This window comes from Panthera onca, chromosome X, assembly GCF_046562875.1.
Source record: "Panthera onca isolate mPanOnc1 chromosome X, mPanOnc1 haplotype 2, whole genome shotgun sequence".
Taxonomy (NCBI): Eukaryota; Metazoa; Chordata; class Mammalia; order Carnivora; family Felidae; genus Panthera; species Panthera onca.
The window spans coordinates 5592664-5735272 of record NC_138357.1 but is presented as its reverse complement, the minus strand read 5'-3'; the positions used below and the strand labels follow the sequence as shown (position 1 = coordinate 5735272).

The window sequence follows — 142609 nt, the reverse complement described above, 5'->3', positions numbered from 1 at the left end:
GTTTCCAGCTTCTCATGAAAACTTGGGAGACCTGGTCACACCTGGCCTCCAGGCCTTCCTGACAACAGTCAGCCGAAGCTGAGTGAGGCCAACATTTCTGTGGGGCCTGTGCTCTCCAGGTCACCCTCTCTTGTCTAAAACCCCCTTCACTCACTACCTGCACTCATGCTCTGTCTGGTCTCTGTAGACCTTTGCCAACCCTTGCCTTCAGCAGATTTTTACTTCCACTGTGTGGAACGAAGCTCGTGTATTTATCTTCTACCTTACATCACTTTTTTTTGGAACCTAACTGCTGGTAGATCATGAAGGGTCTGGAATGTTTTGCTAGAGTTTGGACTTTATCCTAGACCCTTCATGATGTACCTCCCAACGATGTTTCCAGGCCATAGCCGCCACACTCCACCAAGTGCACTCTGCAGGCGCCACACCCGGCCCTCCTTCATTCCCCAGGTACAGCACTGTGATCTCCCACCTCTGGCACACTTTATGCTCCCTGTGCTTAGAATGCCCTCTGCCTGGCTGCTCAACTCTTCTGGGCTCTAGCACAGCCCAGATGAAATGCCATCTCCTGTCCACAGTCCTTCCAACCACATGCCCACCCAGGGCCACCTGCTAACCCAGACAGTGCCTTAGTGTAAATTGGAAAAACGTGCCCCTTCCTCAAGATTTGTTCTTTTATCTGCTAGAAAACTGTCCTGATCAATATCTACATTCAAATGCTTGCAGTGTGAATGCTTTCTACTTAAATTTAGCATCTTTGTGCAGTATGTGTGTTGCATAGCTGTACTTGTCAGACTAGCTCCTGCCAGGGTAGAAGGAGAAACTCCTCTGTGCTCCCGCAGGATTGCCTCACACCCCCATCAGAGAGTAGGAGACATTGTAGTATAATGGGCTGCCCAGGCCTGTCATCCCTGCAGACAGGTCAGGAGTCCTCAGAAGGCAGGAACCACATCTCAATGATCTCAGGATTCCCAGAACCCATGGAAAGCAGTCCATAATGGGCATTGAATCAGTTTTTCAACTGTTGGATTGTGAACACTTGGCAGCTGGGTGGAGTAAATGGAAAAGAGCAAGATCAGACAGCCCAAGGGCATTACCAGAGGGAGGGGGTGTCAGCTCACAGGCAAAGGGGCCCAAAGAACCCCTTCGAAGCAATTGGTTCTGAATTGTCAGGAACAATATTATACTTGGAGATCTATAATGCCATTAAAAGAAAAACCAAGGAAACTGAACTAAAATGTGTTGTATTATTCCATTCTCCAAATGGATTTTTCTTTATATTTTCCTGACTCCTAATACAATCAAATAGCTTCAGCCTGACAGCCATCTTACTTAAACGAAAACATGATTTAATGAAATGATATTTTATGAGTTGTAAGCCAAGCAAATGTTTGATATAAAATAGAGAGGGAGGGAAGGCGAGGAAGGGTAAGGAAGGCAAGAAAACTCAAAAGAAAGCCGCTTCTGGGGGGTGCACACAGGCCCAGCTTACAGTTGTCATGCCTCCCAGTAGGGTTCCTGACTGGTGCAAGGGATGAGCGGGGAGAATGAGGTCAAGCAGGTAGGAAGAAAGAGACAGGAAAAGTCACAGAAGGCAGTACAATCAAAACAGTAAGCTTTGCTCAGCAGACGTGACAGCACCACTGACCACAGAGCCCTTGGCTTGACAGGGCCTTTCTCTATCCGCAGCCCACGTCTGTGGACTGGCTGCGCCCCCAGGGTAGTACCACCAGGACTTAAAAGGATCCAGGCCAAAGTGGCATCTTATCCCTCCAAGGTCAGGAGTCATCTCAAAGCAGCCAGTTCTGAAGCCAGGGCCCTAACTTCCGGCTTAACAAGAAGTTCAGGGTCTTGTTGGGTCCGGCCCCAGGGAAACAATCCAGGCTCTTGCTTACCTTTTGTAGAACTTCTCTTCCCTCAGCGCTGCAGCCCATGCCTCACCGGTGGAGGAGTCAAGAGGTATTTTCCTTGCTTTGAAACTTCCTTTCCTGTGTTGTTGGCGGAAAGAGAAGGTCTACTACCTCCTCCTGGACTACAGGAACCAGAGGCTCCGTAGGGCATCGTCCATTTCTAAAAAGCAAACATCCCGAGAGAACAGGACCAGTCTCCTGCCTCACCCCAGTGTATCTTTCTTAAACCACAGCTCTGGCCCCATGTCACTGCCCTGTTTCGGGGCTCACACTATACCGGGCCCGGTGCTCGGTATTTTCCAGGTAATTAAGCATGCAAACATCACCTCAGTCTCACTGGGCAGGGACTGTTATTACCCACCCCCATTTCAATTTCACAGATGAGGCTTAGAGCAGTTAATTCATGCACTCAAAGTCACGTCATTAAATAAGTGGTCGATCCCAAATTTGAACCCAAGCTTGCCCAAGGCCAAAGGTCCATACTCGTAATCACCAAATTAGGACTTCCCAAGAAGGGTGCTAGAGGATCTTGTTACAATGTGGATCCTGACTCAGTGGATCTGGGATGGGGCCCGAGATTCTGCATTTCTGGCAAGCTCCCGGAGGATGTTGATTCTGTGATCCCCAGACCACACTGGTAGAATGGCATGGCTCCAGAGTTTTGTATTTCCCAGAGGAGAGACACTATAATTGGGGTTCTTCTACCTTAGAAGCAAGAAGACTTGTAGCATATGTACTCCCTCTGGTCCACCAGCCAGGGGTATCATTCACCAAAAGCCATCATGGACGAGAAATGAGCATGATTTTCCCAGCCTTCCTAGGAAATGAGAGAGGGATGAAGCTAATAGAAAAGCCATCACGTCCACATCCCTACATTTATGGCCATTCAACGCTTCCTCCCATCTCCCTCCGGCAAGTCTCCGATGTTTGCTCTGTGTGAAACTGGGCCTAAGAGTAAAGTCCCAAATAATCTCCCCCTTTGAGCTGCTAATCGAACACCTGCATAGCCTACTCCTTTAACCCACAAGTTGCTGAGATGGCCCCAGACAATAGGCCAGAGGGAATGTGGGGCTGTATGAAGACCTGCGCCCAACACTAAATTCCACTGAGACACTACACATCTTGTCGCCAAAGCCCATTTACACGAGTTTTGAAATCAGTGAATAACCAGGAAGTTGCTCTCCATGTGACCTCCTTGGAGACTTAGGAAACGTCAACTCGACAAAACAGGTACATCTGCGGAAGCTGTGAGTGTCCAGGCTCACAAGAGTGTCCCTGTAACTGTCAGAGTCTCCTTAGCCAGTACGTGTGCAGGTGAGGACTGACACCTTCTCAATAAAGCTGTTTTCTGACTTCTAGAGGTCACCCTTCCAAACTGGAAGTAGACAGTAGGCCCAAGTCACCCCTCCGCGGGTCTTTTTTATTTAGAAAACACATATAAGCTTTGAAATGTTTCAGAAATGTGCAAGGAGCAAGCCAGAAGGTAAGGGCACCACAATGTGAATGCTCAGCAAGCCCGTGCCTCCAGCAGAGGCGAGCATGACAGGCTCTCAACAGACTTTGATAATTAAGGGTGTTCCGTTTCCTCTAAACAATGTTGTTGTGGTGCCTTTAAAGGAGGAATTCCACAACCCGCCTGAATCTTCTCAGTTCCACAAAGTCTCGGAGTTGACAACTAATAATTAATTAACAATGAACAGTGTCTTGCTGCCCATCACAGTGACTGGCACTCTCATCTCTGAAAAGAGAAAGATGTGCTAATGTGGCAGGCTTCATAATCCCCGCAGCTTTCAGCTCACTGCCTGATGTGACAGGGCAGATCTCTTCTCGGGACAACTCGGCAAAGGTGGGGCGGTGGGGGGACACAAGCGACAGCTTTCTGGAGCCAGGCCACAGAAGCCACCTGCCAACGGGGCAGAAGTGCACGGTCCAGAAGGTCCTTACCCAGCTCTTTTCATTCATTGATACCATTGTCTTCCTCTCTGCATTGCCCCTCTCGCTAACTCGGCCCAACTCTGCCCACACATACTGAGCATTTCCTTGTGCGAGGCCCCGGGAACTCTGGAGGTGAGCAAGCCAGGTGCTTCCGAGGGACCTGGCCGCTGAGCTGGGCTGGGGTCAGTGAGATCACAGAAAAAGCGTCTCATTGTCACTGAGCTGTGTAACCCTCATCCCAGCAGGGCCGTATTCTATTCTCTCCTTTCAAGACATGAACCTCCTCATTTGAAGAACTCCAGACTCAAATACACACACATTAGCAGACCTTCCAGGTGACTGATACCCAGAGCCACCTACCTGCCTGGCATGGAACTTGGATTTTTTGGGATGGAAGACCAGACAGCTGGGGCCATTTGCTCAAGTCACTTGGGGGAATCTGTGCAACCGTGGCTACAGCGCAATCAGGAGGAGAAGCAGAATTAAGACACAACCGGCAGCTGCCTGGATGCCAGGGGTCCTGAATTCCAGCCTCGCCCTGCCATGGACTTGCTGTGTGACCTTAAGCAGATCCCCTCCTCTCTTTGGAGAAACTAAGATGTCTGTCTGCCAAGAGATGGCATTGGACTGAAGGATGTTTGTTCCTCTCTGCGTGCCATCCCTGGAATGACACCTAGCCGCGCATGAGATACCTGGAAGTGTTTGTTGCCTGAACGATCTGCTCTGGATCCTTCCAGAACTGTGAAATCATCCCCCTTGGTACTGCGAATCTGCCCTCACAGCTAGGCCCTCTGATGACAGAATCTTCACTTGAAAGGAAGATTATTTTTAATCAGGTGACAACCATTTGGGTTTCTCTTTTACTCTCTCAATCATTCTGCAGCTCATACTTGCTTCCTCCAGAAGCCGCTGCGGTCCGTAAACATAAGGAAAACATTCGAGATAAAAACCTGGGTCCCCTAATCCCCAGCCCAGACAAGACATCACACAGCCTCACAGCCAATTCATACAAGGGAAGAAGGGAGCAGACAGAAGAATATTAACACTGTCAATCTGAAAACGCGAGTTTAAAATTAGTAAAGGGAAAAATATGTCAATCATGATTCAGGCATCACTGATTGCTTTGCATGTTCAGTCCTCACACAACCAACCAACCACTTGAAATTCTTCATATCCAAAATATCTATTGGCAAAAATCAGGGCCAAGAGCCTTGTGCCTGAATAAACACCTGGCCCCCCGCAAAAAACAATCAAAAACCAAACCAAACCAAAAACACCAAAATGCCCAGACAGGGAGAGCCTGAAAGGAGAAATTTAAATCCTGCACTGACCTTTATCTATTACCAGAGAAGTCTGGATCTGTTGGAAAGTGTGCCCTCCCTCCCCCCCCAAAAAAAAAGTAAAAAAGAAGAACCAAGGTAAAATCCGCTGCCGAAGGAGGAGACCATGTAGTGGGCAGTTTTCCTGTGATTAAAGCAATTCTTGAGGCCCCTTCCACCTCTGTCTTGAAAACTATAACTAGAGGCTGGAATAAGTCGGCAAGAGAAAAATACAGCATTCACATGGGAGCCCCCACCATGCCCTGAGGATGTGGAATGAGGCAAGTCCAGGGCAGGCAGGAGGGCCGTCATCGCAGGGCTGTTAGGGGAGGGGGTGGTGGGCAGATGGGCGCAAGGCAGGAAGGGGAGCGAGTCCTTTGCACTTCACAGGGACCCCAAAACCCCACCCCTGGGACAAAAGATGAGAGAGAAAAAGGAGCGTGCTCTTGAAGACTATCCGCTCACCCTCCTCAGTCGTCATGGTGTAGGGGCCCCAGGAAGAAAACAACTCACCGAGCACAAGTGCTAGCTCTCCAGAGACTCCAGAAGCCGCTGACCACCCCCAATGCACACTTACACATTTCTTTTCTTTTAATGTTTATTTATTTTTGAGAGAGAGAGAGAAAGAGAGAGAGAGCGCAAGTAGGGGAGGGACAGAGAGGGAGACACAGAATCCAAAGCAGGCTCCAGGCTCAGAGCTGTGGGCACAGAGCCCGACGCAGGGCTCGAACTCACGAATGGTGAGATCATGACCTGAGCTGAAGTCAGACGCTTAACCGACTGAGCCACCCAGGCTCCCCCTTACACATTTCTTATGTTAGGTGCAGTGCAAACATCTAGAATGGAAACGACTTTAGGAGGCTCCATCTCAGCTCTCCTGCAGACTCTGTGTGTTCTTTCTTGGGCAAATCCAGCCCCTTTCCAGCTTTGGTGTCTGCACGGAGGGGCTACAGCAGGTGATCTCATAGGAACCTTCCAGTCTGGTCATGACGTGGCTAAAGCAAGGTCAGGGGCTGTGGGAACACAGGAAGAGCCCCCTCTTCTTGCCTGCACCAGGTAAAATTGGGGACGCATGCTCCGAGAAGAGAATTCAGCAAGTATTCAACACAAGTTGCCTTGCACTTGCTGTGGGCATGACCAGAAACTTCTAAATCCAGTCCTGGCCTTAGAGACACTCGATTAGCCTTGAGCAAAGTACTCATTATCCAAGTGACCCAAAGCCACCCCTGCCTCCCCTGACACTAATGTCCTGGCTGATGCAGGCCTACTCTGTCATCCCCACAGACAGCCTGTCAGCATCTCATAATTAGGAAAAAGCTGTTTCTGCAATCATCAAGAAGATCCATTTCACAGAGACAGCTTCTGCATGTGAGATGGTATTTCAAACAAAAAGCTTTCAAATACCAAAACCCGGGCACTCCACCAAGTCATATCTTGACAGTCTGGTCCTAGATGACTCAATATCCTGAACTCACCTTCCTTTTGCTCCAGACAAGAAATTGCCCTTCTATTTTCAGGACCAGGACTGTTCGAACCTTTAAAGTAATTTGTCAATCTGGCTGAAAATACCATTTGCAATGGGAAGAAGTCTCAAATGAGACAATAGAATGATGTTACTTCCCAGACAGAAAGAGTCCTCTTAACTAACATATAGGTAAACACACGCGCGCACGCTTGTGTGCACGCATGTTCTAACATTGAAAATCAACTAGAAAACTTATAAATAGGGATACCGTATAGCAGTTTCTGGATTATAATTTAATAAGAAACCCAATATGAAAGGCAAACATTTAATCAAAGTAAATACGGTCACTCCAATCATGACCAGCCACGTGCCTGCTCATTTCGGATTCACGGTGATCCAAAGAGACCATTGAGACCTAGAAAGTGAGCGGTAAGAGCTCTGAAATGGGTATTAGGTGTTTACACAAGAGCCATCAAAGGAGCCGAAGAAACTGCCCACCTGACTTTCATTTTCGTTCCATAAATCTTGCACAGGTGACGGACTGAGGGTTTTCTGCCACTAATCAAAGGAGACTTTCTTTTCCAGCAAGGTCTAGGGTCACATGACTTAATCTGCCCAATGTAAATGATGTGGATTAAACTAAGCTCTCAACTCTTCAGTTGGAGAAAAGAGGAGGAAGCAAAGCAAAGGGAACACTGATACCTCCCCCATCTGACTATGTGTCACTTCCTCTTGCAAGAACTTGAAGGCCAACACCTGTAGCACGTCCTTCATTTTTCTTTCAAGTCCACATCCACTATACACAGATGAGGTTTATGGTCTGTGGGCCAAAGGCAAATAAAATGGAATAGAGGCTGCTTTGGTGGGAAAAGATGAAGGAGGTTTCCTTTGCAGTTCCCATGTTCGATGATAAGTTCATTAGCAGAATTGCTATTATATGAGTAATAAGTACTCATTATAGAAAAATCTGGAAAAGACAGAGAAGTGGAAAAAGACAGTTGAGTTTCCATCCTGAAATGACCAATGTTAACACTGATATATTTCCTTCCGCCTGTTTGGTTATAAATCAGTGCTGCTTGTTTTACATGGTTGTAATCAAATCAGATCTACATGTTCATATCTCACCTTTCTCACATATAATTATGAGCATCTTCAGACAGAAAGTTCACCATATATGGTACTTAAAAGCCTGAGATTTGGAGGGTGGGTGCCTGGGTGGCTCAGTTGGTTAAGCATCCAACTTGGCCTCATGGTTGGTGGGTTCGAGCCCCTCATTGGCCTGACAGTAAGGAACCTGCTTGGGATTCTCTCTGCCCCTCCCCTACTCGTGCACATACACATGTGCTCTCGCTCGCTTGCTCTCTCTCTCTTTTTCAAAAATAAATAAATAAACTTTATTAAAAGGCCTGGGCTTTGGGATCAGATGGAGCTGGGTTCAAATCGCAACTTGACTGCTCACTGGCTCCCTGCTTTTGCACAAGTGACTCAACCTGTGAGCCTCAGTGCTCTCCTCTACAAACCAGGAACGACAATAGCCTGGTTCCCATCACCAGGGTTGTTCTGAGGCATAACGAGTTAATTCTATAAAACACTTAGCACAGTGCCAGTGGTAACTCCTTAGTACACGTTAGCTGATGTTATTTTTACTAGCATTTTTAAATTATCCAATCTTTTATTGTTAGCCACTGCATAGCTTCCAAATTTCCCATTTGGACAACACTGCAATGTGCATGTAAATAGTTTGAATTCTTTTCCTCAGAATATATTTTCCAAAAGTGAAATTCCTAGATATTGTGTGCTTATTGATATGCGTTGCCAAATTTGTTAGCCAGATGACTTTTGCTCTACCATGAATCAGTGTGGAGATATTATCAAGGGCAGCAGAACCGAGTGAGCTCAAGGGACACTTGAAGTCCTTAAAGATCTTAGGGCTATGAGGGCCCTTGAGGAGCACCAAATGCAATCCTGTTTGGATTATTAATGGGATACAGCTGTCCATATGGATGACCTTGGCGTCATTTGAGTTGAGACCTCGTTGACCACCGGGCAATGTACATATGAAGCAGCATGTGGTGAGGCACTACTGAAAGCCCACAACATCCATGCCCAAAGGCTACTAAGCATTTGGTACCATGGGTTCTAGCCTCCCCCTGAAAGTCAAGGGCATATCTTTCTACCCTCTTGTCACATCTCTCTCCAACAGGAATATTTCTGAGCATAGTAGTGGGGTATAACCCATGCTGTTCCTTTATCTGAAGTATTTTCCCCAGTTTTTGGAATGGTTCCCTCCTTCATGTGCCTTATTCTCAACTTCAATGCCAAGAGGCAAGAGCACCCAGCACTGAGTAGCTGCTCCACGGCTCTCTATAGCTGTGCAAATTCGTTTCATTCCAAGAACTCATCATGGCCTGTAGTCATGTCTTTGTTCACTTATTTATAGTTGAGCCCCTCAGCTAGACTGTTTACTCCATGAGGGGTGGACTGTGTCTCAGTCTTGCTTGGTTGTATCCTTAGTCCCCCAGCTAGCAAAGGGTCTGGCACAGAGTAGGCACTCCTGAACGCCATTGACTGTTTGATACTCAGTGCCCTCTTGGTCACATGGGCAGCTGGGCCTTGAGCTGGGCCCTTGGGGTACAGGAACAAAGAAACACACATCTGTGCCTTTAAGGGGTGCCCATGGCTGTCTCTCTGCACAGCTGTTTCAGCAAGAACTAGGAGCAAAATTCTCTAATGTTAGAGAGGCAGCCAGGAGCCAGAGTTCACTAATGGACATCCATCTGTGGGAAGGTTTATTCCACCACCCCCAAGGCACATGCTCATGGCTGGCACCTGTGGGATTTTGTCTGCTTTATAAAGCCCTCATAACCTATTCCTTGGGATGCCCTTTTAACCTCCCACAAGTCAAGGGCTGAAAGGGCTGGTGTAGCAGAGCAAGAGTAAAGGAAAGATGGGGGTAGGGGACAGAAGGCAAGAGCCTAAAGTCTGGGTTCCTGTCTCAATGGTGCCCCTTATGATACTGGCTGGGTCATTCCTGAGCTTAGGTTTTGTCCCAAATAGTAGTAAATTAGACTCTCCCCTGCCTCTTGGGAGGCTTCAGTAGTCATGTGCACAAAAGGTAAGGGTACAACAGGAAGGCTGAGAGGTCATTACAGTAAGCTGGGGAGAGGAGTATGCCAGCTCAGTGACCTCATGGGACCCCTCTGGAGGATGTCAATGGCAGAGATGAAAAGAGAGAGTCACACCTTCTGCACCTACACCTATGCTTACCCTGGCCGAGGAATTCTCGTGAGGCCTCCTGAAATAGCCCCCAGGTTGGACTTCCTCCTCAATGTGTATTCAACAGCTCTAAGAAGAAGTTAGTCATTTTCTTCGAGGCAAGTTTTGTAATCAAATAAGCAGTATCTCCACAGCAGCCAAAAGAAATCTTTAATTGATGAACACCAAAGCTCAGACAAACCACAAATGCCCCATTCACCATATCAGTCCTACAGAGGAAGTTGTGCTTGTGTCAATTTCCCCTGCCATGTACAGCTGCAAAGCTGGCTTATATTACTAATTACATGCAGTATGTGTGTCTCGGGTTATAACAGATGGTGTTTGCGATGCATGCAGAAGCTTCAGATAGCCAAATGGCGCAGCCATGGAGATTTTCCAAAAAGAAGACAAAAACAACAACAACAAAAAACACTCACACCAGTGAATAGCTGAAGAGTGTTTATATTGCTTTCTACTGTGGCAAAATAGAGAACATCCGATTCCTGTGAGAGCTCTACTGACTGGGAGAAGCCAGCCAAACATGAAGGGGCAGATGCTACTGAAATACAGTACCTGCAGGGCGTGTTCTCACCCGTTCTAGAAGAGCTATTACCTTAAAGAGGTGGAAGAACAGAATTTGGGCCTCCTCATCTTGCTAATAGATCTGGAATTCCCTCTACTTGCCAAGGTTGCCAGATCCATAAGCGGACTGCTCTAATTGGCAGAAAACCTTGTTCTAATAGAACACCCAAGATTTCTTTCCTGTAACTCATAAAGCCAGAGAGGGACATGACTGCAGCCCCCTTACTTCACATGAGAGATACCTGAGGCCCAGATATGGGAGGACAGTCAGCCCAAGTCTCATGGCTAGATAATGACTTGCACTAGCCCTCTAAACTGGTGCACCCCACCAGGCTCCTCACATACCTAGAGGCAAGCAGAAAGCACCTACTCGTGTTTTTACCAATTCTCCAAAACCCACCTGCCCCAGCTTATTCCTGACCTGCTCCTGCTCTCTAATATCCTCGTGACTCTTGCCTACCTCCGGACCTTCAAACTGAGGCTTGGATTTCATCACTAGCTCTCTGTAAAGAACTTAGACTTGCCTCCTCACCCTGGCCCACACCTTTGGATCCACTGTCTCCAACCCACAATCCCAGTAATCTTATCTGAGTCATTGCCCAGCCAATCCAAACCATGGCTTCACTACCCCTAACGAGGAGGAGATTCAGATAGAGACAAAACCAGTACCAGAGTTTAGGTCTCCTGATTCTGAGACCAATGAACTTTCCACTATGTGATACTCCTTCCCTTGCCCCTGCATTGCTATTAATTCCACCTCCACAGCAGCCAGTAAATCTAGTTCCTCTTGTTCATCATATGAAGATGGTTCTCATGTCCCCACACCACCTTAATCACCCCTACCTGAGCCTTCCCTCTTCTACATGAATTGTCCCTAGCTTCTTCCAGTTGACTTCATAATTCATTGTTTCTAGATCTTCAGAGGGCTCATAAACTCAATCATCATCCTCTTTCTGTCACTTACAACCAAAAGAAACATGACTCCAAGTTTCCTGAGATTTTCACACGCAAGTTTCCTCTCTTCCTTCACTTTGCTGCTTTATAGCCAGTGTGGTACCTTTCCTTACTGAATGAAATGGAAGACCAGGTATCTGTACAATCAGAGGGGTAGAGACAAGAGGAAGTGTGATAATGTTAGAGACCAAATCTTTTACTTACCACTTTGCTGAGTGCAAGCCCAAGCCTTCTCTGGGCTCCTCCAAAGATCCCTCCCATCCCATGAAGCTCAAACGAGAGTGCACAGTAATTTACCACCTTGCTTCTTCTAAAGATCTCCACTCCAGATGTCAAGCTCTGGAGCAGATGAGTTCCTGGGGTGGAAAAGAAGTGCTTGGGAAAATCACAGGTCTGTGACACAGTCTGAATTTGTCCAGCTCCCAGTCTCTGCATTGAAAGTGTGAAAAGGAATAGCATCTGTGTTCTGCCAGAGAGAATCTAAGAAACCTTGAGCTGGAGGTGACACAGACTAAATGTTTGGGTTTGTAATGATTGGCAGCAAGGTCATCAAGTTGGTAGCTAACAAGTCACACAAGAACAACTTCTAAGCCAGCTGCTTCCTAAGACGGGCAGCATTGTCCGAGAAGATGGTCAATGTGATGGTGAGTGGACAGCAATGTTCCTGGCATAACTGTCCCCAAAGTGGCTAAGGTGTGGTCTTGCATGTCCCATTGTAATTAGAGGAACTATGGCCTGCTAATAGCCTTGCAACTGTAAACTCCCACAGAAGGGATTATGGGCTCCTACTAATACAGTAATGTTAGACTGAGTTTTGCTCGATTACATACTTGGCCTCAAGCCTTCTATTCAAGGCATTATGACAGCATCTCTCCCAAACTCATCTACCAGGAAATCTGGTTTTGCCTCCTACACTAGTCCTAGAAAACCACCAAAGAAAGATTTTATTTGCTCACTGAGTTTGCACTTACTTGCTTTATTTTGGGAAATGATGATGTGTCTAGAAGCACAAAAAGATGAGGCACAGGAACATAATGTCACCCACTTAGCCCAGGGAAACACAGTCCTTACATATTTATAAATCCTTTCTGCACACTAATTGATTACTAATCTTTTGGAGGAAATGCTAACAGCCCAGATGGTCGTAATCTGAAGGAAGGGAGCTAGTAAATGACTTCAGATTAAGCTGAATAATAATGATGAAGAGGACTTACAGATCCTGCTGGGGTATACACCTAGATGGAAAGAAAGAATCAATTTTTTGTGGATTTTTAGCAACTACTTTCCCACTAAGGAGCCTTTGATGAAGCAGCCTCCTTGCCTAGTTACAAATCATCTTAGAGCCTGTAGTTGGCCCCTTTGAGCTATTTAAGCAAGCATAGAAAATAAAGGGGTGGTGCTTATTAAATTAACGTTGATCTGCAAGTGAAACACTTTGTGACTTCTTCAGGAATGGTATCATGAAAAAAGTGTGAGGCAGTCACAGAAAGGACTTGGCATTTTCCTTCATATCACTGGTGCTGTATCACCAGAGCTACTTGAAGAATGGACTTCACACTGCTCAAGCCAATAAGTAGGAGGAATAGATTCACGCTGAGGTCTTCTGATGCTAAGTTTTATTATCTACTACACACCCAAAATATAAGTCATGGATCTCTGCCCTCAAGACAAGATAACGACTACCTTTAACAAATGTGCAATCACTCTAGAGACAGACAGCAGCCAGGTACATGAGAAAGAATGTCAGCATCTGGCTCCCTTTTTCCCAGGACTATCTTGACTTTAAATACCCTACTGGATAGTATCCCCACAAACCCTTTAAATGTCCTTCTAGCCCTTCAAGTGCCAATATTTCAGCAAATAGTGACAGTCAAGTCAGTAATCATAGCAATACCAACTTTAACAACTCACAAAGATCATATATCAGACCACGTGTCCTTGGTTCTCCACTGATATTGACAACATAATGCTCCAGATTTGAGAAAGAGACATTCCTATAAGTTGGTTTTCAGCTAGAGGTCTTTGATTGTAAGCAACCAAAAAAGATTCTGGATAACTTACACACACACACACACACACACACACACACAAATGGAAATGTACTGGAAGCCTGTAGAAAAGTTCAAGAGATCATAAGAAAGCTAAAGAACCAAACTTGAAAGAGCCAAGAACCAGGGTGCTCCAGAGGGTCTGGAACCACTCAGCAGCTTCACCCAAGCATATACCACCACTGGAATCCATTCACTCATCAAATACATATTTACAAGTACTTACCATGTGCCAGGCATAGTTCTACATGCTAGGGATATAGCAGTAAGCAAAACAGACAACACCCCCACTCTCATGAGGTTTCCATTCCAGTAGAGGGAGATAGATGATGATGATGACCATGATGGTGGTGGTGATAGCTCCAATTTACATCTACTCTGTGACTAGCTCTGTGCTAAGTCATGCCAAGAACTGTCCTAAGTACTGGAAATACAGCCAGGAACAAAACCAATAAGAATCCCTGTCGGTGTGAAGCTGACATTATAGTGAAACAAATGAATTTAAAACACCCAAAAATCGAAGTCCTAGGGAACAGCTTACGATTAGTCATGCTTAGGTCATATATATGCCCTCAGGTTTGCCAGGGCAGTGCGAAGGAGGAGGGCAGGAATCCAGATTTATCATCAACCAAGCATGAACCCAGTGGAAGAAAAGTCCCTAAGAAGAAATTAGGGAACTATGAGGAAAGGAAATGGATGGTAGGCAGTGGAGGGAATGAGCCATTCATGGTGCAATGGAGACTACTTCAACTGGGCCTTACTGGTGTGTCAGGATCCTTAGTAAAAACATACCAGAAACTAGATTACATAAAAACAGAAATAAAATGATATTTTGGATTGCTTGAGCTTGAATATGGCCCCATGATTTACAAGGTTAACTAGAGGATCTTGGGCAAATTACTAAACCTCTCTATGCCTCAGTGTCCTCTTCTATGAAATGGGAGATGTTGTTAATATCTATCAGTAGTGATGTCATGAGGAGTAAATGAGTTAATATTTATAAAGTGCTTATAACAGTGCCTGAAATATAGTAAGTACTCTGTTGAGTAAATAAAATAGAATACTTAATCAATGCAAAGTCATCCATAATATATTATGCAAAAAGAGTAGGTTGCACAATAGATGCCCAACATACTCCCAATTTTTATTTTAAAAAGTAACAGTTATGATAGAAGGATGTATAAGAAATATGCATATCAAGTGGTTTGCAGCAATTATCTATATCTGCGAGTGGGAGATATGGATAATTTCTATTTTTTCCTTTTTTTCCCTTTTTCTGTATTTTTGAAATTTCTAGTGTTAATATTGATTACTACCATAACTTTTATGTTATTAGAAATACATCTATATCCAAACACATACAAACACCCAAATATCAGTAAAACAAATGTGTTGGCAGATGGGGAAGTGACAAATTGCAAACATGTTTAACTTGCTTAACACCTTAACGTTACTTCAGTAAGACACACTGAAGGGAAAGAAAAGTCAGGAAAATTCCTGGCTCTAAAATAATGATAATACAGGCACCTGGGTGGCTCAGTCAGTTAAGCTGCTGACTTCGGCTCAGGTCATGATCTTGTGGTTTGTGAGTTCGAGCCCTGCATCAGGCTCTGTGCTGACACCTCAGAGCCTGGAGCCTGCTTCGGATTCTGTGTCTCCCTCTCTCTGTCCTTCCCTCACTCATGCTCTGTCTCCCTCTCTCTCTCAAAAAAAAAAAAAATAAACATTAAAAAAATTTAATAAAATAATTATAATAAAGATGTTGTCATGATTATTGAGAGGCTAATATTACAGTGGAAGAGAAGCAATCAGCAAGAAGGATCCCATCTGAACACTGGGGTCCCACAGCCCCTAGAGCTGCTCAAGACTCTCCTGCCTAATGGGACAGGACAAAGCCTGACATCGTTTAAAGAAAGTTTCTGGCAACCTGTGAGACAATGTCAAGTGATTTAACACACACATAATTGGAGTCACAGAAATGTAAAAGAGGAACAAGAGAGAGATACATGAATATACTTCAGAGTGATAACAAACTTCTCACCAGAAGCTATGCAAACCAGAAAACAACTGCACAACAACTCTAATGTGCTAAAGTAACTGTCAACTGAGGATTTTATACTCAGGGGAAAGAGCTTGCAGAAACAAAAGTGAAATGAAGAATTTTCCAGACAAACAAAATCTGCCATGACTCCTTGCCATCAGACACGCACTACAAGAAACGTTAAAGAAATCTATTCAAGCAGGAAGAAAATGATACCAGATGAAAACATGGATCTATACACAGAAATCGAGAGAACTGGGAGGGCTAACTATGTGGGTAAATATTTAAATGATTTCTTCACATTCTTTTAAATTTCTTTAAAAGCTAAGTGACTGTTTGAGGGGCGCCAGGGTGGCGCAGTCGGTTAAGCGTCCGACTTCAGCCAGGTCACGATCTCGCGGTCCGTGAGTTCGAGCCCCGCGTCAGGCTCTGGGCTGATGGCTCGGAGCCTGGAGCCTGTTTCCGATTCTGTGTCTCCCTCTCTCTCTGCCCCTCCCCCGTTCATGCTCTGTCTCTCTCTGTCCCAAAAATAAATAAAAAACGTTGAAAAAAAAAATTTTTTTAAAAATAAAAAAAAAAATAAATAAAAATAAAAGCTAAGTGACTGTTTGAAGCAGCAATAATTATGCATTGTTGTGCTAGTAACATATGCAGAAGGAAAATGTATGAAAATGATACCAAGAAGGATAGGAAGGAAAATGGAAGAATATTGTTGTGAGGTTCTTAGGTTGTATTAACGGGGTATAATATCATTTGAAGATAGACAAATAGGGGCACCTGGGTGGCTCAGTCAGTTTAGTGCCAATTTCAGCTCAGTATGATCTCGCTGTTTGTGAGTTCGAGCCCCGCATCAGGCTCTGTGCCACCAGCTCAGAGCCTGGAGCCTGCTTCGGATCTTGTGTGTGTGTCTCTCTCTCTCTGACCATCCCCTACTCATGCTTTGTCTCTCTCTCTCTCTCTCTGTCTCTCTCTCTCTCTCTCAAAAATAAACATTAAAAAAAAAACCCAAAGAGGTAGAGCTAATAAGCCAAGAGAGGAGATTAAATGGAATGCTAATAAAATAGTCTAATAATATCAAAAAAGTCAGGAAAGGAAGAACAAATGAACAAAGAACGTGTGGGGAAAACAGAAAGCAAATAGTAATATGTTACATTTAAATACAAACAAGTTGGTAATTACATTAAATGTAAATTTATATAAGAAATCCACTTGAAATATGAAGACACAAATAAAAGGATGGAAAAATCTGGACCACAAAAGCACTAATCATAAGAAAGCTGATTAGCTATATTAACACCAGACAAAGAAGACTTCGGAACAAGGAATATCACCCAACCTAGTGTGGGACATTTACATTTTATGATTATAAAGGGGTCAATTCATCAAAAAGACATAATTCTAGATATGTATGAAATCAATAACAGCACGTCAAAATACATGAAACAACAATGGACAGAAACAAAATGAAAAATGGGCAAATCCACAATTACATTGAGAGACTTCAATATTCTGCCTTCAGTAATTGACACAAGTATACTAAAAAAAATCAGTAAGGATATAAAGAATAGAATGACATCATTAACCAATTTTACCTACACAACATTTATAAAACATTCCATCCACTCACAGCACAAAGGACATTTTTTTTGAGTTCACATTGGACATTTCACCAGGATATACCATATGTTGGGCCATAAAACATGTCTTGATGTATTTAAAATAATTGAAATCATATAGAGACTTTTCTATAGCCAGAGTGGAACTGAATTAGAAAGAAATAAAAATATCTGGAAAAGCTCCAAATATTTAAGAGTTAAAAAAGGCACACTACTAAATGTTACTTTTGCTTCTAGTCAAGACAAAGTATCATGGAAGGTACTTACCCTTGGTAAGTATTCAAAGTATTATGGAAGGTATTTGAAATAGCTAAAAAAAAAAAAAACTATTCAAAATACACAAAATATGTCACTTAAGACAATGGACATCAGGCAACAAAAAAGAGTTATCCCTGAAATATGGAAAAATGAATGAGGTGAGCCTTAATATTGCCCCAGATTACTACCTGAAGAAAGTTTCCAGGGTTCAGCACAGGGAGGGGGAGCCTAAGCAGCCTCTCTGAATTAAGTACATGAAGGTGGGAGCCTGAAGAAACAGAGGTGACTAGATTCATATAACAGAGTTTCAGAGGGGAAAAAGCTGCAAAGAGAGAGAGAGAAGTCCAGAGATCTTCAGGGGGTCTCTCTAAAATATTCGGGAAAATACTGATCAGTGCAAGTGATGAAACTACCCAAAACCAGGAAAACAATCACCAAAAAGCATTATAGGGAGCAGTGCCCAGAGATCATACACAGGCAGAAATAGTATCTGTTGTCCAGTTAGTGTGAGAAATCTCATAACTCAGGGAGCACCAGTTAAAGCTGTGATTCCCAATGGAAGGCAATTTTGTCCCCAAGGGAATGTTTGGCAATATCTGGAGACATTTTTGGTTTCCCAATCAGGTGCATGCTATCTAGTATGTAAAGGTCAGGGATATTGTTGAACATCCTACAATGCACAAACAGCCCCCCACTCTAAGAAATTATCTGTCCCAAAATGTCAATAGTACAAAAGTTGACAAATCCTAGGTTTAAATAATAAAAAGGATCTTGCCTCAGGGGTAATCAAAAATTAACTCTGGACTAAAACCATGTTCTTGCCCCAACTAACAAAACTTTCGCTCATGCAAGACCGGAAAAGATCAAACTATTTCCACATAACTGCATCCCAGAACAAAGCTCAAGAATATTTATAGGAGGGGGCTCCTAGGTGCCTCAGTAGGTTAAGCATCTGACTCTTGATTTCAGCTCAGGTAATGCTCTCATGGTTCATGAGTTCAAACCCCACATTAGGCTCTTTGCTATCAGTGTGGAACCCACTTCAGATCCTCTGTCCCGCTCTCGCTGCCCCCCCCCACTTGTTCTCTCTCTCTCTCTCTCTCTCAAAGTAAATAAACTTTAAAAAAAGAATATTTATAGCAGTGTCAAAATATTCAGTATCTAATAAGGTGAAACTGACAATACTTGACATCCAATAAAAATTTGCCAGACAGGCAAAGAAGAAGAAAAATACAATCTGCAATGAGGAGAAAGATCTATTAAAATTGACAAAGAAATTAAATAGAGAATAAGTTAATAGAAAAGGACATTAAAACAATTATATAATTGTATTCCATTGTTCAAGAAGCTAGAGGAAAGATTGGACACGCTGTGTAGAGAAATGGGACATATGAAATGATCCAAACCAACTTCTAGAATGTCTAAGATGCAAAATATACTGGATGGGATTTAATGACAGATGACACATTGCAGATGAAAAGACTATGAAGACATGGCCATACATACCATCTAAAATGAAACACAGAGTGAAAACAAACTCAAAACATAAATAAATAAACAGAGCATCAGTGAAATGGCACAACTTCAAGCAACCAAATATATATATATATATATATATATATATATATATATATATATATACAGTTGAAGTTTCCAGGAGACAGAGGGGAGGGGGGAAATTCAAAAACTATTTGAAGAAATAATGGCCAAGATTTTTCAAAAGTTAATGACAACTATGAACCAGCAGAGCCAGGAAACTCAACAAACCCAAAAACAAGAAACATGAGGAAAGCTGCACTAACACATCTCATAATCAAATTGCTTGAAACCAGTGATAAAAAGGAAATCTTAAAAGTAGTCAGAGGAAGGAGAATGATACAGAAAAGAAGTGTTGGCAAGGAGACGGAGAAACTGGGACTCTGGGGGTTTGCTGGTGGGAAACGTACAACAAGGAAGTATTGTGGAAAACAGTATGGTGGTTCCTCAAAGAATTAAAAACAGAATTACAGCATGATCCAGTATTTCGAATTCTGGGTATATACCTGAAAGAATTGAAAGCAGAGACTTGAACAAGTATTAACAGGTATTTGTAGATCTATGTTCACAGCCACGTTACTCTCATTAGCCAAAAATTGGAAGCAATCCAAGTGGACATCTCCAGATGAATGGATAAATTAAAAAGTGAAATATACATATAGTGAGATCTTAGCCTCCAAAAGGAAAGGAAAGGACAGATATTCTGATACATGGTACAGTGTAGATAAGCCTTGAAGGCATTATGTTAGGTGAAATAAGACAGTCACTATGGACAAATATTGTATAATCTGAGTTATATTAGTTAATAGAGTTGTCATATTTACAGAGCCAGGAAGGGCAATGGTGGCTTCAGGGACTGTAGAGAGGAAGTGAAGGGAAGCTGTTATTTAATAGGGACAAAGTTTCTGTTGTGCAAGATAAAGAGTTCTAGGGATGGATGGTGGTGATGGCTGCACAGCAGTGTGAATGTACTTAATGCTACTGACCTGGACAATTATAAATGTCTAAAATGATAAATTGTATGTTACATATATTTTACCTCAATTAAAAAATGAAAGAAGATGATATTATGAATAACTTTATGCCAATAAATATGACAACTTGGATGAAGTGAATAAATTTCTTAAAAGACAGACTACCAAGGCACAGCCAAGAGGAAATATGTAATGACAAGTGTTGAACATATTAAGGAAATTGAATACTTGTTAAAAACCTCCCACAAAGAAAACCTCAGGTCCAGATATCCTTCAGAGGTGAATTCTAGCAAATATGTTTTAAAAATTCTATTCAAACACTTCCAGAAAATTAAACAGGAGGGTCGACCTCCCAATTCATTCTATGAAGCCAAACCAGATAAAGATTTTTTTAAAAAAAGAAAACTACAGGTAGATATCCTTCCTGAATATAGCTATAAAAACTCTAAAAAAATTTATTCAATCCAATCCAAAAGCATGAAAAAAAAGATGGTACATCATAACCAAATGCAGTTTATACCAGGAATGCAAAGTAGATTTAACATTCAAATATTAATTAATGTAATTTACCACTGCACAAGAATAAAGAAAATACATGTGACCATCTCAATAGAAAGAGAAAAAGTTATTTAAAAATTCCAACATCCATCAAGATTAAATCTGTCAACAAACTTGGAATAGAAGGAAACTTCCTCAATCTAATAAAGAACATGCTTTAAAAAACACTATAACTAACATACTTAATAGTGAAAGATTGTTTTCCTGCCAAGCAAAGATGTCTACTCCTACCACTTCTATTTAACATTGTACTGGAGATCCTAGCCATTGCAATAAGGCAGTAAAGTATATATAAAAAGAAGAAATATACAAGTATATTATATATAAAGGGAGAGACACAGAGACAGGGGCTGGGGGGAGGACACTATGTATAGAGGAATAAAGATGAAGATAACATTCATATGGAAGTCCAGACTAGGGATCCATAGACAGAGAGTATACTAGTGGTTGCTTAGTGCTGGGGGGAGGTTGGGGACAGGGTGTGGAAGGATGATAGCTAAGAGATAGAGGTGTGTTTTTTTCTTCATGTAATGAACATAATCTAAAGTTGACTGTGGTGAGGGTTGCAGGTTAGCAAGCCTGATATCACTATACATGTATACTGGAATTGAACAATCAAGTAAATGGATGGCAATGGTGGGAACCAGCTTTCTCACTGTCAGAATGGGAAGTACAGCTAAGCAAGGGGAGAAGGCTAGAATGATTGATGTGGTAATGGAGAGTTGGCTACATCAGTATGAACCCATGTTAACTTTAATATATATGCAGATGGCTACATATAGAAATATTTATAGATGTGTGTTCATGTGTATATACTCAGGTTAGTACATGCACATATATATGTTTCTTTGCTCTGTCCACTGAGGACCTAGAAGCAAGAACCCCAATAGCAGTGAGCATGCTTAATACTTGGTCTTAGTCTTACCATTCTCCAATAAAAGGAACCAGGGCTCCTTGGAGAAATGGCTGATTCTAGGAAGGGTTAAGGATATATATAAGGTGATCCTAGAACATATTGTACAGTAAGCAAGTGCTCAAAAGAAAACCTCCTACTTGCTGGAATTATGTCAAGGGGATACATACACAGACTGAAAGAGTTCTCAGCCACAGGAGGAACAACGGGAACAACAAAATAACATATTGGATTATAACCTGAAGTATAATATAAATGCACATGAGTCCATATTATATAATCATATGAGTGAATGAATAAATAAATGGGAGGGAAGAAACCAATCTCCCATGTAGTAGAATTCCAAATAATTTATGTAAACATTCCCCCCTCAAAGTGGTGGAGTGTCAATCCCCATGTCTTAAATATGGGCTGGGCATAGAGCCTTCCTTCCAGAGAGTACGGACGGTATGGGAGTGATTTTATGGTAGATAATCCTAACATTTTCTCATCCAGGTCAGCATCAACAGCGAGGAGTCATATGGGTAGCCTGTACTTACCCTTGACATCATGTGATGAAAACGGCACTTTATCTGTGATCTTCCAAAACCCCATTAAAGGACAAAATTCAACTGGGTAAATTTGCAGACCTAATTGGCTTTATTAAGCAATTCATGAATTGGGCAGCATCCTATCTAGCAAATCAGAGAGATATTCAAAGGAGTGTACAAAATGGGAGGTTTTTTAAAGAAGGAGGGTGGGACTAGGAAGTCACCAGCAAAAGAAAAAAAAAAGGATTGTTTCTGGCAAGATCAGCTTCCCTTAGGGGGAATGGCAAGAGGTCTTACCATGCAGATTATCTCCTCTTCTTTTGGGAGGCAAACAGAGAGGGCCCATGTGACAGATGAACACACTGGTACTGACCAGAAAATTCCCGACTGACCAGTTAGGAGTACCTTCTGGGGGAGGTGCAAACTACAGTTAGGTTAGATATTAAGCCCTAGTTTGGTGACTTGGCCTAGCATAAGTGACTCCATCTTGTGACTGTGGTTTTCTTTTTAACAACCCATAATCTCGGTCTAATCATGAGGAAAACATCAGACAAGTCACGATGGAAGATCATTCTACAAAATACTTGACTGGTACCCCCCCCCCCAAACTGTTGAGATCATAAAGAACAAAGTCTCAGAAACTGTCATATTCCAGAGGAGCTCCAGGAGACATGACAACTAAATGTAAGGTGGTATGTGGTGAGGGAAACAAAGGCAAGAAAGATGTAGTTTAAATTAAATTCCCTTATGGCCTGCGGCCTATTGATAGATGTCAGGACACCTGCTGTGGGTAACACTCCCCAAGGCGTTTATGGCTGCCTTAGTGCCTTAATGTATATGCCTTAAAAAACTAAAAGCAACCTTATCTTGACAATAGCTAAATCTTCCGGTCCTGTGAGACCCTGCTTTCAGCATCCAAAAATTCCTTGGAAACTAACTTTATCTCTACTCCTCCCCTCCACCCCCCGCCCCATGAAATCTAAAAGTATATCATCAGTCGCTCCTCACAACCCCAGTGCAGCTCTTCCTGCCCATGGGTCCTGTCCCCATACTTTAATAAAATCACCTGTTCGCACTGAAGACATCTCAAAAATTTTTCTTAGTCGTTTGTTCGTGAACCCCACTTCACATTTCACCAGTATATGTCCCAGATGGGATCCTGGAACAGAAAAAGGACATTAAGTAAACACTAAGGAAATCTGAATGAAGTGTAGACCTTCATAATCATAATGTATCCATATTGGTTTATTAATTGTGACAAGAGTACCATACAAACTACTCTCCAAGTTTATTTTTTAAAAGAAACCTGATGCCCGATCCCACTCGCCAGAGATTCTGATTTCATTGGTCAGCTTTGTGGCCTGAGCACTGGGAGTTTTCAAAGCCCTCCAGGTGATTCTGAGGTGCAGTGAGGTTTGAGAACCACTGGATGCAGGCCAGGGGCTATCTGCTTATCGACAAGGTCTACTGGCCCAAGTTTAATCTGTAAAACCGTATTTCTTCAACAGTGTTTCCCTACTTCAAGCATAAACAGGTGGGCCCAGACAGAATATCTTTCCATATTCTCCTAGATTAAATGGTGCAGTTCAAAAGAGCTACGAGCTACTGAGCACTTGAAATGTGGCTAGTATGGCTGAAGAAGTGAAATTTTCATTTAATTAAAGTTAATTAATTCAAATTTAAATACCAACATGTGACTAGTGACTAGTGATAGGTTGGACAGCACTGCTCTATAAAAACACAGTCACGTTCCTAAGAAAAGATTTTCTTAATGCTCTTTTTTGGCTCTGGACTACTTTCTTCTGTCTCCAGCTTTTTCTCTTCCTACAAATTGGAGTCTCCCATTTGCCAGGAGGCATTTTTACTTTAGAACAACGGTGCCCGTGCGGAGCTACCGCGCTCCCCCACGTTGGCAGCAGAAAGGCTCCTGTCCTCCCTGGCCCTCCCCCACCTGCCGGGCCTGCTGCCGGCTGTGGGAAGCCGCAGTTGTGCTCTTGGATGAGAACATTTCCTCCAAGCCTCGACCACCCCGCCTTTCTGGAGGAGGATGGTTCAGTCCAACTCGAATTTTTCAACTGCTCTCTGGAGTTCATTCCCAACTCCTAAAGAAAAAAGGGAAGCAGGGTCTCCGGTGGAGGGCTGCAGATGTTCTGGTATTTGTCTCTGTTTAAAAAATAGTTTCTCCCCAGCCCTCTACCATATCCACGAATTTCTACTATACTGTACAGCGAATGGCTACATTAAGCATTTTCAAGGTCTGCACCATAGTATCGCTGATAGCTCAGTGGCAGAATACGATGACACCACAGACTGCCTGGCTGGATGAGTAGTAGGGGGAAATAAGCATTCTGGAGGGAAGGGATAGATGGAGCTTTATCACAGACCACTCGCGGACTGCCGGCTCCTACTGAAAGCAAAAACCAAAACCAAGGTTTGAGACAAAGCGCTGCCAAGCTGGGGCCGCGCACCTTGTCCCTTACACGTTACACTGGAAGTTCAGCTGTCTTGGCTGAACAGGTGTGGGGTTTGTGTGGTTCTCACGAGGCCAAGAGGCGGGGTGGGGGGGTGGGGGGGGGTGGGGAGGGATGGGTTTTCTTAAAAGTAACAGCTTCAGCAGCTGAGGCTGTCCCAGGCCGATTTCACAGATCAGGATGGAATCTAGGTTATCATGAGCAATTAGCAGAGGAAAAAAACAAATTAGAATTAGCAAGGCCTCTGATCATCCATTTTGCCACAACCGCAGGACTTTGTTCAGGGCCTGTGGCTTCAGGGCTTGTTTTTGTTTTTAACAGCTTCATTGACATAGCGTTTAAATCCTATAAAATTCACCGATTTTAAATGCACAAGTCAATGATTTTTAGCAAATTTGTATTTGTGCAACCATCGTCACTCGAGTTTTAGACCATTTCTTCTACCGCAAGATCTCTTGTGCCCATTCGGTCACTACGTATCATCCCCAACCTCCCCCAGGCCTTAGGCAGCCACTGATTTACTTGCCATCTCTATGGGTTTACCTGGACACTCCGTGTAAATGGAATCAGCAATATGAAGTATTTTGGGATTGGCTTCTTTCCCTCGGCATGTTTTCAAGGTTCATCTATGGCACAGCACGTATCTGCACTTCATTCCTTTTTATGGTGGAATACTATCCAATCGTGTGGCTGATGAGGGAGCGTGAGGCAGGCTGAGGGCAAAACCCAAGCTAGCACCCCGCCCCCTCCCAGGTGGGACACGTGTGATATTCCTTGGACACTCCCAGCTACCCCAAAACAAAACAAAACAAAAGACAAAAAACAAAAGGTTAAACTGATAAGTCTCCACCCGTTTACCAGAAAAGGCAATCCCATTGACAGCCTAAAGTCCAGGAACTCTCTACTACCTTCAAGTTAATGTTTTGCTAGAGGGAAAGACAACCTTAGCTTGACAACAGCTAGGCCTCCAGTAAGTCTTGACCGTGTGAAGTCTCTTTGGAAACTCCCTTTCCCCGGACTCAACCCCCAGCACTTACAGTGCAGCTCTTCCTGCCCATGGATCCTGTCCCCATGCTTCAATAAAATCACTTTTTTTTGCACCAAAGACGTCTTCAAGAATTCTTTCCTGGCCATTGCCTCCAGACCTCACAAACCACCCCGCCATCACCCCAAAACTTCATCATGGCTATACCACATTTTGTCTATCCATTCATCAGTCAATGGACATTTGGGTTGTTTTGTCTATTATGAATATTGCTGCTATAAATGTTTGCGAAAGAGTTTTCATTTGAACAGATATTTTCAATTCTTTTGGGTGCGTGCTTGGAGTGGACTTGCCAAATCATGGTAACTCTAGGTCTAACCTTTTGAGGAACTGCCTAACTGTTTTCTGAAGTGACTGGGCCATTGTGCATCCCCATCGGCAATGTATGAGGGTTCCTTTTTCTGCGCATCCTCACTGGCATGTTATTTCCCCTTTCTAAAAACTAGAGCCTTTCTAGGAGGGGTGAGGTGGCATATCCTTATGTTTGGGTTTACATTTCTCTACTGGCAAGTGATGTCGAAGAGCTTTTCGTGGGCTTACTAGCCATTCATAAATGTTTTGCGTTGAAATTTTTAATGGAGTCAATTGGGTTATCTTTTTATTATTGAATTGCAAGAGTTTTATTTAGATTGTGGATACAAGTTCCTCATCAAACCTATTTGCAAATACTGTCTCCAATTCTCTAGGCTATCTTCTTACTTTCTTAATAATGTTTCTGGAAGAATGTCAGTTTTTAATTTTGATGAAGTCCAACTTCTGATCTTTTCTTCTTTTACTGATTGTGCTTTGTAAAAAATCGTCTCTAAGCAATTTTCGCCTAATCCCAGGTTAGAAAGATATTCTCCAATTTTTTCTACTAAAGTCTTTACAGATAACAAACTCCTATCCTTCTACCTCAACAAATATACCTTCATAACAACATGGAAGGCCAGGCTCAAATGGAAAATTCTTGGACTCAAAATTCTACACCTAAATGTAGTGACATGGAGAATACCAGCTTCCAGCAACTGACCCACCAACTATATCCCCCTTCAGTCCTCACTCTGGGCTCTCCCTCACTGAGATGGGCCTCACGATTGCGTCTGTGGACTTACTAGCCCATGCTTGTGAGTTTCATCCCCACTGTCCCCAAATGGCAAACAGCCGCCTCCTGGCCACCCCTCAATCACATAGGTGCCCACATCAATTGCAGGTGTGTCCCCAGAAAGGCAGTCCTCAGAAAGGAGCTTGTGAAGACTCTGGAAACAGGCTTGTGGCTATTTAGGCAGGGAATTTCAGCTTCCCAGGTATCTATTGTGTGGTCTAGAAGGAGGCCAGGGGCCCTGTGCAGGCACATCTCTTTGGTTCCACTGTCTCTTCCTCAAAGTGATGTCCTCTAAAGCATAGGGACCAGAGTGGGCCTCTTGTATGGGTCTAAGTGTGGCTGCCAAATCCTCAGGGGGGAGAAAGAGGAGAACTAATGGCCAGTGGCCCCAGGAATTGGCCCACAGGAAGCCTTGCTCCTCTGTGGACTCCTATCCAACACTGAAGACAGAAATGGGCAGCTAGGGCAAGATGACCAAATTAATCCATCTCTATCAAGGCAAAGGGGTGGGGGAAGAAACCCTCAGAGGGAATGATTTGGTCTTAGACCTTACAAACCTGGCCTACTATTTACCACCACTTTCCTGTCCTTTAAGACTTAAAAGCCCTCATCAAAGGAAAAAAAAAAGAGCAGAATTTTTTGGTAATTTTCTATGGTAATGAATGGTCACTAAACTTATTTGTGGTGACCATTTCACAATATATACAATATTGATCGTTATGTTGTATGCCTGAAACCAATATAATATGTCAATTATACCCCCCCAAAAAAATTCTCAGGGACGCCTGGGTGGTTCAGTAGGTTCAGCAGCTGACTTTGGCTCAGGTCAGGATCTCACCATCCGTGAGTTGGAGCCGTGTGTCGGGTTCTGTGCTGACAGCTCGGATCCTTGAGCCTGCTTCGGATTCTGTGTCTCCCTCTCTCTCTGCCCTTCCTCCTCTCACACTCTCTCTCTCAAAAATAAATAAACATTGAAAAAAAATTCTCTGAACATTGCCTATGTCCCCTGGGGCACAACATTGTCCCTGGTTGAAAACCACTATCTTAGATGGAATATTCTACAGCCTTGACAATGATAGGTTTACAAATTATATGTAATAGAAAATGCCTATGTAACAATATAAAAAAGCAGAATGAAAATATATATTCATAACAAGGCCACAATTCCTCTAGTTGTTTGGATGGCCTGAAGTCCCTCTCAGAATAGAGAGACCCAGCACATTCCCAGCTTCACAGTGAGCTGCCTGGTTTGAGCAGAGCCAGGAACTCTGTTTATTCATGCATGAGCAAGCTGCTGATAGGAAGGCAGTGCAATGCAGGGCGACATTCAGCTCTGGACTGGCCATGAATTAGTGTGCTTATGTGTTGCAATTCCCTTGGTGCAGGTGGGACATATGATACTCATTCACTCAGCACCAAGGGCTGGCCGGGGACTCAGGACCAACTCAGCAGCAGCAATCTGTCATCTGTCACACACCTTCTTGTATTGCCTTTCTCAGCTTGGCTGGAGCCTCTGAGACACGAGCAAGTAACCATTTCAAAGGCTGCCCTAGACACTATAACTCTGTTGTAGAAGCTTACAGAAGACAGATGCCTCCAAGAGAGGGATGGCAACCAAATCTTGGGGCATGCAGATACTCGGCAAACTGGAAAGATTTTTGAAAAGGAAGAGGAATTGGAGTTGGCCCAGGCACAATGATAACAGATGAGTGCTTTCAGGAACAAAGAAACATACAGCTGCCAGAGCTTCGATGAGCTCCCTATTAGATGCATCTATATTATAGAGACAGAGACAGAGGATTGTACCTGACAGTGTGAAAATAAAGAGGGAAAGAATGTGGTGAGCCACAGCATCCCAGAGATGACTGCCCAGGTCCCATTCAGAGCACTGATTTCTATTCTTTATGGATTTGGGTAAATACTGGTACTATCTCTCCATAAAACAATTATGATCAAGTTATGGACATCCTAATTTTTTCTCTCTTCAGGGTTCTGTTCACCACCCATCTTCCTTTCCATTGCCCATGTCCAAAAATTGTGATGGCGTATGGTGTAGAAAATTCACTTTAGTAAATTTTGGGTCTTTAAATTATTTATGCATTTAATGAACACTTCCTGAGGTTTACCATGTGCTAAGCCCCATGCTGGATGTTGGGACTATCATGATGAATGGAACAAACATGGGCCCTGATCTCATGGCATCTGCATTCTATCAAGGGAGAAGGGTAGACAGAAATAAACACAGAAGCATAATAGAAATGTCATCAAGTAATGACAGATGACTATGAGGACAACATAGCAGATTGGCAAGCAACTGGAAGGAGGGTGGTCAGAAAAAGCATCTCTCGAGATAACCTTTGAGCTGAGAACTGGGGAGAAGGAGGAAGCCCTGCGAAGACCTGGGGGGAAAGCATCATAGGTGAAGGGAACAACTGATAAAAATGCTGTGAAGCAGGAAGGAGCTTAGGTTGTCAGAGGAATAGCAAGGAGGAGAAAGAGGAAAAGAAGGAATAGTAGAAGATGACATTGGAAAGGCAGGTGGAAACGGGTCATCCAGGGCCTGGCAGTCCATGGTATTATGTTAGGATTCTATTGCAAGTAAAATTATAATTCTTGGGAGGGGTTTATGCATCCATCCCTCCATCTTTTGGTACTAGCATCCCAATTTCCTCATTGGAAATGTCTTCTTTCCCCATTGGGAACAGTCCAGTGGGACCATCAGTCTGGATGTACCAGACCCTTGGCACAAGACCAAGCTAAATTAATAGAGTGCACTCTTGCTGGAGATTTTTTCCTGTTGATTTTATAACAGCTTTATTGAGATGTAATTGACACCCCATACAATTCACCTCGTTAAAGTGGACAATTCAATGGTTTTTAATATATCCAGATCTGGGCAACCGTCACTCCAGTTGATTTTAGAATATTTTCATCACCTCAAAAAGAAACCCTGTACCATTTAGCTCTCGTTCCCTCTACCCTCTTTCATCCCTCCCCCACTCCAGTCCTAAGCAACACTAATCTATTCTCTGCCTCTGTAGGATTCCCTTTTCTGGCTATATACCTTGAATGACATCATATAATCAGTGGTCTTTCATGTCTGGCTTCTTTCACTTAAATTTCTAACACTTTCGAGGGTTATCCATGTTGTCACATGTATGAGTACATCATTGCTTTTAATGGCCGAATAACATTCCACTGTATGGATAGATCACATTTTGTTTATTTGTTCTTCAATTGATGTACATTTGGGTTGTTACTTTTTGACTATTATGACTAATGCTGCTATGAATGCTTGTGTACAAGTCTTTGTGTGGTCATATGTTTCCCATTCTCTTGGTTAGACACCTAGGATTGGATTTGCTGGGCCATATAGCCACTCTATGTGTAATATTGTGAGGAACTGTCAAACTGGTTTGCACCTTGGCTGCACCAATTTACATTACAAAGAGCAATGTATGAGGGTTCCAATTTCTCTATATCCTCACCAGCAGTTGTTATTTTCCATTAAAAAAAAATTACAGCCATCTTAGTCAGTACCTAATTATGTTTAGAAGCATCTAGAAGCGGTACCTAACTGTGCTTTTGATTTTCATTTCCCTAATGCCCAGTGATATTGAGCATCTTTTCATGAGTTCACTGTCCTTTTTCTATCTTTTTTGGAGAAATACCTATTCAAATCCTTTGCCCACTTCTTTAATTGACTTCTCTGTCTTTTTGTTGTTGAGTTTAAAGAGCTATTTATATATTCTGGATGCTAGATCCTTATCAGATATATATGATTTGCAAGTATTTTCTCCAAAGATTTAAATTACAGTGCATCAGAGATTTTAATCATGATGACATCTACTTTATTTTTTCCTTGGTTGCTTGTGCTTTTGGTGTCATATATAAGAAACCATTGCCTTGGGGTGCCTGAGTGGCTCATCGGGTTAAGTGTCTGACTTCGGCTCAGGTCATGATCTTACGGTTTGTGGGTTCAAGCCACACATCAGACTCTGTGATGACAGCTCAGAGCCTGGAGCTTGTTTTGGATTCTGTCTGCCTCTCTCTCTGCCTATCCCTGCTAGCTCTCGCTCTCTCTCTCTCTCTCAAAAATGAATAAACATTTAAAAAATTTAAACAAAAAAGAAACCATTGCCTAGTCCAAGGTCATGAATATTTACAAAATGTTTTCTCCTAAAAATTAGTTTTAGCTCTTATATTTAGATCTTTGATTTATTTTTTGTATATGGTGTGAAGGAGTTTCAGATTAACTTCTTTGCATGCAGATATCCAGTTATTGGGATATGTTGTTGTTTGGTGGTTTGGTGACTTTTCTGAACTAATTCTGTAAATCTGTATTCTTTGTTGTGTGTAGCCACTAAAGTCTCTCTTCTTTTAGCTTAACAATCAGCTGATGATTGGAGAAAGATTTCCTTAACCTGATAGAACACTGCTCCATCCCAAATTTTCTTAGCTAGAAAGTCACCTAATTTATAGTGGGTTTGTGGCATCCAAACACCATCTAAACAGTCCTTGGGAATGCTGTCAATAATTTTTATTAGGATGAATTAAGGTTCTTCTGAGGGCATTTAGTTGCTTCCTGCATAGTATGGGGGAAAGGAAACACTGCTGTGAAGTAGGTGGCCTAAAGGTGGTTTCTTTGTCTATGTTTTATTAGGGGGTGACCCTTTCACCCAACATATATCACACCTCTCCCCATTCAGTTTCTGGCAGTCTAAACACTGATGTTGTCACACACACACATACACACACACACACACACACACACACACACACAAACACAAAGCCCTTTTTCCTCCTTGCTTATTGGTTAAATGTTAAGAATGAAAATTTTGCTTCAGTGTTCAGTTCTCAGCCAGTCTTTATCCATAATGTCTGGCTAACTTGTGGACCTGTCACTGTGGGCCCCCAACTCTCCAGAACCTCACCTTCTCCCTTTTCACAACCCGTCTCTTCTCTTCCCTTATTTCCCTTCTTCTTCATGATCATAGCACCCTCTCTCTCTCTCTCTCTCTCTCTCTCTCACACACACACACACACCCCTACCTCCTGGAATAAGAGGCTTCTCAAAGGTTGTCGATTTTATTTTAATCATCATCATCTCTGTTCCATATGGTGTTAGACCTTGTAGGATTGTCATTTGGCAGGGTCTTCTGGGCCTGAACTCAGTGATTTGAGTGTAGGCTACTACTCAATTTTTGTAAAAGGCCGAAACTTCTTGGCTTTTTTCACTCTCTTCACCTTCCTTGGAATTGTTGTACTAATATGAGAGGATCTTTTTCTTGACTTTCCACAAAGCAGTCTTTTTATTCCCCTCTGTATCTTGTTTACCTGGAAGGGCAACAGGGTGATTCCAGAAGGGCAATGGGTTGGAGGAAGAAGGTGGGGACTGAATGGAAAGGAAGGTTTCATGAGAAGGGGCACAGGTTAATGTGGAGTTTTGTGCCAGGCAAGGAAAGGGTGGGAGTCTTGGGGGAGGGGAATCAAAGGGAAAGAAGAGGAGGGAATTGGGTGAGGTGGTCTCACCTTGCCAGTCCCTGTGGATCTGGGTTGATAGTGGTTCTTTCTCTTCTTCGTTTTTGTGTTTGGGGTTAATTGTCTTGTGCTTAGTGTTGGTTGTTTCATAACTGTGCTCGCTCCCTCTGGCTTCCTGGTAACTTTAGCCGTGTTGAAACCTCCCAATGGTCTTCTCCAGAGCTCCTGACCAGACTGTAAAATACCCCTTAGTTGTACAATGAGGAGCCACACCCTTTGGCTTTGTTTGTTCAGTTAGGCACTTGCCCCAGCCAGTAGGGGATATGCTGGGTGGGTGGGTGTGAGCTTAGACATCACAAAGAATCACTTCTGGCTCCTCCCTGGGGGTGGGAGTGCTGGGTAAACCAGGAAGGTCTGGTTGGAGAGAGTGGGAATTTTCTCAACAACCCTTTCAAGAGCTTTCCTGAACTGACCCACCATTCTTTCTCATCATCTGCACACATGGCAGGCAGAGGGTGTTTCCTCCAAGCCCTGCCCTTTAGCCACTCTCATTCTTTGTTTCATTCTGTTCTTGCCTATATTTCACTGTTGCCTAATATTTTGGATGTCTTACCTAAAATTCTTCCAAGATAATGTGACTATGTTTGTCTATGGAGATGCTAATCACCCCGCTTCTTTTCAACAGTTGTCTTTTATGCACCTTGAAGACCATTCACATCTTGGCTATTACCAGGAAACTTTTCCCAGTGTCTTTGTCAAGCTCCTCAGTTTTCTGTTCTATAGTCTGAAATTGCTGCCTTTGCCAGCAGTCAAAACGGTGTGGTACTGGCATAAGGATACACCCACAGATCAATCCAGTAGAAGTGAGAGTCCAAAAATAAGCCCATATATCTAGAGATATTTGTTATTGAGAACAGTGTCAAGAACATTCAATGGGAAACAATAGTTATTTCAACAGATGGTGTTTTGACAACTGGATATCCACACACAAAAGAATGAATTTGGACCCCTACCTCACATCATATACTCCAAATGGATCATAGACCTAAACATAAGAGCTAAAACTGTTAAACTCTTAGAAGAAACACAGGCAAAAATCTTCATGACACTTGAATAGGCTATAGTTTCTTAGGTATGACAACAAAAGCCAAAACAGTAGAAGGAAAATTTGATAAATTGACATCAAAATTAAAACCCTGTGATTCAGGGGTGCCTGGGTGGTTCAGTTGGTTAAGTGTCCAACTTTGGCTCAGGTCATGATCTCATGGTTCATGGGTTCGAGAGCCCTGTGTCAGGCTCTGTGTTGACAGCTCAGAGCCTGAAGCCTGCTTCAGATTCTGTGTCTCCCTCTCTCTCTTCCCCTCCCCCACTTGCACTGCCTCTCTCTTTCTCTCTCAAAAATAAATAAACATTAAAAAATTAAACAAACAAGAAAACAAAACACCCTGTGATTCAACAGACCTCATGAAGAAAGTGAAGAGACAGAAATGAATGCACAGAACAGGAGAAAAAACTTTATACGTCATATATCCATAACCAAAATTTATCCAGGTAATATAAAGAACTCTTTCAACTCAATAATAAAAAGACAACCCAATTTAAAAGTGGGAAAAAGAAGGAGGAGGTCAAACTTTCACTCCTCACAGATGACATGATACTCTATATGGAAAACCCAAAAGATTCCACCAAAAAACTGCTAGAACTGATCCATGAATTCAGCAAGGTGGCAGGATATAAAATCAATGTACAGAAATCAGTTGCATTCCTATACACCAACAATGAAGCAACCAAAAGAGAAATCAAGGAATCGATCCCATTTACAATAGCACCAAAACCCATAAAATACCTAGGAATAAATCTAACCAAAGAGGTGAAAAATCTATACACTGAAAACTATAGAAAGCTTATGAAAGAAATTAAAGAAGGCACAAAAAAATGGAAAAACATTCCATGCTCATGGATTGGAAGAACAAATATTGTTAAAATGTCAATACTACACAAAGCAATCTACGTATTCAATGCAATCCCTATCAAAATAACACTAGCATTCTTCACAGAGCTAGAACAAACAATCCTAAAATTTGTATGGAACCAGAAAATACCCCAAACACAAAAGCAATCTTGAAAAAGAAAACCAAACAGGAGGTATCACAATCCCAGATGTCAAGCTATACTACAAAGCTGTGATCATCAAGACAGTATGGTACTGGCACAAGAACAGACACTCAGATCAATGGAACAGGATAGAGAACCCAGAAATGGACCCACAAATGTATGGCCAACTAATCTTTAACAAAGCAGGAAAGAATATCCAATGGAATAAAGACAGTCTCTTTAGCAAGTGGTGCTGGGAAAACTGGACAGCGACATGCAGAAGAATGAACCTAGACCACTTTCTTACACCATACACAAAAATAAACTCAAAATGGATGAAAGACCTAAACATAAGACAGGAAGCCATCAAAATCCTCGAGAAAGTAGGCAAAAACCTCTTTGATCTTGGCCGCAGGAACTTCTTACTCAACACGTCTCTGAAGGCAAGGGAAACAAAAGCAAAAATGAACTACTGGGACCTCATCAAAATAAAAACTTCTGCACAGCGAAGGAAACAATCAACAAAACTAAAAGGCAACTGACAGAATGAGAGAAGATATTTGCAAATGACATATCAGATAAAGGGTTAGTATCCAAAATCTACAAAGAACTTATCAAACTCAGCACCCAAAAAACAAATAATCCAGTGAAAAAATGGGCAAAAGACATGAATAGACACTTCTCCAAAGAAGACATCCAGATGGCCAACCGACACATGAAAAAATGCTCAACATCACTCATCAGGGAAATACAAACCAAAACCACAACGAGATACCACCTCACACCTGTCAGAATGGCTAACATTAACAACTCAGGCAACAACAGATGTTGGCGAGGATGTGGAGAAAGAGTATCTCTTTTGCATTGTTGGTGGGAATGCAAGCTGGTGCAGCCACTCTGGAAAACAGTATGGGGGTTCCTCAAAAAACTAAAAATAGAACTACCCTACGACCCAGCAATTGCACTACTAGGCATTTATCCAGGGGATAGAGGTGTACTGTTTTGAAGGGACACAGGCACCCCCATGTCTATGGAAGCACTTTCAGCAATAACCTAAGTATGGAAAGAGCCCAAATGTCCATCGATGGATGAATGGATAAAGAAGAAGTGGCATATATATACAATGGAGTATTACTCGGCAATCAAAAAGAATGAAATCTTGCCATTTGCAACTACGTGGATAGAACTAGAAGGTATTATGCTAAGCAAAATTAGTCAGCCAGAGAAAGACAAATATCATATGACTTCACTCATAAGAGGACTTTAAGAGACAAAACAGATGAACATAAGGGAAGGGAAGCAAAAATAATATAAAAACAGGGAGGGAGACAACACATAAGAGACTCTTAAATATGGAGAACAAACTGAGGGTAACTGGAGGGATTGTGGGAGGGGGGATGGGCTAAATGGGTAAGGGACATTAAGAAATCTACTCCTGAAGGGGTGCCTGGGTGGCTCAGTCAGTTAGGCGTCTGACTTCGACTCAGGTGATGATCTCACGGTTTGTGGGTTCAAGCCCCGTGTCAGGCTCTGTGCTGACAGCTCAGAGCTCAGAGCCTGGAACCTGCTTCAGATTCTGTGTCTCCCTCTCTCTCTGCCCCTCCCCGGCTCACACTCTGTCTCTCTCTCTCTCTCTCTCAAAAATAAATAAACATTAAAAAAAATTTTAAAGAAAAAAAAGAAATCTACTCCTGAAATCATTGATGCACTATATGCTAACTAACTTGGATGTAAACTAAAAAAATAAATTAAATAAAGTGATAAAAAAATAAAATAAAATAACAAAAATAATAAATGAATAAATAAATAAATAAATAAATAAATAAATGTGGGCAAAAGACCTGTAAGACGCTTCTCCAAAGAAGATACACCAGTGGTCAATAAGCATATAAAAAGGTACTCAACATTATTAGCCACCAAAAAAAATGCAAATCAAAACCAAAATGAGATACCACTTCACACCCACCAGGATATAGATAAGTAAAAAGTAAGCTAATAACATGTATTGATGAGATTGTAAAACATTGGAACCCTCATACCCTGCTTATGGGAACGTAAAATGGTGCAGCAGTTTGAAAAAAATGTGCAGTTCCCCAAAAAGCTAAACATAGAGTTACCACATGACCATGTGCGTATCGTTGCTACGAACATTCATGAACAAGTTTTGTGCATATACGGTTTTCATTTCTCATGGGAACTCCGCTCCTAGGTCCATACCCACGAGAAATGAAAACTACATCCACACAAAAACTCATACACGAATGTTCCTGGCAGCATTATTCCCAATAGCCAAAAGGTGGAAACAACTCAAATGTCCACCAACTGGTGAATGGATACATAAAATGTGGGATATTCTTTGGCCATAAAATAAATGGAATTCAAATCCATGCTACACCATGCGGGAGCCTTGAAAACATCATGCTAAGTGAAAGAAACCAGTTGCAAAGGACTACATATTATGATTCCATTTACATGAAATGTCTACAATGGGCAAAGCTATAAACACAAAAGGCACTAGTGGTGGCATAAGGCTACTCAGGGAATAGGGAGATTGGAAGGTGATGATTATGGCGTGCAGAGCTTCTTTTGGTCATCATGAAAATATTCTAAAATTGATTTAGATGAAGACTGCAGAACTCTGTGCATGTATTAAGACAATGAATGGTACGTTATAAACAGGTGGATTGTATGGTAGGTGAATCATATCTCAATAAAGCTGTTAAAAAAAAAAAAACAATGAACAAGAACCGTCCTCATAAAGGTAGTTTATTAGTTAGTGCTTTATAATCAAAAAGTACTTTGCAATCAGACCTGGTTCTGAGTCTTGACTCTACCACCTACAAGCTGTGTGGCCTTAGGTGAATCATTTCTCCCTTTCTCTCAGTTTCTTCTTCTGTAAAACATGCTTAACAGTACGATCTACCTTATATGGTGATTGTAAGGGTTAAATTAAATAAATGGTGATTTTTCAGACGTGAAAATATGAAGACCCCAAGAATATATTTGTGGACTCCTGAGAATATGCCCCCTGGTCTGAAGTTTAAGAAACGCTGCCATCTCTGTTCATCACAATCACCAAAAGCAGTGCTGAAACAGACAAGGAAGGCATGTATCACAGTTCACTTATGTGGAGTCCCCAAGATCATCCAGAATATACTCACTCATTAGATCTAACAGAACAGGGGCGCCTGGGTGGCTCAGTTGGTTAAGCATCCAACTCTTGGTTTCAGGTCAGGTCGTGAGCTCACCATTCATGGGCTTGAGCTCTGAGCTTGGGATTCTCTCTCTCAAAATAAATAAAGAAACTGAAAACAAACTTACAAAAAATAAATAGATCTAAACAGAACATTTTATACTTACTGCAGAGAACTCGCTGACCTTAACCTCCTTGAGAATATCTCCACGGCAACCGTAACTCTCATATTCCGCTGGAGGAGTGTAAAGTGTTACAACTACTTTGAACAACTGGTTGGCAGTCACTATACCTACAATGGAATATTAGTCAGCATTACAAAGGAAGGAAATTCTTAAACGTTTATTTATTTATTTTTGAGAGACAGAGAGAGAGTGCAAGCGGGGGAGGGGCAGACAGAGAGGGAGACAGAATCCGAAGCAGGCTCCAGGCTTCACAAGCTGTCAGTACAGAGCCCGGCCTGGAGGCTCGAACTCACAAACCGTGAGATCATGACCAGAGCCGAAGTCGGGCGCTTAACCGACTGAGCCACCCAGGCACCCCTCGAATATGGCTTAGTGCATGATAACAAGGAGGTGCATGAGGAACATTTGTTTCTTTATTCTATTTTCGTGAGATGCAAGAGAAGAGAAAATATGCATTAATAAAAACTTTTTTGAAGTGTAATGCTTGCATGCCCTGCTTAAGTATTAAAACTGCCAGTTGTTCATATTCACAAGACTATTTTCTTGCAAAAGCTAATTTGACTGTGACTTCTAATGAGAGGTAAGTGGATACAACGACTCAGGAATGGAAGAGATAGAGAATTATCTGCATTTGACTCATCGGTATGCTGGATTAGACTCATCAGTAGCCACTGGCCATAGTATGACTGTTGAAAATACGTCCAGGGGCGCCTGGGTGGCTCAGTTCGTTAAGTGTCCGACTTTGGCTCAGGTCATGATCTCGTGGTCCGTGGGTTTGAGCCCCACATTGGGCTCTGTGCTGACAGCTCAGAGACTGGAGCCTGCTTCAGATTCTGTGTCTCCCTCTCTCTCTGCGACTCCCCCACTCGTGCTCTGTCTCTCTCAAAAATAAACATAAAACAATTTTTTCAAAAAGGAAGAAATTCTGAACCAGGCTACAACATGAAACCCTGAGGACATTATGCTAAGTGAAATAAGCCAGTCACAAAAAGATAAATACTGTGTGATTCTACTTCTGTGTGATTTTCTACTTAGAGTAGTCAAAATCAGAGACAGAAAGTAGAATGGTGGTTGTCAGGGGATGTGGGGAGGGTAGAATGGGGAATTGCAGTTCGATGGGTATAGAGTTTCAATTTGCAAGATGAAAACATTTAACATACTACTGAACTATACACTAAAAAATTATTGATGGCACATTTGATGTTTTCTGTTTTTTAACCACAATTTTAAAAAATAAAAATAAAATAAAGCACTTTCTAAATTAAAAAAAGAAAGAAAGAAAGAAAGAAGGAAAAGACAAAGCTTCTCACCTCAAGTCCAACACAGCGGTCCTCCTCCTTGGCTGCATTTTGGAATCACCTAAGATTTAAAATTTTCTGATGGCTGAGCCCCAACTTAGAGACTCTGACCACCTTTGTCTGGGGCACGGACGAATAATTTAGGTGATTCTAAAATACAGCAAAGACCACTGAACTAGAGATTCAGAGTTGGTATGGAGGTCTCCCTGGGGGCTCTGGATGGAGTTTCCAGGCCCAGTGCACTTGAAGGGGCTGAAATGAAGTAGTCGGTGGGGACGGAGAGGAGATGGAATCGGCTGAGCTTGCTGATGATTGGCGTGGTTGTAGGGCACCATGGGTAACTTCTGGGTTCCTGACTGGAACACAGGAAGGATGGCAGCATGATTGCATCAGGTGGAGAGAACAGGGCAGGGGCTTTGCAGGGAAAGACCATGGGGTCGGTTTAGGAGACCTGTGGACACTGAGATGCCTGTCAGAGGTCCGTGGAGAGACAGGGAGCAGGGAATTGGATCTTGCAGTGTGGAGCGTGGGGACAGGTCCGAGGCAGAGGTCAATTTGGGTAACGCTGAAAGGCACAGGGATTGATGAGATCACCCTGGAGAGGAAGTGTAGCACAGGCACGCAGAGTTTTAGAACCAGACTCGTGAGTACTCCAATTCCCGCTTGGGAAATGGAAAAAAAGAAGTGATTTTTTTTAAATGGTAAACATGAGAGGCGCCTGGGTGGCTCAGTCGGTTGAGTGTCCGACTTCGGCTCAGGTCACCATCTCACAGTTCGTCAGTTTGAGCCCCGCATGGGGCTCTGTGCTGACAGCTCAGAGCCTGGAACCTGCTTCAGATTCTGTGTCTCCCTCTCTCTGCCTCTCTCCCACTCATGCGCTCTCTCTCTCTCTCTCTCTCTCTCAAAAATAAATAAACATTAAAAAAATTTCAAATGGTAAACATGATAATGGGTAATATTTATTAGCAATCAATTTGTGCTGAGCCCTGCTCTCCAAGCCCTGTTCTCAAAACTTTACTGTTTTAACTTGACACACAATTGTTTGGTTGTGGGAAATGAAGCATCCAACTACATTTTGATTTTTGGCAGCTGAGAGCTTTCAAGCCCCATCCCTCCCTTCCCTTTTGCCCCATATCTGAGTGAGTCAGGTGCTCTGTCCCCCAGCAGAGATTTCAAACCGTGAAAGGCCCTGCATCCACACACAAAGTCACACCCCAGCTCCACTCCCCATGACAACAAGCACCCGAAGCTGCCATTCCCCCCTAACAGGAACCTGAGCCCTTCTCCTTGGGACTCCTGCTACGGGTTCCTTTGTGAGTAACTAACTGTTTTAGTTTCCTACGGCTGCTGTAACAAACTGCCAGGAATCCAGGGGCGTAAACAATAGAAATTTATGCTCTCACAGTTTCGGAGTCTGGAATCGGTGTCACTTGTCTGAAATTAAGGTGTCAGCAGGGCCGCACTGCCTCTGAAGCCTCTGGGGAGGAATCTGTTCTTAGCCTCTTTCGGTCTCTAGCGGTTGCCGGCATTCTTTGGCTGCTGGCCCCATCGCTCCAATCCTCAAAACTAGAGCCTTCACGTTTCTGTCTGCTCCGTCTTCGTATCTCACATCACCTTCTTCCTCTGTGTGCACCACCTTTGTCTCCCTCTTATAAGGATACATGTGACTGTGTTTAGAGCCCACCCAGATAATCCAGGATAATGTCCTCACCTCAAGATCCTTCACTTCATCACATCTCCAAAGACCTTTTCTTCCAATAAGGCAACACAGTTTCCAGGGATTAGGGCCCAAAGTCTCGAGGAGACATTTTTTTCAGCCTATCACAACACACGTTGGTGCCTATGTGTCACTTGTCCCAACATCCAGAAATTCTTGAGTGAGTGAGGACTCCCCAGTATCCATCAAGGGATGGTAGGCACCCCCCCCCCAAAAAAAAAAACAGTAATATTATTCCCAATTCACAGATGACATGACCAAGGGGACACTAGAGGCTGGGAAACTGGGGCAAGATGTGTTTGGTTATGTTTTGTTTCAAAAGGACCCCTGCCTCATTACCTGAAAAATCTCTTGGCTCCTTAACAGAAAACAGGCGATTAGTGAGAAGGCCATCCACAGTGCAATGAGCTAGCCTGGACGTGTTGGAGGAAAAGGGAAAACAAAAGTTGAGACCCAAAGGAGCCTACAGAACCCTAAGTATAGAACCAGCTGATTGTGCTGTTGAGCAGAGCAAATACCCTGCACGCACACACTTTGGAGTGGGCAAGTGGCTCCAAAGCCGTAGTGGATCTTCAGCTCTATTTATATGAAATTAAAGCTACAGTTGTTTTACATCATCCCACTTTGAGGAAGCAGCAGATATTCAATGTACATTAGTAGTTACCTGGACAGCACTGCCTCTGACATACTCTTTCATAATTATCAGGCTTAGTTGACATTTTGTTCTTCACAGTTCTTTGTAAAAAATTTTTAATGTTTATTTATGTTTGAGGGAGAGAGCGACAGAGCACAAGTGGGGGAGGAACAGAGAGAGAGGGAGACACAGAATCCGAAGCAGGCTCCAGGCTCCGAGCTGCAGCACAGAGCCCGACACGGGGCTTGAACCCACGAACCGTGAGATCGTGACCTGAGCTGAAGTCGGACGCTCAACCGACTGAACCACCCAGGTGCTCCTGTTCTTCACAGTTCTTTACTGGTTCCTCCTCCAGCTCCCCCTAACATCCTTCAACATTCCTCAGTGAGGTCGGATTCCATTCAGTTTTCCCACAGAAGTGAAGAGATCTGGGTTCAAGTCCCGCGTCTACCACTAACTGGTCGTGTGACCAACACAGAGCAAATCCCTTCTATCTGGGATTCAGACTTCAAATCTGAAAAGCAAGGAAGGTGTATGGCCCTGTTCAAAAGCACACAGTTCTTTATGGTGGCTAAAACACCCTGGACCCTCCCCAGAGAGAAATGATCTAAAAGGAAGCTCTTAAACCACAGCGCCACTGACCCCCACAGGAAGCTGCTGCCTTTGCAACGTCTCGAGTTGGCCCTGAATCTACTACGTGGCGTTAACGCAAAGAAAGACAATCATTCTTCTTTGGAATGACTGTAACAGATTTCATTCTTGGCAATTACTGTAGGTGGGAACGAGAAAATTCTTTCATGATGAACAAAAGCTTTTGTGTCTTTTCCACACAGTGGAAAACTGCCTAGATGGACACAGCAAACTGCTCCGATGGAAGACTTTGGAATGTCTAATTTGAAAAACAGGCACGTGGCACTACAGTGAAGGTCTCTGCCTCCTTTCTCCTCCAGCTCTTTTCCTCTCCCTTGCTTGCTCCAGTGTGCCAGATGTAAACAATCTCTCCTCTGGAAACTTTAAAACTTCACCATAATCATTTTTATTGGTTTTAAGCAAGTACCAAATTAATTAGCAAAATAGTGCAGCCAAATAAGCGGCTTAATGTACTCCCGGGGTAGACAGCCTTTAAAGAGTCTCTTTATTCCATACTGGCTAACCCATCTCCCTCTAGCATAGGACACTGGGGAAAGCATGGGCTTTGAGCCTGATAAAGTCAGGCTGGAATCCCAACGCTATTATTTCCTAACTGTATGACTTGGGGCAAGTTGTTTGTTAACCTTTCTGGGCGTCTGCTTCCTCCTCTATGAAATCTACCTTATCATAGCTACTCACTATGGTAAGTGGTTTACATGGATTATATCACTTTAGCCACACAGTAGCTTCTGAGGTTGGTGTCACCTGCTTTTATTGTGAGCATTATGTGAGATAACTCAGGTAAGCAACCAGCGGGTTGCTGAAGAAAATGGTGGCCAGTTACTACTGTGTGCAGCTTTGTGCTGGGTACTGTGGCGGACGTCAAGAAGTATTTACTCATCAAACATAAATTGAGCACCTGCCATGTATGTATTTTAAAAAGTGGAGCAGGAATGTTCCAAGAAAGTATGTGACTCAGTTTCTCAACCTTGACTGGTCCTCTTGTGTTCAAGAGGATTTCAGGTAGGTTGAATTAAATACCCTCCCTGGCTAGATGAGCCTCTAGGAGTCATGGGTTTGTCCCCTGTATTTCCTTGTTCTCTCCTCTAGTCTCCTGCGCTCAAGGCCATAAACTTGGACATAATCCTCTGGGGCGGGGGAAGCTTCACCAGCATTGCTAACAAGGCTGGATATAGACCACACCAAAGGCAGAAAAGATTTAGAACATTCAAGTGGTCTGTGCAAGAGAAGGTAGGGGCTTACACTCCCCTTCTGCAAACCCTTCACAGAATGGCCACCCTCCAAGTTGGCCTTGGTCCACTGACTATCCCTCCCATTTCCCCCTTCTACCCCACATGCTCCTTGCAGAGCTTTGCCAAACTCCCGCTTTTTGATCTTCTTGGCATTCTTCAGGTTATTTCCTAGGTCTGGTGGAAGACGTCTATGCCTGTTGAAATTCACCTCATCCTTACAAGCTCGAATGGCCCCTCTGGGGATGATATCAGGAGTGAAAACTGAGGTGCTTTTCCATGGTATACAGTGAAAATAGCAGCTCTTTAATATGATGAGAGCTGATTATAGCACTTTAATCCCTATTAAAGCCATCACAAATGTAAGGTTAATTTTTTAAATAAAAATGAGAGCGGTATTTATGTAGTATGCATAAAGCAATTGTGAACATAAATCAATTAATAAAAAGTTAGTACTACACACCAGATGTCAGCTTATTGCCAGATGCCAATATTTATAACCGTATCTATCTATATCACAAACATACCCTGCTGCATAGATTAACATATAAACACTTTTGAATCATATGATTACATGTGATTTATAGATTTATATATGAGAAAACACAATTAGCCAAGGGAAAAACTATAAAGATGGTGGAGGTGCTCAGTAGCCTAAACAATACAGGAATACCAAAAACGAGAATATGGTACCTAAGTGTCAGTGAATTAAAGGCAGAAACGTAGTATGTAAAGACCTCACACTCGTTCCAAATTGTAAAAAAAATAAAATAAAATAAAGTAAAAGTTTGATCCACTTAGTTTGAGCCACGATAGTGGCTTAGCTAGTGCCCCCGCCCATTCATTTCCACCTGGAACCTCAGACTGTGACCTTATTTGGAAGTAGAGTCTTCGCAATTGTAATTAGTGAAGGATCTCAAGATGGAATCATTCCGGATTTAGGGCGAGTCCTAAATCCAGTGACTGGCATCCTTATGAGAAGAGGAGAGGACATGGGGAGACACACAGGAGAAGGCCATATGAAGACAGAGGCAGAGCTTGGAGTGATGCAGTTACAAGTCAAGAACCACTGAGGATTACCTACAAGCACGAGAAGGCAGGAGAGAGGCGGGGAACAGGTGCTCCCTCAGAGCTACCAGAAGGGGCCCACCACACCGACAACTTCCTTTCAGACTTCTGGCCTTCAGAACCACCAGAGAATACATAATAACGTTGCTACAGTAGCCACAGGAAACTAATACAGCGACCTTAACTCTGATATCCAAACCTGATGAAGCACCAAAACCGAGAACTAAAAACCTAATTTGTGAATATAGAAGCATAAATTCTAAATAAAGTATTAGCAAAGCAATTCCTGAAGAATAATACACACTAAAAGACTAGTTTACTGTGACTAGGCAGGTTTTCCTTTAGGTGTACATAGGTGTTTGATAATTAGAAAAACATGTGAATAGTATTCATCACATCACAATCAAAGCTATATGACCATCTTGATAGGTGTCAGGAAGTCATCTTTTAAATTTTTTAATGTTTATTTTTGAGAGAGAGAGAGAGAGAGAGAGAGAGAGAGAGAGAATGAGCAGGGGAGGGGCAGAGAGAGAGAGAGACACAGAACTTGAAGCAGGCTCCAGGCTCTGACCTGTCAGCACGGAGCCCGATGTGGGGCTCAAACTCACAAACCGTGAGATCATGACCTGAGTCGAAGTCAGACACTTAACCAACTGAGCCACCCAGGTGTCCTAGGAAGTCATCTTTTAAAATTCACATACAGGGTCGCCTGGGTGGCTCAGTCGGTTGAGCATGGGACTCTTGATTTTGGCTCAGGTCATGATCTTGCAGTTCATGGGATCAAGCCCTACGTTGGGCTCTGCACTGACAGTGAGGAGCCTGCTTGGGATTCTCTCCCTCTCTTTCCTCCCTTGCTTAGTCTCTCTCTCTCTCTCTCTCTCTCTCTCTCTCCCAAAATAAATCAATAAATGTTTTTAAAAAATAAAATCCACATCCATGAGTTCCTAATAAGTATTATTTTTAAGATTTTAGTTTTTAAGTAATCTCTAATACCCAACATGGGGCTCAAACTCATGACCCCAATATCAACAGTTGCAAACTCCACCAACTGAGCCAGCCAGGCACCCCCCTAATAACTATTCTTAATACAATGTGATTATAAAGACATTGCCTTAGCAGGCCATACAATATGCATCTGAATGCATATATGTGTGTGTATCTGCGTATACATACATATATTTCCCAGCTCTGTGCACTGAGAGGACCTAGAGTCAATGGCCCCAGTAGCAATGAGCATACCTAGTGCCCAGATGTTGATTTCTAAATACCATTCTCCTTGGAGAAATGTGCAGGCACAGCAAATGTACAAGATGAACCTGAAAAAGAGTAAGGTATAAAATAAATATCCACACTGAGGCCACACTGAGAGATAAATACATGATTGAATAAATAAATGAGAGAGAAAGGAGAGCTCTTTCAATTCATAAATATAGCAGGAAAGATGGACACAGAAAATTATCATTTAGCAAACACCATGGTAATAATTGTTTCAAGAAAAATCATCAGCAGATGCTAAAATTAGTGGATAAAAGTATAATGAGAAACAGGATATTTACATAGTCTGAAAACATATTACCACAAGATATTTATAATTACTGAGGGAAAAATTGTAACTCCGCAGTGAAGAAACCTGGAAAACAACGATCAAAATTAACATCACTGGTATCAGGACACATCAACATGAGGCACCTCTTGACAGGAGACCCTAAGAAGGGCACAGCATCACTTCTGTGGTATCCTCGCCAAAAATGCAAAATCTGCATTTAACAAGGAAACCTCAGACAACAAAATGGAGCAACATTCTACAAAATAATTGGCCAGTTCTGTTCAAAAGTTTCAGAATCAGTAACAATAAAGACTAAGGAACTGTCCCAAATCATAAAAGACAAAGGAGACATTTGATTTGATCCTGGAGCCAAAAAAAAAAAAAAAAAGGTATTAGTGGAACAATTGATAAATTCTGCATAAGGTCTACAGATTGGTTTATAATATTGCATCATGTTATTTCTCTGGCTTTGATACTTGTACCGTGATTATGTAAGATGTTAACATTTAAGGAAGCTGGATGAAAGGTACATGAGAATTCTTTGTGCTATTTTGCAAATTTTTGCAAATCTGGAATCATTTCAAAATCAAGAGTTAAATTAAGAAATAAACTTAAAGAACCAAAAAATGTTTTAACTCTAGTGTATCTCATACAGCAGAATTTTATGCAAACATTAACCTTAGGGTTTTCTTAAAGTAATAGGGTGCCAATGAGGAAATGCTCACACTATATTAAATGGAGATATATCACATTCTACTTCTACTTAGGAATGCAAGTGAATGAACTCGAAGAACTACGAGGATAATTCAGTTAGGTGGTTATAAAATAAATGTACAGGACTTATAGTAATTCTGTATGCCAGCAATAACAAGTTAGAACATACAATGTTAAAAGAATATCCCATTCACAATAAAACCTCTAGAATGCTAGGAAGAAACTTCCACTTTAGTAAGAGGGATTTGAAGTCCAAGTGAGTGAGGAGCTTGGACAGGGTAGAATTGGTTAAAAATGAGGAAAAAAACGAATCAGTATCTTGTACGATACGTTCTTAAGCGAGCAGAATATGCCACCCCCAAATACGCCACTTTGGCATAAGGATTATTTTGAGCTAATTATTTTGAGAAACTGCAGACACAGGAGGAGCTCTGAAAACAGTAGAAGGGACCCTTTTGTAAAGGAAATTTACATTAGAAAGGCGGCCTGTACCAAGAAGAGAGCTATTACCAGAGATCCCTTTTTCATCTTAGAGACTTATCTGCATGGCAGGGCAAATTTTCTTTAGGAAACATTTTCACTTCTCACCTTCCTTTGAGTTGTCTCTGCCCCACACTTTCGAAACCCTAGGCCCCTATCCCTTTCCGTAACTCAGGATGGTATATTTACCTCAATAGTCTGGCCACTTTTTGAGTCGCATATCTTTGTGGGACTCCCATATGTGCATGCATGTAATTAAAATTGCTTATTTTCTCCTGTGAATCTGTCTTTTATTACAGGGGGCTCTCAGCCAAGAACCTAGAAGGGCAGAGGGAAAATTATTTTTCTTCCTCCACACCATTATAAATACCCCATAACTGTGAATTAAATAGTTAAATGTGAAATGCTTAACCACTGGGGTAAAATAAGCTGGGCACTATTTAGGTGAATGCTTAATCTCAGGGGAAGGAATAGTTCTTTAAGCATAAGTAGGTAAAAGCTGTAAAGAAAAAGACTCCTAGTTTTGCCTACACAAAAGTTTTAAATTTATTTATTTCAACATGAGCATAAGGAAAAACAAAAGAGAAATGCCAGATTTAGGAGATTTAATATATGTGACAGGGTCAATACCCTTAATAGGTTAAGAGCTCTTACAAATATACAGGAAAAAGGACCCCAACAGAAGAAACAAATTGGCAAGAGACACAGACGGAAATGACAAAAGAAAGACAGGGAGAGACAGAGAGCAAGAGAGAGGGAGAGGGAGGGAGGAGAGCAGAGAGAGAAAGGGAGAGAAGGATGGAGGAAAGAACAGAGGGAAGGAAAATTTTTGAGAGAGACAGACAGACAGACAGAATGTGAGTGGGGGCAGAAACAGAGAGAGAGAGAGACACAGAGTCCGAAGCAGGCTCCAGGCTCTGAGCTGTCAGCACAGAGCCCGACGTGGGGTGGGACCCACAAACCGTGAGATCATGGCCTGAGCTGAAATCGGACACTTAACCGACTGAGCCACCCAGGTGCCCCAAATATAATCTCAATTTAAACATATATGTTCACAATATATAAACATCTCCACCATTTCGCTTATTTCAAATGTAATAAGAAAGTCTGTCTTGAATACACTGGGAAACTTCTGAAAGCAAGAACTTTGAAAACACAGTGGAAATTGAAATGCTGTGATGTTTTAATCGAAGAAAATTCAATTATATGATTTGAAATCATATATGTGTATATGTATAATCCATTTATTCAATAAATATTTATCAGGCACCGATTATGTGGCAGGAAGTCTAGCAGGCTCTGGGGACACAATGGTGAGCAAGGGCACAGACCTGTCCTCCCGGCATTTACATTCTCGTGCAGCAGTTTTAGCCAACATGTAAATGTGCAAATAAATATATATCTACAGATTTCAGTAAGTGCCTTGAAGAAATATTACAAGTGACTACTACAGCTCATCAAGAGGGCTGATTTTTTAGGAGTGTGAGCATGGTTTGCAGAGCATAGCAAAAGAGCTAAAAGTTGTTTTCTAAAATGCTAAAGTGATTCTTCTTTTCATAGGACCCTTAGCAATGATTAGTGATCTTTCCTTGTTACCACTTTTGCCATATTTTCCCAAATGTCAGCAATGAACATGTATTCCTTTTATAATCAAAAAAGAATAAAACACTTCGCAATACACTTCACCAAGGAGGTAAAAGACTTGTACGCTAAAAACTATAAGACACTGATAACAAAAGCTAAAACAGACACCCATAAATGGAAAGACATCTCGTGTTCATTGACTGGAAGAATTAATATTGTTTCAATGGCCACACTACCCAAAGCAATCTACAGATTCAGTGTAATCCCTATCAAGATCCCAATGGCATTTTTTACAGAAATAGAAAAAACAATCTTAAAATTTGTATGGAACTACAAAAGACTCCACATAGCCAAAACAATTTTGAGCAAGAACAAAGCTGGAGGTATCACACTTTTGGATTTCATAATATATTACAAGCTACAGTAATCAAAACAATATGATACTGGCATAAAAACAGACACAGAAACCAGTGGAACAGAATTGAGAGCCCAGAAAAAAACCCACGCATATACAGTCAACTGACCTTCCACAGGGTGCCAAGAGTACACAATGGGGAAAGGACACCATCTTCAATCAATGGTGTTGGGAAAACTGGATATCCATGTGCAAAACAGTGAAATTAGACCCTTATCTCACACCCTACACAGAGGTAAGTCAAAATGGTTTAAACACTTAAACGTAAGGCCTGAGTCTATAAATCTCCTAGAAGAAAACATAGGGAAAAACTTCCAAGACCTTGGGTTCAGCACTGACTTCTTGGATAGGACACCAAAAGCACTGGCAACAAAAACAAAAATAAACAAGTGAGACTGCATCAAACTAAAAAGCTTCTGCACACAAAGGAAACAATCAACAAAATTAAAAGACATTTTCAACCTACAGAATGGGAGAAAATATTTGTAATCTCTATATTTGATAAGGAGCTAATACCCAAAATATATAAGGAACCCTTGAAACTTAATAGCAAAAAAAGCAAATAATTAAAAACTGGGCAAAGGACTTAAATGGACATTTCTCCAAAGAATATGTACGCATGATCAACAGGTATATGAAAATGTGCTCAATGTCAGTAATCATCAGAGAAACGCAAAACAAAATCACAATAACAGTCACCTGGGTGGCTCAGTTGGTTAAGCTTCCTTCTGACTTCAGCTCCAGTGGTGATCTTGCAGTTTTTGAGTTCGAGCCCCGTATCAGGCAGTCTGCTCTCAGCACAGAGCTCACGTTGGATTCTTTGTTCCCCTCTCTCTCTGTCCCTCCCCGCCCTCTCTCTAAAAAATAAATAAACATTTTTATTTATATTTTTTAACATTTATTCATTTTTTGAGAGAGAGACAGAGAGACAGAGCAGGAGTGGGGGAGGGGCAGAGAGACAGGGAGACACAGAATCCGAAGCAAGCTCCAGGCTCTGAACTGACAGCACAGAGCTTGACGCGGGGCTCGAACTCACAAACCGTGAGATCGTGACCTGAACCGAAGTCAGATGCCTAGCCAACTGAGCCACCCAGGCGCCCCAATAAATAGCATTTTTTAAAAACCACAATGACATATATCACTTCAGACCCGTTAGGATGGCTATTATTAAAAAAACAAAAGACAGAAAGTGGTTTCAAGGATGTGGAGAAAAGGGAATCATTGTATACTGTTGGTGGGAACGTAAGTTGGTACAGCCACTATGTTCACTATGGAGAACAGTATGGAAGCTCCTCAATAAATTAAATAGAACTATCATATGATCCATCCATCCCACCTCTAGGTATATACCCAAAGGGATTGAAATCAGGATCTCAAAGAGATCTCTGTGCCCCCATGTTCACTGCAGCATTATTCTCAATAGGCAAGGTATGGAAACAACCTAAATGTCCATCATCAGATGAATGGATAAAGAAAATGTGATTGTCGTCATCAGCTGGGGATACTCTGACAAAGTACCATAAACTGGGGGGCTTAAACAATAATTTCTTTCTCACATTTCTGGAGGCCAAAAGTCTGAGATCAGGATGCCAACATGGTTGGATTCTAGTGAGGGCCCTCTTCCAGGTCTCAGATAGCCAACAACTTCTATCCTCACATGTCAGACAGAGAGCAAAATAACTCTCTTGGGGTCCGGTTTATAAGGGCACAGACCCAATTCAGAGCCCTCATGACCTGATTAGCTCCCAAAGGCTTCACCCCCTAATAGCATCACATTAGGGGTTAAGGTTTCAAAGTATGAATTTTTGGGGGGTGGGGGACACAGACCTTCAGTTCACAACAGTGATATATACATACAGTGAAATATAATTCAGCCCTTAAAAAGAAGAAAATCCTGCCATTTGTAGCCACATGAATGAACCTGGCAGATAGGATGCTAAGTGAAATAAACCAGACACAAAAGGACAAATACTATATGATACCACTTATAATAAGGAATCTAAAATAGTGAAACTCATAGAAGCAAAGGTTAGATGGTGGTTGCCAGGGGCTGGGGTGAGGGGAAACAGGGAGTTATTAGTCAAAGAGTATAAAGTTTCAGATCTGCAAGATGAGTAAGTCCCGAAGATCTGTTGTACAGCCTAGGGCCTATAGTTAACAACACTGTGTTGCATACTTAAAAATTTGCTAAGAGGGTAAATCTCATGTTAAGCGTTCATATCATAAAAAATACTAAATAAAGAGGGTAGTGGGAAAACTTTTGGAGGTAATGGATATGTTTATAGCATAGATTATGGTGATGGTTTTACCAGTGTATACTTGTCTCCAAACTCATCAGGCTTTTTACATTAAATGTCTACAGCCTTTTGTATGTCAATCAGACCTTAATAAAGTGGTTTTTTTTTAAAGAAGCAAACAGTAAATGTAAAAGAAAAACAACAAAAATAGAATAAAATAGTTTAGATATTACTCCTTAGTTTGCCAGTCTTCCAAAAGTCATACTAACAAAGGCATCCTGTATATGCCTCACCGCAGTGTCCTGATGAACACATAGCCTTGTCCAAACTGCTTTTCAACTCATCTTTTAAGCTTTGTCATGACATAAATACCCCTGTAATTGGCTGACTGCAAATACAAAAAGAAAGTCTGCTTTGACTATACTGGAAACCCACTAAGAGCAAAAACTTTAAGAGTCAAAATTGAAATGCTGTGATATTAACAAAAAAAGAGAATTCAATTACAGTTGACCCTTCAACAACACGGGTTTGAACTTGAACTATGCAGTTCGCTTATATGTGGGTTTTTTTAAGTGCAGTACTTTAAATGTATTTTCTCTTCCCTATGATTTTCTTTTTTTTAATTTTTTTAATGTTCACTTATTTTTGAGAGAGAGAGGCAGAGTGCAAGCAGGGGAGGGGCAGACAGAGACGGAGTCACAGAATCCGAAGCAGGCCCCAGGTTTGAGCTGTCAGCACAGAGCCTGATGTGGGGCTCGAACCCATGAGCGGTGAGATCATGACCTGAGCTGATGTCGGACACTCAACCGAGCCACCCAGGTGCCCCTTCCCTATGATTTTCTTAATACCATTTTCTTTTTTCTAGCTTACTTTATTATAAGACTATAGTATATAATATACACAACATACAAAATATGTCTCAATTGACTGTTTATGTTACTGGCAAGGCTTCCAGTCAACAGGAGGCTATTAGTAGCTAACTTTTGCAGGAGTCAGAAGTTATACGTGGATTTTTTGCCAGTGTGAGGGGTCGATATCCCTAACCCTTGCCTTGTTCAAGGGTCAACTGTATATGATTCGAAATCATATTTGGAGTAAACTCCAGTTATATGAAAAAGATACTGGGATGATTTGTGGATAGCAGTATCCTCTGACATTTGTAGGATGTAGATTCAGAAGAGAAATCTGATAGACAGTGAATAGAAAAGAGGCTGGTTCAGACAAGGTGTGATCCCTAAAGAACAATTAATGACATCAGAAAAACAACAACAACAACAAAACAATGGAAATATATTGTAGCCCAGTCAGTGCAAAGGTTTAGGACCATTTATGGTAATCTCAAATTGAAAAATGGTCAGTGAGCAAAGGGCCAGAAATCAGGAGGCTTTCAATCAACTACTGTTAAGTTGCTTCAGTGGTTAACTAGAGCTAGTTCCAAATATTGTGGTTTTCCTCTTTTCTGGGTACACACGTGGTAGGATTGAAATTCCTCAACCCATTTGGAGAATTCAACTTGTATCTTCCCACTTGGGTTGACCAAGTTCTTGCCTGAGCCAATGAAATGTCCAAAGAAGTTAAGGAGGGACTGGTGCCATCGTGGTCATAGAAGCCTGTATCAGGATGGAGGTTCTAGCAGTGTGAACGAAGATAATGAGCAGAATTCCTGTGAGCATGTAGCATGGACAATAAATATGGTTTTCTGCTAAGCCACTGAGATTTGAGGGTTATTTGTGACTATATCAAGACCTAACCCATGCTGACCCATACTGTTATTAATCCAGACCATCAGCTGTCCTGGATCAAATTTATCTAAACCTTTATTTCTAGTAATGGAAAGTTTGGTTGCTGGTATCCAGCCAGTAAAAAAATAAATAAATAAAAGGACACTGGTCTAACTTTCACGGAACAGTGAGAAAGAATAGCTCATAAATAGCTATTGCACAGGCTTTGGGGTATGGAAAAAAATAAGAAAAGTGTGTTCAAGTTCTGGCTACTACAAGCTCTGTGCCATGGGCCAGTCACTGACCTCTCTGTACACCAATTCTTTTTAATCTGCAAATCACATAGTAACAGCAACTATTTCTCAGGGTTATTGTAAGTGGATTTAAAGCACTTGGCACAGTGGCCAGAAGACAGCAAGTGCTCAATGACTATCAACATCATCATCATTATTGTTACAGTCAAACCTGGGATTGTGAGTGTTCCGCAAGATGAGCAAACATTTCTAACAAATTTTAACTTGATAAACTAGCGATGTCTTGCAATATGAGTAGTTCATGATGCCACATGATCACAACTGAGCCAATGGTTCCTGAATCCACTGTGATCTACAAGTGCTTTGGATGACAAGCTTTTTTCCAGAACTAATTACGCTCGCAAACCAAGGTTTTACTGTACTTCTCGGTATGTATTTACAATCTTCCTTTTGAAATGCCATAAGATCACTAACTTGTTAACCTTGTGGCTCCCCACAGAGATAAGAATTTTTTTGCATGCAAATATGCCATATTTATTGATCTCTCTGTCTCTGCTCAATGGAAGAAAGTACTGTGGGTAGAAATAAAATATCAGCCTCAACTTGTACATACACCCAAGCTCTTGTAAGTCATTACAATGTGTTTTTGAGAGTTGCCACTTCACTGCTCTATAAAAAGCTTCCTGGAAAAAGTATTAACAGATGGCCTCTTACTCTCTGAGACTGTTACTAGCACACCAGATGGCAGCCCAAATGAGAGGATTCAACTTCAATTCTCCAAACTGAAGGAAATGTGACACTAGCTTTTTAATAGGTGTGCAGCATTAAAGGTAGCAAAGAAATGATCAGTTAAGATAAAAACTCATTTTCTCTCCTTATTTCAATGTGGAATACAGTCTCCATTGTCTCACTAGCTTGCCAGATAGTTCATATAAAATGCTGGAAATGGTTTGCCCAACACAAACAGAAATTTTATTTGAAATGACTGACAGATTTATGAGGTGTAAGGCTAGTCTAAAGAATGAAAATACAAGGCAGTGCCCCAGGGACGAATGCTCTGTGCCACGGACACTCCTTTCTCTCCAGGACCATTCATTAGTTTGCAACATTTTGCTCTTATTGTTAGAAATATTAGGCCTCAGCTCAACCGTCAAACTTTTGACAGGGAGGTAATAACTGTTCTAAGATACTTATCATCTTTCCAGATGTCCAGCTCACCTACCAGTGAATAAAAGTCTGGTCTGGGGCTCTCTTCCCAGGCATCACTACTACCCAAGTTCTCCCAGGTGCCTTTGCAAAACAACCCTATCCCATTAGGGTTCAAGAAAAGCCAACAGAATCTTCATATTGGCTTAGGAAGTTGTCCTTCTACCATCTTAGATTACACGAGTCAATGAGGATGTTTGTAGATATCGGAGAATCCCCAAATATCAATGTTTCAAGAGGCCATGGGCCCCAACCCCAAAGGTGGTACTCAACTATGCCATTCTGCAGGCCACTGTGGATCTTCAAATATGGATGCCAGTGGGGCATGTTGTATGGGTGGATTTTTGGCAAGGTAGCATGAAATATGGTGTGTAGCATGAACACACAACATTGAAATATGTATGTATATATAGCCTCTGACTCAGTCATTTGGGGGAAATGGTAAATCACAGCCTCCCTGACTACACAAGGCCCTCAAGGGGCTTAAACCTGGGAATTTTTTAGCCTTGACCACTGTTGTCCTCTCCTGTCTCAAGTGAAGCTATAGCACAGGGCTGGGGTAGATACAAAAGAAACATGACTTCCACAAGCCAAATCAAATTTCCACGAGTTCCTTCCAGTTTTCTTGTGAACTCTTAGGACAGCTGGAGGCAGTAAAAACGAGGGATTAGATCCAGCCCCTGCTCTCATGGACCCTCCATACCTGTGAGCTATAAGCTAAGACTATGGGAACTCTACAATTGGAAGAGACCGACAAGGTTCCAGGGCTCCAGGGAACAGGTACAATCTAAAGAAAGAATGTGTCAATCAAGTGGACTGACCAGCATAGGAAACCAAGTTCAAATAAGTACAAGTTGTCACATATAGTCAGCATTATCTAAGGGAGAGTAATCCTTGATCTATGGTCATTAAAGAGATGATCTTTGCTCTGGGACAGAGATTACTGAGCTCCCTTGGGGCTGGAGTAAAAAATCCTACCCTCAGGCCACCCACTTCTCCAAACAATATTTGGCTACATGATTCTGCTTCCCAGGTCCGTAGATATAGAGAAGGAGGCCAAAAGCATTCTAGCTACTGAGAAGAAGGAAGCCCAGTTATAAGTTCTTTCACTTTTTGCTCTATACATCACTGTCTGGTGTTTCAGTTAGCATGAGTATATGCTCATTTCTGATATCCTGACACAGTTCAAGTCTGAGAGGCAGAATCTGGAACTGGAGTTCTTAACCTGGGGTCCATGATCTTTTTGAATAGGTCTTTAGGAGTTCAATGAACTCCATGGAGCCATATGTATCACCATGTGTGTATATGTGCATATAAGCATGTGAGGATATGAAGTAACCCATAGATTCTTTCAGATTCCCAAAGTGGTCCATGACTCAAAGGTTAAAAACCACTTTTCTAGCTGCCTCATTGGTGAACATGTGAAGGTGCCAGGAGGGTGGCATGCCTGGAGAGGGCATGGAAGCTCCGTGCTGCCCCCACCCCTATAAAACCTCGCCCTGTGCAGCTTTTCCATCTGCCTGCTCCTGAGTTGTATACTTTGTAATGAACCAGTAACAAGTTTTTTTAAAAACACTTCTCTAGAATGTGGTGACCCAGTTAAGGAGTTGCTCTTGAGAAACCCTGCCTGCCACTCACCATCCCCCTACATGACACCTGGGTACCTAGAGGACATCATTGCATCTCCCTAATTACAACAACGCAAAGCCTGAACCACAGCAGGAATGCTATTTCTTCTATCCCTAAATATTGTCAGAGAAGGTTTTACCACTGCTCTCAGTTAGGATGCAAAAAAACTGTCCTCAAAGCAAAATAATTCCTCTATTATTTGCCACCAATTCCTTACCCCACAGATAAGGTTGTTTTTTCTGTGCTGCTAAGTCTTCATATAATTGTCTCATCTTCCAAGAATTAGAAGAGAGGTCTGGTGGAAGACTAGTTCTTCTCAATCCAAAAAAAGTCTGGATTTTTCTTTACCACGTGATGTGTTAGGGCTCAAAAAGAGGTTACATTAATCTCATAGTAATTAAATGAAAACACGATTGCCAATGAACAGCAGAGGACAATGTACAAACTTGCAAACCACAGAGATACCTCTCAGACAAAGAAAGCATTTATATAAAGTCAAATATATTGATAATAACATCGCATATTTATCATGGTGGTGGATATAGGCAAATCCCACAGAGAAAGCCTTCCTTTTGGCTTCAACATTGGCTGCCATCCAAAATTCACAGACTATAAACAATGAAAGCCTTTCCATGAAGAAAGTTAGGAGTGGAACTCACTTGGGGTCCCCAACTTTCTGAGGAAGTGCTCAAGCCATAAGTCAAAGTAACATTTTCATCAGCCCAAGGTGGCAGGCAGGATAAATGACCTGGCCATGAATGCACACGTTGAGAAGGAACTGAGGGGCCCTCAGGAAATACCTGCAGAGCACTGACGCCCATCTCAGCGGGCCTGTGCCAGAGAGGAAGGCCCCAGTGAAGGTGTTACACCACAGTGAGAAGCTGAGCTCCTCCAAGCCTGTCTCCCTCCCGTGAAACACAACGGCTTCATTGTTGACTTGCTGGGGAAACAAGTTTGTGGTTTTACAAGCGGCCTAATTCGGGGAACGTGCTGGCTGGGCTTTTATGTGATACAAAGCTAATGAAGGTTGAAGATGGGCCTAAGTCAGGTCATGGGTGCAAAAGCCTAATGTGGCCTTGTCCAGGAGACTGGAATTTTCTCTGTGACTACTGCTGCCCCAGGTGAGCAGATGTCCACATTATTTTACCCCATATTTTCCTGAGGTGTTGACGTTTTCCAGCTTTGGAAGATGTAAATTTGTGATGTGTGAAATGAAAAGTACAGTACCAGTTCCTTTGAAAACCTAAAAGAAAAAAAGTCATTTAGAAAAAAATTCTTTCCCTTTGAGGTCACTGGGTTGATTTCACCTCAGTCTGGCTGTTAGCAAACCTCATTACAAAGACTTACTTTCTAAATATTGAAGTTTCTTCACATTGAGAGAAGAGGGGAAAAGAGGCTGAGAGAAAGATGGGATGATCAGAGCTCTTAGCAGCTGGGCTGACTGGGGTCCAGACCCCAAAGAAGGAGTCCATTGTTGCTGGAAGACCTAGACCAGTGGTCTCAAATCCACAAGGAGCTTGAGGGAATGAGCCCTCCTCATTCTTTTTCCAAGCGCTGAAATATCTACAGGGTATTCTGGGGATACAGAGTGGGGAAGAAGTCACTTCCTCCCACCCAGTGAATCACAGTCATGCTCCGCATATCTTCTGGGCTGGGGTCTCTTTCTTGGGGAGAATGGTAAGTTGGAGATACGATGATGGACATCTATGCCTCCCAGAATACTTGCAACCAGAGACCTAAGGTTCAGAGAGGACTCTAACACATAGTTCCCCCACAAAAAGAAGTATCACTGGGAAATTTTTTGGGCACTTGTAGATCCTTAATTAGAGCTTTCCTGTGGGCAGTGATGGGTAGAGAAGCCCCAAATCATGTAGAGCTACAGATGCTGCGTGCAGGGTTGGACTCTTTCCCACGCACCAAGCTCCCAGTGCCTCCATCAGAGTTACAAATGGCTCCATGCTGTGGAATAATCCACATATAGTAATCACACATGCAAAGGCCAAATACACACTTTACATATACTGAATATGTAAAGTGTCTGGCACAGCTTAGAAGGGTGAACACATCATAGATAGTGACCGTTATCCCATGATTGAGCCTGTGACCAAGTTCTACCACTGGACTGACTTCCCCGAGGGCAGACGTCTCTTGGGATCTCTTGCACTGTTCTTGGAAGACAGCATCAATGCATTCAGTGCTCAGTAAATGTTTTTCAATGAATGGATGAATAAAAGAAAGACTGGGTGAATGAATAAAAGGAAAAGCACTGCATAGGCATTGCTTGAAACAAAGAACTTTCTCTCATCCTCCACATCAAATCAATAGTGCTGATCTTACCTCCCAACATCCTTAGAGCCATCCCTCACTTCTCTCACCACTGCCCCTACCCTGTCATTAATTCCAGCTTGGCCTCTTGGAAAGTCTCCTAGCTGGTCTCTCCTCCATGTATCTCAACTCGCCTTCCAATTTATGCTTCATTCTACTGCAGTCAACGGGATCTATTTAAAATTCATAGCTGGCCATCCAGGCACCTGGGTGGCTCAGTTGGTTGAGCATCCAACTTCGGCTCAAAACATGATCTTGCAGTTCAAGAGTTCGAGCATCATATCGAGCTCTCTGCTGTCAGCACAGAGCCTACTTTGGATCCTCTGTCCGCCTGTATCTGCCCCTGCCCCAGTTGCACTCTCTCAAAAATAAACCTTTTTTAAATAAATAAATAAAATTCACAGCTGATCATCATGTCACCCTCCTTCTTAAAACATCACAATGGATCCTTTGCACTTGAAATAAAGACCAAACTCGCTCCCATCATCCAGCAGATTAAAGATGTAGGCTGAGTTTGAGCTGTAGGAAAGTAGAAGACCTGCATGGCCACAGTCATGGGACTCTCAAAAGCAAGGCACAAGACAGATGAATTCCACCTCCGGGTAACAGTACCCATTCCTGGGAGGGGCAGCCCAGGCAGCAGTTGCTGAAGAAAGTCCCTCTCCTCCCTCCCCCCCAGATATGGAGGACACCTGTGGCTGAGACTGAGCAGAATAAGAAATTTGAGAGAATAAATTTTGGGCTTCAATGTCCTTGGGGTTAAGAATTCTAAGCTGTGGTCTTCACTTACAAGGAGAAGGGATTTCAGTTTTGGACCCTAACTTCTTTGGACCTTAACTTATCAAAACAAGAGGATTTAATTTATTTTTGTCTTCCAAAATTTTAATTTTTTTTAATTTTAATTTTTTTTTATGTTTTAGAGAGAGAGAGAATGAGTGGGGGAGAGGGGCAGAGGGAGAGAGAGAGAGAGACAGAGAGAGAGAGAGAGAGAAAGAGAGAGAGAGAATCTTAACCAGGCTTCATGCTCAGCATAGACCCCAATGCAGGGCTCTATCCCAGGACACCAGGATCATGACCTGAGCCAAAATCAAGAGTCAGTCGCTCAACTGATTGAGCCACCCAGGTGCCCCGTTTTTTTCAATTTTAAAGTAAACATTTCCCATAGTACTTTTTATTTATTTGTTTGTTTTTCCAATTTTTATAGGGCTAAAATACATAAAACTATTTTGCCCATTTTAAATTTTCTGTTTTTATTTTAATTCCACTATAGTTAACATACAGTATTATATTAGTTTCACGTGTACAATATTCAACACTTCCATACATCACCAGGTGCTCATCATGACAAGTGCACTCCTTGATCCCCATCACCTGTTTCACCCATCCCCCTACCCACCTCCCCTCTGGTAACCATCAGTTTGTTCTCTAGAGTGAAGAGTCTGCTTCTTGCTTTGTCTCGCTCTGTTTTTTTCCTTTGCTCACTTGTTTTATTTCTTAAATTCCACATATGAGTGAAATCATATGGTATTTGTCTTTCTCTGACTGACTTATCTCACTTAGCATTACACTCTAGCTCCATCCATGTTGTTAAATGGCAAGATTTTGTTCTTTTTATGGCTGAATAATATTTCATTGTGTATATAAACCACAACTTCTTTATCCATTCATCAATTGATGGACACTTGGGCTGCTTCCACAATTTGGCTATTGTAAACAAAGCTGCTATAAACATAGGGGTGCGTGTATCCCTTTGAATTAGTATTTTTGTATTTTGGCCGGTAAATATCCAGTTGTGCAATTATTAGATTGCTAGTTGGTTCTATTTTTAACTTTTTGAGGAACCTCCATACGTTTTCCACAGTGGCTGCACCAGTTTGTGTCCCACCAACAGTGCAAGGGTTCACCTTTCTCCGCATCCTTGCCAACACTTGTTTTTTGTGTGTTTGATTTTAGCCATTCTCACAGGTGTGAGGTGATATCTCATGGTGGTTTTGATTTGCATTTCCCTGATGATGAGTGATGTTGAACATCTTTTCATGTGTCTGTTGGCCATCTGGATGTCTTCTTTGGAAAAGTGTCTATCCATGTCTTCTGCCCATTTGTTAATTGGATTATTTGTAGGTTTTTTGGTGTTGCATTGTTATCTTGACCATTTTTAAGTGCACAGTTTGGTGATATTAAGCACATTCATATTGTCGTGCAATCTTCACCACCACGTATCTCCAGAACTCTTTCATCTTGTAAAAATGAAGTGCTGTACTCATTAAACACTAACTCCCCATCTCCCACTCCCCTCAGCTCCTGGAAAAGACCATTCTACTTTCTTTTTCTTGCTTTCTTTTTTTTTTTTTTTTTTTTAGAGAGAGAGCATAAGCAGGGGAGAGGGGCAGAGGAGAGAGACAGAATCCTAAGCAGGCTCCATGCTCAGCACGGAGCCTAACATGGGGCTCCATCCCATAATCCTAGGGTCATGACCTGAGCCAAAATCAAGAGTTGGACGCTCAACTGACTGAGTCAGCCAGGCACCCCTCTTTTTTCTTTTTTAATCTCCCCTTTACCCTCTGGTACTATAAGTTTGGCTTTTTAAAAATTCTACATTTCAGCAATATAATGCAATATTTGTCTTTCTGCCTTTCTGGCTTATTTCACTCAGCGTAATGTCCTACAGGTTCATCCATGCTGGTATGAGTGGCAGGATTTCCTTCTTTTGTAGGGCTGAATAATATTCCATGTATGTGTATGGGTGTGTGTGTGTATCACATTGTCTTTATCCATTCATTCATTGACAAACATTTATGTCATTTCCATATCTTGGCTACTATGAATAATGCTGCAATGAACATGGGGATGCAGATATTGCTCTGAAATGGTGATTTCACTTCCTTCATATATACACTCAGAAGCAGGAATGCTGAATCCTATGGTGGTTCTATCTTTAATTTTTTGAGGAATTTCCATACTGCTTTCATAATGGCTCTACCAATTTACATGCCCACCAACAGTATAAAAGTGTCCCCTTTTTTTCCACATCCTTGCTAGCACTTGTTATCTTTTTCTTTTTTTTTTTTTTGGTAATGGCCATTCTAACAGGTGTGAGGTGATAGCTCATTGTGGTTTTGATTTGTATTCCCTCATAATTAGCAGGGTTGAGCTCCTTTTCATATATATGTTTGGTTATTTGTTTCTTTGCTATGTAGTTGTATGAATTGCTTATGTCTTTTAGCTATTAAGCCCTTATCAGATATATACCCATGTCACTTTTTGGTGGAAGCTTGAAGAGCCAGTGCATAATGCTCAATGTTCCTGCCCCCTCCCCCCATGGTGATGAGGAAAGCAGATGTGGACAAGGGAGCCTCCACCAGCCTGCATTCCGAGGGACTATGAATGAGAAATCAAACTTAGTTGTGTTACTCAATAAAATGTTCAGAGTTGTTTGTTAATGCAGCATAACCCAGCCCATATTGACTGATACAGACTGTCTTTGATGAAAGGGTTTTCTAAGGAAATTAGTAGTATAAACATAATCTCAGGGGTCAATCTATGTAAGGATTTCTTCAAGTGTGTCAAGAGCGCCCATTTACTTAATAAGAATTGCCATGTTGATAAAAATCATTATCGTCTCTTCATTAAAGCAGGTTCCCAAAGATACTTTCTGGTCCTGGTTTGACTGATATGAACTTATTTTATGGCGTTCGTCAATTGTTAATGTATTCTGGGGAAGATTTTCTGCCACATCCTCAAAATCTTTTCGGTCATATGTTTATTGAGCCCCTACTTCAGGTACTTGTTTCTAGGTATGGGGGTATAAATAGTAAACAAGAAAGACATGGTTCCTTCATGCAGAGAGCTGTGAAATGTTCCAAAGGAAAAAGATAGGGTGCTTTGGGAGTGTATATCATGAGACCTGAGGGGTCAGAGAGCCAGAGGGGACAGAGAAGGCCTCCTGGAAAATATAACATTCTCACTGAGACCGGAAGAATGAACAAGAATTAGCCTGATATGGCACCTGTCAGTACAATCTTGATCAAATAGAATATCCAAGAAATAGGGTATTTAGGTTAATTTAAAGTTCTAACTTTCAATGAAATGATTAATTACACCTCATTTATAAAGACAAAAGTTCCAGTACTTTCTATTTTCTCATCTTACTGTTACAAACTCTCAATGGGGGGGGGGGGGGATTGGTTTTGTAGACATTTTCTGGCCCCACGCATATCCCTTAGCTCTTACCATTTCCACGCATACTGGCCCAACTTCCAACTGCCAGTACCTGAGTCTCTTTGCCTGAGTGTTGTGTCTGGCCACTAGTGTCTGCCCCATCTGCCCTCATGGTAGCCCTGAAGGCTGAGGAATTAGCTACAACTCTGCGAAAATGGCAGATGGGAATTAGTGTGTGATGTGTGAATGACCCAGCTCCTTCCCCCCTCGGGCAGGATAACTCAGAGGCACATGTCCTACTCTGGTACCTAGAGGTCTCCAGGATTCAGCCCCTGCTGCCCTCACTGGTGGCTGACTTGGTAACATACCCTTTATTGGCTACTTTCCTTCCCTGTATCATGTCTTCGTTCCTCCACAGGTGTTTCCTGAGATCACCTCCGTGATAGTGAATTTTGTGCATCAACCTGGCTAGGCCGTGGTGCCCGGTGACTTGGTCAGTCATCTGCACGTTCTATGAAGGCATTTAAAAATTTTTTTAATGTTAATTTATTTTTGGGAGACAGGGAAACAGAGTGCAAGCAGGGGAGGGGCAGAGAGAGAGGGAGATACAGAATTCGAAACAGGCTCCAGGCTCCAAGCTGTCAGCACAGAACCCGACGCGGGGCTCGAATCTCCAAAGTGCGGGATCATGACCTGGGCCGAAGTCAGATGCTTAACCGACTGAGCCACCCAGGCGCCCCTAAATGTGATTAATAATCAGTAGACTTTGAGTAAAGCAGGTTATAAAGCAGACGACTCTCCACATATGGGAAGGCCTCATCCAATCAGCTGAAGGCCCTAAGAGGAAAAAGACTGAGGTCTCCCAAAGAAGAAGGAATTCTGCTCTTGACAGCCTTCAGACTTGAGCCACAATATCAGTGCTTCTCGGGTCTCTAGCCTGCTGGCCCACCCTGCAGATTTCGGACTTGATGGCCCCTGATTCCTTAAAACACATCACCAATCTGTCTTACCTCCCTTTCTTTGTCTCCCTTTCCCTCCTTCTCTCTTTCTGTCTCTATATATGAATATATATTCATACAAATATATGGACAAATATATATACAAAAATATATACACACACACAAATGTGTAGCCAAGCGACTTGCTGAAGTCACAAAACTACTTTGATGTAGAGCTCGCATCAGAAGCCCTATCTCCTCAGTGGCACCGTTTCCACCCGTGAAGACTGGGTAAAAACTTGCCTCGAACTCCCTGTGTCCACGACAGACATCATGAATTGATCTTTCTTTTCTTTAGAACTTTCCCTGGACGCACCCTAGGCAGCCTTCGGCAGTCAATACGGCTTGGCACGGAAAGAGACTGGGCGACCATATCACCATGCTTTCTGACTTCGGTAGCAGGTGACGGTGTCTGCCTCTTTTTCCCACCTGTGGTGTGTCACCAGCCCCTTGAAGCTGGAGCCAACTGTACCCTCCAGCACTCTCCCAACCCTGCCACCCCGCCCCCCCAAGTAGGTGCCGATTCAAGCCTGCTCCATTCCCCGCTGGGGCTGCGGAGACTGCCCCTCCCCACAAAACCCCACACCCAGGACACTGGAACTGGAAAGGAAGGGTAAGCCCTGGAGCCCAAACCTGCCGGCCCACCACAGCTGACTCTGACACAGGCCAGGGCTGGGCGGGACGCCGTGCTGATGGGCCGAGAAGGGGGACACATGAGTGAGTGGACACCTCCAGGCACAGTGAGTTATTTCAGTCTCTCGTGCCAGGGCCCTTTAGAGGAGTTGGCCAAGAAAAGAACAGAGCTCGCTCGCAGATGTGCCAAAGTGCTCACACATGCTGCAACATCCCATCAGGATCCGAAGCCCACGGATTTGCAAGATAGACACGGCGGGGCTGGCAAACCCTCGCGGGGCAGGAGCCGCTGGTGTGGAGCCCTGGCCCTGCCGAGACCCTTCCGACCAGCTCCGGAGACCACGCGGTCTGGGTGGCCCCTGGAAGACGACGGAGCCCCCCACGAGCTCCGCTTGCGGCCCTGGAAAGGCGGGCCCTCCCGGTGGCAGGGCGGCAGCTCGCGGCCACAGCCCGCAAGAGAGGGGAAAGGAACAGAAGGGCTCGAGGCTGCAAGCGAGTGGGACACGGTGATGGTGACAGTGACGGCGACAGTCGGAGCCTTCCACAGAGGCAATGTAGCAACCCAGGCCCGGCCTCTGCGCCCTCACCCCTGCCTGGGAGCAGCCGTCCTGTCAGATCAGCACTGCGGGCTGGACAGGCAAGGAGGGAAAGAACAAAGCCGGGGATCCCAACTCCCAGGGAGAAAACGGTTCGTGGTTTGCCAGGGTCGCCTTGATGAGGCCACGGACAGCGAAGCAAAAGCCATCTGATCTGCACAAGGGGTTAGGAGACCAGGGCGTCAGTGTTAGCATCACCACCAACCTCCAAGGTGACGCACTCAAGGACAAGGGCTAGCCACATGCAGGGTGATATCGCAGTGGTTCAACTGGTCCGATCAAATCCTAAAAACGACCCAGTCATATAGGCAGGATGGAGCAACCCCTTTTCCATACAAGGAGACCTAGTAAGGCTCAGAGAGGTTAATGCACTTACCTAAGGCCACACAGCCAGTCAGGGGTGGAGTCAGAATTCACACTCTAAAATCAGGGCCCCTTCTCACCTGTGAGGGTTTCTCTCGCAAGCTCTCAAACAGTGATCACAAAGCAAGACAACAAATACCTTTCAAACATCTGTGAGGCCCTGTGCTGAGAAAGCAGTGGTAAATAAGATAGCACAGGTTCTCTGGATAGCTCTCTGGATCCCAAATGCTAGGGGGAAACGCACAATGATGCATTAACGAGAACATAACTCGACTTCAGGAAAAGAGGGGTGCTGTGAAAAAGTGAAGGCAGGTAACATGAAAACGATGCGGCAAGTCTAAAACTTGGTGGTCAAGGAAATGGGGCAAATGAGGCAGATGATGTTTTCAATGTCCCAGGGCCTTGTGAGGAAATCCTGCTCCCTAGGCTGTGCACGAATGACGGCCAGGCCAGGGCCTGCCGTCCAGATTGCGTCTGGCTTCTGGAGGTGATGACCTCCAGAGTAACCCTGTGTCTCCATGCCCTCTGCCATAAGTGTCCCCCAGGCCTGCTCCCCTACTCTGGAAGTGGCCCTCAAGCTACACACTGGCCCGGTAGCATGCCGGTCTTGGCACACTCGCATGTGTGAGAGTTTGCTTTGAGATGAAACTCACCCAAGTCTGGTTTGTTTTTTTATGTTTACTTATTTTGAGAGAGGGAGAACATGAGTGGGGGGTGACCAAGAGAGGGAGAGAGGGAATCTCAAGCAGGTTCCGTGCTGTCAGCACAGAGCCAGATGTGGGGCTCGATCGCACGAACTGTGAGATCATGACCTGAGCCGAGATCAAGTCAGACGCACGACCAACTGAGCCACCCAGGCATCCCTCATCCAAGTCTAGTTCATAAAAAAGTAAGGGAAAAAAAATTCTGTGAGATGCGTATTGCGACTCACAAGGAATACTGCTCCTGTGCGGAGAAGAGCTGACCTTTCCCAAGGGGAGACCCAGATCCAGGAAGGAGATTTGCCCCAGGTCACTGTCAGGGTCAGGGTCAGGGCTTGAATTTCAGTACTGGGAGGGCAGAGATGGAAACACAATCCCTAACCTCCAGGTCCTCACAGCTTAGGCAAACAATGAAAAAATGTTCCAAATAATTGTCTCGACCCTGACACTTGCAAAGTAATAATTCTGTTAACCAGCTGTTTTGGTTGTTTTTCAGCAGTGTCCCCTGACTAGAGACCCACATCCCTCTTAAATGTTTCCACTCTGGCAATAGTGGCCTGGGATGTGCAGATTAATCACTTTCAAGAGGGCACCACCTTCTCCACCTTGTGGAGTTTGGGAGAAGAGAAGATGACACACTTAGGGAGCAGATGCCAGATGCAGCCCGGGTGTGATATGGCCCCAGCAGCAGCTTACTGAGAGCCCCCAGCCCCCGGGCAAGAGGAGCTCTGCCTGTCCGTGTTCTCCTGAGGAAATCAGCCCAGAGAGGGTAAGTGGCTTGCACAAGGTCGTCCAGCCGTGACATGGCAGAATGGGATCAACCCAGGCTCAGGTTTCCCCTGAGCCACTTGAAGTTCCAGGCAGACTCAAAAGAGGGGACCAGAGGACAAGATGGGGGGCTCCTCAGGAAATCTGGTTTATTGACCAAGCCAGAAAATACCAATTGGGGGACTGCATGTCTCCACCAAGTTTGGAGACCTCTAACCAGGTGGGACAGCCTCGTGAGGAGTCAGAGGAGGTCAGCAATAATGCATTGGGACCTCAGGAGCCCCACATGCAAAAGGCCTGATGTGCTACCTATGCCTTTGCTGGTTTCCCCTTCTCTGGCCACCCAGAGTTAACTTTACTGCTGGTCTTACCTGCAGCCCCAGGCCCGCTGTGGGGCCTGGGGAGACCACACCAGGGGCGGGGCCTGTGTCAGTGTAGCCTGTGTGCACAGGGCCTCCCAGAGCCAGGACATGGTGACCACTGGGTGCACTCAGCGGGGCCCGGAATAAGGTCACCCAAAGCTGGTGTGCCCGTGTAGGTGTTAGGACACGGGCGGTAACCAAAAAGAGAAAAGTAGAACATTACCTCCAGTTGCTGCTTCTAAGTGAGCAAATTCCTTCCTCTGAGGCCTCTAACCACTAAGCAGGTCAAAGAGACTATTTGTTCTCTGTCTGAACATGTGGCATTTATTACCGCCCACCTTGGATTAGGACTCTGTGCCCAGCTTCAGCCCTGACCACCCTGAGTCTCCCCGTTCCCTCAGGGCAGCTCATTGCTACCCACCCGGAGGCACCCTTCCTGTGAAGGGTGGCCAGGGTTTGCAAATCAAAACCCAGGACGCCCAGTTAAATTGGGATTTCCGATAAACACCAAATCTTTGTTTAAGTATGACCCACACGATATCTAGGATATACTTATAGTGAGCAGTTATTCATTGTTCATCTGAAATTCATATTTAACTGAGTGTCCTGGATTTGATCAGGCAGCCTTATTCCTGCAGCCCCTTGGTGGTTGGCACCTGCCGCCAGGACTGGCGGATGGAGAAAAAGAGTGTAATATCCTGCTTTGCAAAAGTATTTGGGGATAAATACTACAGGCTGCCGCCGCGACATTTCTTCCTCTTGTGTCATTTTTGGAGGACGTTTTCACCATACAGAATGCCTACCTCTTGTGGGATGCAAATGAGACCCAATCCCAGAGGGGGGAAAATGAGTTAGAAAGCAGTTAGAAAACAACCCCAGGGGATCCGAGACCCGCGCTTCATCTGCCGAGTCTTTTATTCTCGTTAATTCATAACAGTGTCTTTTAAATCCTGGACTAGAATTCGAGAACAGTCGGCGGCGCGTGAGTGTGACAGTCATTACTCCTAGAAGACGCCCCCTCCGCCAGCTGGGCGCCCTCCGCGCGTTCTTGGTGCCACAGCGGCCTCCAGTGGTCTCCCGGGGAACTGCACGTTGACTCCACCATCCGGCGAGGGACGAGGGTCCCTTGGGCTGCGGAAGACCGAGGCGTCCCTTGGCCGCCCAGGGGGGCCTGGGCTGCGTGGAAGGATCGCAGCCCAAAGACACAAATCCAAGTGCGCCACGTCGAAACAAAGCTCTTCCCTGCTGCTGTGAAGCTCTGACCAGCCAGGGTTATATTTCATCTTTCATGCCAGTGTAACATTGCTGACCCAATTTTACAGATGTTCGCTTCAAACCGGACTCGGCTTTGTGAATAGTCTATCAAGCTGCGGTGATAGAAACGTCCAAAAAAAATCCTTTAAATAGATGAGAAGCGGTTGGGCTCAGAATTGATTCTCATTCTACCAGTTGGTTATGCTTAAATGGAGAGCTGGGGGGTGGGGGGAAGGTAAAAGCACCAGAATTAAGACCCCCCCACTCGCACCCGTTGCTTCTTGCCTCCAACTAGCAACAGTCTTACTTCATTTCTGAGAAAGGGAAGCACTACCGATCCGTTATGGAAAACACACACAACTCCCATAACCTTGTTCATTTTCATATATGTAGCTCGGAGCAAGCAGTTCTCCGCCACAGCCTCCCTTTGATTTGAAAGCAATACAAAGAATAAAGGGAAATGAAAACTATGGCCACAGAGAGGCCGGCGCTTGATCCTTGCACACACACAGACACACACACCTTCTTGCTTCCCAGTTACATACAAAGGCAATTTTCCAAACGGGTGGGCACCAGCCTTTCCCCCTATCATAAGTTGGTCTTCTGGCTGCTTCACAGCTTTTGGTTGGCTCATTTGCACATCGTTTCAGCTGAAATCTCCCTCCTTGGTGGGGACCCCCAGGGAGAGGAATGTTGCCCAGGCAGCAGCCCTGGCAGCAAGGCCTTGGGGAACTGGACGGGGAGGTAGCCGCAGAATAGACGCAGTAGACTTGGGTCTGAGGTCTGCTCCACTTGGCTGGCTGCAGATTCTTGGCTGAGCGGCTTCCCTCCTTCTGAGTTTCAGCACCCCTCCTGGAATAAAGAGCTTCGTGGTCGTCCTCCCAACCATGAGTCTCTGATTCTAGCGATGACGCCTTTGGTCAAACTCTTCAAAAGAATTCTTTTCATTCATTCATTCATTCATTCATTCATTCTCTCACTCACTCATTCAGCAAACAGGAGTACCTAAAATGTGCCACACACTGGCTTAAGAGGCTTAGCATAGAGAAATGAGTAAGGAATGCCCCCTTCTTGCGAAGTGACAGAATTAGAGGAGAGGTATAAACCCAGGTGCCGGGTGCCCTGCCGATGACAGTGTAAATTTGTACAACCCCTTTGGAGGCCAGGTTGGTGCCAGCTCCCAGACTGTCCAATGCACACACTACATTAGTCGAGAGCCCTACCTGCCTGACTCTAGCTACGTTAAGCAGAAAATGTTTGGGTTTCCTTTTTTAAGGCTATTGAGTTCCAGGGAACCTGAGGGGAGGCTGAAGGCTGCAGTCTCAGACCCAGATAGGGACAAAGGTGACCGGACACTGGCAGTCACAACTCGCCCATAACTGCAGGGCCTGGGACCTGCACCATGTCACCGCTGCTTCCTGCCACAAAGATGGAGTCACCATGGTTCCTGCGTTGGAGGTGTCTGCTTAGCTGGGTCAAGGTCACACACCCACCTTTAGCCTCAAGCGAGCCACAGGAAAGTGGGCATCCAGCATTTTGTGCCTCTACAGTGCCTAGTGGACTCTGCCCCCCACCCCAGAGCAACGGCGTGGGCAATGTCCCAGGCAAAGGAAGACATTTATGATGCTGGTAGCCAAAATCATGACAAGCATCCTCTACACATGCCTTTGGCCTGGAAATTCCAATCCTACAATTTCCTTTTTAAATTTTTTTTAAATGTTTCCTTATTTTTTGAGAGAGAGAGACAGAGTGTGAGCAGGGGAGGGGCAGAGAGAGAGAGGGAGACACGGAATCCGAAGCAGGCTCCAGGCTCCGAGCTGTCAGCACAGAGCCCGACGCGGGGCTCGAACTCACCAGCTGTCAGATCATGACCTGAGCCGAAGTCAGACGCCCAACTGACTGAGCCGGCCAGGCGCCCCTCACAATTTCCATTTCTGTAGAGGTACGTTAATACTTAACGCAAGTGCACAAAGATGACTGCACAGCAGTGTGCTCTGCGGGGAAACGAAACTTGAAACACCGAACGAGTCAGCAGTGGAGGCTTAGGTAAGTTATAGACAACACTGCTGCCGTTGTAAAGATTGTACCCATTCATTCCACAAACGTTTGTCACGGCTGTTACTATGTTCTAGGCAAGGGGAGACCATGGCACAAAAACAGACACCCCACGCCCCCCGTGGAGCTTACCGGGGAAACAGATAACAGAGGAAATAATCAGAGAAATGAATGTGAAAGTACAGCCCAGCTGAGGCTAAGAACGGGTACGGGTGCCATGTAACCGGGCGCGGTCAAAGGCATCAGAGAAGGATGCCTCTGGGAAGACAGGGTAGGCGTTAGGACAAGGAGTCGCGGCGGGTCGTCAGGGCCCAAACCACGGAGGGACCATATACACAAAGGCCAGGTTCAAGTGTTTTCTGCCTGCCCTCATTCCAATGGGAAGCCAATGAAATATTTGAGGGTGGGGGTAGTAATGACATCAGATTTGCGGTTTTCAAAGATCACCTTCAGAACCACGTGAACCGGAGTGTAGTGCCGTGCGAGCGGAGACCACTTAGGAAGCGGTCGCATGTCCAAGTGATAGCACATGGTACCTGGACGGGTTGAGGACACACTCACAGAGGTAAAATCCGCACGGTCTGTGGGTGGATGTGTCTGCCCCATGGAGTTGTGAAGCACAAGGCTGGGCAAAGCAGCAGTCTCGGTATTAACCTTTGTAGAAACAGTCGCATTTATTAGCTGTCCTGGAAGAGGAAGGAAAGGCAGTGCTCTCTGGGTTTGTCCCCCAGGAGACGGTTTCATATGCTCGCCAGGAAATGCTTCAGATTTGGGTGTCACAGCACGTTGGAGTTGGGAAAGCCCTTAGAAATTATGCAGCATGAAAAACAGGTTGTAAAATAGAAAAACACATGGGATGTAGGATAGGGCCCAATTGTTTTAATATGTTATGCACAGGCAGGCTATGCCAAGTAATGGTGGCGGTAGATTATTGCCTTCGCTTTTGCACATTTTTCTAACTTTCCTGTGATGAACACGTAAAACACTTTCCCAATCAGGGAGGAATCCAATATAATTTTTTAAAAGAAATTACCTAGTATATATAACTCCTCTTCTGGAGAGGGAGCAAACTGACACAGGAGAGGTCTCTCGATGGGGAGCAGGGAGACAAAGGTTTTGTTGTTGTTTTAAATTCTTCATCTTTATTTGAGAGATGCTTGCCCTCTTGAAAGATTTTCAAGTCTACATGCAAAGGGCCACTTACCTTGTATAGCCAGCAAGTTATTTTAATAGCTGAGTATGTTGTCTCCAAATCAAAAACGTCTCAGAGACAGAAGGGGTTTTAGTAGTTAGTTGTGCTCTGGCAAACGATTCCCTGTGTCAGGATCAGAGTTTCTTTTTTTCTCTCTCTCTCTCTTTTTTAGTACAAAATGAGTTTAATCTGGTAAAAGTTGCATGTGAAATTTAGAAGCACACTGAACTTGTTTTTAGTTTAAATGTATGTTTTTTCTAAATTCAAGTTAGCTTACAGTGTAGCCTTGGTTTCAGGAGTAGAACCCAGTGACTCATCCATCGCTCACATAGGACACCCAGCGCTCATCCCAACAAGGCTGCCGTGGGGGCTGACCTGGGCGTGCCTGCTATCTTTTCTGGCCTCTCTCCTCGACTCCGGTAGCAGCCCCCCTCTCAGTTACGACCACCCAAAATGACTTATGACATTGCCAAATGTGCCCCAACGGCAGCATTGCTCCCCACCCCCAGTGAGAACCACTGGCCTAGGTGACGCTTGGGGTGACACCTCGGAGCCATGAGAGAGCACGTCCAATCGCCCTTGCCTAGGATGGTTCCACACAGATTTCAAGACCATGCCATCCTCTGCCCCTCATTCCTCGTCGCCCCCCACCCACTCCTAAGTCTTTTCTCCTCCAGGTTGAACATTCCTCCTTCCAGTGTTCCTCACACAACAGGTGGGGTCTCCCATTCGTGCACACGCCCATGACAGCTCCGCGTCCGCACCTAAACACAATTCTCTAGGTGCCGGCAGAGCGCGGGCAGAGCAGAGTGCGGGCAGATGCCCGCCTACACAGCCGGACATCCCTTTCACTCTGGGCAGCGAGGCCCCACTAAGTCCCACGCTGAGCTGTGGACCAAAATGTTGAAGGTTTGCACAGGGGACACTGCTCCCTTGGGTCACCCCTCCTTGACACCTGGGTCCCGGGGCTCAATTGTTAGGCCCATGTTTATCCTTCTCAAACTTCACCAAGTCACCAGAAATCAGTACCCATGCTTGCCCCTGAGGACACAGAGATGGGTGGGGAATGGGACAGGATAGAAAATGACTCATCGCTGCACACGTGTGTGTGTGCTTTTTAAAACTCTGTGCCAGTAAGCTTTGTATATTGCCCAGTCGCAATAAATAAGCCAGCCAATAAACACACTGGACATACTTCACCTGCTCAGATTCACCCAATGCTCCCAGCCTGTCCTGATCCATTTGGAAACTTACGATGTCTTCCAGTGTCCTCATTTTCTTCCCCGAATATGAGAAGCGTGCCATCCAAATCTTCACTCAAAGCCATCAACAAGGAAAGGCAGAAGAGACAAGCCAGGATTTGTTAAGGTACTTAAGGCACTAAGTGGGGGCTTCTCCAGCTGGCACCCCACAAACCCACCCATTTCCTTCAAGATGACAAGCCAGCCCTCCTTTCAGTGGCTGCTATTGCACATCTGGTTTCCCTAAAGAGGCCCACTAGATTGGCCACCCCACTTCCTCCTTCTTTCTGAGGAGTCTCTAACTGCAGGGTAAGCTGAGAGAAATAGCACTGCCCAGCAAGGCGCTTCTATGCCCAAGTGCAACTTACCGCCTACCTCCCATAATGCAGCCGCTTCTCAAATCCCACAGCACACTTGCCCTGGTCTCACACGGGTGGGGGCAGGCTGGATACTGTGAGGGGGCAAAACCGTACGATGGGATGGAGGGCCGTTAAATGGCTTCACTTATTTTAAGGACGCATCAAGCAGTCCCAAAACAGCAGCAAGAATTGCACACACAATGATAATGGCAAATTTAATATGATTTATTCATACAATAACTCATGCTGCACTTAACACAAATACAAGGATACCTTTTTCAATAGTGTGGAGGAGATGAATTCATAAAACCTGTTAAGTAAATAATGAATTTTGAATATAAATCACCTGCAAAGGTTCTTTCCAAAGCACACCCGAAACGACAATAAATTAGGGCAAGGGTTTTGTAAATGTCAGCCCCAGTCCTGCTCTAAACCATGTCACCCGCATAAATCACACTTCCTGACTTTTACAGACAGGAAAAAGCAAAAGCGTTAACCCCTGGCCTTTGCTCCTCTCTTTGTCCACGTCCTAACTCTGGCTTCCTAGCAGGTGCCAAAGACACTAGACATGGAGCCTTTGTTCCCTGCTGCCAGCAGGGCTCCCTTCTGCCCGGGGTGTGCCACATTGCCCTCTGCATGCACCTGCAGGTGGCCTCCCAGACACCGCACCCAGAGCCAACCAAAGCCATGTCTGTTTTCTCCAGCTTGGAATCGCCCCCGTCAGAGGCCTAGGACCACGGTCCAGAATCCGGAGTCAAACATCCTTTCATGAGTATCAGCAGTGCCTGCCAGCAATCTTGGTGGGATATGGAGTAACAGCCAGGGAACTCTGATCCCCAAGGAAAGCCCTCAAGGATGGGCTTTCCACCACATCGGATTGTATTTCAGCAGACACTTGAGAGGAAAGCAACATCTGCCCCACTAGGTAGGCAAATGGGCGGGGCACCAGCAGGAACTTCAGATGCACGTGGGAGGCAAGTCCTGAGAGCGGTGAGGGCTCTTACCCATCATCGTAACATTGTAGGCGATCCCAGGGCACTGGCTAGTGACAACCCTCTCAGCTACAAGTTCTCGTGTATAGAGGAGAGACTGCCTGGGAGAGGTGAGGGGACACCAAGTGCACTGGGGCAGAAGGGGGCTAGACTGACAGCAGGCTCAACCACAATGGGCTCTACCTAAGGCCAAAAGAGATAATGGGCGGAGCCAAAGGGGGCACCTGGGTTCTAGTTCAATTCCCAACCCCAGGCCAAATTCAAGAGACTCTGCAAAGGAGCTGTAATCTGCAGGCTGGACTTGCGCAAGGAGAAGGGGCTGAGCTCCATTTTGGAACTGATACCCAAAGCCCCCCTCACACAGTGAGGAATGATGGCTTGGTAACCCCGGCAGGCATCAGGGAGGTCGGCCTGCTGCCATCATTCAGAGAAAGCTTACCCACTGTAGCCAGGGTGAGGCTCCGCCAACCAGCTTGCTCATCTCTCAGCATACACCCCAACAGTTTTAAGTGATTAAAGATGAATGCAGACTAGATATATACTCAAAAGTACTTAAAAGGAGAGATTTGAACAGATAACCGTATACCCATGTTCACAGCAGCATTATTCACAATAGTCCAAAGGTAGAAACAACTGAAGTGTCCATCAGGGGACAAATGGAGACACAAAGTGTCATCTATCCATACAATGGAGTATTATTCAGCCTTAGAAAGGAAGGAAACTCTGATATATGCCACAACATGGATGGACCTTGAAGATATTCTAAGTAAAAGAAGCCAGACACAAAATGACAAATACTCTATGATTCGGCTTCCATGGGGTTCCTAGAGTAGTCAAATTCGTAGGAACAGAAAGGAAAATGGTGGTTCCTGGGACTGGGGAGAGGGGGAGATGGGGAGTTGGGTGTTTCATGGGGACAGAGTTTCAGTTGTGCAAGAGGAAAAAAGTTCTGTGGATGAGGTTCCAATGGCACAACATCGTGAAGGGACTAATGCTACCTACCGAACTGCACACATAATGGTAAATCTTATATTATACGCACTTCACCACATTTTTTTACTGCATACAAAAATTTGAAAATTTCAGTAAAAAAGGATTAATGTAGGAAGGGCGGCACACTCATCATGACTTCTTGCCAAAAGCCATTAATGATGTAAAAAAAATGCCAACGTTATTTCAGATCACAGAGGTGGGATACAGGATTGGATGTGGATTTCATCTGTGTACAGATAAAAACGTCTTCATCTGTGCATATGTATGTGGGCAGGAAAAAGAGCCAAGAGAAATGCACACATGTCTACAGTGGCTATGTTCTGGACATGGTGGTCATCCTCACCATCTGGCATGTATGTCTTCCAAATTTCATACAATGAGCATACATTATTCTGATAACAGGGTGAAGAGACAGGGTAACTTAAGTATAAAAGCAACCACAAAATCAGGAAAGGAAAATGAATATTTATTCAATCTCCAGATTTGGAAGGATCCCCGTGTTTACCGGGAAAAAAAAATCACGCAGGAAAAGAGTAATTTGTTTGATTATTTTAAAAAGTGAAACCCATAACCAAGATTTAAAGGCAAATTCACACAACTGGAAATACAAATGCCCAACAATTTTACAGAGAGAGCAATGTTTAAGGATGGTAATAAGCAAAGAGTTAGAAGGTAAAACAGGATGCCACTTTCACCTGTTACCATTAGGGGCGGGGTCTGCTGGGGGTTTTTGGTTTTATGTTTTTTATTATTGTATGCTTGTTTGCTTTATTTTTAGTTTTACTACCCTAAGGTAGCAGGAGAGTGGGGAGAGGGGCCAAATCGAGAAGCTTTTGACAATTTGGCACTGAGAGAGCAGCCTAAGGGAGTCATTTGATGTACATAAAAACATTTTATTCACAAAGTTGTTCATCACAGCATTATTTACAATACTGGAAATTGGGAAATAAGCTAAATTTTCAATAATTTGAAAGAAGGTTAAGTAAATTATGGTAAAAGTACACAACAAAATATATTACCACCATCATAAAGTATCTGCAGAAATTTGCAGTAACCACACATAATACTTAGTGAAAAAAATAATATAAAACTGCACGATAAAACACAGAGCATGATCACAGCAATGTAAAACATTCATACCCCAGAGAAGACACGATATTCAGTGACCATCTTGGGGCAAAATACTGATGCATATTCTTACCTTTTACTGTATTTGTTTTCCAATTTTTCTGTAATTAACACATTAATTTTGCGTTCAGAAAAAGATACCTTTTTCCAAAGCAGCCATAAGATTCTTTAGTGATGTTCCTGTTCATTTCATGCCATGACACACTCTAGAGTCACAAAGCCTCAGCTTCTTGGAGATGGGAGCAGGTGAGTGGCTGTGAAGAATGGTCATGAATGGACGGGGGGGTAGGACAACCTAGGGGTGGGCAAGGAGGTAGGGATTGGCCAGGGAGAGTCAGGGACCAGTATGAAAACTGGTCAGCCGAGGAAAGGGGCTTTGTGGAGTCAGGGAAGACTCTGACTGCTCAACGAAGGTCTGAGGAGACCCAGTAGTAGGCACTGACGGTGTTCTCAAAGGGCAGGATCAAAGAGGGAGTTCAGGAAGACACGTGGATTCTTCAGGGGCAAGGGAGGAAAGAGGAGGGGGAGGTAAGCTACTCGGAAGGAGGTGAGAAGGGCTGGGGAGATGGTGATGGCACTAGCGGTGGGGGAGGAAAGAGCCAATGGCCAGAGGGCGCTCCCGGCGCCACGCTTCAACCTGGCGTCCCTGGCTCGCCTCCAGACAAGTCTTCGCACGCAAACCTAGGGTGCAGAATCGGCTCACAGGAGGGACTTGCCAACAGCTAGGTGGACCCAGCTCACGCAGTTAGTCTTGGGCAGCTCTGTTCCACTTTCTGCCACGATGGAAAGGTTCTAGATCTGTGCTATCCAATATGGTGCCCACTAATCATACAGGGCTGATGAGCACTTGAAATAGGCAAGTGCAACTTCGATTCTGCTTCTGAAATGTTTATTTCATTTTAATTAATGTAAACAGTCACATGTGCCTAGTTGCCACTGGACAGCACACACCTAGGGGCAGTGATTCTCAAAGTGTGGTCTTCGGGGGAGCAGCGTAATTTGTAAGAAATGCACATTCTCAGGCCCTACCCCAGACGCAATGAATCAGAACCTCAGCAGGCAGGGTCTGGCACGCTGGATTTTAGCAAGGCTTCAGGTGGTTCTGGTGTACCCTCATGTTTGAGCCATGGAGACAGGTCCACTCAACCTTTCTTGGGTCACTAGTCTGGTTTCAACTGAACTGTATCAAAGAACCCCTGCTCAAGTGATATGGGGCTTTCTACAAATAAAGTGACTGTGGAACCATTAATAAAACACGTCAAGCTCAGTGAGATCAGAGAAAGGTCACGTGGAGCCACAAAGATATGCTTACTCTAGGCCGAGTCAAGATAAGGAATGTGGTCAGCTTGGACATCGGAAACCCAGAAAGCGGCTAGTCATCCCAACATGTGCCAGAGACGTGCAAAAGGAAACAAAAAGTGGCTCTAAATTGGGTTCGGTGTCAAAAATAGAAAGCCCCCCCCCCCCCCCCGCAACCTGTGAGAGGATGTGCATCCCATCGAATGTGAAATGCAGCCTTAGTTTCTAAAGGGAGAGATCTGTAAAGGGAAAGCCACGAAAAACTAAAAGCTAAGGAGCACTCTGACGCCGCGTGCTCAAGTAGGAGAGAGGAGACAGAAGCACTTCCGGTAGAGGCGGATCCACACACAAAAGCGCCCCACGTGGACCCGGCTCCGGATATGGCTTTGGTCACCCTGGCGAATTACGGGCCAAAACAGCAGCTGCACACCCAATGTATCTGCCACTTCACTCTTTTCTGGCGCAGTTCAGCTAACAACTTCGGCGAAAGCAGAACGTGGCGATTTTTGACACTAAAGCTGTGCCTCAAGAAATAGAGCGAGAAAAAATGAGGAAGTGTACATACTGCAGCCAACAGGCGCAGCACACGGATGTGAGATAAAGGCCTGTGTTCAAACTTATCATTGTAACTGTGGAGGAGGAGATAAAGCTAAACACATTGAACATATGTCACGACGAATTTGCAGACTGGATTGTAAAAATCTTCATGGAAGTGATGAGAGCGGTAAAAAGGACAAAGAAGGAGAAATAAAAGGCCCAGGGAACCCACCGACAAGTAAAGCGTAGGCATCCAGAAGAAAGATGAGCCTCAGGATCAGGAGAGATGAATAGGGCCCTTCACTCTTCAACTAGAAACCGTTGTTGCCGGGACACTAAGTCACAATCAATTAGAAGAGCACTGTGTTACCATATGCACCTCTACTGTAGGCTAATTAGTAAAAAAACAACAAAAACAAAAAACTGTCTGAAACTACTGATTTGAAGTAATCTCTTAACATGCTATCTTGCCTTTTTTGTTACAATTTAATACACAGAAGTGACTTAACCTAATTCGCTGAAGTTTGTTTCACAAGCATTTACCTTTAAGCACTGATGCACTTAAAAGACACAATTCATTACTAGAAATGACTCACTCTGATACAGGACTACACATGATATTGATTTAGAATGCGGTTGACTCCTCTGATGACTACTGATAACTGATCAGCTTCCACTGCTATTAACAGGAGTTGTGACGATCCCACCCTCTTTAATAGGCTAAGCTTATTACTACCGCCTGCCTTCTGGTTACTTTCATGTTTGGGGAACATGGAACTACATTCTGGGGGATTAGAAATCACCTAATATTATACTAATGAAGTTTTAACAATTCTCAAAATAATTTAGAATTTAATAAAATTAGTGTTGTCTTTAATCAGCAATTAAAAGTCAAATATTTCTGGCCTCCTGGATAAGTGGATATCTGCAACCAACTATTCCTGAAGAAGGAAAACACTTAACAGTTTTGAGTGACTCAATTCATGGATACAGGTATAACGTAACACGTAACAGTGCCTTTCAAGAGGTGATCTCTGAGGTCAAGGGTCATATTACTTGCTAACAAATTATTACTTGGGCCAGACATCTCTGAACATTTTTTTGAACATTTTTAACTGAATTTCCCATACATTTCATGCCTCTGGTTTACTGAGCATTATGTATCATTTGATATAGAGATTCCACACTAATCACTTCATGCCTAGATTCCACATTAATCACTTCATGCCTATTTTATCTTTGGATTTTGAAAATTTGCAATCTTAAGAACAAAAACTGAAGATAAGACTTAAATGTATCTGGCATTATTATTTAACATTTTAAAAAGAAACCTGAAATACTGACATAATATTTTGAATATATTGGGCTAAATAAATTATTAAATTATAAACAAAACAACCAGGAACTTAGTGTTAAACAGCATGTGACATACGGTTACTTTTTGAAATGCACTAAATTTCGCAAATAATTCCAGTATTTCTTGACTATAGCGTTACGTTAGGTGATTATGGTCTTGACGGCTAAAAGGATGACAATTTTCATTTGCTCGCTTTACACTTATCCATTTGATAAATAAGCTATGATTGTTCAAAATGGGAAAGAATGGTTCAGTCCGATCACCAAGTAGAAATGAAGACTCAAATTAATAAAGAATCAAAGGGCTGGGCTATTACATATTCTTAGGCCAAACTGTTGATGCACGCTTTGATTGCCTACCCCCGGGTTGCTTCCAATATTGTGGGTAATCGCCAAATAACCAGCTCTAAGTCCTCCTCTCCCCAGCTGGAAGGGAGCACATTACGTACGCCCTCCTCAGTGCTTGGCAAGACTCAAGGCATCAATGAATGGAGAAGGTCTCTGCCCTGGGAGTCATTATACATGTTGTGGTCCTGCAGAGGGTCGGAATCAACAAAATACAGTTCCCCTGCATGGACGTCAGAAAAATTAGCCAGAAATTCACGGGGATCAAAGCCAACCCACACAGTGTACCTATAGTCTATCGTGCGTATGGAATAGCCCATGACCTTTATATCTTTTAAGCTCGGCTTGTCAGAATTCCACTGAGGATAGTCTGCGGGCCGGGGGTACTGGCTATAGGCAATAGACTCACGGGGATTACCACGAAGGTGCAGGTCCTCTCCCAGGTCCTGGAGTTGAAAATGCTTCCCAAGGTTCTGGCCTTCTCGGCACAGGTGCACATGAAACGAGGGAACAGGACAGCGAGGTGGGACGTGCAGGCCAGCAAGTCCCGCGAGCGTAGGAGAGAGAGAAAGAAGTTCCACCAGGTCCATGACTCGCCGGCCTGAAACAGGAAGCGATCCTGCTGAATGGACTACTTTAAGGAAGCCTGCACAGCCAACAGGATGAGGACAGGAGCCCATCTGGGCACCACGCGTTGTCTTTTGTTTTTTTACATTTATTTTTGGCCCAAGAGTTTAGGAACAACGCCAACTCGGCACCTCACCCAGTTAGAGGACACAAAATGAAGGTGCCCGCAACCAGCTGGCACTTTTAAAAATGATGTCAATTTTGGAGCCATCAGTGTAATAACTGATTCAGGCAAGGATCACCCATGGAAGCCCAAGCCACCAGGTAAAAATCTGTTGTGGGACAGGATATTCAGAATCTCAACAGTGTCACCCTGCAGATGACTCCTTCCTGGATGTCAGCACATCTCCTTTAGATTGTGGGAGAACACGAACATCAAACTTACCACCTGACCCATGTTGTAGCGTCCACTTCAGCAGCATCACAAACATTCACCCTGTTCCGCAGCCATCACCACCATCCATGCCCAGAACTGTTTCCATCTTCCCGAACCGCAGTCTGTCCTCATTAAACACTACCTTCCGCATCTCCCCTGCTCCCCAGCCCCTGGCACCCACTGTCCTACTTTCTGTCTCTATGACATTGGCTCCTCTAGGGACCTCGTGTAAGTGGCATCACATAGTATTTGTCCTTTTAGGACTGCTTACTTCACTGAGCATCATGTCCTCAAGGCTCATCCATGTTGTAGCAGGTGTCAGAATGTCCTGCCTTCTTGAAGGCTAACATTCCGCTATGTGGGGAGACGACATTTTGCCTATCTATTCATCCGGCAGTGGATACTTGGGGTGCTTGAGCCTTCTGGTGATTATGAATAATGCTATGAACATTCAAATACAAGTTTTTGTTTGAATACCTGTTTTTGATTCTGTGGGCTATATATCTAGGAGTGGCATTGCCCAGTCACGCACTAACTCTACCTTTAACTTTTTGAAGAATGGCTAAACCATTTTCCACAGTGGCTGCACCATTTTACATCCCCACCAGCAGTGTGAGGGTTCCAGTTTCTCCACACCATCCCAGTGCTGGAGTTTTCTGTTGATTTTGATAATGGATAGGAAATGGCATCTCATTGTGGTGGATCCATCTTTAAAGTCTCAATCCTGTACTTTCTGTTGATTCCTATTAAAACCGGTCTGGGCTTTGGACCATCATTCTGGCCTTTCTGGATCTCTAAGAATTCGCTTTATACTGCCCAATTTTATTTCAACACATTTAATTTGTAAGTTAAATAAAAAGAAAAGAAGCTTAAAGAAAGATACTTTTACAAAATGGCAAGACCTGGCCGACATGGCCACCTTAATCAGGACCAAATCTGGCATCACTAACAGTGGCACACGCCACCACCGAGTGCCCCCACTGTGACACCAAGGAAGCACACAACCTCATGTCCAGTGTGTGTGTCAAAAATGTTTACCCTGAATCTAGTCATGAGGAAGCAATGACACAAATCCAGACTGTGGGCTGCTGCCCAAGACAGATACCCCAGATGCCTGTAAAAAGGTGAGGTCAGGGAGAAATGGGGGCCCAGATCCCATCAGGACTTGTCAGCTGCTATAAGGACTTCCACTCAATGAGGTATGTGGGAGGCTCCAGAGCAGGGCTGTGGCACCACCTGACTCGGGTTTTAACAGGATCACTTCGGTCACTGCGAGGAGGAGGAACTCCAGAGGACCACAAGCACAACCAGGGAGACTTCAGCAAGCCACTGCAGGAATCCAGCAGGAGATGGTGGCGGTGTGGCCCAGCGTGGCAGCATGACTCAGTGAGAAGCAGTACAGATAGACTGAATGGACAGCAACAGGCTTGCTGACGAGGACTACATATTACATATGGAGGACAGAAGAGATGCAGGGGTCAGGAGGACTCCACGATTTTTTGGCCTGAGTCAGCACAGCCATTCCCTGAGAGGGAAAAGAGGGCCAAGAGGGTCTTACAGTGAAAGGCCAGAAGCCCAGCTTGGGCACGTCAGGCTGGCCAAGTGGGACAAGCTGTTGGAAACCCAAGACCCAAAGTTCAGGGAAGAGACAGAGGCTGGAGATAAAATTGGGGCATAAACTGGGAACGGTGCAGTTATGTGAATTTACAACTTGCTGAACACCTCCCCAAAAAAGTTTCCAAAAAAACACACAAAACATTCTCAACCGGTCAGATTTCTCCAAGGAAACAAAGGGCTATAATCATGCCTTGAAAAGATTTAACCTTATCAATGACTTGAAAGAAGGCAAAGCATGCAGCACACGAAAATCACGTGTAGAGAAAATAAAATTGGGCTGTTTAAAGCAAACTGAGAAAGATCCAGAAAGGCCAGGATGATAGGCCAGAACCAAGGAAAAAAATTTTTAATAGAAATCAATATAAAGGGCAAGATTTAGATGTTAAATGGATTTAGATGGATTAAATAAAGAAAGAAGTCCAGAAAGGGAACAACCTGGCTTCTGAGAGTTCATGGAAAACGTACCCCTAAAAAAGCAAATGTCATCTGAAGTACATGACTTGTCTCTGCGCTGAGCAGATCAACTTAGGAAGTAATTCACAAAGAACCTGCACAGATTGCCCCATGCTGTAGCAAGGGGTATCCTGTTCAAGGGACATTTCTGGAAATCTTTTTCTTAAACTGGAGTTTCTGGAAGACAGAGACCACAATAACTGTGGGCCTGAAAGAACGGCTGCAGGCCTGGGGATCTCAGCCTAGAGAAGAGAGGTATTGGTGTCATTTTCAAGGCTGAGATGGACTGGCACGTGGAAGTCAAAGTAAACTTGCTCATTGTTGCGGAGTGCAGAAGCAGGTCACCTGGCCTACTTGATAGATCTAGCGGCTCACTAGACCGGTAAGCTGCCAAAACGGCAAATGTCTTCCTCACAAAGGGCCGAGTCCCCGTAGAAGTGTGCAGGCAAGAGTTATGCTCATCTGTAGGGGGACAGCCCCGGCCCTGGTGGAGTCTGTCACCCCTGCCTCCCAGCTTTGGAGCGCACTATTGTCACCGCCATGATAGTCCTCCTCATCCTGGGGGTGCCACCTACTCCTTCCTCGCTCCCCATCTTCCATGCTCCTCGTGGACGAGGGCCGTACTTGGTGGCTCTGGCCCTGCCACCCCTCCCTGACCCGGAGGTACTCAGGAATGCCAACACCGGGCAGGAAGACGGATCGGGTAAGCCCTGGGCTCTGAACTGGTAAGGTGATTTACATATAAACTAAAGAAAGCTTACTATCAAGCAACATCTCTCTGGTGTATTTTATACCTGGCTCCATCGATTCCAACACAGAATCGAAAGGGTCGATGTAAGGGAAAAGCTCCTCTCCTGCCTCTGGAAGCGGAGCCGTCCTCCCGGGAACATAGAACATCAGGGGCACGCGGGTAGCGACGTCAAAATTGCTGTATTTGGCCCATTCTCCATGTTCACCTAGAGCCCACCCTGGGTCATAAAAAGCACAGAACGACAGAAAACGAATAATGATATTATTCATTGCCCACTTTAGATACCGTTTCATTTCCTGTTGTAAAAACCAGAGGAAACAAACACTCATCAGAAGAAATTCCTATATAATGACCACAAAAAGGGGACTTCCCCTAAATCTAAGTATTGCTTTATTTGAAGTTAGACCTTTGTCCTGAATGAGGAAACTCTAAAAGGAAAAAAAAAATACTAAATTCTCAAATGAAACTATCTTCTTTTAGCAAACAACTAGCAATTGCACCCAGGCTGGGCGCTGAGGGACCCATGGCCCTGCACAGACATGCCGCCCCTGCCGTGAGGGGCTCCCCTTGCCTGGACGGGGGCTCCAACAGCCAGCGCTGCTGCTGCCCAGCCCTGGGCTGGCCTCCCTTGACACAAGTCCCGCAGGCTCAGGTCTGCACCTGATGGCATGCCGCTGAACAATGAGCTGTGACACTGTGGCACTATCACTCACATTTTAAAAAGACAAGGATAGCTTATTCAATTTTTAAAATATACCACAGACCAAACAAATATAACTTGATTTGAGATCCTTAACCTTGATAAAAAAACAAAAACAAAAACAAAAAAACCTCTTAACCCTGACTTAAAACATCCATCCCTTGCAAAAGACAGCTTGAATACCCCAAGCTGGAAATTTCTAATGTCTGCATCGGAGCACCCGCTTTGACATAAAAAAGATAAAAGAGATTGCATGTTGAGTAGTTAGTATTACAAAATAACCAAAGCCACATCAAGCTGCCATGTATGGATTGGAGAAGGCTTTTGTGGTTGGGAGGTGGGAAGTCTCAGGAGGGCCATCTGTCATCAGTGCAGCTGCCTCAGAGCAAAGAGAGCTTCCGTGTGGGCCTGGCCTTCATGGGTGCACCAGACTGTGTGAGCACTGGAAGAGGAACTGGGCACGGGAAAGAGGGGCCAGAGGGGATGGCAAACCATCAGGAAACAGCGAAAACTTAGGATGCCTCCACAGAAGACAAAATGATGTGGGACTTTACAAGGCTTAAGGCAGGCCTGTGAGAAATCACATGGAGAACTGTCTGTGACATTAGGTGGAAAAAGCAAACTAGGGAACAAAACAGTTTATAAGCACAATCGATTCTGCCTTGTTCCATGACTATATATGACATACACACACACACACACACTCCACCGCCACATGTATATGTACAACCAAAGGCTGCCAAACGGATCCCAGATCTGTCAGCACCAGTTAGCCTCGGGCATGTGGGAGCAGGGTGATGGGGACTGGGGGGTGTTGTTTAGCCTCTATTCTTGAGTTTGATAAAAATTTCAAATTAAGAACAAAAGTTTTAAATAAACTGTTTCCATTTTTGGAAAAAGTAGGAAACTGCCTTAATTAAAAGAGAGAAAGCACTGTGAGCCCCAGGCTCTTGGCAGAGAGAACATCGGGGCTGGGAGTAGAGGGGTGCAGTCAGGTCTGAGGGCCTTGTGGGGCCCTGCCAGGATTCTTCTGGATCCTCCTAAGAAAAACTGAAATCCTCCAACAGTCTAGATGAGCAGCATGGGTTAAAAGGGCTCCCGACACAAACGGAGGGTTCCTGCTGAGTTCATCAATAAAAAAAAAAAAAGGTTGCTATCAGGTCCCCACCCAAGCATCCAAGACGCTCCTTGTACCCAAAAGAGGCCCCGCCTCCATGGAGAGAGGTCCCAGGACTAATAAGACAATCATAAAAGCGCCCCGAGACCCCAGACTTGGGGCACTGCTGATTCCCAAAAAAGAACACGCCTATGTTTAAGGCAATCTAGAAAAGCACATTTCACAGAAAAGTTCCTATGTTCTGCGTGACTCACCAAGGTATTTGAAAATGCTTACCATGATCTGAGGCAAATGCAATGATTGTGCTATTGGTCAGCTGGAGATCATCCAAAGCACTCAAAAGGTGGCCAACCTGTGTATCCAAATACGAAATAGAGGCAAAGTAGCTCTGGCGGATTTTCCGCTGCACATTAAAAAAAAGAGAGTGAGTACAATTGGAATTGCAGTGGCGCACAGAAGAGTGTCACCTGAGCATTCCGCCACTGACGCCCTTAACTCTCTCAGCCAAAACATAACATGTGTTTCCCACCATCCGTAGCCCCTTGCCCACATGGTCCCGACGAAATCTGGGTCCGCAGCAGATCCAAAAGGAAGATTATTTTCTAAGTGAATCAGATTTCACTTTAGGGCACAGATCACAGCAGATGGATGTGCCACTTACTATCCCCTTCTGTCTCCTTCACATAATCTTACGGGCCCCCAGGAAATGGCCCCGTACACTGAAACTCATCCCCCAGGCACTCCAAACTCCCACTGAGGGTGGCACCAAAGACCCCACCAAAGCTCTATTCACTCCCAAAGGACCAGAAACTGGGGGGCTTAGAACAACGGAAATGTTCTGTCTCCCAGTTCCGGTGGCCAGAGTCCGAGACCCAGGTGTCGGCAGAGCCGGGTTCTCTCTGCCAGCTCTGAGGGAGGGGGCTGCCTCTTCCAGCTTATGCTGGTGCCCAGCATCCTTGGTGCCCATGGGCTTGTGGCCACATCACCCCAATCTGTGCCTCCCTCCTCACATGGCCTTCTTCCTGTGTACAAGAACACAGGTCATACGACTCCAGTATGACCTCATCTTTTTTAAAAAAAAATGTTTATTTTTGAGAGAGAAGAGAGAGAAAATGCACACAAGCGGGGGAAGTACAGAGAGACAGAGAGAGGGAGAGGGAGAGAGAGAATCCCAAGCAGGCTCTGTGCTGTATCGCAGAGCCTGACATGGGGCTTGAACTCGCGAAACCACAAGATCATCACCTGGGCCAAAATCAGATGCTTAACCAACTAAGCCACCCAGGTGCCCCTCCAGTATGACCTCATTTTAACTAATGACATCTGCAATGACCCTGATTCCAAACAAGGTTCCATTCTGAGGAAGGAGGAGCTCATGGCAATGGGACGAGGGGGTGAGGTGGGGGTGGTCCCTGCTGTTCCTCTTCCGAGATGACGGAAACGGCCACAGCCCAGCACACGAGCATGCACAATTCTGGCGACCGGTAAGGGGCATTACCAACAGTGCTGTTTACCAAATATTTGCCGGGTGCCACCCGATCCTCGGAGCCACCCTTTACGGTGAGCATTAACATTCCCATATGACACGGGAAGATTCCAGGGCTCGGAGAGGTGGATTAACTTGCCTGGAGACACACAGCTGGCCAGGGGGGCATGGCCCAGGTCGGTACCCACACACATCCCAGGTGTCCCCTCCCCGGGGCTGTCCACCAGCCTCCATTTCTGAAATCCCAAGTGGCATCATCTGCCGAGAGATGGGGCAGAGGGGTAGCAGGGGCAGGAGGAGAGTGGCACGGGTTCTGAGCGGCCGCACAGGTCAAGGGAGTGCTGAGCAGAGAGCCCCCATGGATGGGCTGCTGGGGCTGGAGGCTGGGCCCATGAGCGTGTCTCCACCTCATGGCTGCCCGGGTTCACTCCAGCAGCCTCAGGACTTGGGTTTCAGAGCAGAGTGGAGCACTGCAGGTGGGGCAAGGATCGGTGCACAAGTGTACTGACAAGCTGGCAAGAACAGTAAGCGACCTGCCCAGGAGGAGACTTCAGAGGGGACAGGACCCAGGGGGAGAGGAGAGGGCCACACTCACAATCCCCATGAGGCATGTGGAGAACGGAGACATGGAGCGAGGGAGCTGTGAGAAGAAGAGACTGCGGTCAGTCGGGGTGACGACCGAGCAGGAGTGGACCCGGGAGGTGGCAAACCCCGAGTGTGGTCCCTGAGGTCACTGGCTCATGTGGAGCTGAGGAAGAGGGCCAGAGGCTGGAGAGGGCAAAATTGAGACACTCAAGAGTGGAGTGAGATGCGGCCTGGGCACAGACACCCAAAGCTGCAAGAGGACAGTGAGCAGGGCCCAAGTTCAAGGTGAGTGTGCAGAGGCAGGAGCACACAAGCACACCAGGGAGGTCCTCTGGGCGGCTGCACCACCCGTGAGGAGGGGTGTGGGGAGGGGAGGAGAGCACCTGAAGGAGCCCTCACACGCAGCTCGCACTGTCTTAGACGCTTTCGTATGTGCTCTGTGCTCCCTGCTGAAAACCTTTCTCCACCTCCTTTCCATTTTACAGAGAAGGAAGCCGAGGCTCAGAGACATAAAATGACTTGCCAGGGGTTGTGCAGCTGGTATGGGGCAGAACAGGAATTTGAACCCAGACCATTGAGAAGCCTGGACAACAGCGACGGCAGGTACCTGACTAGCTTCCCATGCAGACCAAGCGAGATAGCAACATAAAACACTGGGCACCCTTCCTGGGATACAGTCCCACTTCAAGAACATTTTAAGTGGCCGTCACTAACAAGGTATCCAGGTGTGGCCTCAGAGCTGCAATTCGCGCAGCCTTGCTCTCAGAACCCCGGCATCGGGAAGTTAGGAATGGGACCAAGTGGTGAATCTACTCCTCTCCAAACTCTCACCACTGCCCTCCGAACCTCAGGAGTCCAACAGATACGAGGGGCGCACATCCCTCACCCTTTTGTGGTGTTTGGAACTGTGCCCTGTAGCAGTGTTTCCAAACCTCTGCGTGCATCAGAATCGCCAGGTGTGCTTTTGCAAATGCAAGTTCTCAGGACCCACCTCAAGCTCCCAACTCCCTAAGTCTGAGTGACGCCAGGACTCAGTGCTTCTAAGAAGCTCCTGCGGGGATTCTGATGCAGGCGGTCCAGGAAGCAGCCTTTAAAAACACTGCCGTCTACCTTCCATGTTAGATTGCCTATTGGTGTATTCACATAGTAACAGAAGGGCAGGGCTGCGTGTAGAATAGTCCAGAAAGAGCATTGGTCAGCATGGTTTCTGTACTCCAGGGGGAGGGTGACTGATGAGTCAGCATGAGGATTCTAACTCTGGCTGCTCCACCCCCACATGATGGCAAAGGGACATCAGATGTTGCAGCAGGACGGCCACGTCGGTGCCCCAGCTCCCTCTGTGTCAAGGCCCTGCTCACCACACCACCACCTGAGAGTGATGGGTACCTGTGCAGGCTTCCCCACAGAGAGGACCTGCCAGTGCCAGCAAAACAAACATTCTGGGCTACACAGGAGCTGCCCGCCATCCCATAGCTGATGAGCTGTCACCTGGATTGAACAGCACCCCCATGAGTTAGTGATGGTCGTCCAGGCCTCCTCCCTACCCCGGTGCCTACGTCCCGTGAATCACCAAATCTCCAGATGCCTCCTTCTTTGGAAGTGGAGACACTGATTGGGAGACTACATCCACTCAGCACCCCCTACATCCGAAATTCCTCCAGACCACCCCGCTCCCAGCACCTCACAAGACACCTAGCACAGAGAAGATTCTTAGGAAGACACAATGGGTAGAGTGGTGTCTACAGAGAAAAGTGGTGTCACCAATGACATCACACCAGAAGTGCCCAATAATTCCCTCAAATATGTCCTTGGTACCTGAAAATCCACAGGAATTGGGCCATAGGGCACACTGAGGTTCAAGGCTTGGACGTCCTCCCGCTGCCTGATGTCCATCCAAGGGTTGTAGGCCACAGGAGGGAGGCCAGCAGGCACCTGGGGATCGGGAGCCAGGGTGATGTTCTCCAAGGGATACAGCTTCTGAAATTCCTTGGGGGAAAAGCACACAAAGACACCAGGTTGTCATTCTTTTCTGGCAGAGGCACAAGGCTGGGACTCTACAGATATTTATACTGCCTTTTTAAGCCTGTGATGCACTTACACGGCAGCTCACTGACACTACAAAGTCAGACTTGAGGTCACACTCACAAGATGCCAATGGTAATGAAACCACGCCACTCGTTTTCTATGAACCGAGCAGCAACGGCTCTCTTTTCTCCTATATATATATCAATACCCTCCTATTCCCGTCCCCACTTCCCACCTCCCCTCCAAGTGGAAAAGGCGTGGAAGGGTGTTTCCAGTTCCCAAAAACTCCCTCCGGTTTGGCAACACCCTGGGAATTGCTCACAGAACGTGCTCAGGCACGCCCGTGGCTGTGCCTGATGACAGTGCAAGGGCAGCAGACACAATCAGCAAAGCCACGTGGGCAATGCCCAAGGGAGACCAGGCACAAGTTTCCAGAATCCTCTCCCAGTGAGGTCACACAGGATGTGCTTAATCCTCCCAGCAGGAAGCAGTGTGCCAACATGTGTGAAATGCTGCCGGCACAGAAGCTCGTTAAAGCCTCAGCACCCGGGCTGCTTCCTGGGGTCACTCCCCCGGGGAACCTTCTGCCCTCACATACCCAAACTGCAGACTCCAGGCAGGAGAGCGGGGGTTTGCGTCAACAGTTTGGGCACAGAAAGCCACTCATTGCTCTGGGAGCGGTGCCAACTCCAGCTTCCCAGAGGCCAGCCAAAGCCCAGCCTCGCAAGCAGACCTTTCTAAGGAGAGCAGCCAGGCCTGCCAGGTTAACCCCGGCTGGGAGGGCCAGATCCCCTGCGCCCAGTCAGAACATCAAAGAACACGTCTTTTGCTCTCTACATCCATCACTAGTGAGGGGAATTCTTTACAAAGTCAAAAGAATGGGCTGCCTAGGCCTGGGGAAGACACAACAGGGAAAAACTGAAAAGGATTTTTAAACAGCAGAGACTACATGCTCTGAATGACGGACATGCAAGCAGTGCCCTGTGTTGAAGGGGTCTGACCCACCAGGCTCAGGGGGAGCGCCAGCTACTGAACAGGGCTTCACGTTCCTTGGAACCGTGCCCCCAAGGACCATCCCTTACCGAGGGCCTTGGCAGCCGGCTCGGACTCCCTTCTCTCTGGTGATCTTACTATCCAACCCAGCACATGCTCATGGAGTCCAAGGGAAAAAAAATAAAACCCTCCAGTGGGGGAGGCAGAAAACCAAGCATTTCCAACAAGATTCTTACATACCCCAAGTCTACTTCTTAGCCTTGACCTCTGCATCCCATCTCCACACCACTGAGTACAGTAGTGCCATTAGGCACCCCAGCGACAGGGCTGGCAGGATGTGGCCACCCTCACTACACTAATCTCTCCTTCGAGAAAGGACAGAGCTGTCACAGCTGTGCTGGATCAGCCCTCAGCCAGATCTTCACCTTGGGGTATCTGAAGGGGATGTGCGGCTTATGATACCCAACAGCCAGGAAGAAAGGACTGGCTGATGTTTTCATCTTTTCCAACAACCGTATAGCTTGCTCGGTGCTCTGTTTGTCAGGCAAGGTGCCCTCCGGCACATCCGCCACATCCACAGGGCAAAGCAGGTTGGCATGGAGCTGTCCGTCCGGCCCCCTGCATGTCTTTGAAAACAAAACATGTAACGCTGTCAGCTCTTGAAATGCAAGAAACAGGAGTCATGAAGGCTGCACACACAGAGGATTTAACATTCATATCACTAGCCTGTAAATCTTCATCATTCAAAGTGGTTGGGCACACACGAACTAGAACTAAAACAGAGAAACGTTTCGTCTTTTCCAGGCAGGGCCTGGGCCAGAAATCCACCAGCACTTAACTTCTTGCTGTTCATCTTCTGTCTCCAGGCCTTAATTAATTAAAGGAAGCCCATGTAAATGAATGACCAAAACAAATTTGTCTCCAGCTCAATAAAAAATAAATAAATAAGCGAATTAAAAAATGGACAAGGTACTTGAACAGAGATTTCTCCAGACAAGACAGATAAGTGGCCAAAAAGCACATGTAAAGATGCTTCATGTCATTAGTCATCATGGAAACACAAGTGAAACCCAAAATGAGATACCGCTTCCCACCCACTACAATGGCTAGAATTTTTAAAACCGGACAGACAATAATACTAGGATGGCTAGAATTTTTTAAACTGGACATTAACAAGTGCTGGCAAGGATGGGCAGAAACCAGAGCCCTCATACATGCTGCTGGGGATGTGAAATGCTACAGTCACTGTGGAAAACACTCAGGGGGTTCCTCAAACAGTGAAACATAGAGTTAGTGTGTAACCCAGCAATTCTACACCTAGGTGGATACCGGGAAACAATTAAAACCTACGTCCACACAGATACTTGACCTGGCAGTTCCACCTAAGAGAAATGAAAAGTTAAGCCACACGAACACCTGTACGTGAATAGCAGTATTACTGATAGTAGCCAAAGAGTGGAAACCCAAATGTCCATCAGCTGATGAACGGGTAAATAAAATGTGTTATCTCCTCCGTACAATGGAATACCATTTGGCTATAAAAAGTAGTGAAGCTTTGGGGAGCTTAGCTGGCTCGGTCAGTAGGCATGCAACTCTTGATCTCGAGTTTGTGGGTTCAAGCTCCACACTGGGTGGAGAGGACTTAAAAATAAAATCTTTAAAAAAAAAAAAGGTAATGAAGTTCTGATACATGCTACAACGTGGATGAGCCTCAGGAACACTATGAATGAAGCCAAACACAAAACACCATATACTGTATGATTCCATTTACACAAAGTGTCCAGAATAGGCAAATCCATAGAGAAAGAAAGTAGATCAGTTGTTGCCATAGGCCGAGGGTTCAGAGAAAATGGGGAATGAATGGTAACGGGTACCCACGTACTTTCCAGAGTAATGGAAATGCTCTTAAATGGATTTGTTGATGGTTGCACAACCCTGAGCATACTAAAAATCACTGAATTGCACACATTAAAAGGGTGACTTTTATGGTGTATCGATCATATCTCAAAACGTTTTTTTAACAACAAAAAAACCCCTGTCTTCAATTTCAAAGACAGACTAAGACTTATGAGTGACAAAGTCCCAGTCAACTGGATAAGATCACAATCCATGGAATTTCCAGATCTTCAATGATGCCATGCACAGAATGGAACCTATTGCTTCATTGCCCAAAGTGGTCATAGTGCCCACAAGGCCAAGGTCAGTTCTGACCATGATTTTGGCCTCACAAACACCCAGCTGCTGCGGCCCCATCCCAAAAAGCAGCATTCTTTCACAGGCCAATCTTGGCCACCCCGCCCCCAGGCAAGACAGCCCAGCACCTGCTCACCCTATAGCTACACATGAGCTGCAGCACTCGCGGGGATCTGGGACAGTCAGACCCACTGTTTTGAGGATGAATGTGGGGAGTAAGGACAGAAGCCAGCATTTATAAGTGAGGTCACTAAAAACTCTCAAAACGGCTTCAGGGGATGAAAGCATTGAGACATGTCTTCCCAGTGTCACTCTGGTAGTACTCAAGGCACAGGCCAAAGGCCAGAGCCCTGAGCTCTTGCTGTGTATTCTGAAATGGAAGGTTGTCAAAAATTTAGAATACTCCTCTCCCCTGACCAACCGCCTCCCCCAAATCCACGTCCGCCTCCATATGAGATCTTTAAAAACCTCAGAGGAGTTATGTCCTATCTCAGTTCTCCAGCTGCTTTTCTGAATGTTTTAAATGTAGTGTTTAGTTTCATTTCTACATTGCAGGTTCCTCTACACTAAGATTAAAGTTCTCTGCAGACTCCTTTTTTTTTCTGTAATGCTCTAAAATTTCAAAACCCCCATCAAAGGTCTCAGCACCTGATCCTATCCGTTAGGCCTGAGACAGAGAGAAAGACATATATATGTACATATGCCTTTCTCCCAACTTGGGCCAAGGCCCCTGGAGGACAAGCCACTCTTCTCCCTATCCAGAGTAAGCACCCGGCAGCCATTAAATGAGCCTTACACACTAGAGCATAAGGTTCTAGAACAAGCCATATCCATGTGCTTCTAAAACGAAGCCACCTCTCCCAGTGGATCTAATGCTAACGATCCTGACATCTGTCTCTGCCACGTCACGATCACAGACTTCACTGTATAACCAACCTGAAAGAACATGTGACATACACAGCAGTTAACCTTAATTTGCTAAACAGGAAAAAAAAGCAGTTCCTCTACAGAATAGCACCTCTTTCACATCCTTACCTTGGTGTTTTCATACTTTTCAGAGGAGGGATGATAAGGTGGAAATGACCAGCTATATGGAGAATCATCACTATAATTGGAAGATATTCCTTGAGAGGGGAAAAAAGAAAGTCATTAAATAAAATCTGAAGGGTCCTCCAATGCCCTCCCCACTCCAAATTAAAACTTTGTGAACGAGGGAAGTATCATCTTCCTTCTTTGGGCTTCAGTTTCCTCATCTATAAAATCAAGAGCTTAGGCAGATGATGAGATGTCCCCATTAAAGCCAACTCACTAGGTTTCTGGGGCACCTGGGTGGCTGAGTCAGTCAAGCATCCGACTTTGGCTCAAGTCATGATCTCGCAGTTCGTGAGTTCGAGCCCTGCATCGGGCTCTCTGCTGTCAGTGCAGAGCCCACTTCAGACCCTCTGTCCCCCTCTCTCTGCCCCTCCCCCACTTGTGGTCTCTCAAAGATAAATAAACATTTAAAAAATGTACCTTAAAGCCAACTCACTAGGTTTCTATTTGAGTAGTAAGCATCTGACCCCATAGTCCCTTAAGCCCTGGCTATTCATGCTAGGCCCTGAGGAAGGCCCCCTCAGGTCAGCCAGCCAGCTGCAGCAACAGAGCCCCACAGAGCCCTCGCTGGAGCCTCTACCCTGTCCTACAATGGAGGAGCAGAGGCAGCAGCACCACCACGGGCCAGGTGGGGAAGGGGAGGCTCAGGGAAGGTCGGTGCCTTAGCTGATGCCAACCAGATATAGAGGAGTGAGCTGGGACTCAAACCCATGCCCTAAGACACCTGGTTCAGTGCTCATTCACGAAGCAGAAACCCACCCCTAAGCTCAGCAGCCTTAGTCTATTTGGGAAGACAAAATAACAGCAAAACCATGGAAGGACAGCCCCCTGTCTAGACAGTAGAAGTGCTGTGTAAGTAGGGAAGCCACAGACACGACGGGTCAAGTGACAGCGGGCAGTGGGGCATGTGTGGGACCCGAAAGAAAGTGCTGCCCAGTGGGATGAGATAGGAGGGGGCAGGGAGGGTAATGTAGGCAGAACCACAGGAGAAAGAGCATCCCCAGCACAGTGACCCAGGGCTCCAGCAGGGAGCACCGGGCAAGGCAGGAAAGGGGGCAGTGGGTGGAGGGCTCATCGACACAGAATGCACAGTGGAGGCAGCAGAGGAAGCCGCTGGACCCAGAGGAGGCTGGGTTCAAATGTCAGCACTGCTCCTTATCACCCATGCAACCTTGGGCAAGCCACTTGACTTCCATTAGCCTCAATTTCCTTCTCAGAAGATGATGACGATGATAAAAACCCACTGTGCTTGCTGTTGAGGAGAGGATTACAGGAGTGGCCAGCACAGGAACTGGCACGGGCCTGGCCATCAATCAATGGTGGCTGCTGTCTTCCCTGAACAGGTCTTTGCCTCATGGAACAAGGTCTTAAGAACAAAGACCCAGTTGAAAAACGGGTTTCCACAAGGACCGCAGGCAAAGCTCTCACTCTCTGGCTAAGATGTGGTGCTTACAGCCTGATTCCACAATCTAATTACCAGGAGGAATGAAGCCAAACAACGCCACTCGGGCCTTCTTTAGCCTCCCTTCCTGAAGCACAACCTCCCCTCTGCTCTAGTCCCTCTGCTCCCCAGACTCGTCTCTCCCCTCCAGCTGTGCTCAGGCAAGGGGTAGTATGAGGTAAGCACCAAGCGCAGGAAGTCCCTGATGGTGGGCCTTTGGCTACACAACGTCATTCCTGACACACTCGCTTTCTAAAACCAGGCCCGACTCAGCCAAGCCACACGTTATCCTCAACCTGCACTGGCCAGCTGGGCTCCAGAAGGCTCTTGAGCCTGCCCGTGTAACCAGTGAGCAAAGGGAAAGCTCCTGAAAACATTAGTCATAGTCCCTAGCAATAAGCACCACTGTGGTATAAATGGGGCTTTCAACACCCTTTCACGCTCCTGAACTACCTGGATTGGGTCACTACCCTGGGAGGTGATCAAGGCAGCTACAACTCATTTGCCAGGGAAGGAATCTGAGGCTCAAGGGGGAAGAACAATTTGCCCAAGGTTAACCACACAGCTCAGAAGTGGCAGAGCTGAGACTGGAACGCGGGAGCCCGGATCCCTGGTGCTGCTGCCCATCAGTTCACCCTGCCTGCAGAGATGTTCAACCCAGGGTTCCGTGTGACACAAAAAACCTGAAATCAACCTGGATGAAAGCACAGCATATCTGCACGTGAGACTACCACGCTGTCGTTAACAGTGACTTTGCACGAAGGGCAGCTATGTGGGGAAGAGTTTATGTTTAAAACATTCACAACATAAAGCTGTCTGTACAGGAAAAATCTCAAATCAGAAAAATAATATGTCTGCAACAAGGGAACCTCAAAATATAGTCCTCCTCAGTGTGGTGCAATTACAAGTAATTCATATCCTTTACTTCCTGCTTTCCTCCCCTCCCCCACCCCCCCAACTTTCCGTCAAATAATCATGCGTTAGCTTCAGTACGTTAAAAAACCGTTTTAAAGTTTGTGCTTCAGCATTCCCCTTTTGGCATTCAAGAGAGCCAGTTTATCAGGCAGTCTTGAAAGTCAGTGCTGGTGGCCCCTGGCACTCTTTAGGCTAAGGGCACCAGCTTACATTCTCCCTTCTGACGTTACAGGCGGGGAGCAGCAGCCCCACCAAAGCGCAGCCTCTTCACTGGACAAATCAGCATAGCTGCCCTGGTCTCACTTTACTGACAGGGATCCTGGGGTTCAGAGGGTCAGGCACAGAGCCAGACTCACACCCAGCACTGGCACCTCCCCAGCCAGTGCCCTTCCTTCTGCGTGAGAAGTCGAAGGAACCAAACAGCATCATGACTCGTTTCTGAAAGAAGAAAGTCCCACTACCCTTTTTCATGTGTGGTGAGGACAGGAAGCTAAGGTGAGAAGTAGGAGTTTGTACAAAGACAGTGGTGACTAATGAGGGGTCCACCCAACCCATACAGCCCTCTGCAAAGATAGCCCCAGCCCCAGCAGGGGATTCTGGCCCTCAGGCACAGAACACAAGAGAACCCAGACTTTGGACGGCAGGCAGTACCAGGGTGAAAGACTTTTCCAACCGACATGGTCACGTAGCCATTCTCCTTGAAGTACTGGGGGATGGTAGAGAAGTTTCCAGCATGTACCCTCCAGTAGGAATTGAAGTCATACAGGCGGGTGGTGTCTGGTCTCCTCCCAGTGAGGAAGGATACACGGCTCGGAGCACACACTGCTTGCTGTAAGGGAGCAGAAGCAGAGGAAAATGTCCTCAGAGGAAAACAGTCTGGATGCTAAAAGGTAACCAGGCAACCTCAAGAGTCCTCAGTAAACAGCTTGGCAGCTGAGTCATGCAGATCTCAAAGCCAACCAGTGGGATCTGGGCCTCACCCAGATGCCAGGAATGTCTTCCCAGGAAGAGGCAGGGGAGGACTTAATCCCTCAAACCAGCAGATGATTGTGTCCTTTTGTGTGATGGAGCCTTACAGGTACACAGAGCAGGAAAGGGTCTTGAGGGCAGACCCATGAGGGGGCTCAGGGAGGAATGCCACCAAGGCAAGCTGCATGGTGCTTGCCCAAGTTTGGTCAGCAGACCGGAGAGCGGCATTCTGCAATGCCCCTTCCTTCTCAGCACCAGACAATCCTCTTTGGGCAAGCAAGCTGGGCAGGACCATCCCGAGCATGTTAGGGGATGGTCACCCTCTGCCAAGCTTGAAGGCACAAACTTCTTTGCCAGTGCACAACCAGGTTTTCTCTTTTGCCATTTTCCAGACTATGCTTCCCTCTAAAAAAGACATGCCTGGCACCATCAGTGCCACCTAAGCGTAGCTGAGAGGACCCCATCCCCCAACCCTCAGTGCACAAGGTACACATCCACACCTAGAGGTCCCCAGACATACCTGGGCAAAGGCATTCTGGAAGAGGAGGCTGCGGGATGCCAGCTGGTCAATGTTTGGGGACCTTATGGCCTTGTCCCCATAACAGCCCAGGGAGGGGCGCAGGTCATCCACAATGATTAGAAGGACATTCAGAGGACCTGCATGGGAGAGAGAAGCTTCAGTGAGATCACCTGCACTGACAGCGAACCCCCACCCATGGGGGGTGCTAAGGTACTGAATGGTCCTAGGCTGGCCCCTGCACCCTGGACAGCCCAGCCAACCAAGACAGGGAGGGGGCGATGAGGGCTGTGTCTCAGGGAGGGTGGGAGTGGGTGCACAGAAGCAGCCCCAGTCCTGGGTGGCAAGATTAGGCTCTGGGCATGGCCTCAAGCCTGGACGAAGTCGGGAGAGGAAGGGAGGGAGGGAGGGAAGGATAGACGAAAGGAAAGAAGAATTTAGGGAGGGAGGGAAGGATGGATGGAGGGAGGAAAGGATGGAGGGAGGGAGGGACAGAGAGAGGGAGGAAAGTAAGTTTGGATGTTAGAAAGAATAGCAGATGGGACGGAGACAGGAAGTTAAGGACTGGTGTAGGCAGGAAAGGAGATACGGAACCCGAAATCTGAGCGAGAGCCTAGGCTGCACCTGTGGTCGAGTTGCTGGGCGCCGCAGACTCAAGGGAGGCGCAGACGGAGGCCAGGACCAGGCCAAGCCAAAGCAGACACTGGCCGGCCGGCGGCATTTCTGTCCCGCCGCGGCCACTCCGGGCCGATGGTGACAGGCTGCGGCGGATGGGCCCGCCGCTAGCCCAGCGTCACCTGAGCGATCTGCGCGAAGTGGCCGCGGCCGGCCCCACAGGCCCTGGAGCCGGCCCGGATGCTAGTGCGCCTGCGTACCTCGTATCCCGCCCCGCCCCTCGGGGGCGGGGCTTAGTGCTGCGCGAGATCCCGGCCATAGGGGGCGGGGCCGTCGTTCGAGCACAGAGCCAGCACCGCCCAGCTGCCCCGCCCGCTTGGCAGACCAGCCGAGCCACGGGTTACTCCCTTGTTGGGGAGCTATGCCGGAATCCTTCCAGGTGTGTCCAAAGTTTTGCGATGCAACCCCTGTCCTTAACCAGCAGTTTTCTGCCTCTTTGCCTTTGCTCCTGTTATGCCTTCCACCTGGAAGCCCTTCCCTTCCGTCATCACTCCATAAAAGTCACACTTCCTTGCAGACCAGCCCAATGACATTCTCCTTCAATGCAGCTCTTTGAGAAGCTGCCTTCCTCCATCTGAAAGGTCCCCCCGTTTATGCATTTGTTCAACAGATACTAAATATCGCAGATACGTATACCAAGCACTGTTGGCGGCTCGGGAGTTCAAAGTGCCTGCCCTGGTGGGGCTTGCAGACCTTAAATAACCAAATAAACAAAGAATGCCAGTGGGCACACACGGTCTGGACAAATATAAGGCCAGGTGGATTTGCATGTTATTGTTGATAGGGTGGTCAGGCAAAGCCTCATTAGTATTCATTGACAGCTGCAGTGGACACACCCTAAGGTGACCCCCAGTAGGTCGTGCCCTTGTATAATCCCCTCCCTTTGGGCGTGGGTAGAACCTGTGCTTCTAACCAGTAGAATATGGTGAAGGTGAGATAGCATTGCACATGTGTGACTACATTAGGATGTATCTATGAGTCCATCTTGTTAATACACACTTAGAGGCATTCTCCCACTGGTCGTGGAAAAGCCATATTGTAACTGTCCCTGGAGAGGGCCATGTGGCAGGGAACTCTGGATGGCCTTTAGGACCTAAGGGTGGCCTCCAGCCAACAGCTAGTAAGAAGCTGAAAACTTGGCCCTAGAACCACAAAGAAATGGATTCGGCCAACAACCACATGAGCCTGATCAAGGACTCTGAATTCCAGAAGGGACTGCAGCCAGGGTATGTGATGGGTACCCAATTCTCTGCAGAAAGATGGCCTCTCTGTCCTCAATCTAGCTATGGACATAAGCAAAGAAAAGACCAGTGGAGAAGGGGGTCCCTTCAATGTTCCAACAAAGCCCAAGAGGTCACAGACATGGCTGAGATTGAACTTGCAGGGCAAATGGAGCGGTGTGAAGGATGAAATGCAGAAGTAGAGTGAGATGATGATGGACGAGAAGTGAGAGCAAAGCCGAAGACTGAATTTTTGGCCACAAAGTCCAATTTAAGGAACACAAAGCAGATATTTTTCCAAAGTACTTACACACCCCAGCAGACCAGAATATGAAATGCCCTCCTAAATATCAAGGACATTCACACAGTAGCTTCAGCTCACTGAGAAGTATTTAGGGGAGTAGCCTGGTTTCACTAAAGACTAAAATATTTAGCTGAGAGCATCATAAAAACAGGTCTCCAATGTCTCAAGACAGGCGCCACTTTGTAGCTCAGTGCCTGCATGAGATTTAATAGAGGCATCCATAGAAAAAAACCCCAATCTTTCTACATACAGTATATACATAAGCAAGTATTAATTAAGTTTCTGGAATATTTTTTTTTAATTTTTTAAGTTTATTTATTTATTTCTGAGAGAGAGAGCACGAGTGAGGGAGGGCCTGAGAGAAAGTGGAAGAGAGAAAATCCCAAGCAGGCTCCATGCCATCAGCACAGAGCCCGATGCAGGGCTCGAACCCATGAACCCATGAAATCATGACCTGAGCTGAAATCAAGAGTCAGACGCTTAACCGACTAAGCCACCTGGGTGCCCTAAGTTTCTGGAATGTTAAAGAAAACATGATTGGTTCCACCTGCAGTTTAAGTTAATGAACCAGACACATACGTTTATTGTCTTTTATGGGTTGTGTTCATCCAAAAGCCAACTCCAAAACAGAGTGAAGTGTGCAGTGAGTGCCTTTGGGAGACATACCTGTGGAAAGGATGAGAAGGGAGCAAGAGTGGAAAGAGGCAGCAGCTGAGCTGTGATTCAGGCCCCGGCTAACCCCATGGGGGTTAGGCCAATATGGCCAGATATTTCTACATCACCTTGATAAGTCATTGAATGCAGATATACCCTGGGAGGGGTCCGAACTTGGGCAAGGTGGCCCTGTGCAGCTGAGGCAGGCCCTGAAGGGGTGGACAGCCCCAAAGGAGGTGCCCTCTCAGCAACTGGGGCAAGAAGGCCATCACTGAAAGGGGGTTTAGGTGACACATCCCTCTGTTCACCACACCTCTTCCTCCCTTTGAAATAATCATGAAGGAACAAAAACAATATAACCTGACAGCAATAAAGAATGGAAAAGGATGCTCAAATTCATTAGTTATTACAGAAACGTAAATCGAAACCGCAAAGAAGTAGCACTTCACACCCACTAAGATGACCATTATCAAAAACTTTTAAAATCACAAGCGTTGGTGAAGATGTGGAGAAAAATAGGAAAACCTGGACATCGTTGGTGGCAATGTAAAATGAGTCAGCTGCTGTGGAAATAGTTTTGCAGTTCTGTAAGAAGTTGAAAACAGAAGTATCATGTGACTCGGCAGTTCTACTCTTAGATATATACCCAGAAGATCTGAACACTGGTGCTCCAACAAGTGTTTGTACATGCGTGTTCATCACAGCACTATTCACAATAGCCAAACTGGCTGAAATGTCTGTCGCCAGACAAAGGGATTGTGGTCTAGCCACACGATGGGCTATTATGCATCCATAAAGAAGAAAGGGAGTCCTGATGCGTGCTGCACTATGGAGGACTCTTGAAAGCATCGTGCCAACGGAAAGAAGCCAGACACAAAAGGTCACGTATGGTATAATTCCGTTTAGAGAAAGTATTCGAATAGGTACATCTACAGAGAGAACACCAATTGATGGTTGCCAGGTGTTAGAGGAGGGGATGGAGAGCAAGTGCTGAACATGTACAGGGTCTCCTTTGAGAGTACTGAAAATGTTCTGGAACTAGACAAAGGCGCTGATTGTACAACACTGTGAACGCACTAAATGCCACTGAATAAGTCCTGGGGCCACAGAGCTGCGAGTCAACCTCATTCTTAAGCATAACCAGACAACAAAGAAAAGCCAAATATTTGAGGATGGTGTACAAGATGACAGAGAAGTATCATGAAAAAGAAATAGCAAAGCTGGCCCTATAGGAAAGAGATGACTAAGGGACAGGGAAGAACAAGTTAAAAAGGAAAAACAAAAAGACCTTTTATTGGGGCACATGGCTTGCTCAGTTGGTAGAGCATGAGACTCTTGATCTCAGGGTCATGAGTTTGAACCCCACGCTGGGTGTAGAAATTACCTAAAAAAAAAAAAACCAAAAACACAAAAACTTAGGGGCACCTGGGTGGCTCAGTCGCTTAAGCGTCTGACTTTGGCTCAGGTCACGATCTCACGGTTCATGAGTTCAAGCCCCGCTCTGGGCTCTGTGCTGACAGCTCAGTGCCTGGAGCCTATTTCAGATTCTGTGTCTCCGTCTCTCTCTGCCCCTCCCCTGCTCGCTCGCTCTCTCTCTCAAAAAAAAAAAAAAAAAAAAAAAACATTAAAAAAACTTAAAAAAATACCTTTTATTAATATCCTCAGAGAGACTTGATATTGAATATATAGAACAAAAACAGTTTGGTATAAAAACAGTACTATAAAACGTGAAGGATCACTTGAAATTAAAACTACAATTGCAAAATTAAAAATTCAGTGAAAGAACCAAGTTGAGAGGAACTTAAAATATATAGAACAGGGGCACCTGGGTAGCTCAGTCGGTTAAGCCTCCGACTTCAGCTCAGGTCATGATCTTGCCGTCTGTGAGTTCAAGCCCCACGTCAAGCTCTGCGCTGACAGCTCAGAGCCTGGAGCCTGCTTCGGATTCTGTGTCCCCCTCTTTGTCTACCCCTCCCCTGCTTGTGCTCTCTCTCTCTCTCTCTCTCTCTCTCTCTCAAAAATCAATAAACATTAAAAAATAGAGAACAGAAGTACAGGAAAGGACGATACCAAGTGCTACCAAGAACATGGAGCACTTCAAACTCTCCTACTTGCTTGTAGCAGTGCTAATTGCTACAACTGCTTTGGAAAACCTGGTGGAAGTATTTCGTAAGGCTAAAGCTGAACGCGTGCCTGCCCTAGGAAGCAGCAATGCCACGCCGGTGCATATACTCAAAACGTGTGAGTGTACTCATGGCCACCAAAAGACACGTACAATTCCCGGTAGCATTATCTGTACCACAAGCTTAGTGGCTGTAAACAGCACCCATCTATTACCTTATAGTTTCCATAGGTTAGAAGTCCAGGTGCAGCTTAGCTGGGCCTTTTGCTCAGAGTTTCACAGGGCTGCAGTCAACATGCTGGCTGGGGCTGTGTTCTCATCTGAGGCTCTGGCTTCCCTTCCAGGTCCCTGCTGTTGCGAGAATTAAGTTCCTTGCGGATGTAGGACTGAGGTCCTGTTTGCTAGCTGGCCATCAGCCCTGGGCCACTCTCAGATCCTAGAGACTACTCACAGTTCCTTGCCAGATGACCCTCTCATAGGTGCTCTCACAACATGGTTGTCTACTTCTTTGAGGCCGGCAGGGAATTGCTCTAATTTCAGGGGAGGCCTGGCCCTCTTTTGAGAGGCTCATCTGATTAGGTCAGATCCACCCAGGATAATCTCCCTTCTGATTAACTCACAGCAACTGATTAGGGGTCTTAATTATATCTGCAAAATCCTTTCAGCTTTGCTATATTCTATTGTTTATAAGTAGTGAATTCTGCCCATACAAGGACCAAGGGGGGGATTATACAAGGACAGGTACACTACAGAAGTAGGAAGCTATATAATGAGGACTATATAGACCTGTGGCTACCACAGAGGAACCCTGTCTTTCTTGAGCCTTAAGTCCATATCAGAAATCTTAATCTAGTCAATTCCACATTTTTCCAGTTACTTTGGGCTTTTCTTACTAATTACCAAATATCATTATCAGGCAATTCAGGATTTTCTCCTTCTTATGCCTAGGCTACCACCTAAATCCTGTCCATGCCAGCCTCCACTGTGATGTGCAATCCCACCCAGCCCTGAGATAGCACGCCTTCATGCCAGCTTTCAATGAGGCATTAGCCTAACCTGGTATGCAGTCCACACCACTTTCCACTGTGACATTCGTTGGAGGGTGCTTCTCTCTCTCTCTCTCTCTCTCTCTCTCTCTCTCTCTCTCACACACACACACACACACACAATTTCCGTGCCCTTCTTAGGGAACAGGTATATTCAGCTGCTTTTCCATGCCACTTTAGGGCCACAGGAAGCTCGGTGAGGGGGGGGGTGCTGCCTCAGGCACTAATGCAGCTGAGCCATGCTGATCCAGTGTGAGGGGAATTCTAAGACTCAGTGCACTTTCCATAGTCCAGCAAGAGAACACAAGTCCCTTGCCCTTGGACTTCTACTGCATTCCCACTGTTGACCCTAACTCAGGGCTGAGGGCAGCACACATCGGTAAGTTGGTAAATACTACACAATACCTCACCACAGCCCAAGGGTGAGGATTCAGGGGAGAGTTCAAGGCTTAGCTTTCATTCTGGAGCCAGGACCATCAGGTGGGCCCTCTTTGAGGACAGGCCCCGCCCCTTCTACTTGCTGCTGTGTCCCCAGGACTAGCACTGCTCATTGGGTTTCAGAGGATGACTGGGATGAGAACCATGATCAGAATTACCTGGATGAGAAAGCAGAGCGGCCCAGGTTGTACTCAGCCCACCGCAAAGAGGGGCTGTCTCAACCCCACACAGAGTGGTGGGCAGGGCCCTGGTCTCCGTGGGCAGGTGAAATGGTTCTGAGGAGCCTGATGTGGGCTTTGACTGCCACCAAATACGCTGGGCACCGAGGGCCCCGTTCCTGGAAGTTGCTGTCTCTCGTGTGAGGCAGTTCTGGGGGTCTGCTCTCCAATGGCCTGGGCTGCCCTGAGGTCTGTGATGCAGTGGCAACATCCTGGCTCCTGGCTGGGGGCTCAAGGGGGTGAAAGTGAATTGGACCACAACCGGCATCTGATTCTGTTGAAGTAGAAGCCCCTTGGAGCATGCAGGGTAGAAGGGCTAGGCATCACGGCAGCCTTGACAGTTGCTGAGCTCCTACCCTGGGTCACGCTCTGTGCCAAGGACCATAAGGTGAGAGGATTCTCTCATATGGAAGGGGTTAGTCACAGTCCCATGTGCCTCTGGACATCTTGCAAGCAAGCTTTCCCTTCCCTCATCTTTGCTCCCCTCCTCTCCCCCTTCCCTCTCCTGTTTCTTTTAAAGCCCAGACTTTTCCATCTTGTTATTCACTGATCCCGCCAGCTCAGCGGGGGTTGGGTGGACAGGCCGGGCTTGTTGGGCTTGGAACAAGCAAACCTCCTGTTGTCGGAGCCAGGAAGCAGAGCATTTCTAAAATCTTCCACCAGGTGTCTCCCGAGCGCCAGTGTTTGCTAGCAACGCTTCCTAGATGATTCATTTCCTCACAAGTATGCATTTTTCGTAGAGCATGAGCTTAAAACAAAATAAGTAAAACAGAAATGCCGAATCAGACCTTTGTAAGCATTGCTTTGTCGCTGAGTTGAGGTATGACCGGTTCTTTTTCCGTTTGCGTTGCATTCATCGGGATGAGTTTACATTTGGTCACTCCCCTTCCTCCCTTTTCCCCGTTCCTCTTGGATTTAGGGAGGATTTCTGCTTATTCCCTCAGATCCAGTTTGACAAAGAACCTCAGGGAACAGAAACAATGACAGCTCTCTTGGAATAAAAAAAAAGGACTCTTGGTAGAATGCTTTCTGAGCCAGGAGAGGCACTTCTGGTCGCTGGGTCTGCAGGCAAAGCCCAGATGTCACCGGGCGTTACCAGCTTGCACACTCAGGCTCTGACAAGCAGATGCTTCTTGCAAAGGGGAGCCCACAGCCAGGTTGCCAAGCTTCCATCACCCCCTGCACTTCTGAAGCAAAAGCCGGAGGACGAGTCAGAGTGGGAAACACTGTAAGGTTTGGTGCTATTCTTCCAGGGGCCCTTCTGCTGGTGCCCTTATGATGAAACACACCTCAGGCATGAATAGATGCATCGATAGAAGGAACAGCTAAAGACGGCTTGAAATATGCCACCATTAAGGGATAAAAACAGGAGCATACAAGGAATCTTCGGAGTTGCACCCAATTACCATGTGCCTTGTTAGACAGATGCCCTCATGAAGTTAGTAGCTGACACCGAAAAAGGTAGTAAGAGCAATCTTGCTGGTTTGATGAGGAAAACCGGCCTTCGTTTGCTATGACACAAGGCCAAGTACTAAAAGGGATGTCCTGCTTTGCCAAGAATTTCAATTCTGTCTTTACCAAGACATGATGTCCCTCTATGCTACATGCAGCCATCTGCTTTTTACTTGAAGAAACGTGCCATTTGGGAAGCAGTGGCTGTTATCACTTGTGGAACTGGTGTGATGTGATATGTCTGTAACATCATTGCAAAGCCTGTCAATATGAGAAACTTCTCTAAGGGCCTGTAAGGGACCAATAAAAACACTGAGGGGTGGAAGGCATACCAAAGGGGGCTCTTGTTAAATGGCATGTGCCGTTCACATTTAAAGTTTTCAAAAGTCCTCAAAGTTGGGATGTCTCTCCATTGAGTCTTGGAGTCCAAGGGCAGCCTTTGAATCCTGGGCAGGAGCAAAGCCTCATAAGTCCCAGTCCTCCCCCTTGAGTGACAGTGTGTTGAGTGGCCATAAGATGGGACAGTTGAAAGAGCATGGGCTCTGCCATCAGACAGAGCTGCTTTCAATCCCAGGTCTGCAGCATGGACGTCGCCTACTGCTAACCTTCCCTGGGTCTCCTGGAAGTAAGAACCCCACAGAGACCAGCTGGTGCCCCTCCCCGGCCTCCAGTAGGCACTCAGTGAACAGGGGTTGTGTGTAGCCCATGGAGTCCCAGATCCCTGCCTCCCCCGGCTCCACCCCCCGGGGGCACAGCCGCAGTGATCACCGGCTCACCTGAGCCTCACACCGTGGCTTGTGAACTTCACAGAGATGCCAGCTGGGCCAGCGAAACATTTCCAGTTACAAAGCCACAGCCTGTGGCATGGGGTGGGGGGGGCTTCAGTCTTCACTCAAGTGATGCCTGTCCGGATGCCAGATAGGCTCCAGGGAGCACATGTGGCGTTTCCCAAGTATGCCTTTCACGGTAGTAAGATCAGGGGGATCCTGGTTTTCCATTTCCTGTGTAACTGGTCTTCTACATCAACAAGCTGCTTAAAGAGTAAGTTCCCAGAGGGATGCGACGGTGGGATGGCAGTGGGGTGGCATCAGCACTTCTCATGCCATTGTCAGCTGGCGGGGGTCAAGTCAAACAAAAGATGACAGCACCACTGTCTTGCTTCTCTTTCCTGTAACATCTTTGTGCACCAAATCCATTCCAGCCTTTTCAACTCATTAAGTCCTCACTGAGGCCCCAGGGACTGTGCGCTCTATATTAGCTCCAGTACACAGATGGTCAGACAGAGGTTTGGAGAAGGGGCATCACTGGCTCAAGGTCTCATAGCCAAAAGGGTTGGAACTTAAACCCTGGCCTCTTAGCCGCGATGCCACACTGCCACAGACTGACCCAGGCCAGGGCCCTTGTCTGGGCTGCTGAATGAGCCTTGTACTGTGAGGGTGATCACTGTATGTCCTCCCAGGCAACCAGGGTACATGGAGGGTCACTGAGGCACAGAAGCTGGGTGGGCAGGTAAGAGAGAGCTTCTAGATCTTGGGCTGGTAGAAAACCCTAATTTTGCTCAGGGAAAACATTCACTTAGGAATTCTGGGCCCAAATGAATTCTAATGATAATATCATTAGTCGCCGAGTATGCAGTGAGTGAGAACTATATGGCACTGCCTGAAGTTTATGTCCCAACCAGGGTGTGGGTTCTGGTACCCTCATTTTACATGAGGAGGAAATGGAGGTGAGCTAAGGTCACACAGTTTGTCAGTGACAAAGATTGACAAAGACAAGACTCCAGACCCCCTCTCTCACTTACTGCTTTGGTGAAGAGGAAGACAATGAACAAATGTGTGACCGCGAGGCACTCCCCTGCAGGAAGCACTCACAGCGCGCCAGGCCCCGTGCTGCCTGCCTCAGCCTCCAGGCTGCCTGGCCTCACCTAACCTCCTTGCCTCCTTAATGTTCACCTGTGTCAGCTGCAAGACATGAGATCACTAGTCAAGACACCCCCAGGTGAGGGGAAAATATCCAAAATCCTTCGAGAAAAAAATGGAGACGATGAACGAAAACAAGACCACTGCAGATCAGCCTCAACAAGCTGCTCTCTGGCATCTTTTCATCCTGTCCAGAGAGAACTGACAGGCTCCCCAGGCAGAGGCCTGTGCAAGAGTAACCAGCGCAGGCTGTGTGGCGTCCTCTCTGCCCCTCTCCTCCAGCCATGCTTCCCTATTGATGCTGGCAAAGAGCTGTAGAAGCAGCACTTGGGCGTCTGGGGCTGCCAAGCTGCTTTCGTCATCACCTTTCTCTCAAAATCACACCCCAGATCACACTACCCGAGTCATGCGAGTGGGCCCAGGCTCCGGGTGGCTGCACCGTGAGACTCACCTGAAGCAAGACTGCGGGCAGACCGTGTGTAACATAAACGACTAGTGTACGTAGTACATGCTTTTGCCAAGGGGCCTTCCTATGTTGAGCTCTGCGTTCATCCCATTTCCACCACAGGAAACTGTGCTGGGTATCAAATGAGATTTCTCATCATGGTACAGTATGGCAGGAGGTGAGGTATCCACCCATCCAGGTTGACCCAGGGAGGGCCTCAGTCCTGGGAAGGGCGTCCCTGGCGGCCGAAGGCTGGAGGAAGGACAAACATCCAGGAACTCTGGGCCTCTATAAATCCAACAAATGTTGCCTCTTACTGGTGTTAGTATCACATGTGCACCATGCCTCATCCAAAACCTTGGGCCAGATGAATTTCAGAATTCAGAAATGTGACAGAGCCAAGGGCCACTTATCAGTGACACCCTTGCAGGGTCTAGCAAACACATGGACATCACTTCAGGGAAACATGTGACTATTAACCCCAAGTGTTAATAATAAGGCACATAAAGAAAAAAATAAAGAAAATTCAGGATTCTCTAAATAGCTTCATGCCGTTCATTTTTGGTTTTACCACCAGAAGCGTTTAGGTCAAGCTTACAGAAACACTTCTGGTTACCAAAGCTTTATGGATGACAGAATCGTGGGTGGCAGATCTTGGACCTGTATTACCTGAGGCGGCAGGCTGACGTCGACTCCCACACAGCTGGGAAGAAGCTCCCAGATTTATGCATTCCCAGCACTGACATAGCCCTCAATTCTCAAACCCTGTCAGTACGCATAGGTTCACAAAGCCTCTCCATTGGTCCCAGGGGCCGCCATACATCTTTGGTCAAAATGCACGCACGGCACCCGAGACCCCAACCAGGCCACATCCTGTTACAGAGTTTTCAGTATCTGCCCATCTCCCATCAGTAGGCTTCAAGATACAGGCCAGCAGTACCCCCCACATCCTTTCTTACTTAGCAAAGCCTACTTGGGAAGAGACGCCTCTTCAACCACTATTAGTAGTAGAATGCTTTATGGTTTACAGACTGCGCTCACATGAATTACCTCATGTGATCCTCACCCTCAGGAGGTAACCTGGAAAATATTATCACTTCTTAGGGGTAGATTTTTATATTAGACCTGTCTTTCAGATGAGGAAATTGAGGTTCAGAGAGGTAAAGTGATTTGCTTGGGCTCACACTGTAGTAGTGGGGGTGCCACAGATCAATCCCAGGTTCGTAACCATAGAATAGACATTGGACTTCCTGCTATAATCCCCCTATGGAGGACAGGAGCCTGACCAGCCACATCTAGGTTGCTTTACACACGCACGGGCGCGCACACACACACACACACACACACACACACACACTTCCCTCCACGGGCAATGAATGCCACTTCACAGCGTATCAAAATCTCTCAAACTCCTATGCCAAAAATTGTACAGTAGACCTGAATTGATGGTGCCAGGTTGGAGGTGCTCCACAAATGCATCTGCTCCAGTCAAGAACCTTCCTTCAGTTCCCTGCAGGTATCTGGCCCTTCCCAGCAGCCCTTCCCCCACTTCCAACCTAAGAAGCCCCTATCTGCCTTCAAGCCCCAGCCCCTCATCCTAAGTCAGTAGTTCCTTCCTATTCACATTGACTGCCTCTCATTCTGCCTCGTTTCAGGCTCCACAGCATACAGGTCTGCCTGGAAGTTGCCTCCTCTCAGCTCTGAGGAACACAGAGTGCACGCCTTCAAGGAACCTCTCGCAAGGTGGGTGTCTACTGGCTTAAATGTGCTTTGCCTCCCGATGTTCTGTCCCCAGATCTGCCTTCTCCCATCAGCCTATGTTTACACCAGTGCTAACAGACATGTGGTTAGCAAAGGCCCTTCCTACCTCAGCAGGTATCTGATGTACAAGAGGCCAAAGCACCTCCGACCAAGCCAGCCGCAGGGTGGAGCGTGGCTGCGCCTAAGCAAAGGCAGCTGGTGCCCTACATTGCTTAGCTTACACCCACTCCTCAGGTACTACTAGGTGTAGATTTATCCATTCAGTCAATGTGGGTTGCATAGCCTCAGGCACTGCGAGAGCCTGACCACACCAGTGGGATGCTGACCCTAGAATGATAATTCTTGCTCTGCAGCTCCCTGGTGGACTGGTAGACTGTCAGGTGGGCATCCGGTTTGAAGGAACACCCTGCCCAACCCTGCTTCCTCCCTCTCCTTCAGTGGGGGTTAGACCCCAATCAGTCTTTGGCATTCCTAACTCCCTCTTGGGGTCAGCTCCCTGAAGGACTTAATCTGACATCGTTGGTTCCAGAGTGGTCCAAAAAGCAGGTGGCAAGATGGGGTCTAGTATGGGATTACTCTTCTCCTACCCCACTGGCAATGACGACCCATCCTGGAGGACGGGTGGTGTGCAGATAACCCCAGGCACAAGGAGACAGTCGAGCCACTAAAACTTTCACACTAGAACTTTTTGCTGAGCTGGCAGGTGGAGAGTAATTTCCTGGCAGGTGAGAAGATCCAGTATGTGGAATGTATGAGAATGACAACTCTAAGGACGAAGGGAATGGATGGAGGTGACTTCTCTGCACTAGTGGCTTACAAGGGGATGAGAAGCTGCGGGTGATTAACAAGCTGAAAATGAAGGGGGAGCCCCAGAGTTTCCTTGGTAGCTTACAAAGTAGCCCCACTTCAGGCAGTGGCCAAAGGTCAAGCTCAGGATTTGATAGGAATGGCTGAACTTCAAAGATGGCTGAACACTCAGCTAAGGCAGGCCTGTCATGCCAACATCAGAAGTCCACTTGGGAACACCTGCATCCCTGACACAAGGAACAGGGAGGGACGTGTAGGGGAAGAGCTGGACTCCCCAGAGATCTCTTAAACTTGAGTCTGTGGCAGCAGCCCACCCCTTCCCATAGTAAAGAGCTAGTACGTCCACCATAGCTCCGAGGGAGCAACACATTACCCAAGTCTTTCCCCAGAGGTGCCCTCCGTCCCAGGAGGCAGGGTGACCAACCGTCTTGATTTGCTACAGAACTCACCCTGCTCCAGCCAGAAGAGTTCCAGGAAAAGCAGGAAGAGATGGGCAGCCTACTGCCAGGTCCTCAACTAGAGTGAAGTCACCATGCCCAGCACAGGCAGGGCATACCAGGCCTGGTCAGAGAGGAAAGGCGGGAGAGGTAATTCTCCCGCCCCTCTCCCATCACGACTGCAGTAGAGGCCCTGGGGTAGCACCGAATGGCCAGAAGCCAGGGGCTCATGATCACAGACATCACTGACCAGGAGGTCTGATCCACAGCGTAGTGGAAGTGGAGGCCTTCCTAGCAATGTAATGGACAGGCAACCAGCCAAGGTACAGCCTCAAGTGGATATTCAAAAGAGCAAGAATACACAGTAAGAAGCTGAGTGCAGCCACCCCAATAAACAAGTCATGATCTCTTGCCCCACTTCTGCCCCGAGCCAGTTCTGAGACCTACGGCTGAGACAGGGAAACTGAAGGACTCCATAAAAATCGTTTTTTTTGCTCCTTTTCCTGCTTTTATTCTTGGTAGGACCTGCACCCCTACTTTACACATGTCTCATAATGCAAATAATGATTTCTCTAGAGTAGATGACATCCAAGGAAGTACCAGGTGACAATGACCAGACGAAGCTGCCATATGCCTATTCTAGACCACTGGTGCTAGACATCTTGATGCCAAGGCCCCTGGCTCTAAGGAATGACACCTGGGCCCCCGCCTTTGTTCTAAAGGGTTCCTGGATTCCTGAGGGGACACATACACCAGGCCTCAATAAAAACCCCAGACCCCAGACAAAGACGAGACTCCCTCCTTTCTTCCCTTCCAGAGTCTCCCGAATACTCTGTCCTTGCACTTTCCCTATATCTTCAATACACTCTGCATTCACCTCCTGCTAGCTCGCGTTTGATTTCTATTCTGCGTGCAGCCAGAGACACTCCTGGCTAGTCCTGCAGGAACCCTCTGGGTCTTCAGAATTGGCCTGCTGGCATCAGAACCATGGACTAGGGAAGTGGCCATGTCCCCAGGTAGAAGGACACCACAGCACCATGGCAAATAGATACTGGAATGATCCCCCAGCCCTTCCCAAAGGGACCTCTGGGTGAATGAACACTAGGAAACAGGATAACCACAGTTCAAGGCTGTTGGGCACAATGTCCAAGTTGACACTGATATGAGAGACTCAATAAACTCTGTCTCCAAATCTGCTTCAGGAGGACCCCCTATGCCAGACCTTCTGAAAAGAGAGTGTCATTGGGTCCAAGGTATGCTGGGCTATCCCTGAGCATCTGTCAGTTGGCCTTGAGTGGGGCAAGTCTGGAATCCGATATACTCCAGGATGAGGTGCAGAGCTTAGTGAAATGTCTTCTGAGGAACCTTTCAGAACATGGAAGAATACTTAATGTTAAGTGAAAAAATACAAGACAAGATGGTAATACAGCATGAACTCAAAGGAGTAAAGAAAAAACACAGAGAAAGGTCTAGGGAAGTATGCCCAAATTATGAGCCTTCTTGCCTCCGGGTAATGCCAAAGAGCTCAGGAGTGATGGAAACATGGAAATGAGCATCTCCCCACCCCCCATTAAAGTTGATATAATAAGCTGTAACATAAATACAAGGGTGTAGAATTCCAGAAGTTCACAGCAACTCCCAAGGTTCCAACTGGGCTGTGCCACATTCTGTGTGCAGGCCCGAGACCTAACCAGCGACGTCAAAGTAGCCCACCCATGTCCGCAGGTACCCCACGGTGCAGCTTCTTCCCATGAACTTGGAGGGTCATTTAAACAAAACCAGAAGTAAGTGGTTTTCAGGCTGGACCACTCGACCTGGGCCATGTTGAGAGGGACACCGCCAACAAGAGTTGCCCAGGGGCAGAGGGGAAGCGGGGCTAGGGGAGTGTGCATCTTGGAAACAGGACAGATGAAGATCTGGAGATAAAAGGGGAGTGCTGGAGCAGAAGAAACAAGGCTATCTTTCCACAGCCACACAGCTGCCCTAGCGCTCGTCATGTGTGAGTCCAGGGCACGGAACTAAAGCCAAGCAGTAACCAAGAGAACTACAGAGGCAAGAATAGAAGGAGCCTTTTCTCATGGGCAGAGTGCTGGGCACACCAGCGCCTCCTCTTGGGGGCTGCTTATCTCAGGTGGCAGGGCTGGGGGTGGATGGCAGCCCCCAGCAGGAAGCACCCTGGACGCTCCCTGAACTTTGGGGTCACTTACAAAGTGTCCATGCGAATACTGAGTCCAAAGCAGGTCCGCAAAGAGAGGAAGAAAAAAGCCCAAGGGGTAGCAGGAAGAATCTGAAACACAAACAACCAAGGCCCAATTTAGTATCCAGACTTCAAAAAGGGCTCCCAATGTGACTCTTGATCTCAGGGTTGGGAATTCAAGCCCCAAGTTGGATGTGGAGCCTACTTAAAAAGATTTTATTTAAAAAGAAGCTCCCAGGGGCACCTGGGTGGTTCAGTCAGTTAAGCGTCCGACTTCGGCTCAGGTCATGATCTTGCAGTTTGTGAGTTTGAGACCAGCGTTGGGCTCTGTGCTGACGGCTCAGAGCCTGGAGCCTGCTTTGGATTCTGTGTCTCCTCCTCTCTCTGCCCCTCCCATGTTCATGCTCTGTGTCTCTCTGTCTCTGAATAATAAATAAATGTTAAATATTTTAAAAATAAATAAATAAAAATAAAAAGAAGCTCCCAGGGGGCACCTGGGTGGCTCAGTCAGTTAAGCGTCTGACTCTTTTGATTTTGGCTCATCTCACAGTTCGTGACATCAAGCCCCACCTCAGGCTCAGTGCTGACAGCACAGAGCCTGCTTGGGATTCTCTCTCTCTCTGCCCCTCCTGGGCTCATGCTTTCTCACTTTCTCTCACTCTTTCAAATAAACTTAAAAGTTTTTCACGAAAAAAGAGCTCATCCAACTCACTACAAAAAACACAAGCAACTCAATATAAAGATGGGCAAAAGGCACTTCAGAGAGGAGGAACCAGACCTGCCAAGAAGTATGTGAGGGGGGCCAGGGGTTTGGCTAAACCTGGTCCCAGACCAGTGGTGCCACAAAACACACAGCAGGAGCAAACTGGAAGCCTCCCTGGGCCTCAAAGGCAAAGAAGCATATGGGGTGAGGAGGAGGCAACATTCTCCACAGTGCAGTTTGCACCTCTTGGCAAGTAAAAGAATGGGTGACAGGGTCAGAGAAGGAGAGGAAGGGAGGAGGTGTATAGGGATCACACTGAGCATAAAGGATCAGCTAGGCAGGGGAATGTATGGGCCAAAGAGGATGGCAGAGCCAGAGTGATTAGCACCAAGAGTAACAGTGGTGGCCAGTTCCTAAGGGACAGCTGAAGCCAGGGGGCTGGGTGGACAGAGGTCACTGGAGAAAAGGATGAGAAACAACAAAGACAAGTGCTCAGACTGGCCATGGGGGACAGGGAGTTCTGCACTGAGCAGGTGCCGTGGGCTCCAAAGGGGCGATGTCCTGGGGTTGCAGGCCCTGCAAAGGGCAATGGTGAAAACGGCAAGGACTTCCTAAAAGGAAGATGGGAGGAAATAAATAAAAAATTAAAAATAAAATAAAATAAAATAAAATAAAATAAAATAAAATAAAATAAAATAAATAAAATAAAAGGAAGATGGGGTGTATTACGGGGACAGAACCATGGTATGAAAAATAGTCTCCACAGCCCTGAGGCCAAAATCCCGGGAAGGTACCCTCTGTCCCTCACCTCATGACCAGCATTCCTGTTTCTTCCCACTTCTGCCAGGAAAAGAGATGGTGCTGCTACCGGAAGAGAAAGCAGTCCTCCTGTTTCTTGTAAATGTTTTTTCATTTATTGAGAGAGAGAGAGAGAGAGAGAGAGCGAGACTGAGCACAAGTGGGGGAGGAGCAGAGAGAGAGGGAGAGAAAAAAAACCCAAGTGGATTCTGTGCTCTCAGCACAGAGCCCTACACAGGGCTCAATCTCACGAACTGTGAGATCAAGACCTGAACAGAGATCAAGAGTCATACACAACCGACTGAGCCACCCAAGCACACCAGAAGCCCTCTCTGTTGATTTAATATTTACTAAGCAACTACTGTATCCCAAGTACCTGGGCTACAGAAATGAGTAAGACACAGTCCTGGCCTTCAAGGAACTCAGTGCCCCTGAGAGGACCACAGACTCCGGGAGAGCAGTTACAACACTGGGAAATAAGAGCCCAGTGAAAGAAGGGAGGGAGGAAGGTATAGAGTGCTACCTGAACTAGCAGAGAAGAGTGACTGATGCTTGGACATGGGGAAGTATACGGGATGATGAAGTTGTGCCTGGAAGGAGGACAGGACCTGGCCAGAAGAGGTGAACATTCCACGCTGCAGGTTGTCTTGGTAGGGTATGTGCGCTCAGGGCACAGGGACTCCACAGCACAGTGACCGACAGGGTTGGGCTGTAAGGAGGGAGAGAGCTGGTGCCACTGGATGGCCCTCCCAGAGCTCCCAGGTGGTGGGGCGTAAAGAGGATAGAGCTCACCGGTGTTTTCAGTATGGGGTTGATGACGACAGATGTGCAGCTAAGAAACCCAAGTGAACTGACGGCATGTGTAGGACCCACTGGAGGAGGAAAGACAGGAGGCATCCAGGCCGGTGTGGGGGCTCAGGTAAAAAGCCCCAGACCTCAGACCTGAACTCAGGAAGTAGCAGTGGGGACAAGAAGAGGAGCATCTATTCTAATCAGGCATTTGGGAGGCAGGGACACCGGATTTGGTCACCAAGCAAATGCGGAAGGAGGGTGAGGGTAAGGGAACCCCAGGAACAAAGCAGGGCGACAGGGAGTGTGTTGAGTCCCTGACTGAGAAGTAGAGGGCAGGAAACAGCTCTGACAGGGCGGTTGACTCTGTCTGGCACATGTCAGGTCTGAGGGGCAGCAGGAAACAGAGTAGGAATTTTTTCTTCTCACCTGCAAAATACGTTCATATAAAGTCCGTCCCTCAGGCCCCCACTGGCCATCCCAGGGTGCCTGGGCGTTCAGCCCGGAGGTGCGGGATTCAACCTGCAGGTACCACCCTCTTCCCGCCTCCGTGCTCTCCGGGGTCCATTTTAAGGGTCACCTCAGGTCGCTGAGGACCCTGGGGCTGCCACTTTGTTGCCTACGAGTGCGGCGCGGACTGGACGCTTATAAAGGGCACTGCCTGGTCTGCGCCACTGAGATACCTTTGCTCAGCCCCGCGCGGTCCCCAAGGTCCAATATTCCGGCCTTGCCAGCTCCGCCCCGCTCCACCGTAGCTCCGCCCAAGCCACGCCCACTATCCCCCAGCTCCTCCTCCCATCTGTCCCACCTGTCCCGCGCTACTCAGACCCAGCTGCCCCTGCCAGCTATCCTAACAGTCCTACCCTCCTCCGCCCAAGTATCCTAACAGTCCCGCCTACCTCCTCTAAAGCCCAGCCACGCTCCTCCCCAGCTCCAGCTCCCAGCTTTTCCCTCCACCCACCCACACTGTTACACCCCAGCTCCTCCTCCCAGCTTTCGCCCGCCTCGCCCTACTCCTCCCCAGCCGCGCCACGCTCCTCTCAGCAACCCGCCAGCCCCAGCCCGCTCCTCCCAAGCTGCTACTCAGCGCTTCCACCCAGCCCCGCCCAGCTCCGCCAGAGCCACGCCAGGCCCCAGCTCCTCCTCCCAACTTTCCCCTCCCCCAAGCCCTGCCCCGCCCCTCTGCCTCGAGCTTCCCACGCCCACGTCGTTCTGCTCAACCCCACCCCAGCCTGGCACCTTCCCACCTTCTCCTCCCAGCTTTCACCCAGCCCGACACCGCCCCCCCGGCATCAGATACTTCTCCAACCTTTCCCCAGACCGGCCTCTCTCTCATCCCCAGCTCTCCCACCTACCTTGCCACCAGCCTCGTCCTCCTACTCCCCCACTTCTGCATTTCGAGCGTCCCCCAGCACGGCCCTGCTACTCCCCAGGTCCTCATCCCCAGGAGGTTCCCCAGCTCTTCCCATGGCTCCACCACCATATCCACCTCCCCAAAAATCTTCCCACTCCTCCCCCAGCTCCGCCCCGCCCCTCTCCGCCTGCTCCTCCCAGTTCCACCCCAGCTCCTTCTCCCCAGGGGTCCCACCGCTCCCCAGCCCCAGCTCCCAACTTCCTCCCAGCTCTCCCCCTCCTGCCCCAGCTCCGGCTACCCAAACAACTCATTTCTACCCCGCCCCTCTCCAGCTCCCCTTCTCAGCTCCGCTCTGCTCCTCCCTACCCCCACACCCATGGGTTCCCTGGCTCCTCCCCTGAACCCCCCCCACCAAACACAGCTTTCTCTCAGCTCCGCCCCCTCCTGCCCCAGCTCCGCCTACCCAACCTCCTCAGTTCCACCCCGCCCCTCTCCAGCTCCGCTTCTCAACTCCGCTCAGCTCCTCCCAGGGCCCTCCCCCCAGGGGTCCCCAGCTCCTCTGACTCCATCCCTCACAGTTTCTCCCAGCTCCGCCTCCACTGCCCCAGCTCCATCCTGCCCCTGCTCCAGCTCCTCCTGTCAGCTCTGCCCTCCTCCCCAGTGGTCCCCCAGCTTCCCCTTTGGCTCCACCCCAAGCTCCCCCCTGCAACTCCCCCAGTTACACCTCCCCAGGCCCACCCTGCTCTTCCCACAGCTACTCCTCCGCAGCTTTCCCATCTCCGTCCTGCTCCTTCCCGCTCATTGCCCTAGGTCCTGCCCCAACTCTTTCCCACAACTGGCGCCAGCTTCTTCCACAGCCCTGTCTCACGGCTCCTCCTACCCCAGCTCCTAACCCACAGGTCCGCCCCCACCTACTCCTCCCCCAGCTCGGCCTCCCGCCGCCCCGCCCACAGCCCCACCCCCAGACTCGACTCGCCCCGCCCCTTCCCCCCACCGCCCCACCCCCATTTCTATCCTCCTTCCGGTTCCGCTCCAGCCGCCAGCCCCAGCTCCCTATCAAGCCTGATGGTCCCGCGCGCCTCCCGGCCCCTTGAGTCCAACGACGTCTCCTAGCGACCGGGGCCTGCGGGCCTATGTGCGTGTGTACGTAAGTGCGTGTCCACGTAACTGCTTGGCTGCGTGCCTACGGGCTTTCGCCCTGGCGTGCTGCGTACCTCCGTGTGCGTACGTAACTGCGTGGGTACGAGCCGGCGTATGCCCCGCAAAAAAGGAGCGGCAGCGTCTGTGCGGGTGCGTCAGGTGAGGGGCTGCCGGCACCCGGCACCTGTCAGCGGTCCCTGGTGTCGGGCCGCGGCGATGGCGGGACAGCCACGACGCGGACCGGGCGCTCTGTCCTCTCTCGGTGGGCCGCGTCGTCTCCTCGCCTGGGCGTGGGAGGCGGTCGTCCCGGCGCTGGTGGCCTCGCAGGGTCACGGGAAGCGGACGGTCCCGCCCGGTGGCCGCAGCCGAATCGGCTGAGCGCGCCTGCGGTGGGCGGGGGCGGGGAGACCCGCCACGCGCGAAGGGAGCCAGGAAGCCCGTGCGGCTGCGGCCTGCTCGACCCTCGGCGGGACGGTGCCTCTGGGCTGGGGGTTCCCGGACCAGAGGTCTGGAAGCAAGCTCAGAGCGGCCGCGGACACCCTTCCCTGTCCCCTCCTCCCGCCACCATCACATGCCCGCGACGTACGTGTGCGCGGAGAAACGCGACCATACCTTTGCACGGGCCCCGGTCCGCAGTCATTCCGGCCCTCCCCGCCTCCCGCTGGGCCCTTAAGGGCCGCGACCTCACCGAGGCCGCCGGCTGTGCGGGGTTCAGCCTGTTGCCCCTGTCGCTCCTCCCGGGGGGGGGGGACTTCCAGGATTTGACTGAGGGGAACTGGACTATAGGGCCCCCAAATCCTTCCCGTGTGACAGTGTGAGGGCCTGGTGTCCTCTTTCTCCTGTTGGATACGGGTCTGCTAGGCTGTGAGAACACGAGCCACTTACATGAAATGGTTTTCTCTGCTGCCGGCTGGGGCCTTATGTGGTTAGCAGAACCAACCCGTGAGTGAGGTGCAACGTGGAAGGCTGAGAAGTGAAGGAGGGGTGTCAGTCGCGTCAGGGCTGTCCGGCCGTGAGTTCCATGAAGATGGACAGGCACGGGGCAGGTCGCTGGTGCCTGCGGCAACCGGTGTGTTCATGGAGGAGGGCGGGCAGTGCGAGGGGAAGAAGTAGAGACTGTGAGTGTAGACCGCTGCTCCTGGGACCTCTGCTATGCAGAGGTTTAGACAAGTTGGCAGGTGCTGGAGACACGTGCGGGCTCAGGGGCTGGGTTGGGGGGGGGTCTTTGTCCCTGCAGTGAGGGGTGTGCAGGTGTGGCTTTCTAAAAGCGAGACCATCTACTCACAGGGGAGGGGAGTAGGGCTGCCTGAGCAAGAGCAGACGGAGTGAGGTCCTCCAGTGAAGGACTGTGCTTGGCCCAGAGCACAGCTGAGGGCAGGTGGCCGCGCAGCTCAGCCCCAGACAGAGGGAACGCAGGGGGTGTGGTGCCAGGGCGGCAGGACGGTGGGTTGGGAAAGGGGTGATCCCAGGGCCTTATCTTTGAGAGTAGATGTGTTCTCTTAAACGAGAGGAGGGGTTGAGGCCAGGTTTATGTCCTTCGAGAACTGGGAGGAGAGATGATCCAGATTCGGGGTGCTCCTGAGTGCAGCGCAGTGCCCCAGGCCCTGTGATGAGGATGATGATAATGATGAGGGGCGGCCACTGTTTGTGGCTGTCCTGTTAGGTGCCACATGCCGGGCTAGGTGCCCCTGCACCTTGTCCCCGGTCCTCGCGGCCCCGATGGAGACTGGGGCTCCTTGAGGTGCCAGGACCCAGCTGAGGCTCGTGCTCCTCCCACTGCACAGCTCTGCCGTGCGCAAGGAGGAGGGACCCCCTCGTCCAGGTGCAAGGACAAGGGGTAGGTGCACTCAGGTCCCCTGCAATCATGGGCCGTCTCTCTATCCCTCGGCGCCTCCTTCTCAGCTATAGAGCAGGGTGACGAAGCGCTGCCTTACTGGGTTATGTGAGGATCGAATCCTGTGATGTGTTGATTGTGCCCACCCCAGTGCCTGGCATGGAGACGGTGCGTGCGCCCTGGTACCAGCTGTTCCTGCTCTGGTTCCTGGTTTCTCTAGGCCCGGGTCAGGGTCGGGGGGTGTCTGTTGATGGTGGAGAGCAGTGGGGCAGGAAGGGGTCAGAGGAGGGTGGCACCCAAAGGGGTCGGGAGGAGACAGCTGCCAGGACCATGTGCGATCACAGGGCGCCCCCAGCGCTGAGCTGAGGTCGGATACCAAGGGTTTGCGCTCAGCAGCCCCAGGGTGGCGAAGCCCAGGATGTCCCTGTCTGTGCTGGGAGAGAGGTAGAGCCAGCTCACTGAGCCGTCCAACCGAGGGGCCCCTCGCCATCTGTGCTCTCCTGGGGCTCAGTGACCTCTGATGTAGAACTGACCACAGGCTGTCCTGGCCATGCCTTTCTCTAGCTATCCCCGCCCTCCTCTCTGAGGTCCCCAACGACTCCATGTGATGGACACGTCATCCTGACCGCCGGTCCCTTCCTTTGTGCCTGTCAGCTGACCGTGTAGTGACAGAGGAGGAGGAGCCAAGGCTCTCCGTTCCCCCACCGTCCAGGTCAGTGGGGTGTCAGGGCACCCCCGGGGGACCCTGGGGAGAGGTCTTGCCCCCAGGTCATGAGCTTGGAGCGCTGGGCACGATGCCTGTTGACCTTCGTGGTTCTGTGTCTCCGCAGGTCTGGTGAGGCCCAAGGCGCTCTGGGGAGATGAAGTTCGGCTGCCTCTCCTTCCGGCAGCCTTATGCAGGTTTTGTCTTAAACGGGGTCAAGACCCTGGAGACGCGTTGGCGTCCTCTGCTGAGCAGCCACCGGAACCGTACCATCGCCATCCACATTGCTCACAGGGACTGGGAAGACACCGCATGGAGGGAGCTGCTGGCGGAGAGGCTTGGAATGACCCCTGCTCAGATTCAGGCCTTGCTTCTGGAAGGGGAAAAGTATGGCCGTGGCGTGATCGCTGGCAAGTGATGAGAAGCCGCATGCTGCTGAGACACCCCCAAGGGCTACTCCCCAGGACCTTGCTCAGGAGTTTTGTGCCTTGTTCCCTTGTGTGAGCTGCTTGGTGTGGGGGCCGTGTTTTCTTTAAGCAGCACACCTTCGGCGGGGCAGCAGGGGGCCCTGGGACTGGGGATGGGGGGAGTTGCTGAGGTCCCACGACTTCAGGTGAACCCTGCTTCCGCTCTGGGCCTCAGTGCCCGGTTCTGACCTGAGAGACAGGGACAGGTTCCAAGTGTGCATGTGACCTTCGCTCACGGTTGCGCATGTGTGCCCGCGTGTGTGCGTGCGACAGAGACCGTGGAGGCAGCACGGTGCACACAGTGGGTCGGGCAGACTCCAGACCCCGGGCTGTTGCCGGGCTTCCTGTGCGATGCCCCATCCCCACTGTCCCTGCATCCTGGGTGAGTCCCCTAAGCCCTCGGTGGGGGAGGTCCCACACGAGCACCTGCCACCTGCTGAAGTGCTCGGGGACCTGAGTGCCTGTTCCGCCCAGCATCTGGGGCCCTTCTGGTCTGACCTCTGCCTGTTGCCCTAAGCTCTCTGGCTGGGGCCAGCCCATTATTTGGGGGTGGTCGTTGAGGACGAGGCCCTCCGCTCCGTTTCGCTCCCTCCCTCGGCCTCACCCAGAACGCCCGAAGCAGACTTTGGCGTGTCGGGTATGCTCAGTCCGAGGGGCCCAGTGTACCCGGTGTCCCCTTGGGGAGACCCTCTTGGTCTCTGGTGGTTGTAACTTTGAATAATCATGTTCTCCAACAGGAGGGCCTTGGTTTCTGGAAGAAAAACCATCGTGTGCTTCTCTTTGTGCTCAGGGCTTGTTGACATTGGGGAAACTGTACAGTGCCCAGAGGACTTAGCCCCTGATGAGGTTGTGGCGCTGGAGAATCAAGCTGTGCTGACCAGCCTGAAGCAGAAGTACCTCACCGTGCTTTCAAACCCCAGGTGGTTACTGGAGCCCATACCCAGGAAAGGTGGAAAGGATATCTTCCAGGTAGACATCCCAGAGCACCTGATGCCCTTGGGGCAGGACGCCTGGCGAGTGCGGAAGGTTACCGAGAAACCGGCTAAATCGTGACCCGTCCACTGACCGTCATGCCGCAGACCTACAAGCCCGGTTCAGTCTGAATCGGCCCTGCCACTGTGTGCTGTTCGTGGAAACAGGTCTCTCCACTCAGATGCAGGGGACAGGGCAGCGGGACTTTCCTCGTGAGATGCCTATCTGGGCTCGCCGGCAGTCTCCAGGACTTCGACGTTCGGGATAAAGGGGAAGCGGCCAGTAAATGTCTTGGTGCCGCCACTACTTGAGTCCTTCTGATTTCTGGGTCGTACAAAGACATAGGTCTGAAGACGACCAGTTCGTGTTTCCTCCTCTCGTTGTTCTGCTCAGAACTCATAGGACGTTTGAACAGCATCCAGGGGACCTTGTGGGAAGGCTGGGAGCGGGCGCTAAAGGGGTGTGCAGGGGTGGCCAGCCACGGTGCCCCCGTTCACCATGACGACAGCATCAGACTGAGACACAGCATCCGTCTGTTCTTACAAATGACTCTTACTCTGTTGTCAAAGCGTCCCTTGGCCCATGAAGTATGCGTGTTCGACACATCCCACAGCTAGCTACTTCATGGCCAAAGGAAGGATCCTAAATACAGCACCGATGGGAAAATGATTAAGTCGTGTTGTGTATTCTGTGGGAAATCTTTTGTTGTTGTTGTGTGCTTTCTTAGCAAAGTTTCTGGTGGTCCTTACCGATGGGGAAGATGGGCTGTCCCTCCCCCACCCCCACCCCCAGGCATTGACTAGAATGGCCCGTCTCTTCTGAGCAACAAGAAAGTGGCCCCACGTCCCTTGGCAGATGGGGTGGCCCTGCTTTTAGGTGGGCCTCTTTGGCAGGCCCCTGGCTCTTGGGCTAGAAGCGCTCAGCTGCTGATCAGAAACTTCCCGGCATCACAGGGGCACCCGTGAGGAAAAGCCCTCCTGTTTCAAACACACGAATGATACGAGGTGACACCCCCAAGGTCAGGAGTGAGGCGGTTCTGTCTCCTGACCCGCAGGCGAGGCTCAGGGGACCAGATCTTCCTGGGCTTGCCTCCTCCATGCTCCCTAGCCAGGTCCTTGGCCGAGGCTGCAAAAACGCTGCCGCTTCGAAGGACAGAGGACAGTAGGGGGCCAGAACCTGTCTCAGGCCAGGATTCCCAGCCTCCCCGGGCTTATCGCATAAGGTGTGTGTAGCATCATACGTGAGAAAGAACACAGATTCGCGGTTCTAGTCAGACTGTTTATTTACTCCCGCGGAGTTGTGTTTGTTTCCATTAAAGCCAAAAATAGATTGACGGTTACAGTGGTGAGTTTTTAGCTGTCGTCAGTGGCCTGTGAGCCTAGGGACCCGGATTTTCCTTGAAATGTTCACAGAGGGCACACTTGTAATCTGAGGAGCCCTCCTGCTCCTCGTTCTCACTGGGGGCCTCGTTTGGGGACATGACTGACAGGGCCGCCAGCAGGATGGAATAACAGGTGTTATACAGAGACATCACCGTACCATAGTCGGGGTAAACTGGGGGGCTGATGGGCAGTTCCCCTGCGTCATCCCTTCTGGCAGTAGCCAGGGGCGCAAACATCATGTTCCTGGAGGTGCCCTCCCCACTCAGGCCACCTGGCTCACTCGGGCCATGAGTTGCCATGGCGTACCCGGCTGCGCTGCTCAGAGACCAAATGCCAGAGAAGGCGAAGGACTGGCTGCCGCTGGGACCCTGAGCGTTTGGGGCTGCGCCGGGGACCGTCTTGTCGTCGTTGGCGGGTTCCTCGTGATGGATTCGTGGGGACTGTCTTGTTGCTGCCACCGGCTTCTTTCTCTTTGGAGTTGGTGCACTGGTGCCTAGCCAGGTGGTGGTGACTCTCAGGTCACTTTTCCTCTGAATGTTCCCGAGCAGGAAAGGCTTGTCTCTCTGAAAGTTGGCGTTGCGGTAAATCTGAAACGAGATGCGAGATTCATCATTTTAGTCATTCTGGGAGGGAAGATTTGTGTCTGCTGCCACCGAGACTGCCACCTCCTTTCCCTCTTCTCCCTCTCCCTCCCCGTTCCTCCTCCCCTTCTCCCCCATCCTCCCCCTTGCCTCCCTCTCCCTCCTCTTCCCCCCACAATCCCCTTCCACCTCTCTCCTTCCTCTTCTTCTCCCCCCCTCCGCCTCCTCCTCCCATTCCCCCTCCCCCCTTACCCCCCCCACTCCCCGCCCCTGGATCCCCCCACCACCGCTCCCTGCCTCTGGCCCCTCCCACAGCAGTCATAATGGTCTGGTTCTACTATGGAGAAAAGATCCTTTTAAGTTGTCTACAAGGCTCACTATGCCCTGGGACCTAACTAAACTCACTGAATAAAGACACATAAAGCCCAGTTGAAGGGATTCACATACCTATTTGACGTTACCTGGCCTCTGAATGTTTAGTCATACATGCACACTCCATCTAAGGGGGTTGTAGGTTAATAGGAAAGCCTAGACTTTCTCATCTCTCCATAATGTCTCTCGAGAAAGAAAGTTGTCCTCGGAAATTAAACCCTTTCAGTAGATCATTCATCTGGGGTCTACTAGGAAGGTGCTGAAAAGACAGAAAACATGGGAAACCAAGGACTTTCTACTTACCAGCATTCTCTTATTCCCTGGGGACTGATTCCCCCAAGGGTCGGTTGCGCGTATTTTGCTGAAGCCGTACAGGTTCAGCAGGCGGATGAAAGTCTTCAAGCTGTCAGTTTCAAAGATTCTCTCCGCGCCTCTGCGGTGAAGAACCTCCCTCTGGAAAAGGTCTTTGTCGATGATCACGGTGTCCCCGGCATCGTTCCAGCGCACCGACGTGAAGGTGTTGTCCTCCAGGATCATCCAAAGCTTTCTTGGGAAGGAGAGCCCAAGAATACTGTTGTTTTCTCCCAAGTTGGCGGCACCTTGGTTTGGGGCCTGTGGTTGTGGGTTGTCTTGGGGGCCTGGATCTTGGATCACTGCTTGGTCCCTATTCATCACCAAAATCTCCCCGGAATCCAAATTTGGATCCTGGGATGAACTAGATGGTAATTCTGGTGCTGGCTCTCCATCATCAGATGGGGCCAGCTTCCCTTTGGGTATCTCCTTAGCACTCTGACTAGCCATGGAGCTAGTCTAGACCAGGAGCACTTTTGCCATGAGAATGTCTCACTGACCTCTCAAGTCGCAAATGCCTTCGGTCAGTATGGGGATGCCCAATATATACCGTCCACAAAATTCTAGAATCTCGTAGTGAGGCAACCAGCTACCTAAGTCATCGGCTCTTTATTTGTCATGTGATGTCACAAAGGTGGCTCACAGCTGATCTGGCAAGGCAGCACTGGCCAAGTGTGGGGGAGGGGATGGGCACAGGGCCCCCAGCTTCTCTCTTTTCCAAAAGAATATGCAAACATCTGGTTTGAGTTCCCAGGAAGGGCTCCTGTCTGCAGCCAGGAACATTGTTTCATGGGACCAGGCCCTGGATGGGAAGAGAAACCATGATCCGAGGTCTACTCCCACTCCAGGGATGGGGGAGACCAGTTGCTGGTCTCTCAGATTTGGTCAAGAGCCAGGCCCTGGTTAGTCCTGGCTTGGGCTGCCCCCAAGGCTGCTTGGGTCAGATGGATCCTTGGGGTCGGTACCTGTCAGAAGATGGCAATCCCTAGAGGACTTGGCCTAGTCTTACTTGGTAGCCCCCATTTATTCCTACCTGCCCTCCCCCCCCCCATACTTACTACCTTGGTCTCTTCCAAAATTTCCTGCTGGTTACTTGGTACTACTCAGAAAGGCCCCAACAAAAAGTCCTGTTTTCATGCCCCCTGTGTCAAGTGGTCCTCAGGGTAGGGTCTCAGTTAGGCCCCCTTTTATGCTGCCCCCACACAATTCTGTTTTTGGTCTCTCCCAACTGTTCCTGCTAGTTAGTTGGTCTTGCTCAGATAGGCCCCAACAAAGTGTCCTATTTTCTTGTCCCCTGGGTCAAGTTGTCCCCAGAGTAGGGTCTCATTTGTAGCGTCCTTTTCATTCCTGCCCCCCTCCAATTCCTGCTTTGATCTCTTCCAACTGTTCCTGCTGGTTAGTTGGTCCTGCTCAGATAGGCCCAAAGAATAAGTCATGTTTTCTTGCCCCCAGGTAAATTGTCCTCAGAGTTGGGTTTAAGTTCGTAGCCCACCTTGTTTCCTGCACCCCACACGCTTCCCTCCTTGGTCTCGTCCAACCACTCCTGTTGGTAAGTTTGTCCTGCTCATGTAGGGCCCAACAAAGAGTCCTATTTTCTCTCCCCTAGGTCATGTTGTCCCCAGAGTAGGTTCTCATTTGTAGCCTCCCTTTGTATTCCTGCTCCCCCCATTCCTGCTTTGTTCTCTCCCAACACTTCCTGCTGTTTAGTTGGTCCTGCTCAGATAGGCCCCAAGAATAAGTCATGTTTTCTTGCCCCAAAGTAAGTTGTCCTCAGAGTTGGGTTTAAGGTGGTAGCACCCCTTTTATTCATGCACCACACACAATTCCCTCCTTGGTTTCTTCCAAAATTCTCCTTGTGGTTACTTGGTCCTGCTCAGATACGCCCAAAGAAAGAGTCTTGTTTTCTTGCCCCCCTAGGTCAGGTTTTCCCCAGAGTAGGGTCTTACTTTGGTGCCCCCCCCCACTTTACTCCTGCCCCCCCCCCCCCACTTCCTGCTTTGGTCTCTTCCAACTGTTCCGGGTGGATAGTTTGTCCTGCTTAGATAGGCCCCAACAAAAAGTGCTGTTTTCCTGCCCTCAAATCAAGTTGTCCTCAGAGTATGATTTCAGTTGGGAAGTCCCCCTTTTACTACTGCCACCCCCCGACACACACGTCCTGATTTGGTGTCTTTCAACTGTTCCTACTCGTTAGATGTTCCTTCTCAGGCCCCAACAATACTCCTGTTTTCTTGCCCCGAGTTCAAGTTGTCCTCAGAGTTGAGTTTCAGTTTGTATCCCCCCCCCCCCATTATGCCTGTTCCCCACATACTTCCCTCTTTGATCTGTTTCAACTGTTCCTGCTGGTTAGTTGGTCTTGCTCAGAGAGGCCCCACCAAGATTCCTGTTTTGTTTTGTTTTGTTTTGTTTTGTTTTGTTTTGTTTTGCTCCCTAGGTCAAGTTGTCCCCAGGGTAGGGTCTCAGATGGTAGCCTCCCCTTTTATTTCTGCCCGCCCACACTTTCTGGTTTGGTCTCTTCCAACTGTTCCTGCTGGTTACTTGTTCTACCTAGATAGGCCTCAACAAAAAGTCCTATTTTCCTGCGGCCTAGATCAAGTTGTCACCAGAGGAGGGTCCTAGTTGGTAGCCTCCTCTTTGATTTCTGCCCCCCACCCACACACACACTTTCTGCTTGGGTCTCTTCCAAATGTTCCTGCTTGTTAGTTGGTCTTGCTCAGATAGGCCCCAACAAAAAATCCTGTTTTTTTTTGCGCCCAGGACAAGTTGTCCTCTGAGTTGGGGCTCAGTCGGTAGTACCCCTTTTCTTCCAGCCCCCCACATACTTTCCGCTTTGGTCTCTTCCATCTGTTCCTGCTGGTTACTTGGTCCTGCTTATATGGCCCTCAACAAAGAGTCCTGTTTTCTTGCCTCCAGGTCAAGTTGTCCTCAGACTAGGGTTTCAGTTGGTACCCCCTTTTATTCCTGCTTCTCCCCCCCACACACACACACTTCCTGCTTTCGACTCTTCCTACTGTTCCTCCTGGTTAGTTGGTCCTGCTCAGATAGGCCCCAACAAAGAGTCATTTTCTTGCCACCAGCTCAGATTGTCCAGAGTTGGGTTTCAACTGTTAGCCCCACTTTTTTTCCTGACCCCAGCACTCTTCCAGGTTTGGTCTCTTCCAACTGTTACTGCGAGTCAGTTGGTCCTGCTCACATAGGTCCCACCAAGAGTATTGTTTGTTTTATTGCTCCCTAGGTCAAGCTGTCCCCAGAGTAGGGTCTCAGTTGTTAGCCCCCCTTTATTCCTACCCCACCCAATTCCCGCTTTGGTCTCTTCCAACAGTTCCTGCTGCTTAGTTGGTCCTGCTCAGGTAGGCCCCATCAAAGAGTCCTATTTTCTTGTCCCCTAAGTCAAGTTGTCCTCAGAGTAGGGTCTCAGATGATAGCCCCCCTTTTATTTCTGCCTCCTCCCACTTTCTGCTTTGGTCTCTTACAACTATTCCTGATGGTTCGTTGGTCCTACTCAGATGGGCCCCAGGAAAGAGTCCTCTTTTCTTGCCCCCGAGGCCCAGTTTCCCTCAGTGTAGGGTTTCCTTTGGGTGCCCCAGTTTTATTCCTTCTCCACCTAACACTTCCCTAGGTGGTCTCTTCAACTGCTCATGCTGGTTAGTTGATCCTTCTAAGATAGGCCCCAGGAAAGAGCCCTGTTTTCTTGCCCCCTAGGTCACATTGTCTTCAGAGAAGTATATCAGTAGGTAGCCCCCTTTTTATTCCTACCCCCTCCGCACACTTTCTGCTTAGCTGTCTAACACCTGTTCCTACTGGTGAGTTGGTCCTCCTCAGATAGTCCCTACAAAGTGTCCTAGTTTCTTGCCCCCAAGTCAAGTTGTCCTCGGAGTACGGTTTCAGTTGGTAGGCCCTCTTTTATTCCCTCTCCCACACTTCCCGCTTCCGTCCCTTCCACCTATCCCTGCTGCTTAGTTGGTCCTGCTCAGATACGCCCAACAAAGAGTCCTAATTACTTGCCCCCTAGGTCAAATTGTCCCCAGAGTAAGGTCTTAGTTGTTGGCGTCCCCTATTATTCCTGCACCCCCTACTTCCTGCTTTGGTCTCTTCCAACAGTTCCTGATGCTTACTTGGTCCTGCTCAGGTAGACCCCAATAAAGACTCCTATTTTCTTGCCCCCTGGTCAATTTGTCCTCAAAGTAGGGTTTCAGTTGGCAGCCCCACTTTTATTCCTGCTGCCTCACCCACACAATTCCTGCTTTGGTCCCTTCCAACTGTTCCCTCTAGTTAGTTGGTCCTACTCAGACCCCCCCCCCCCAAATTCCTGTTTCCTTGCCCCCAGGGCATGTTTTCCTCAGAGGTGTGTTTCCGTTGGTAGTCCCCCTTTTATTCCTGCCCCCACACACTTCCCCCTTTGGTCTCTTCCAACTACTTTGGTAACTTGGTCCTGCTCAGATAGGCCCCAACAAAGAGTCCTGTTTTCTTGGCCCCAGGTTACATGGTCCTCAGAGTAGGGCCTTAGTTGGTAGCCCCACTTTAATGCTGCCACCCCGCTTCAAGCTCTTGTCTTCTCCAACTGTTCCTGCTGATTAGTTGGGCCTTGTTAGATAGGCTGCAGCAAAGAGTCCGGTTTCCTTGCCCCCTAGGTCAAGTTGTCCTCAGAGTAGGGTCTCAGTTTGTAGGCCCCCTTTTATTCCTACCCCCTCTGCACACTTTCTGCTTAGCTGTCTAACAACTGTTCCTACTGGTGAGCTGGTCCTCCTCAGATAGTCCCAACAAAGAGTCCCGTTTTCTTACCCCCATGTCAAGTTGTCTTCAGAGTAGCGTTTCAGTTTGTGTCCCCCCTTTTATTCTCTCTCCCCCACTTCCCGCTTTGGTCTCTTCCACCTATTCCTGCTGGTTAGTTGGTCTTGCTCAGATAGGGCCCAACAAAGAGTCCTCTTTACTTGCCCCCTAGGTCAAGTTGTCCCCAGAGTAAAGTCTTAGTTGTTAGCCCCCCCCCCCCTTTATTCCTGGGCCAACAGTTCTTGCTGGTTAGTTGGTCCTACTCAGGTAGGCCACAACAATCAGTCCTATTTTCATGTCCTTATGTCACGTTGTCCTCAAAGTAGGGTTTCTGCCGGTAGCCCCCTTTTTATTCCTGCCACCCCCTTACACACACTTCCTCATTTCTTCTCTCGTAATGGTTCCTGCTGGTGAGTTGGTCCTGCTCATGTCGGCCCGAAACAAGAGTCCTGTTTTCTTGCCCCCTAGGTCAATTTGTCCTCAGAGTAGGGTCTCAGTTGGTTGCCTCCCTTTTTCTCCTGCCTCCCCACATGCTGCTTTGGTCTCTCACAACTGCTACTATTGGTTCATTGGTCCTGCTAAGATAGGCCCCAACAAAGAGTCCTGTTTTCATGCCCCCAGATCAAGTTATCCTCAGAGCAGGGTCTCAGTTGGGAGGCCCTCTTCTATACCTGCCCTCCCCACTTCCTGGTCTCTTCCAACTGCTCCTGCCGGTTAGTTGTTCCTGGTCAGATAAGCCCCAACAAAGAGTTCTGTTTTCTTGCTCCAGGTCAAATGGTCCTCAGAGTAGGGTCTCAGTTGGTAGCCCCACTTTTATTGATGCCTCCCCTCACTTCCAGCTTTGATCTGCTCCAAAGGTTCCTGCTGGTTAGTTGGTCCTGTTCAGATAGACTCCAACAAAGAGTCTTGTTTTCTTGCCCCCATGTCAGTTTGTCCTCAGAGTAGGGTTTCAGCTGGTAGCCCCTTTTTATTCCTGCACCCCCCTCACACACTTCCAGCTTTGGTCTCTTCCAACTGTTCCTGCTGGTTAGTTGGTCCTGCTCACATAGGCCCAAAAAAGAGTCCTGTTTTTTTCCCACTAGGTCAAGTTGATCTCACAGTAGGACCTCAGTTGGTAGACCCCCTTTTATTGCTTCCACCAAACACTTGCCGCATTGGTCTGTTCCAACTGTATCTGCTAGTTAGTTGGTTCTTCTCAGATGGGCCGCAACAAAGAGTCCATTTCTCAAGACCCCTAGGTGAAGTTATCCTCAGAGTATGGTCTCAGTTGGTTGTACCCCTTCTATTCCTGCCTCCCCCCTCTGCCTGCTTTGGTATGTTCCAACTGTATCTGCTGGTTAGTTGGTTGTCTTCAGATAGGCGCCAAGAAAATGTCCTATTTTCTTGCCCTCTAGGTCAAGTTTTCTGCAGAGTAGGGTCTCAGTTTGTAGCTTCCCCATTTATTCCTGCCCCCCCACCCCCACCCCCGCTTCCTCCTTTGGTTTAATCCAGTTTTTCCTGCTGGTTGGTTACTCCTGCTCAGATAGGCCCCCCAAAAGAGTCCTGTTTTCTTCTTGCCCCAGGTCAAGTTCCCCTCCGAGTAGGGTTTCAGTTTGTGCCCCCCCCCCATTGTTTTCTCCCCCCATGCTTCCCGCTTTGGTCTCTTCCAGCTGGTCCTGCTGGTTAGTTGGTCCTGCTCAGGTAGGTCCCAACAAAGAGCCCTGTTTCTTGCCCCCAATGTCAACTTGTCTGAAGAACAGGTTCTCAGTTGGCAGCCTCCCTTTTTTCCTGCCCCCCAATCCTTCTTTGGTCTCTTCCAGCTGTTCCTGTTAGTTAGTTGGTCCTACTCAGATAGGCCGGAACCAATAGTCCTGTTTTCTTGTCCCCTATATCAAGTTGTCTTCAGAGTAGGGTCTCAGTCGGTGGCCCCCCTTTTATTCCTGCCCCTGCAATTCACACTTTGGCCTCTTCCAACTGTTCCTGTTAGTGAGTTGGTCCTGCTCAGATAGGCCCCAACAAAGAGCCCTGTTTTCTTGGCCCCAGGTTACATGGTCCTCAGAGTAGGGCCTTAGTTGGTAGCCCCACTTTAACGCTGCCACCCTGCTTCAAGCTTCTGTCTTCTCCAACTGTTCCTGCTGATTAGTTGGGCCTTGTTAGATAGGCCACAGCAAAGAGTCCTGTTTCCTTGCCCCCTAGGTCTAGTTGTCCTCAGAGCATGGTCTCAGTTGGTAGCCTCCCCTTTTATTCCTAACCCTTCTGCACATGTTCTGCTTGGCTGTCTAACAACTGTTCCTACTGGTGAGCTGGCCCTCCTCAGATAGTCCCAACAAAGAGTCCTGTTTTCTTGATCAAGATCTGTTTTTCCAGATCAAGATGTCCTCAGAGTAGTGTTTCAGTTTGTAGCCCCCCTTTTATTCTCTCTCCCCCACTTCCCACTTTGATCTCTTCCAACTATTCCTGCTGGTTACTTGGTCTTGCTCAGATAGGGCCCAACAAAGAGTCCTCTTTACTTGCCCCCTAGGTCAAGTTGTCCCCAGAGTAAGGTCTTAGTTGTTAGCCCCCTTTTATTCCCGCGCCCCCTACTTCCTGCTTTGGTCTCTTCCAACAGTTCCTGCTGCTTAGTTGGTCCTGCTCAGATAGGCCCCAAAGAAGAGTCCTGTTTTCTTACTCCCTAGGTCGAGTTGTCCTCAGAGTAGGGTCTCAGTTGGTAGCCCTACTTTTATTCCCGCACCCCCCACATTTCCTGCATGGGTCTCTTCCAAATGGTCCTGCTGCTTAGGTGGTCCTGCTCACATAGGCCCCAACTTAGAGTCCTGATTTCTTGTCCCATAGGTCAAGTTGTCCTCAGAGTCGGGTCTCAGCTTTTAGCCCCCCTGTTATAACTGCCCCACCCCCACTTCCCGCTTGCTCTCTTCCAACTGTTCCTGCTGGTTAGCTGGTCCTGCTTAGATAGGCCCCAACCAAGAGTCCTGTTTTCTTGCCCCAGGACAAGTTGTCCTCAGAGTAAGTTCTCAGTTGGTAGTCCCCCTTTTATTCCTGCCCCTCCCTCACTTCTCGCTTTGGTCTCTTCCAACTGCTCCTGCTGGTTAGTTGTTCCTGGTCAGGTAGGCCCCCAACAAAGAGTCCTGTTTCCTTGCCTCCTGAGTCAAGTTGTCCTCAGAGTCGGGTCTCAGTTGGTTGCTCCCCTTTTATTCCCACCCCCCACACACTTCCCTATTTGGTCTCTTCTAACTGTTCCTTCTAGTTAGTTGGTCCTGCTCACCTATGTCCCAACACAGAGTCCTGTTTTCTTGCCCCCTAGGTTAAGTTGCCCTCAGAGTAGGGTCTCAGTTGGTAGCCCCCCCCACCCATTCCTGCCCCCCGCCCCGCACTTCCTGCTTTGGTCTCGTCCAATTGTTCCTGCTGATGAGTACATCCTGCTCAGATAGGCCCCAACACAGAGTCCTGTTTTTTTGCCCCCAAGTCAAGTTGTCCTCAGAGTAGAGTTGCAGGCAGTAGCCCTGCCTTTATTCCTGCACATCCCAACTTCCCGCTTATGTCTGCTCCAAATGTCCCTGCTGGATCCTTGCTCTGCTTAGGCCCCAACGAAAAGTCCTATTTTCTTGCTGCCTAGATGAAGCTGTCCCCAAGGTAGGGTCTCACTTGGTAGGCCCCCTTTATACTCGCAGCCTCACCCCACACATTTTGCTTTGGTCTTTTCCAAGTATTCCTGCTTGTTAGTTGGTTCTGCTCAGATAGGCCCCAACAAAAAGTCCTATATTCTTGCTCCCTGGTCAAGGAGTCCTCAGAGTAGGGTTTCAGAGGGTACCCCTCTTTTATTCCTGCCTCCTCACTTCCCACTTTGGTCTCTTCCAAATGTGCCTGCCGGTTAATTGTTCCTGCTCAGACAGGGCAAACAAAGAGTTATGTTTTCATGCCCCCTAGGTCAAGTTATCCTCAGAGTAGTGTCTGAGTTTGTACCCTCCTTTTATTCTTGTCCTCCCCCAATTCCCACTTTGATCTCTTCCAACAGTTCCTTCTGGTTAAGTGGACCTGCTCTGATAGGCCCCGACAAAGACTGATTTTCTTCCCCCAGGTCAATTTGTCCTCAGAGTTGGTTTTCAGTTTGTAGCCCCACTTTCATTCCTGCCACCCCCCAACACACACACACACACACACACACACACACACACACTCACTTCCTGCTTTGGTCTCCTCCAAATGTTCCTGATGAGTTGGTTCTGCTCAGATAGGCACCACCAAGAGTCCTGTTTTCCTGCCCCCTATGTCAAATTGTCCTCAGAGTAGTGTCTCACTTGGTAGCACCCCTTTTATTCCTGCCCCTCCCCACTTCCCGCTTTGGTCTCTTGCAACTGTTCCTGCTGGTTAGTTGGTCCTGCTCAGATAGGCCCCAGCAAAGAGTCCTGTTGACTTGCCCCCAGGTCAAGGTGTCCTCAGAGTAGGGTCTCAGTTGGTAGGCCCCCTTTATTGCTTCCACTTGCTGCTTTGGTCTCTTCCAACTGTTCCTTTTGCTTAGATGGTCCGGCTCAGATAGCCCCCAAGAAAGAGTCCTATTTTCTTGCCCCAGGTCAAGGTGTCTTCAAAGTAGGGTTTCAGTGTTTAGTCCCCCTTTGTTCCCTTCCCCCTCTTCCCGCTGTGGTCTCCTCCAACTGTTCCTACTTCTTAGTTGGTCCTGCTCAGATAGACACGCACCAGTAGTCCTGGTTTCTTGCCACCGGGTCAAATTGTGTTCAGGATAGGGTCTCAGATGGTTGCCTTCCCTTTTATTCGTTTCCCCCACTTCCTGCATTGGTCTCTTCAAAATGTTAATGCTGGTTAGTTGCTCCGGCACAGATAGGCCCCAACAAAGAGTCCTTTTTTCTTGCCCCCAGGTTAAGTTCTACTCAGAGAATGGTTTCAGGTGGTTGCCCCCCTTTTATTCCTGCTGCCCCCCGCACAGTTCCTGCTTTGGTCTCTTCCTACTGGTCCTGCTGATTAGGTGTTCCTGCTCAGATAGGCCCCAACAAAGAGTCCTGTTCTCTTGCCCCCAGTTCAAGTTGCCCTCAGAGTAGTTTCTCAGTTGGTAGCCCCCCGTTTATTCCTACCCCCAACAAAGTTCCGCCTCGGTCTCTTCCACCTGCTCCTGCCGGTTAGTTGGTCCTCTTCAAATAGGCCACAACAATGAGTCCTTTTATCTTTCCCCCAGGTCAAGTGGTCCTCAGAGTAGGGTTCCAGTTGGTAGCCCCCGTTTTACTCCAGCCACCCCTCCCCAGCACACACTCCCATCTTTGGTCTCCACCAAATATTCCTGCTGGTTAGTTGGTCCTGCGCATTGAGGCCCGAGCAAAGAGTCCTGTTTTCTTGTCCTCTAGATCAAGTGGTCCTCAGAGTAGGATCCCAGTTGGTAGCCCCCCCACCCACTTTCTGCTTTGGTCTTTTCCAACTGTTCCATCTGGTTAGTTGGTCCTGCTCAGATAAGCCCCAAAAGAAAGTCCTGTTTTCTTGCCCCCAAGTCACGTTGTCCTCAGAGTTGGTTTTCAGTTGTTAGCTCCCCTTTTATTCATGGTGGCCACACACTTCCCACTTTGGTCTCTTCCAACTGATCCTGCTGGTTAGTTGGTGCTGCTCACGTATGCCCTGATAACGCGTCCTGATTTCTTGCCCCTAGGTCACGTTGTCATCAGAGTAGGTCTCAGTTGGTAGCCCGCACGTTCCACACCTCCTCCTCAGGGGCACAGTTGTTCTCCAGGAGGACCACCCCCAAGACCAGCACCAGGAGGCTGGCCGTGGGCATGCCCTGCCTACTGCTTAGCATCCCATCACATATCAGGCCAAGGATGGTGACCAGGAAGAAGGAGTGGTCTCTGGGGTCCACTTCCCTCACGTCAACACCAAAGACTAGCTGCAGATACTCGCAGGCTTGGTGGAAGATCACGGAGACGTGGTCCTGGTCATCTTGGCTGACCGCCGCCAGCATCTCCGCCTGTGTGGTCGGTCGGCTGCTGAGTGCGATACCTGAGGAGCAGGAATGCCACCAGGTCAGCCAGCTTCAGGCTGAATGCGTCTGGGAGCGAGGGCTGGGCTCCTCCTGGGTCCCCTCTGCTGCCGGACCCCTCCTCATCGGGGCTGCTGGGGTCCTCATCGGACTGGCTCCACGGAGCACCTGCCATGTCAGCGGGGGAGGGGCAGGCACTCGGAAGGCTCAGACTGACTCTGTTGAGGGGCCCAGGCTCCCTCTGTCCTCCTTCTGCATCCTCGCCAAGAATGGCCGCAGGACCCAGGCCCTGCCCTCTGCCCACTTGAGGTGTCCCAGCCGCCTCCCCCCGCCCACACACACACACACACACCCCGTCCCGTGGCTGTGAGACTCCGCTGTGGAAGTCCGGCCCGACTTGTCCACCCAAATGCCCATCCTGCCCATGGCCCTTCACAGAAGGACACGGGTGCCCGAACTCTGGCAGGTTCCTTCTGTGTGTCCTAGGGACCTGAGTCCTTCGGTCCTCCCCCCCATGTCCCCACCTGGACTCCCTAGCCCGGCCCGTGCCCCTGCCCTTTCTGACCTGGGATCCTGTCCCTCACCCCAAGGTCCTCAGCTCCCTCAAACCCCCGAGGTACAGTTGAGTGGACGCAGCCTGCGGCTGCCCTCTCCAGAAACCCCGGGGCCTCAGCGGGGCCTGAACGCCTCTACCCAGGGTGGGTGGGTGTAGTAGGCCCTACCGCTCTCCCTCAGGTCCAGACACCAGCTCCAGGAAGAGCCTGGGCCCATCCCTCTGGGGCCCCGAGTCTACCACCCTTAGCCCCGCTGGGAGAAGGGCTCCGCCTGACCACCCTGCCGGGGTCTCTCGGGCTGCCGGCTGGACTGACCTGGATTCCGGGATGGGGGGCCGGCCGTGCTCCCTCACATGTCGACGTGCACGCCTTGCTGCCCGGCCGGGCCCCTTCTCTCTGCCGGCCCGAACCAGGCATCCCAGACCGAGGCCCCCACCTCTGTCACCATCCTTTCCGGGATCCTCACCTTGACTCTGACCGGCTCGGGCCGTGCCCCCGCCCTCTGCACAGCTGAGTCTGTGCGCCTCAGATCCAGGCTCTCACTCCCCGACTTCCTGGAGACAGAGGCAGGGAGCCCACCGCAGCCACTGTCCCCTCCCCGCTACATTGTGATCAGCTGCCCGGAAGGCATCGCACTGAACCGAGATCCCAGGCCAGCCTGGCTCGGGCAGGGCATCTCCACTGCAGGGCTCCCCCCCTGGAGCCCCACCGCCTCAGCCTTCTTTCATTTCTTCTGCTCCTCTTAGGGGACCTTTCCCTGCCTTCCCATGGGGACCGCAGCTGCTAGATAGTCACCTATGGGCGAGACGTGTCCTGCCTCTCCTAGTGTCCTCACTGCCAACACAGGGCCCTTCCGAGAGTGAGCAGAGCTCGGCGAATGTCCGGCCACAAATGTCCCAGTGAGCTGGGGACCTCTGCTCAGATCGGGTGTCTCCTCCTTTCTTGGAGACCCAAGCAAAGGCAGGCACACATCTCTATGTCCCTTGTCCAGAATGACAGACGACAAGGGACGAGAAGCAAGAACGAACATCTTTTACTTCTCCATGTCCTGAAACCATCCGTTTACTGCCAAGGTCTTCACGTTTGCAAGACATCCCTGTCTGTGCCCAGCCCAGGCACCGCGATTCCCTTCTGGATCCCGAACGAGGACGGAAGGGTTCCCAGCTCGTTGCACCAAACGGCAAAACTCTGACTCTCGAACACCTGTGGCGTGGGTGCCACTCCCACGCTGAGCCCGAAGCTCACGAAACCTTCTATGACAAGGAACAACATCTGAAAACTTCCTCGAGGAAACAAAGATCGATTTCCGAGGCCACGTAGACAGAGAACAAGAACCCACCCAAACGTGCTCTTGGCCCCGCTTTCCCCCAAGCCGCCCTGGCCCTCCACTACTCACAACGCCCAGCGCCCGCTCTGCTCGCACTCGCAGGCGAGAAGTGGCCTGGCTTCGTGCCCCGCAGGAGAAGCTGCTCGACCCCAGGCGGGAACGGGCCCGGCTGCCCCTCGGGCTCAGGCCCGCTCTTCCTCATGGCTCACAGCCTCTTCGGACAGACACGGAGACCCCGGGCTGCCTGCTGTTGACCGCGAGGATGTGCTGCAGCACTTGCACGCCGCTGGTTTCTGCGTGGGCCCTGGGACCCCACAGGAACTCGTAGCGTGCGGGCTCGCTGCCGGGCACCTGCCGGTACTCCAGGTACCCTTCCTGCACCCAGACTTCGGTCAGCAGCTCCCTGGGCTCCCCATAGAATACGTGCTCCCTGCCGGCATACACCCCCATGACCCCCAGCGCTTCCCACACCGCCTCCTCAGGGGCACGGTCGTCCTCCAGGAGGATCACCCACAGGACCAGCACCAGGAGGCTGGTCTTGGGCATGCCGTCCCTACCACTCGGCGTCTCATCGCAGCTGAGGCCCAGGATGCTGACCAGGACGTAGGAGTGCTCGCGGGGGTCCACTTCCTTCACGTCGACTCCAAAGACCAGCTGCAGATACTCGCAGGCTCGGCGGAAGATCACGGGGAAGCGGTCCCGGTCATCTCGGCTGACCGCCGCCAGCATCTCCGCCCGTGTGGTCGGCTGCTTGGTGCGATACTTGAGGAGCAGCAGCAGCACCAGGCCAGCCACCTTCACGCGGAGCGCATCTGGGAGCGAGGCCTGGGCCCCTGCCGGGGCCCCCCAGGTGCTCGACCCCTCCTCATCGGGGCTGCTGGAGCCCTGGTGGGACTGGCTCCCCGGAGCGCCTGCCATGGCACTGGGGGAGGGGCAGGTGCTCCGAGGGCTCTGGGGAGGACTCGGGGACCGGGCAGCAGCAGATCCCTCCTCCAGGGGGACCAGAATGAGGACAGAGCAGGAGGAGGACAGGGAGCAAGAGGAGGAGGAGGAGGAGGAGGAGGAGGAGGAGGGAGACGGGCCCCCCCCTCCTCCTCCTCTGCTTTCTCCTCCTCCAACTCCACCTCCTCCTCTAACTCCACCTCCTCCTCCAACTCCTCTTCCTCCGACTCTACCTCCTCCACCTCCAACTCCACCTCCGACTCCACCTCCAACTCCTCCTCCTCCAACTCCTCTTCCTCCGACTCCACGTCCTCCACCTCCACCTCCACCTCCACTTCTTCCACCTCCTCCTCCTCCACATTCAACTCCACCTCCTCCACCTCCACCTCCAACTCCACCTCCTCCACCTCCAACTCCACCTCCTCCACCTCCTCCACCTCCTCCTCCACCTCCTCCACCTCCTCCACCTCCTCCTTCTTCAACTCCACCTCCTCCACCTCCTCCACCTCCTCCACCTCCTCCTCCACCTCCTCCACCTCCTCCTTCTTCAACTCCACCTCCTTGTCCTCAGGCTCTGGCAGCGGTGCATCCCATGGCAGCGGGACCTCTCTTGGCTCCTCCTTAAGCTTGCAGAGCGCACCCCTCTCACCCAGGGGCATGATGGTCGCGAGACCCTGAACACAGATGAGGGGTGGCTCCTCAGGGGGAGGCCCAGCCCACAGAGCCCGAGCTCCCAGGCCTGAGAGCGGGGCCGCGTGGGGGTTGGGGGCCGAGGGGTCCCCTCTGGGGTGGGATGGGCGAGCCCCCGGCCCCACGCGCGGAGCACGCACCTCGCCTGGACAACCGACTGGCACGCGGCCGCGCCTCCTCTGCTCTGTGACCTCGGGACTCCTGCCTCAGACCAAGGCCTCAACTCCAGAGCTCTCCGAGCCCCTGGAAGACGGAGGGAGGGAGGGAGGGAGGGAGGGACAGAGGGGGCGCCTCAGGGTCTCAGGGTGGGTGCAGACCGCGTGCACCGCCCCGGGCCCCCACCCCCCACTGCGGCCAGGAGGTTCTGGCCAGGACTCTGGGCGCCCCCCCACCCCGGGAGCCCCCACCCCATCCAGCCTGGACCTGCCCCTTCTGGGCCTCCGCTGACAGCCAGAGCGGACCCGAGCGGCAGGGCAGGCCTCCTGGGCCCTACGTAGGTGTCCTGGGCTGGGAGGCAGCGCCTCCTCTCTCCCCTGCACCCCGGCCAGGGCCCGGGATCCTGCCTCGGCTGACCGGGGTCCAGCCCCGCACACCAAGGCCCTCCCCTCGCCCAGACCCACCGCGGGGGCGGCTTTCCGATGGCGGCCCCGGGGCTGGGGTCCAAGGGGCCTCCGGCCGTCCTCCCGCACGGCTCTCCCGGGGAGCCCCGGGCCCGCTGCCTCCCACCAGAGCCCTCCCGGCCCGGCGAGGTCCGGGCCAAGGCGGCTGGCGTCGCACGAGGCGACCAAGTCCGGGGAGGCCCGGGGCCGATGGCAGGGGCTCACATGGGTTCCTTGGGGTCCCTCAGCCCTGTCCTCTCGTCCCCATCCGGACTCCCTGGGAGGCCTGGGCCTCGGGCTCTGCCGCCTGACGCCGGCTCCTCGCGCGCAACCAGCTCTCGGTCGGGCTGGGACCCAGAGCCCGAGGCCGCCCACGCCTCACGCCCTGGTCACAGTCGTCGTGGCCGCGCCACCCTGCGGCCTCCACCGCCGCCCCCACCGCCGGACTCATTCCCCTCTGGGTCCCGGCTCCCTCGCTCCTCCCTCTGGGCCTCACCTCGAAGCCCACGAGGCTCGGCGCCCTTCCCGCGCCCGACGGGCTTCGAGGCGCAGGCCGGAAGACGCCGACGACGCCGAGGCCCCCTCGCCCCGCCCCGCCCCGCCCCGCCCCGCCAGTCTCTTGAGACCCGGATGCGGAAGTCCAGACACCCCGCGGGGCCTCAGTCCCACTAGGGGCTTCCCTAGGCTGCCGCTAGGGGTCGCCTTCCGGGCCGGGGCCTCCGTTCTGGGGGCCGGAGTCCCTCCCTCGGTGCTCCCTCCGTGGCCTCCTGCACCCCGGGGATGGCCTGGGCGCGTGGCCGCTGACGAAGGGAACTCGTGCCCCTCAGACCAGGGTCCGAAGGTCTCTGGGACGCACCGCCCAGGCTCAGGGACGGGGCGCCCGCCACCTCTGGCCACCCGATGCAGGGGCTCCCCGGGCCTGCGGCACGGACTGACTTCGTAGCTCTGGGCTGGGGTGGACCTGGTCTCCTGACAGCACCTGGGCCCTCCTCCCCTCTGCCCGCCGGAGCGGCTGCTCCCGACCGACAGCGGGTCCTCGGTTCTCCCCAGCTCACCCATCCGACCCCCACTCCCCGGTCCGGGTGATCCGAGACCCGGATGCCCAAGTCCAGCCTCGCCCAGTGTCCCCATCCCTCCCGGGGGCCTGCGCGGACTGACTCTGTTGTGGGGTCCTGGCTCCTTTGCCTGCAGATCCCTCTGCTCCTCATTAGGAATCGCCCCAGGACACGGGCCCTGCCCTCTTCAGAACTGAGGTGTCCCAGTGCTCCCCCCGCCCCCTGCGCCTCCTCCGGTGTCTCTGAGACCCGGCTGCGGAAGTCTGGCCCGACTCTCCTCCGCGAGTCCCCATGCCTCCCAAGGGCCCTTCTCAGAAGGCGTGAGGTCTTGAACTTTGGGACGTCCCCTCTGTCCTGGGGACCTGAGTCCCTCAGTCCTCCCTCTGACCCCCACCTGGACACCGTGGCCCCGTCCTGTGTCCCTGCCCTTTCCTGACCTAGGATCCTGTCCCTCACCCCAAGGTCCTCAGCTTCCTCAGATCCCCGAGGCACAGTTGAGTGGACGGGGCCTGCGGCCACCCTCTACAGGTAGCCCGGCACCGCGGCCCAGGCTGATCTCCTCTCCCCGGGGCGGGATGGGCCCTGCGGATCTCCATGAAGTCCCGACACCTGCTGCAGAAGAGCCTGGGCCCGTCCCCGCTATTATTCCTGCCACCCCGCCACACACACTTCCGACTTTTCTCTCTTCCAACCGTTCCTGCCGGTTACTTGGTCCTGCTCAGATAGGCCTGAACAAAGCCTCCTGTTTTCTTGCTCCTAGGACAAGTTGTCCTCAGAGGAGTGTCTCAGTTGGTAGCCCCCCTTCTATTCCTCCCCCCTCTCTTCTTGCTTTGGTCTCTTCTAGCTGTTCTTGCTGGTTGGTTGATTCTGCTCTGACAGGGCCCCAACAAAGTGTTCTATTTTCTTGACCCCATGTCAAGTTGTCCTCAGAGTATTGTTGCAGTTGGTAGCCCCCACCCCCCCCCCCCCCGTTTATTCCTGCTGCACCGCCCCCCCCCCCACAGTTCTTGCTTTGGTCTCTTCCAACTGTAATCACTGGTTTGTTGGTCATGCTCAGATATGTCCCAACAAAGAGTTCTGTTGGCTTGTCCCCAACACAAGTTGTCCTCAGAGTAGGGACTCAGTTGGCAGCCCCCCTTTTACTCCTGCTCCCTCCCACTTACCGGTTTGGTCTCTTCCAACGATTCCTGATGTGTAGTTGGTCCTGCTCAACAGGCCCCTATAAAGAGTCCTGTTTTCTTGCCCCCTGGGTCAAGTAGTGTTCCGAGTAGGGTCTCAGTTACTAGGCCCCTTTCATTCCTACTCACCACACTTCCTGCTTTGGTCTCTTCCAACTCTTCCTGCTGGTTAGATGGTCCTACTCATACTGGCTCCAAAAGAGTCTTAATTTACTTGCCCGCTTTATCAAGTTGTTCTCAGAGTATGGTCTCAGCTGGTAGCCCCCCTTTTATTCCTGCCCCCCAGTTCCTGCTTTGGCCTCTTCCAACTGTTCCCACTGGTTAGTTGGTCCTACTCAGATTGGCCCCCAAAGAGTCCTATTATCTTGCCGCCAGGTTAAGTTGTCCTCAGAATTGGGTCCCATTTGGCAGCCCCCCTCTTATCCCCCCCCCCATTCCCGCTTGGTTCTCTTCCAAAGGCTCCTGCTGGTTATTTGCTCCTGCTCAGATAGGACCGAACAGTCTTGTTTTCTTACCATCTAGATCAAGTTGTCCCCAGAGTAGGGTCTTACTTGGTAGCCCCCCCTTTATTTTCCTGCCCTCCCACACTGTCTACTTTGGTCTCTTCCAACGGTTCCTGCTTGTTACTTGGTCCTGCTCAGATAGGGCCCAACAAAGAGTCCTATTTTCTTTCGCCCAGGTCAAGTGGTCATCAGAGTAGGGACTCAGTTTGTGCCCCCCTCTTTTATTCCTATTGCCCACCCCACAATTCCTGCTTCGGTCTTTTCAACCTGTTCCTGCTGGTTAATTGGTCCTGCTCAGATAGGCCCCAACTACGAGTCCTATTTTTATTCCACTAGGTCAAGTTGACCTCAGAGTAGGATTTCAGGTGGTAGCCTAACCCCTTTTATTCCTGCCTCCCCCTTCCTGCTTTGGTCTCTTCCAACTGTTCCTATAGGTTAGTTTGTCCTGCTTGTATATGTCTCAACAAAGAATCCTATTTTCCTGCCCCTAGGACAAGTTGTCCTCATAGTTGTGTTTAATTTGACACCCCCCTTTTGTACCTGCTGACCACCCCCCCCCAC

The 142609-nt window shown here is 47.9% G+C and overlaps 3 protein-coding genes, 1 long non-coding RNA gene and 2 pseudogenes across 20 annotated transcripts; 1 reads left to right on the top strand and 5 right to left on the bottom strand.

Annotated features, from left to right (window-relative positions):
• Positions 1 to 75692: 75692 nt before the first annotated feature.
• On the bottom strand, positions 75693 to 116040 carry IDS (iduronate 2-sulfatase). Of its 7 annotated transcripts, none has more exons than XM_081793090.1 (11): positions 115754 to 116013; positions 113045 to 113124; positions 97343 to 97479; positions 96505 to 96682; positions 93441 to 93529; positions 90638 to 90838; positions 89010 to 89180; positions 85403 to 85529; positions 83353 to 83526; positions 79904 to 80086; positions 75693 to 78119 (listed from the first exon to the last, which is right to left on the bottom strand). In XM_081793090.1, the coding sequence occupies exons 1-11, from the start codon at positions 115801 to 115803 to the stop codon at positions 78085 to 78087; spliced, it is 1425 nt and encodes a 474-aa protein (XP_081649216.1). In that variant the 5' UTR covers positions 115804 to 116013; the 3' UTR covers positions 75693 to 78084. The 7 variants fall into 7 exon arrangements, with proteins under 7 accessions (XP_081649216.1, XP_081649215.1, XP_081649212.1 ...); XM_081793089.1 differs by having other exon boundaries at positions 79895 to 80086; positions 115754 to 116012; XM_081793086.1 differs by having other exon boundaries at positions 75693 to 80086; positions 85403 to 85478; positions 115754 to 116026.
• Positions 116041 to 117692: 1652 nt separating this feature from the next.
• EOLA1 (endothelium and lymphocyte associated ASCH domain 1) lies at positions 117693 to 122463 on the top strand. Of its 11 annotated transcripts, none has more exons than XM_081793870.1 (4): positions 117693 to 117821; positions 120217 to 120364; positions 120483 to 120765; positions 121613 to 122463. In XM_081793870.1, exons 3-4 carry the CDS (start codon positions 120513 to 120515, stop codon positions 121873 to 121875), a joined length of 516 nt encoding a protein of 171 aa, XP_081649996.1. In that variant the 5' UTR covers positions 117693 to 117821; positions 120217 to 120364; positions 120483 to 120512; the 3' UTR covers positions 121876 to 122463. The 11 variants fall into 11 exon arrangements, with proteins under 11 accessions (XP_081649996.1, XP_081649998.1, XP_081650004.1 ...); XM_081793872.1 differs by having other exon boundaries at positions 117696 to 117825; XM_081793869.1 differs by lacking the exon at positions 117693 to 117821 and adding an exon at positions 117836 to 117977.
• A 595-nt stretch (positions 122464 to 123058) lies between these two features.
• HSFX3 (heat shock transcription factor family, X-linked member 3) lies at positions 123059 to 125021 on the bottom strand. The gene is made up of 2 exons (XM_081793867.1): positions 124433 to 125021; positions 123059 to 123763 (listed from the first exon to the last, which is right to left on the bottom strand). The coding sequence occupies exons 1-2, from the start codon at positions 124928 to 124930 to the stop codon at positions 123173 to 123175; spliced, it is 1089 nt and encodes a 362-aa protein (XP_081649993.1). The 5' UTR covers positions 124931 to 125021; the 3' UTR covers positions 123059 to 123172.
• A 2668-nt stretch (positions 125022 to 127689) lies between these two features.
• Positions 127690 to 136385, bottom strand: LOC145714459 (melanoma-associated antigen 8-like; annotated as a pseudogene).
• Positions 136386 to 136766: 381 nt separating this feature from the next.
• On the bottom strand, positions 136767 to 138349 carry LOC145714458 (melanoma-associated antigen 8-like; annotated as a pseudogene).
• Positions 138350 to 138454: 105 nt separating this feature from the next.
• LOC145714659 (uncharacterized) lies at positions 138455 to 139892 on the bottom strand. Its single transcript, XR_014136924.1, has 4 exons — positions 139809 to 139892; positions 138854 to 138956; positions 138581 to 138697; positions 138455 to 138520 (listed from the first exon to the last, which is right to left on the bottom strand). It is a non-coding gene; the product is annotated as an uncharacterized LOC145714659 (long non-coding RNA).
• Between the last annotated feature and the right edge of the window lie 2717 nt (positions 139893 to 142609).

Excerpts from the sequence above, each read along its gene's own strand:
- IDS (XM_081793084.1), bottom strand. The coding sequence starts at position 115,803 with ATGGCCAGTGGGGGCCTGAGGGACGGACTTTATATGAACGTATTTTGC. Across the intron at positions 90,839-93,440 it reads AAAAGTATGAAAACACCAAG|ACATGCAGGGGGCCGGACGG; the intron begins GTAAGGATGTGA and ends TTGTTTTCAAAG. Across the intron at positions 80,087-83,352 it reads GTTGGAATCGATGGAGCCAG|GCCGGCGAGTCATGGACCTG; the intron begins GTATAAAATACA and ends TTCCTGTTTCAG.
- HSFX3 (XM_081793867.1), bottom strand. The coding sequence starts at position 124,930 with ATGGCTAGTCAGAGTGCTAAGGAGATACCCAAAGGGAAGCTGGCCCCA. Across the intron at positions 123,764-124,432 it reads CAGGGAATAAGAGAATGCTG|ATTTACCGCAACGCCAACTT; the intron begins GTAAGTAGAAAG and ends ATCTCGTTTCAG.
- EOLA1 (XM_081793870.1), top strand. The coding sequence starts at position 120,513 with ATGAAGTTCGGCTGCCTCTCCTTCCGGCAGCCTTATGCAGGTTTTGTC. Across the intron at positions 120,766-121,612 it reads TGGCCGTGGCGTGATCGCTG|GGCTTGTTGACATTGGGGAA; the intron begins GCAAGTGATGAG and ends CTTTGTGCTCAG.